The sequence below is a fragment of the Macaca nemestrina genome, chromosome 1, assembly GCF_043159975.1.
Source record: "Macaca nemestrina isolate mMacNem1 chromosome 1, mMacNem.hap1, whole genome shotgun sequence".
In the NCBI taxonomy this organism is placed as follows: Eukaryota; Metazoa; Chordata; class Mammalia; order Primates; family Cercopithecidae; genus Macaca; species Macaca nemestrina.
This window is the reverse complement of record NC_092125.1, coordinates 61273735-61415382: the sequence shown is the minus strand read 5'-3', so window position 1 is coordinate 61415382 and position 141648 is coordinate 61273735. Positions and strand designations below refer to the sequence as shown.

The 141648-nt window shown below is 47.9% G+C and overlaps 4 protein-coding genes across 15 annotated transcripts; 3 read left to right on the top strand and 1 right to left on the bottom strand.

Moving 5' to 3' along the window:
* Positions 1 to 38960: 38960 nt before the first annotated feature.
* LOC105484764 (chitinase 1) lies at positions 38961 to 51979 on the top strand. Of its 2 annotated transcripts, XR_989205.2 has the most exons (12): positions 38961 to 39037; positions 40067 to 40096; positions 42792 to 42993; positions 43569 to 43625; positions 45010 to 45175; positions 45412 to 45536; positions 46349 to 46472; positions 48819 to 49004; positions 49339 to 49452; positions 50785 to 50911; positions 51118 to 51278; positions 51514 to 51601. XR_989205.2 is itself a non-coding variant. In XM_011746701.2 (11 exons), the coding sequence occupies exons 1-11, from the start codon at positions 39013 to 39015 to the stop codon at positions 51756 to 51758; spliced, it is 1401 nt and encodes a 466-aa protein (XP_011745003.2). In that variant the 5' UTR covers positions 38961 to 39012; the 3' UTR covers positions 51759 to 51979. The 2 variants fall into 2 exon arrangements, 1 of the variants encoding a protein (XP_011745003.2); XM_011746701.2 differs by lacking the exon at positions 51118 to 51278 and having other exon boundaries at positions 51514 to 51979.
* Positions 51980 to 81709: 29730 nt separating this feature from the next.
* Positions 81710 to 89561, top strand: LOC105484762 (chitinase 3 like 1). Its single transcript, XM_011746695.2, has 10 exons — positions 81710 to 81885; positions 82162 to 82191; positions 83120 to 83321; positions 83876 to 83932; positions 84719 to 84869; positions 85656 to 85777; positions 87205 to 87328; positions 87840 to 88022; positions 88615 to 88731; positions 88907 to 89561. The coding sequence occupies exons 1-10, from the start codon at positions 81861 to 81863 to the stop codon at positions 89045 to 89047; spliced, it is 1152 nt and encodes a 383-aa protein (XP_011744997.1). The 5' UTR covers positions 81710 to 81860; the 3' UTR covers positions 89048 to 89561.
* Positions 89562 to 89675: 114 nt separating this feature from the next.
* LOC105484763 (myosin binding protein H) lies at positions 89676 to 101000 on the top strand. Of its 7 annotated transcripts, XM_011746697.3 has the most exons (13): positions 89676 to 89817; positions 90120 to 90205; positions 93040 to 93268; positions 93358 to 93492; positions 94223 to 94465; positions 96799 to 96887; positions 97234 to 97429; positions 97612 to 97751; positions 98362 to 98521; positions 99429 to 99565; positions 99726 to 99912; positions 100144 to 100194; positions 100726 to 101000. In XM_011746697.3, the coding sequence occupies exons 1-12, from the start codon at positions 89676 to 89678 to the stop codon at positions 100158 to 100160; spliced, it is 1761 nt and encodes a 586-aa protein (XP_011744999.2). In that variant the 3' UTR covers positions 100161 to 100194; positions 100726 to 101000. The 7 variants fall into 7 exon arrangements, with proteins under 7 accessions (XP_011744999.2, XP_070934450.1, XP_070934457.1 ...); XM_071078349.1 differs by lacking the exons at positions 100144 to 100194; positions 100726 to 101000 and having other exon boundaries at positions 99726 to 100063; XM_071078356.1 differs by lacking the exons at positions 100144 to 100194; positions 100726 to 101000 and having other exon boundaries at positions 94223 to 94390; positions 99726 to 100062.
* Positions 101001 to 101369: 369 nt separating this feature from the next.
* LOC105484761 (adenosine A1 receptor) lies at positions 101370 to 141347 on the bottom strand. 5 transcript variants are annotated; one of them, XM_011746694.2, is made up of 3 exons: positions 141116 to 141347; positions 139834 to 140231; positions 101370 to 103482 (listed from the first exon to the last, which is right to left on the bottom strand). In XM_011746694.2, exons 2-3 carry the CDS (start codon positions 140172 to 140174, stop codon positions 102843 to 102845), a joined length of 981 nt encoding a protein of 326 aa, XP_011744996.1. In that variant the 5' UTR covers positions 140175 to 140231; positions 141116 to 141347; the 3' UTR covers positions 101370 to 102842. The 5 variants fall into 5 exon arrangements, with proteins under 5 accessions (XP_011744996.1, XP_070934495.1, XP_070934481.1 ...); XM_071078394.1 differs by lacking the exon at positions 141116 to 141347 and adding an exon at positions 140619 to 140770 and having other exon boundaries at positions 139834 to 140155; XM_071078380.1 differs by lacking the exon at positions 141116 to 141347 and adding an exon at positions 140619 to 140755.
* Between the last annotated feature and the right edge of the window lie 301 nt (positions 141348 to 141648).

Here is a 141648-nt window from a genome sequence, read left to right as displayed (position 1 = left end):
ATCTTTAAAAAGAAATAAAGGATAAATATATTGGTAAATATAAAGGACTACCTTATCTCTAGCATATCTGTCTATTTATTTATTTTTTTAAAGAAGAGATCTCGCCATGTTGCCCAGGCTGGCATGCAGTGGCTCTTCACAGGCACAATACTAATGCCCTGTGAGCTCAAATACTCCTGGCCTCAAGTGATCTTTCCACCTCAGCCTCCTAAGCAGCTGGGTTTACAGGTACCTGCCACCATCTAAAATATCTCTTTATGAGACAATCAACCATTTAAAGTAAAAATAGTAACACTAGATTTTGTGATTTACATCCAGAAGTAAAATATAAAATATATGACAAGACCATAAAGGGTGGGAGGGGTTGAATGTAAACACAGTGTCACAAGGTTCTTATGCCATTCACAAAGTAGAGGAACATTTTTTGATGATGGACTATTGTAACTTAATATGCATATCATAATCTCTCAAGCAACTACTAAAAGATGAAGAGACACTAAAAAAGTTAATAGATGAGATAAAATGGAATACGAAGAAATAGCCACATCAATCGAAAGTGGAAAGAAGAAAGAACAAAAGAAGAGATGCAACAAATAGAAAACAAACATAGAGGCTGGGTGCAGTGGCTCACACTTGTAATAACAGCACCTGAGGAGGCCGAGGTGTGTGGATCATTTGAGGCCAGGAGTTTGAGAACAGCCTGGCCAACATAGTGAAACCCTGTCCCTGCTAAAAATACAAAAATTAGCCAGGCCATGGTGGTGGGCACCTGCAATTCCAGCTACTCAAGAGACTGAGGTGGGAGAATCGCTTGAACCTGGGAGGTGGAGGTTGCAGTGAGTTGAGATGGTGCCCCTGCACTCCAGCCTGGGTGACAGAGCAAGACTCCATCAAAAAAAAAAAAAAAAAAAAAAAGAAAGAAAAGAAAAGAAAGAAAGAAAGAAAGAAAGAGAGAGAGAGAGAAAGAAAATAAACATAGATATAAACATATCAGTAAATACATTAAATGTAAATGAACTAATGCTCCAAATAAAAAGCAGTGATTGTAAGACTGGATGACAAATCAAGATCTAACTATATGCTGCTGATAGAAACACATTAAGCATAAAGACACAGACAGGTTAAAAGAGTGGAAATAGAAATACCATGCACATCCTAAATGTGTTAAAAGGCAGTGTAGCAACATTAACACCAGATAAAATAGACTTTAAGCCAAAGAGTTTCATCAGAGACAAAGAGGCATATGTCTTAGTGTACTTAGGCTGTAACAACTAAAATAGCATAGACTGGGTGGCTTAAATAACAATCATTGTCACAGTTTTGAAGGCTGGGAAGTCCAGGATGGTTCAGTGTCTTGTGAGGGCCTGCTTCCTGGCTCATAGACAGCTATCTTCTCCTAGTATCCTCACATGGCAAAAAGGGAGTGGGTGTGTGTTCTGGGGTCTTCTTTATAAGGGCACTAATTCCATTCATGAAGGCTCAACCCTCATGACCTAATTACATCCTGCAGACCCCACCTCCTGATACCATCATAATGGGGGTTAGGGTTTCAATATATGAATTTGGGGTGGACAGATTTAGTCCCTAACAGTATGTTCTGTAATAATAAAAAGGCCAAAGTTTTTGAGAACTTTTAACAATCTTAAATGTTTATACACCTCATAATAAAGCTTCAAAATACCTGAATAAAAAAATAGATAAAGCAAAAAGATATATAGAAACTGCTACAATCATAAGTGGAGAAATTTTCAGGATCTGGCTGTCTGTAGTTAACAAAACAAGTTAACAGAAAATCAGTATGACACAGAAGACTTAAGCAATACTATAAGCCCACTGACCTAGTTTTCATTTATAGAACAATTACAGAATACCATTTTTTCCTCAAGTACACATGGAGCATTAATCAAAATAGACTATGTACTGGTTCATAAAATAAGAATCAATAAGTTTCAAATGACTGAAATCATACAGAGTATGTTCTCATGCAGTGACATAATTAAATAGAAACCAATAGCAATGTAGCTAAAAAATTTCTAGGTATTTGGAAATTAAACAACACAGTACTAAATAAAACACAGGTCCAAAAACCAATGACAGGAGACATTTTAAAATATATCAAACTGAATAATAAAAAGCAAAATAAAATACAAGCATATCTTGAAGATAGTGCAGATTTGGTTCCAGATCACCACAATGTAGCAAATATCACAGTAAAGTAAGACACACAAATTTTCTGGTTTCCCAGTGCATATAAAAGTTGTGTTTACACTATACTGTAGTCTATTGAGTGTACCATAGCAGTATGTCAAAAACATCAATGTATATACCTTAACTTAATTTAAAATACTTTATCGCTAAAAATGCTAATGATTGTCTGAGTCTTCAGCAAGTTGTAATCTTTTTGCTGATGAGTTTTGCACTGATGTTGATGGTTGCTGACTGATCAGGGTGGTGGTTTTAAGTATGTATGGAATGTTATGATAGGATATAGAATAGCATTGGTCAGATATGGAAATGGTGGGGAGACAAAAATATACACGTGAAATAAAACTCAGTATTAAAAAAAAAAAAAAAAAAAACCTGAATGGATGAAGTATCCTTAAAACCAAGCAAAGGGTGGAGTTCCATCTTTAAAAACTGAACAGGCATTTTGGACAACACATTCTTGGCAATGGAATCTGGACAACAGTTATCAAACACAGGAGGGAGTGTTCTCACTTTACATTATAAAAAGGATAGTCAGATATCAACTGTCACAGAAATGAAATAAGGTGAAAATTTTTTAACAAATTGTTTAAACTATTTTCTTAAAGAGACTTCCTCCACTGCCAGAGATCTTAAATAACGTCCTGGTCAGTCATCCAGAAGCAATTCTTCACATAATTGATGAGCTTGGCTTCCACTTTGGGAAGAGAACCACCTTTTTCTATACCTGCTTGCATTTTTGCTTTTTTTTTTTATTATTATACTTTAAGTTCTAAGGTACATGTGCACAATGTGCAGGTTTGTTACATAGGTACACATGTGCCATGTTGGTTTGCTGCACCCATTAACTTGCCATTTACATTAGGTATTTCTCTGAATGCTATCCCTCCCCCAGCCCCCCATCCCACAACAGGCCCCCGTGTGTGATGTTCCCCCACCCTTTGTCCAAGTGTTCTCATTGCTTAATTCCCACCTATGAGTGAGAACATACAGTGTTTGGTTTTCTGTCCTTGTGATTGTTTGCTCAGAATGATGGTTTCCAGCTTCCTCCATGTCCCTGCAAAGGACATGAACTCATCCTTTTTATGGCTGCATAGTATTCCACGGTGTATATGTGCCACATTTTCTTAATCCAGTCTATCATTGATGGACATTTGGTTGGTTCCAAGTCTTTGCTATTGTGAATAGTGCCACAATAAACATACGTGTGCATGTGTCTTTATAATAGCATGATTTCTAATCTTTTGGGTATATACCCAGTAATGGGATCACTGGGTCAAATGGTATTTCTAGTTCTAGATCCTTGAGGAATCACCACACTGTCTCCCACAATGGTTGAACTAGTTTACACTCCCACTAACAGTGTAAAAGTGTTCCTATTTCTCCACAACCTCCCCAGCATCTGTTGTTTCCTGACTTTTTAATGATTACCATTCTAACTGGTGTGAGACGGTATCTCATTGTGGTTTTGATATACATTTCTCTGATGACCAGTGATGATGAGCATTGTTTCATGTGTCTATTGGCTGCATAAATGTCTTCTTTTGAAGAAGGCAGGAATTCAGCAAGCTAGACGAGAGGGTGATTTAGAGGCTTGTCAGTTCCCTGTTAGGGTACACCCCCAAGATCAACGGGGAACTATTAGAGCTACATTTGAGCCTTTTCCTTTTAAATTACTCAAAGAATTTAAACAAGCTATTCATACTAAAAAAGAATGTGGAAAAAATCAGAGAGTCAGGCTGCCAGATAGGGGAGAAAAGAAAACTGCTGAGTCTGAAATATGTCCAATATGTAAAAAAGGAAAACATTGGGCTAACCAGTGTCACTCTAAGTTTGATAAAGAAGGGATCCCAATTTCGGGAAATGCCATGAGGGGCCTGTGTCAGGCCCCATTCCAAACTGGGGCATTTCCGGCTCAGGCGATTCCTTCACCCCTGTACAATATCTGTTGCCCACCACAGCCGGTAGTGCTGCAGTAAATTTATGCTGCACAAAAGCTGTGAGCCTTCTGCCTGGGGAACTCCCGCAAAAGGTCCCAACATGCCGAGTCTAGCTTGGTCAGGGAGACCCTAACCCAGTGGCGCTAGAGGAATTAAAGAGACACACACAGAAATATAGAGGTGTGAAGTGGGAAATCAGGAGTCTCACAGCCTTCAGAGCTGAAAGCCCCAAACAGAGATTTACCCATGTATTTATTAACAGCAAGCCAGTCATTAGCATTGTTTCTCTAGATATTAAATCAACTAGAAGTATCCCTTATAGGAAATGAAGGGATGGGCCAAATTAAAGGAATAGGTTGGGCTAGTTAACTGCAGCAGGAGCATGTCCTTAAGGCACAGATCGCTCATGCTATTGTTTGTGGCTTAAGAATGCCTTTAAGTGGTTTTCCACCCTGGGCGGTGCAGGTGTTCCTTGCCCTCATTCTGGCAAACCCACAACCCTTCAGCGGGCATTACGGCCATCATGAACATGTCACAATGCTGCAGAGATTTTGTTTATGGCCAGTTTTGGGGTCAGTTTATGAGCAGATTTTGGGGGGCCTGTTCCTAACACCAACAGGAATCTGTGGACCCTTGCCAGCAGGGATGATAGTATTACTTCCAGGAAGGTCTAGTTTAAACGTAAAAGGGGTACAGATACATACAGGAGTCATTGATTCAGATTACAGTTGGGAAATTGACATTGTTATGTCTATTTCTGTTCCCTGGAAAGCAGAGCCAGGAAAGCGCACAGCACAACTCCTGATTGTGTCATATGTGGGAAAGGGGAAAAGTGAAATTAAATGAACAGGAAGATTTGGAAGCACAAATAAACAAGGTAAAGCAGCTTATTGGGTGAATCAAATTACTGATAAACATCCTACCTGTGAAATAACTATTCAGGGAAAGAAATTTAAAGGTTTGGTAGATACAGGAGTGGACATTTAAGTCATTTCTCTACTACACTGGCTGTCCACATGGCCAATTCAACCTGCTCAATTTAACATAGTTGGAGTTGGTAAAGCCCCTGAAGTATATCAAAGTAGTTATATTTTGCATTGTGAAGGGCCCGATAGACAACCTGGGACTATTCAACCAATTATAACATCTGTAACTATAAATTTATGGGGGAGAGATTTATTACAACAATGGGGAGCACAAGTTCTAATTCCAGAACAATTATATAGCCCTCAAAGTCAACATATGATGCATGAAATGGGGTATGTCCCTGGTATGGGACTAGGAAAAAATTTGCAAGGTTTAAAGGAACTGCTTCAAGGGGAGAGACAAAGTTCATGCCAAGGTTTAGGATATCATTTTTGATGGTGGCCATTGTTAAGTCTCCAGAATCTATACCTTTAAAATGGTTAACAGATAAGCCAATTTGGATAGAACAATGGCCACTAAGTAAAGAGAAACTGAAGGCTTTAGAGGAATTAGTTACAGAACAATTAGAAAATGGGCATGTAGCTCCAACATTTTCCCCTTGGAATCCTCCAGTTTTCGTAATTAAGAAAAAGTCAGGTAAATGGAGAATGTTAACTGACTTAAGAATCATCAATTCAGTTATACAACCTGTGGGAGCATTACAGCCAGGATTGCCTTCTCCTGCTATAATTCCAAAAAATTGGCCTTTACTAGTCATAGATGTAAAAGACTGTTTCTTTACTATCCCTTTAGCTGATCAAGACTGAGAATGGTTTGCACTTACAATTCCTGCAGTAAACAACCTGCAGCCTGCTAAGCATTTTCATTGTTTCACAGATGGGTCTAGTAATGGTAAAGCTTCTTATTCTGGATCAAAAGATAAAGTTTTCCAGACGCAGATACACAATTGAATCTAGCATTATTAACTTTAAATTTTTCAAGCCTGCCCAAAGGCCAGATGTTATCAGCAGCTGAACAGTATCTACAGAAACCAACTGCAAAGACAGAAGCAGAACAACTGATTTGGTGGAAAGATCCAATGACAAAAAGTTAGGAAATAGGTAAAATAATAACTTGGGGTAGAGGTTATGCTTGTGTTTTTCCAGGACTGAATCAACAGGTGATTTGGATACCATCAAGACACCTGAAACCTTATCATGAGCCAAATGCTGAGGAAGAGATTCCAGGAGGATTCCGAGGACCCCTCAGTTGCAGCCATGTCGAGATTGACCCAACTGTCACAAGCAACACTTGTTGAACACAGCCACCCACCTGGGGACAGATCAAGATGCTGTCACTGATGGCGGAAGAAAACCTAGGGAAAGCAGGACAACCAGTCACAATGAGTAATTTAATGGTAGCTATGATAGCGATGATCACCACTGCAGTGAGTATTCCTTCAACAAGGGCTGACACAGAGAAGAATTATACTTATTGGGCATATTTATCAATCTTGGCTGGCAAAAATCCCAGGCTGTAATCACCCTATGACACAGTTACACATGCTTTCCGATCTCAGTATTTGCCATAATAAATCTGCTTCTATAATTGAGGTATACTGCCCTCAAAAACCTGTTTGTAAACAGGATTGGACCCAGTTAGAAAAAATGAACATACTTCTTTAGGAAGATTGCATTGCAGAACAGGCAGAGGTGCTGCTCAACGATTCCTATGGAATCATTATTGATTGGACCCCTAAGGGATGTTTAGCTTGAATTGCACCTCTTAGTCTGCCTGCCATGGCCACACTAGGTTCAGCTGGTCTGAACAAAATGGTCAGATGGTAGAAATAATAAGTACGGCAAAAGTTCCTATTATCTGGAACCATGGCAGTATAGTGGCACCTCAGCCTCAAATGATATGACCCTTCATAGGAGCTAAACGTAAGGATTTGTGGAAACTGTTAATAACTCTTAGTAAGACCAAATTTGGGAAAGAATAAAAAAGCATCTAGAAGGACACTCTACAAGCTTGTTTTTGGATATTGCAAAATTAAAGAACAAATATTTAAAACATCCCAGGAACACCTGACATTAATGCCAGGAACTGGAGTGCTTGAGGAAGCTGCAGACAGATTAGCAGCTAGTAATCCATTAAAATGGATAAAAACACTTGGAAGCTCTGTGGTTTCAATAATAATTGTGCTTTTAATCTGTGTTGTTTGTCTTTGTATAGTCTGCAGATGCGGATCCTGACTCCTGCAAGAAGTAGCTCACCGTGACAAAGTTGCCTTTTCTTTTATCGCTTTGCAAATCAAAGAAGGGGGACATGTTGGGAACAGACCCCCTCAAAATCTGGCCATAAACTGGCCCCCAAACTGGCCATAAACAAAATCTCTGCAGCTCTCTGACATGTTCATGATGGTTATGACACCCAAGCTGGAAGGTTGTGGGTTTACCAGAATGAGGGCAAGGAACACTTGACCCATCCAGGGCAGAAAATCGCTTAAAGGCATTCTTAAACCACAAACAATAGCATGAGCAATCTGTGCCTTAAGGACATGCTGCTGCTGCAGATAACTAGCCAAACCCATCCCTTTATTTTGGCCTATCCCTTTGTTTCCTGTAAGGAATACTTTTAGTTAATCTATAATCTATACAAACAATGCTTATCATGGGTTTACTGTTAATAAATACATGGGTAAATCTCTGTTCGAGGCTCTCAGCTCTGAAGGCTGTGGGACCCCTGATTCCCCACTCCACACCTCTATATTTCTATGTGTGTGTCTTTAATTCCTCTAGTGCCACTGGGTTAGGGTCTCCCCAGCCTAGCTGGTCTTGGCAGTCTTTAATCAATCTTGAATTAATTTTTGTATAAGGAGCAAGGAAGGGATCCAGTTTCAGCTTTGTACCTATGGCTAGCCAGTTTTCTCAGCACCATTTATTAAATGGGGGAATCCTTTCCCATTGCTTGTTTTTGTCAGGTTTGTCAAAGATGGTTGTAGCTGTGTGGTGTTATTTCTGAGGGCTCCGTTCCGTTCCATTGGTCTATCTCTCTGTTTTGGTACCAATACCATGCTGTTTTTGTTACTGTAGCCTTGTAGCATAGTTTGAAGTCAGGTAGTGTGATGCCTCCAGCTTTGTTCTTTTTGCTTAGAATTGTCTTGGCAATGTGGGTACTTTTTGGTTCCATATGAACTTTAAAGTAGGTTTTTCCAATTCTGTGAAGAAAGTCATTGGTAGCTTGATGGGGATGTCATTGAATCTATAAATTACCTTGGGCAGTATGGCCATTTTCACTATATTGATTCTTCCTATCCATGAGCATGGAATGTTCTTCCATTTGTTTGTGTCCTCTTTTATTTCATTGAGCAGTGGTTTGTGTTTCTCCTTGAAGAGGTCCTTCACATCCCTCGTAAGTTGGATTCCTAGGTATTTTACTCTCTTTGAAGCAATTGTGAATGGGAGTTCACTCATGACTTGGCTTGCTCTCTCTTATTGGTGTATAGGAATGCTTGTGATTTTTGCATATTGATTTTGTATCCTGAGATATTGCTGAAGTTGCTTATCAGCTTAAGGAGATTTTGGGCTGAGATAATGGGGTTTTCTAAATATGCAATCATGTCATCTGCAAACAGGGACAATTTGACTTCCTCTTTTCCTAAATGAATACCCTTTATTTCTTTCTCTTGCCTGATTGCCCTGGCCAGAACGTCCAACACCATCTTGAACAGGAGTGGTGAGAGAGGGCATCCCTGTCTTGTGCCAGTTTTCAAAGGGAGTGCTTCCAGTTTTTGCCCATTCAGTATGATATTGGCTGTGGGTTTGTCATAAATAGCTCTTATTATTTTGAGATATGTTACATCAATACCTAGTTTATTGAGAATTTTTAGCATGAAGAGCTGTTGAATTTTGTCAAAGGCCTTTTCTGCATCTATTGAGATAATCATGTGGTTTTTGTCCTTGGTTCTCTTTATGTGGTGGATTATGTTTACAGATTTGAGTATGTTGAACCAGCCTTGCATCCCAGGGATGAAGCTGACTTGATCATGGTGGATAAGCTTTTTGATGTGCTGCTGGATTCGGTTTGCCAGTGTTTTATTGAGGATTTTTGCACCAATGTTGATCAGGGATATTGGTCTAAAGCTCTCTTTTTTTTGTTGTGTCTCTGCCAGGCTTTGGTATCAGGATGACGCTGGACTCATAAAATGAGTTAGGGAGGATTCCCTCTTTTTCTATTGATTGGAATAGTTTCAGAAGAAATGGTATCAACTCCTCTGGTAGAATTCGGCTGTGAATCCGTCCAGTCCTAGACTTTTTTTGGTTGGTAGGCTATTAATTATTGCCTCAATTTCAGAGCCTGTTATTGGTCTATTCAGAGGTTCAACTTCTTCCTGGTTTAGTCTTGGGAGGGTGTATGTGTCCAGGAATTTATCCACTTCTTCTAGATTTTCCAGTTTATTTGCATAAAGGTGTTTATAGTATTCTCTGATGGTAGTTTGTATTTCTGTGGGATAAGTGGTAGTATCCCCTTTATCATTTTTTATTGTATCTATTTGATTCTTCTCTCTTTTCTTCTTTATTAGTCTTGCTAGCAGTCTATCAATTTTGTTGATCTTTTCAGTAAATCAGCTCCTGGATTCATTGATTTTTTGAAGGATTTTTTGTGTCTCTATCTCCTTCAGTTCTGCTCTGATCTTAGTTATTTCTTGCCTTCTGCTAGCTTTTGAATTTGTTTGCTCTTGTTTCTCTAGTTCTTTTAATTGTGATGTTAGGGTATTGATTTTAGATTTTTCCTGCTTTCTCTTGTTGGCTTTTAGTGCTATAAATTTCCCTCTACACACTGCTTTAAATGTGTCCCAGAGATTATGGTACGTTGTGTCTTTGTTCTCATTGGTTTCAAAGAATATCTTTATTTCTGCCTTCATTTTGTTATTTACCCAGTAATCATTCAGGAGCAGGTTGTTCATTTCCCATTTAGTTGTGCAGTTTTGAGTGAGTTTCTTAATCCTAAGTTCTAATTTGATTGCACTGTGGTTTGAGAGACAGTTTGTTGTGATTTCTATTCTTTTACATTTGCTGAGAAGTGCTTTACTTCCAACTATGTGGTCAATTTTGGAATAAGTGCAATGTGGTGTTGAGAAGAATGTATATTCTCTTGATTTGGGGTGGAGAGTTCTGTAGATGTCTATGAGGTATGCTTGGTACAGAGCTGAGTTCAAGTCCTGCATATCCTTGTTAACCTTCTGTCTCATTGATCTGTCTAATGTTGACAGTGGGGTGTTAAAGTCTCCCATTATTATTGTGTGGGTGTCTAAGTCTCTTTGTAGGTCTCTAAGAACTTGCTTTATGAATCTCTGTGCTCCTGTATTGAGTGCATATGTATTTAGGATAGTTAGCTCTTCTTGTTGAATTGATCCCTTTACCATTACATAACAGCCTTCTTTGTCTCTTTCGACCTTTGTTGGTTTAAAGTCTGTTTTACCAGAGACTAGGATTGCAACCCCTGCTTTTTTTTTTTTTTTGCTTTCCATTTGCTTGGTAGATCTTCCTCCATCCCTTTATTTTGAGCCTATGTGTGTCTCTGCTCATGAGATGGGTCTCCTGAATACTGCACACTAACAGGTCTTGACTCTTTATCCAGTTTGCCAGTCTGTGTCTTTTAATGGGAGCATTTAGCCCATTTACATTTAAGGTTAATACTCTTATGTGTGAATCTGATCCTGTCATTATGACGTTAGCTGGTTATTTTGCCTGTTAGTTGATGCAGTTTCTTGCTAACAAGGATGGTCTTTACAATTTGGCATGTTTTTGCAGCCGCTGGTCCTGGTTGTTCCCTTCTATCTTTAGTGCTTCTTTCAGGAGCTCTTGTAAGGCAGGCCTGGTGGTGACAAAATCTCTCAGCATTTGCTTTTCCGTAAAGGATTTTATTTCTCCTTCATTTATGAAACTTAGTTTGGCTGGATATGAAATTCTGGGTTGAAAATTCTTTTCTTTATCAATGTTGAATATTGGCCCCCACTCTCTTCTGGCTTGTAGAGTTTCTGCCAAGAGATCTACTGTTAGTCTGATGGGCTTCCATTTGTGGGTAACCCAACCTTTCTCTCTGGCTGTGCTTAACACTTTTTCCTTCATTTCAACCTTGGTGAATCTGACAATTTTGTGTCTTGGGGTTGCTCTTCTAGAGGAGTATCTTTGTGGTATTCTTTGTATTTCCTGAATTTGAATGTTGGCTTGCCTTGCTAGGTTGGGGAAGTTCTCCTGGATAATACCCTGAAGAGTGTTTTCCAACTTGGTTCCATTCTCCCCATCACTTTCAGAAACACCGATCAAACATAGATTTGGTCTTTTCACATAGTCCCACGTTTCTTGGAGGCTTTGTTCATTTCTTTTTACTCTTTTTTCTCTAAACTTCTCCTCTCACTTAATTTCATTAATTTGATCTTCAATCACTGATACCCTTTCTTCCACTTGATCAAACCGGCTATTGAAGCTTTTGCATGCATCATGTAGTTCTCGTGCCATGGTTTTCAGCTCCATCAGGTCTTTTAAGGTCTTCTCTACACTGTTTATTCTAGTTAGCCATTTGTCTAATCTTTTTTTCAATGTTTTTAGCTTCCTTCCAATGGCTCTGAATATCCTCCTCTAGCTCAGAGAAGTTTGTTATTGCCGACCTTCTGAAACCTACTTCTGTCAGCTCATCAAAGTCATTCTCCACCCAGCCTTTTTCTGTTGCTGGTGAGGAGCTGTGATCCTTTGGAGAAGAGGTGCTCTGGTTTGTAGAATTTTCAGCTTTTCTGCTCTGGTTTCTCCCCATCTTTGTGGTTTTATCGACCTTTGGTCTTTGATGCTGGTGACCTACAGATGGGGTTTTGATGTGGAAGTCTTTTCTGTTGATGTTGATGCTATTCCTTTCTGTTTGTTAGTTTTCCTTCTAAGAGTCAGGTCCCTCAGCTGCAGGTCTGTTGGAGTTTGCTGGGGGTCCACTCCAGACCCTGAGGCTGTGGAACAGCATATTGCAGAACAGCAATTATTGCTGCCTGATCCTTCCCCTGGAAGCTTCATCCCAGAGGGGCACCCTCCTGTATGAGGTGTCAGTTGGACCCTACAGGGAGGTGTCTCCCAGTTAGGCTACATGGGGGTCAGGGACCCACTTCAGGAGGCAGTCTGTCCATTCTCAGAGCTCAAACACCATGCTGGGAGAACCACTGCTCTCTTCAGAGCTGTCAGATAGGGACATTTAAGTCTGCAGAAGTTTCTGCTGCCTTTTGTTCAGCTATGCCTTGCCCCCAGGGATGGGCTCTACAGAGGCAGCAGGCCTTGCAGAGCTGTGGTGGGCTCTGCCCAGTACCAGCTTCCCTGGCCACTTTGTCTACCTACCCAAGCCTCAGCAATGGTGGATGCCCCTCCCCCTGCCAGGCTGCTGACTCACAGGCCAATTTCAGAATGCTGTGCTAGCAGTGAGCAAGGCTCCATGGGTGTGGGACTCACTGAGCCAGGCATGGGATATAATCTCCTGGTGTGCCATTTGCTAAGACCATTGGAAAAGCACAGTATTTGGGCGGGAGTGTCCCGATTTTCCAGGTACAGTCTGTCACGGCTTCCCTCAGCTAGGAAAGGGAAATCCCCTGACCCCTTGCACTTCCTGAGTGAGGCAATGCCTCGCCCTGCTTTCGTTCACCCTCCGTGGGCTGCACCCACTGTCCAACCAGTCCCAGTGAGATGAACCAGGTACCTCAGTTGAAAACGCAGAAATCACCATCTTCTGCATTGATCCCGCTGGGAGCTGCAGACCGGAGCTGTTCCTATTCAGCCATCTTGGAATGGGGACCCATATTTTTGCTTTAATGTCTTCTACAGAACTAGGCCCTTTTGGTGTTTTAGGAGTTTTTTTTCTGTTTTTTGAAGGATTCTTTTCCTTTTGATCTTGGTGTTGATGATGGTTTTGAGTCCTTTCCATTCTGATTTAACTTCTGTGCATTTTTGGTTGGAGTATCTCATATAGATTTCTTCACTGGCACTTTTTCTTCAGTTTCCTTATCATCAAAATAATCATCATCATCTTCATCATCATCATCATTTGTATCAGCAGCAAGTTTTACTTTTTTCTGTGGAAACTTGCTACCACCTCCAGGGGCAGACTGCTTTCCAGATGTGCTTAAGAGTTTCACATCCTCCTCCTCTTCATCTTCTGACTCCGCATCTTACTCCTAAGTGTTGTCCACTAATATGCACTGGCCCTGAATCACACTTCAGCCATAAGACCACTGTTTGTGTGATTTCAAAGCCCCCAAAGGAAACCATTGGCTGTATAGACATTTTCAAAGTGACAGTGTCACTTTAACTGGACTGCCTTCATAATTCATTGCCTCTGCTTCAAAAATGTGCAATTCATCCTTTGCACCAGCCCCTAAACTGACCTTTATTAAAGATAGCTGGTGCTCATTTTCATCATTATCCACCTTAAAGTGATAATCGTGGTTGACCCTCACTTCACAACCAAAAAGATAGCTCTGGAGCCATAGGGGACTCATGTCCACATTCAGGTTTTAAAATGAGTTTACAGTAGTTCAGTTAGATCTTCAGGATCCCCTTCTAATTCCAGTTATCTTGCTATTTCCACATATGAAGTCACTTCCTCCAATGAAGTCTTAAGTTCCTCACAGTCATTCATGAGGTTGAAAACAACGTTTTCCAAACTCCTGTTAATGTTGATATTCTAAGCTCTCATGAATCACAAATGTTCTTAATGGCATCAAGAATGGTGAATCCTTTCCAGAAGATTTGCATTTACTTTGCCCGGGTTCATCAGAAGAATCATTATCTATGGCAGCTATAGCCTAACAAAATTTATTTCTTAAATAATAAGACTTGAAAATTGAAATTATTTCTTGATCCATGAGCTGCAGAATGGATGTTGTGCTAGTGGGCATGAAAAGAACATTCATCTCCTTGTACATCTCCATCGGAACTCTTGGGTGACCAGGCTTATTGTCAATGAGCAATTATATTTTGAAATGCATCTTTTTTTCTGAGTAGCATGTCTCAAGAGTGGGCTTAAAATATTCAGTAAACTGTGCTGTAAGGAGATGTCCTGTCGTTCAGGCTTTGTTGTTCTATTTATAGAGCACATCTGGAGCAGATTTAGCGTAATTCTTAAAGACTCTAGAATTTCCAAAATGGTAAATGAGCATTGGCTTCAACTTAAAGCCACCAGCTGCATTAGCCCTTAACAAGAGAGTCACCCTGTCTTTTGAAGCTTTGAAGCCAGGCATTGACTTCTCCTCTCTAACTATGAAAGTCCCAGATGGCATCTCCTTTCAATAGAAGCCTGTTTTATCTACATTGAAAAGTTGTTGTTTAGTGTAGCCACCTTCATCAATGATCTTAGCTAGATGTTCTGGATAACTTGCTGCAGCTTCTACATCAACACTTGCTGTTGCACCTTGCACTTTTATGTTATGGAGATGGCTTCTTCCCTTAAACCTCATGAACCAACTTCTGCTAGCTTCAAACTCTTCTTCTGCAGCTTCCTGACCTCTCTTAGCCTTCCTCCATAGTACAGAAGAGAGTTAGCCTTGTTCTGAATTAGGCTTTGGCTTTGGGAATGTCATGGCTGGTTTGAGCATCTGTTCAGACCACTCAAACTTTCTCCATATCAGCAATAAAGTGGTTTTGCTTTCATATTTGTGTGTTCACTGGAGTAGCACTTTTAATTTTCTTCGAGAAATTTTTCTCTGCATTTAAAACTTGACTGTTTGGTGCAAGAGGACCAGCTTTTAGCCCATCTCAGCCTTTGACATGTCTTCCTCACTAAACTTAATCATTTCTAGCATTTTATTTAAAGCAAGAGACATATGACTCTTCCTTTCACTAGAACACTTAGAGGCTACTATTGTAAGATTATCAATTGACCTAATTTCAATGTTTTCATGTCTCAGGGAATAAGGAGGCCCGAGGAAAAGAGAAATGGGGAACAGCCAGTTGGTGGAGGAATTAGAACACACACAAGATGGATCAATTAAGTTTGCTGTCTTTTCATGGCACCCCAAAACAATTACAATAGTAACATCAAAGATCACTGATCACAGATCACAATAACAGATATGCTACTACTAATAATAAAGTTTGAAATGTTTTAAGAATTATCAAGGCCGGGCGCGGTGGCTCAAGCCTGTAATCCCAGCACTTTGGGAGGCCGAGACGGGCGGATCACGAGGTCAGGAGATCGAGACCATCCTGGCTAACACCGTGAAACCCCGTCTCTACTAAAAATACAAAAAACTAGCCGGGCGAGGTAGCAGGCGCCTGTAGTCCCAGCTACTCCGGAGGCTGAGGCAGGAGAATGGCGTAAACCCGGGAGGCAGAGCTTGCAGTGAGCTGAGATCCGGCCACTGCACTCCAGCCCGGGCTACAGAGCAAGACTCCGTCTCAAAAAAAAAAAAAAAAAAAAAAAAAAAAAAAAAAGAATTATCAAAATGTGACGCAGAGACACAAAGTAAGCATGTGCTGTTAGAAAAATGGTGCCAAAAGATTTGCTTGACACAGGGTTGCCACACACCTTCAATTTGTATAAAATGTAACATCTGTGAAGCACAATAAAACAAAGTGCAATAAAATGAGATATGCCTGTGCTGGAAGAAAAAACCTGCCAACCAAGAATGCTAGATCCAACAAAACTGTCCTTCAAAAACAAAGATGAAATTACAACTTTCCCAGATAAATAAAATTTGAGGGAGTCTATCACCACTAGTCCTGACCTACAAGAAATGCTGAAGGGAGTCCTTGACGTTGAGGTAAAGGGATAAAATGCAATTCCAAAAAAAAAAAAAGAAAATATTAAATTCTCTGGTAAATATATAGATAAATATAGAATCTTGTAGTATTGTAATGTGTGTAAATCTCTTCTAAATCTGATATAGAATTCAAAAAACAAAAGCATAGAAAGTAATTATAAGTCTATGGTAATGGATATGCAATATAAAAAAGGTAATTTGAGTCATCAGTAACATAAAGGTGTGGTGGGTTGAGATGTAAAGAACCAGAGTTTTAGATGCAATTGAAGCTAAGTTGTTAAATCAGCTTAAAACAGATTGTTATGATATTACCCATATTTTTCCAGTCTTCTACCTAAAGATCTGAATCTACAATTGTCCCAATGGTACTGAATTACTTATTTGATGATTAAGAATGAAAGAGCAGTTTTGTTTGCAGTCCAAAGGCAAACATCTATGGGGAATTCCAGCTAGGGAACGTGTTATACCCTCTTTTTATTAGTTTCCCCCAGGGAGGAAAGAGTGTGTTTATGGAGAAATCTAATTACAACTTTCTTTGCCCTTTTTGAAATACAAAGGACAGATTTTCTCCTAATTTATCTATGGAGACACACATATATAAGAGAACAGGCAAATAAGTAAGCCAGCAAGCAGGTTTTCTGAATTAAGAGGCTTTAATCAGGAAACCACCACATGGTACTCATTAAAAATACATTGGTAAAATATTAAGAGGTTTTATTTCAAGCAATTGCAATGGTTACCAAAAAGACAATAACTATAGAATGCAAGTGTTATGATTTGAATATAGTTTATCCCCACTGAAACTCGTGTTGAGGCTTGTTCCCCATGTAATGGTGTTGAGAACTGGTGGGTCCTTTAAGAGGCATTTGGGTCATAAGCCATCTGTCCTCATGAAGGGATTAATGCCATTTCACAGGAGTGAATTATTGCTCTTCAGCAACTGGATTAGTTACCACAAGAGTGGGTTGTTACAAAGTGAGGTCACCCCTCATGTTTTCTCTCTTGTGCGTGTACCCACTCAGTGCTCTCACATGCATTACCACCATGGGACTCCATCCTCCACGTTATGGCACAGTATGAGGCCCTCGCCAGATGCAGTTGTTTGATCTTGAACTTCCTGGCATCAAGAACTGTGAGCTAAAGAAACCTCTTTTCTAAAAATAAATTACCTGGTCTCAGGTATTCTGTTATAGCAACAGAAAATGGACAAAGACTGTAAAGAAAAGGAAATGAGAGGGGAATCAAAATCTGTGACCACAAAAAAAATTAATAAAACACAAAAGAAATCATCAAAAGAAAAAAGCGGGGGGACAAAAAAAGCTGCAAGTGAAACAGAGCACAATGAACAAAATGGCAATAGTTAAGTCCTTCACTATCAGCAGTTCCTTAAAATGTAAATGCCATTATTAACAAATGCCAGCAATTCGATTTGGCAATAATTCCTTGGATATGATACCAAAAGCACTGGCAGCAAAATAAAAAATAGACAAATAGTACTACATAAAACTTAAATTTTTTTACACATCAAAGTAACAGTGAACAGAGAGAAAAGGCAACCTATGGAATGGGAGAAAAGAGTTGCAAATCATGTATCTGATAAGGGGTCAATATCCAGAATACATAAGGAACTTGTACAACTGAACAAGAAAAACCCTGAAATAATCCAGTTTAAAAACGGGCAAAGGATTTAGATAAACATTTCTCCAAAGAAGATATACGAATGGTTATTAAGTACATGAAAAGATGCTCAACATCATTAATCACTAGGGAAATGTAAATAAAACTCACAATGAGATATCACCTCACACCCATCAGGATAGCCATTATAAAAATAACAGAAAATAACAAGTGTTGACAAGGATGCAGAGAAGTTGGAGTCCTCGTGCACCAGTGGTGGGAAAGTAAATTATACAGATGTTATGAAAAACAGGATGGAGTTTCTCAAAACATTAAAAATAGAATTATCATATGATCCGGCAATCTCCCTTTTGGGTATATATCCAAAAGGATTCAAAGCAGATCTCAGAGATATTTGCACACCCATGTTCATTGCAGCATTATTCATAACAGCCAACAGGAGGAAACAACAGATAACTGGATAAGGAAAATGTGGTATATGCACATAATGGAATTTTATGTGCCCTTAAAAAAGAAAGAAATCCTGTCACATGTTACAACATGAATGAAGCTTAAGGACATTATGCTAAGAGAAATAAGCCAGTCACAAATGGACAAATACTGAATGATTCGCTCATATAAAGTATCTAAATTAGTCAGAATCCTCGAAACATAAAGTAAAAAGGCAGTCGCCAAGAGCTTGCAGGAGGTAGGATGGGGAATTAATGCTTGGTAGGTATAGAGTTTCAGTGTTGCAAGAAGAAAAAATTCTAGAGACTTGTTGCACCAGTAAATATACTTAACAGTACTGAAATGTACATTTAGAAACATTTAGGATGGTTTAATGTTGTGTGGTTTTTACCACAATACAAAAAAGAGACTCAGCTAAGAAAATGAACAGGCAAAACCAATGGCTGGTAGAAAACATTCACAGTACATATATCTGAATATGGATTTCTACCCAGAATAATAAAGAACTTCTAACGCAATAAAAATGTGGATGACAGACTTGAGCAACATTTTCAGAAGCAAACAAAGACATATGAATGGACAAAGACATATAAAAAAGTGCTCGACATAATTACTCAGCAGGCAAAGACAAATTAAAGCCATAATGAATCACTACATGCCTACTAGAATGTCTAAAATTATAAAGACTGTCAACACCACATGTTGGCAAGTATTTGACATAACAAAAACTCTCACGTTGCTCTTGGATGTGTGAAATGGCACAACTACTTTGAAAAGTTGCTTGCTTGGTAGCTTCTTATAAAATTAAACATAAAGCTAGCTGATGACTCTAATTTTACACCTATGTATTTATTCAAAGTAAATGAAGACATATGTCCACAAAGAGACGTATACATAAATGTTCATAGAAGCTTTGCATTTCTGATAGCCAAAACTGGAAACAACTCAATGTTGATGAACAGATAAACAAACTGGGATATATTCATAAAATACAATACTTCTTGCAATTAAAAGAAACAAACTACTGATAACCACAAAATGGATGAGTCTCAAAAACGTTATGCTGACTGAAACAAGCCAATATTAAAGAGCTCTTTGTGGCCAAAGCTGGAACAATTTGAGCAGCAAAATAAATAATGTATTAATAGTATTTGATTGTAACTCAAAACATAAATAAATATCTATGAGTCCATATGGATATAAATAAATGATATAGTACATAAAAAAGAGAGAAGGGACAAATGTCCCGTACAGAATTATATAATAATAGTATGTAAATGCTTCTTCCCCAAGGAAGTGGAGCTTAACTCCTCACCCCTGGAGTGTGGGCTGCACCTAATGACTCCCTTCCAAAGAGTTGAATATGGAAGTCGGGTGGAGAAGTAGAAACCTGGCAAATAGTATCCTGGCCTGGTGATCAAGGCTAAAAAGATCAGTTATGTGGCGAATACCTACCTTTTAGTTTTAGTTTTAGTTTTTTGAGACAAGGTCTTGCTGTGTGACCAGGCTGGAGTGCAGTGGTGAGATCTCCGTTCACTGCAACCTCTGCCTCCTGGGTTCAAGTGATTCTCCTGCCTCAGCCTCCCGAGTAGCTGCGATTACAGGCATATGCCACCCTGCCTGGCTAATTTTTTTTTTTCTTTTTTTCTTTTTTTTTGAGACAGAGTCTCGCTCTGTCGCCTAGGCTAGAGGGCAGTGGCGCGATCATGGCTCACTGAAACCTCCGCCCCTCCAGGTTTAAGCAATTCTCTGCCTCAGCCTCTGGAGTAGCTGGGATTACAAGCGCGTGCCACCACGCCCGGCCAATTTTTTTGTATCTTTAGTAGAGACGGGGTTTCACCATCTTGGCCAGGCTGGTCTTGAACTCCTGACCTCGTGATCCACCCGCCTCGGCCTCCCAAAGTGCTGGAATCCCAGGCGTGAGCCACTGTGCCCGCTAATTTTTGTATTTTTAGTAGAGACAGGGTTTCACCGTATTGGCCAGGCTGGTCTCCAACTCTTGACCTCAAGCGATCCACCTGCCTTGGCCTCCCAAAGTGCTGGGATTACAGGCATGAGCCACCACACCCAGCCTGGGGTGAGATTTTTATTCTTCTATTCTTTAGAAGAATTTGAGAAAGTTTGGCATTTGGTAGAATTTGCCTATGAATCCACTTGGCCAGGCTGGTCTCGAACTCCTGACCTCAAGTGATCCCCCCAACCTTGGCCTCTTAAAGTACTAGGATTGCAGGTGTGAGTCATTGCGCCCAGCTGATAATACCTACATTTCTGATGAGATGTAAACCTCTGTGGTTTACCTCCCCAAAACATAGAACCCCTGTCTAACCATGGAGAAAACACTAGACAAGCCAAAATTGAAGGACATTCTATAAAATACCTGACTAATACTCATCAAAACTTTCAAAGTATTGGAAAAGGTAAAAAGGAAAGTCTGAGAAACTATCACAGACAAGAGGGGGCTAAAGGAGACACGACAACTAAATGTAATGTGGTATCCTAGATGGGACCCTGAATTTAAAAACATTAGGGAAAAAACAGTGAAATACAAGTAAAGCATGGAGTTTATTTAATTTAAAAAATGAATTGAACTGCAAGGAAATATAGATGCATCTACAATCATAATGGGAGTTTTTTGTTTGTTTTGTTTTGTTTTGCTTTTGGAATGGAGTTTTACTCTTTCGCCCAGGCTGAAGTGAAGTGGGGCAATCTTGGCTCACTGCAACATCCACCCCCTGGGTTTAAGAGATTCTCCTGCCTCAGCCTCCCAAGTAGCTGGGATTATAGGTGTGTGCCACGAGGCCTGGCTAATTTTTATAATTTTACTAGAGAGGAGTTTCACCATGTTGGCCAGGCTAGTCTTGAACTCCTGACCTCAGGTGATCCACCTGCCTTGCCATCCTAAAGTGCTGGGATTGCAGGCATGAGCAGGGCCCATAATGGGAGATTTTAAACACCCTTCTTTCAATAATAAATGATTTAAGCAAGCATAAAAATTAGTAAGGATATAAAATATTAAATACCACTATTAACAAATGACCTAATTGACACATTCTTTCAGACATCCATGAAACACTTACAAAAATTTACTATACATTCATTGAGCCATAAAGCAAGTATGAACATAAAGGGCTGAAATTATGTGGAGAACGTTCTCTGACCACAAGGCAATTAAGCCAGGAATCACAACAGAAAAGATGATTAGAAGATCCTCATATGTTTGGAAATTAAGAAATACACTTCTAAAAAACTTTTAGATCGGAGAACAAATCATAATGGAAATGAGAAAATATTTTGAAGTGAAATATTAGAAAAATGTTGGAAATCAAAACCTGTGGGGTGGAGCTAAACAGGGCTTAGAGAGGTATTGCTAACATATATTAGATAAAAGAAAGATACAAACAATCTAAGTTAGCAATATAAACAGGCACATCATTATAGATCATAAAGTCACCAAAAAGATAACAGAAGGATATTATATAAATTAATTATATACAAATATATTTGTAAATTTAGATGAAATGGACAAATTCCTTAATACAATACAACTTACACAGGAAGAAATAAAAATGATGACTAGTCCTGTAAGTAAAGTTAACTAAAGAATCTGTAATTTCCTCAACAAAAGTCCAAGTGGATTCATTGGCAAATTCTACCAAATGCCAAACTTTCTCAAATTCTTCTAAAGAATAGAAGAATAAAAATCTCACCCCAGGCTGGGTGCGGTGGCTCATGCCTGTAATCCCAGCACTTTGGGAGGCCAAGGCGGGTGGATCACCTGAGGTCAAGAGTTGGAGACCAGCCTGGCTAACATGGTGAAACCTCACCTCTCCTAAAAATACAAAAATTAGCCTGGTGTGGTGGCACGTGCCTGTAATCCCAGCTACTCGGGAGGCTAAGGCACGAGAATCACTTGAACCTGGAAGGCAGAGGTTGCGGTGAGCCAAGATCGCACTGCTGCACTCCAACCTGGGTGACAGAGTGTATTATAAGGAAAGAAATTATAGATTAATCTCACTGAAGAACAGAGAAGCAAATGTCCTAAACAAAATATTAGCAAAAGATCCAACAATGTGTATGCAAAGGACACATCATGACCAAGTTGGTGTATTGCTGTAATATATCCTTGGCTTAACAATAGAAAATCAATCAGTAGAAATCACCATATTAGCAGAGTATAGGATTGGTTGCTTACTTATAATTGGGTAAGGAAAAAAAAAATACACACACACACACAAAGAGTATAGGATAAACAAAACGTATGATAATCTCATTAGATGAGAAAATATATTTGATAAAATTCATTACCTATCATTTGAAAAAAATTTAACAAACTAGGAAAATAAGGCAACATTTTTGATATGAAAGAGTATCCCAGAACACTATTGTCAATGGTAAAAGTTTGAAACTTTTAGGATTGTGAACACAGCAAGGATGTCTTGTATGACTACTTCTGTTCACTACCATAATGGAGGTCCAGAGAAAACTATACAAGTATGAAGATTAGAAAGCAAGATTTAAAACTGTCATTATGGAAGACATAATTCTTTTCAATTAATAGAATTTACTTCTATTCTGTTCTTTTTATTCTTTTCTTTTTGAGACAGAATCGTGCTCTGTCACATAGACTGGAGTGCAGTGGCTTGAGCTCAGCTCACTGCAACCTCTGCCTCCTGGGTTCAAGTGATCCTCCCTCCTCAGCCTCCCTAGTAGCTGGGACTACTGGCAAGCACCACCACACCTGGCTAATTTTTGTAGTTTTAGTAGAGATGGGGTTTCACCATGTTTACCAGGCTGGTCTTGAACTCCTGACATCAGATGATCCACCTGCCTTGGCCTCCCAAGGTGCTGAGATTACAGATGTGAGCCACCGTGCCCGGCTGACTTTACTTTTAGAACAATTTTAGATTTAAAAATCAAGCCAGTAGTCCAAAAGAGTTTCCAAATCCCCTCTCTCCCATGCGAACTCCAGTTTTCTCACATCTCCCATTTGTGTGATACATTTGTTATAATTCACAAACCAATACTGATACATTACTATTAACTAAAATTCATGGTTTATATTAAGGGCTCACTCTGTGATGTACTCTTCCATGGGTTTTGCTTAATGTCATGTACCCTTCTTTAGTTTTTACCCCCTAAAAATCCCCTGTGCTGCTTCACCTATTCATCTCTCCCCACTTCCCCCTGCCAACTGCTGATTTTTATTTATTTATTTATTTATTTTTGACAGAGTCTCACTGTTGCCCAGGCTGGAGTGCAGTGGCACGATCTTGGCTTGCTGCAACCTCCACTTCCTGGGCTCAAGCAATTCTCTAACATCAGCCTCTCAGCTAGCTGGGGCTACAGGCCCAGCTAATTTTTATATTTTTTGTAGATATGGGGTTTTGCCATGTTGCCCAGGCTGGTCTCGAACTCTTCAGTTCAAAGCCATCTGCCGGCCTTGGCCTCCTAAAGTGCTGGAATTACAGGCATGAGGCACTGCACCCAGGCCACTGATCTTTTTACTGTCTCTGCAGTTTTGCCTTTTTCAGATTGTGATAGAGTTGAGTTCATACAGTATTTAGCCTTTTCAAACTGGCTTCTTTCACTTAGGAATATGCACTTAAGCTTCCTTCATGTCTTTTTGTAGCTTGACAGCACGTTTCTTTTTTATTGCTGAATAATGTTCCATTGTATGAATGTACCACAGTTTGTTTATCCATTCACCTATTGGAGACATCTTGATTGCTTCTAGTTTTTGCCAACTGTGAATAAAGCTGTTATAAACATTAGTGTGCAGGTTTCTGTGTATACATGTTTTTAACTCCATTGGGCAAATACCCAGGAGCATGATTACTAGATCATACGTTAACACTAGCTTTGTAAAAAACTGCCCAACTCTCTTCCAAAGTGACTGTACCATTTTACATTTTCACCAGCAATGAATAAGAATTCTTGTTGCTCCACATCCTCGTCAGCATTTGGTATTGTCCAGTTTGCTTGTTTCTTGAGCCATTCTAACAGGTATGCATTATTGTTTTAATCTGTAATTCCTTAATGACATGGCAATGGCCCTGAAAACCCAGAAGTTGCCACATTTTTTCTAGAAATTTCTGCATAACCTCTCCTTAATTTTCATGTAATTAAAAGTGGGTATAAATATGAGTGCAGCCCTGCCTCTGAGCTGCTATTCTGGGCACATTGTCTATGGGATAGCCCCAGTCCACAAGGAGCAGTACCTCTGCTGCTGCTGTATGCTGCTGCTTCAATAAAAGTTGCTGTTTAACACCACCTGCTTGCCCTTAAATTCTTTCCTAGGCAAAGCCAAGAACCCTCCCTAGATAACCCCCAATTTGGGGGCTTGCCTGTGCTGTATCAATAGGATGTTAAATATATTTTCGTATATTTATTTGTCATCCGTATATCTCCCTTGGTGAGGTGTTTGTTTAAATATTTTTCCCATTTTTAATGGGGTTTTTTAATTGTACATTTAAGAGGGTTTTTTTTTATATTTTGAACACAAATCCTTTTTTAGATATGTGTTTTACAAATATTTTCTCCCAATCTGTGGCTTGTCTTTTTATTCTCTTAACAGTGTCTTTCACAAAGCAGAAGTTTTCAATTTTAGTAAATTCCAACGTACCATCTTTTTCTTCCATGTATTGTGCTTTTGATGTTGTATCTAAAAACTCATCTCCAAAGCCAAGGTCACCTAGATTTTCTCCTCTCTTATCTTCTCTAAGTTTTATAGTTTTGTGTTTGACATTTAGACTTATTATTCATATTGAGCTAAATTTTATAAATGTGCTAGGTCTGTGTCTAGATTTTTTTTTTCTTGGCATATAGATGTCTGTGCAGCAAAAGGTTAACTAAGCAGGCTGCACATTGCCAAGAAGACACCAGCTCCTGACCTGCTTCTGACGGTTAACCTCTAAACCATTGGAATATCCTGCCTGTCTTTGCATACCTGAGGCCTTGGGCCATGCCAGATAGCTTATGCTAACAATGTGATTTATGTGAAAGTCTTGTGCAATGCTGTATCAATTTGACCTCTGGAGGGGCTAGAGACTGAGTCCCTAATGTCAGTCACATGGATATTCCGTGTCTATGTGACTGATACCAAGGCTCAGGTGAGCTTCCCTTGTTGACCATACCTCCAACATCTTGTCACATGTTATTACTGGGAGAAAGAAATATTGCCCGACCAACTCCACTGGGAGAGGACCACTGGAAGCGTAATCTTGGTCTCCTCAGGACTCTGACCTGTGTGTTCTTATCCTTTACCCATGTTAATCCGTATCCTTTCTCTGTAATAAATTGGAGTCATGTAATAACCATGACTGTAACACTTTTTCTGAGTGTTTTGAGATCTCCTAGTGAATCACTGAACCTGAGAATAGTTGTGAGGATGCCCAACACAGTGTCCAATTGTTTTGGTCCCATTTTTTTTGGAAAGCCTATCCTTTCTCCCTCAAATTGCCTTTGCTCCTTTGTCAAAGATCAGTTGACTATATTTGCATGGGTTTCTTTCTGGGCTCTCTATTCTGAGACATTAATCTATTCAACTATTCTTTTATTAATACCACCCTGTCTTGATTACTATATCTTCCAAATAAGTGTCATGTATTGTGAGTCTTCTGACTTTCTTCTTCTTCGATACTGGCCTCTTGTCTTTCCCTATAAACTTTGAAATCAGTTTGTCAATATCCATGAGATAACTTTCTGGGATTTTGGTGGGGATTGTGTTGAACTGATAGGTCAAACTGATAGGAATTGGCATCTTAACAATATTGATTATACCTACCCATTAACATGGAATGTCTCTGCGTTTGCTTAAACCTGTTTTGATTTATTTTTATCAGAGTTTTGTAATTTTCCTCATATAGACATAGTATATATTTTAGTATATTTATATTTAAGTATTTCTCTTCCATCCTTCCTCCCCTTCTTCTTCTCCTTCTACCTCTTCTTCTCCCTATCCATTTTCTTTCTTCTTCTTCCTTTCCTTCTTCTTCTTCTTCTCTCTCTCTCTGATATTAATGTAAAATGGTATTGTGTTTTTAATTTCAAATTCCTGTTGTTCATTGCTGGTATACAGAAAAACAATTGAGGTTTGTATATTAATCTTGAATCCTTCAACTTTTCTATAATTGTTTATTAGTTCCAAGAGTTTGTTGTTGTTGTTTTTGATTCTGGGGAATGTTTTCACAGAAAAATCATGTCATCTTTGAACAAAAACAGTTTTAGTTATTTCTCTCCAATCTTTATACTTTTTCTTTTCTTATTGCATTAGCTAGAGCTTCCAGTACAATGCTGAATAGGAATGGTGAGAGAGGACATGCTTGGCTTGTTCCCAATTTGTTCCCCCTTGGTAGGGAGAAAATATCTAGTTTCTCACAATTAAATATGTTAACTGTAGATTTTTTGCATACTTTTAAATGAAATTGAATAAATGCCTCTTCATTTGTGCTTTGCTGATAGTTTTTGTCATGAATGGGTATTAGATTTTGTCAAATGCTTTTTCTGCATCTGTCTATATGATCATATGATTTTTAGTCTTTATTTTACCTATTGATGTGGTGGATTACATTAATTGATTTTCAAATGTTGAGCCAGCCTTGCATACCTAGGATAAATCCCACTTGATTGTGGTTTATAATATTTTATACATTCTTACTAATTTTTTAGGAGATTTTTATGTCTATGTTCATGAGAAATATTGGCCTATAATTTTACTACCTCTAATGACTTTATCTGGTTTTGTTATTAGGGTGATGCAAACCTCATGGAGTAAGTTAGGAAGTGTTTACCCTGTTTCTATTTTCTGGAAGAGATTTTAGAGAATTAGCATAATTTCATCTTTAAACATTTGTTAGAATTTACCAGTGAACCCATCCAGCCCCAGAGCTTTCTTTTTTGGATGTTATTATTAATAATTACTGATTCGATTACTTTAATACACATAGGCCTATTTAGATTATCTATTTTTCTTTGTGTGAGTTTTAGTTTGTATCATTCAAGGAATTGACTCAATCTAAATTATCAAATGTATGGGCATAGAGTTGTTCATAATATTCCTTCATCATTCTTTTAATGTCCATGGAATCAGTGGTGATTATCTGTTTTTCATTTCTGATATTGGTAATCTAGGTTCTCTTGATTAGCCTGGCTAGAGGTTTATCAATTTTATTGGTCTTTTCTAAGAACTAGCTTGGGATTTCATTGATTTCCTCTTTTCAGTTGCATCGGTTTCTGCCCTAATTTTTATTTATTTTTCTGCTTGCTTTAGGATTATATTGCTCTTCTTTCCCTAGTTTCCTAAGCTGTAAGTGCCAGAGGCTCCTGTTTCCTCCAGTTTTCTGGTTTGGTTAACTGTTTTTATCCTCCCCTGTTATCTTTGATTTTCCCTTTGAATTCCTTCTTAAAATAGGGTTTATGTCTTACTAAAGAGCTTCTGCACAGCAAAAGAAACTATCATCAGAGTGAACAACCTACAGAATGGGAGAAGATTTTTGCATTCTATCTATCTGACAAAAGTCTAATGGCCAGAATCTACAAGGAATTTACACAAATTTACAAGAAAAAAAAACAACCCCATTAAAAAGTGGGCAAAGGACATGAGCAGGCACTTCTCAAAAGAACACATACATGGAGTCAACCAAACATATGAAAAAAAGTTCAACATCACTGATCATTAGAGAAATGCAAATCAGAACCACAATGAGATACTATCTCACACCAGTCAGGATGGTTATTACTAAAAAGTCAAAAAACAGATGGTGACGAGGTTGCAGAGAAAAAGGAGGGCTTTTACACTGTTGGTGGGAGTGTAAATTAGTTCAATCATTCTGGAAGGCAGTGTGGCGATTCCTCAAAGACCTAGAAGCAGAAATATCATTTGACTCAGCAATCTCATTACTGGGTACATACCCAAAAGAATATAAATCATTCTATTATACATGCAGACGTATGTTCATTGCAGCACTATTCACAATAGCAAAGACATGGAATCAACTTAAATGCCTGTCAATTATAGACTGGATAAAGAAAATATGGTACCTATACACTATGGAATACTATGTAACCATTGAAAGGAATAAGATAATGTCCTTTGCAGAGACATGGGTGGAGTTGGAAGCCATTATTCTCAGCAAACTAATACAGGAACAGAAAACCAAACACCACAGGTTCTTACCTATAGGTGGGAGCTGAATTATGAGAACACGTGGACACATGGGGTAGGGGACAACACACACTGGGGTCTGCTGGGGGTGGGGGACTGGGAGAAGGAGGAGCATCAGGAAGAATAACTAATGGATATTGGACTTAATACCTAGGTGATGGGATGATCTGTGCAGCAAACCACCATGGCACACGTTTACAGCATGTAACAAACCTGCACATCCTGCACATGTACCCCTGAGCTTAAAATAAAAGTTGAAGAAAAAAAAAGAGACTCTAAAAAGAAAAGCAGCCTAAAGTGATACCTGAGGAGAAACAGCCAGGGTGAGAATATGAAGTCATGAAAGACAAGGGAAGACCTTCTGCTGAGACAAGAGTGGCTAATAGTGCAGATGATACAGGGAGGTAAAGGAAGATAAGGCTGAGAAGCGACACTTCCAGCTTAATTTTCTGTAAACTGGTTCTACGTTGTTTAGTATTTCTTTAAAAAATAAAGTCAATGTCTTGCAACTTTCTGAATTTTTATCTGGCTATTATGCTGGAGCCTTGTTGATGTAGTGATAAGTTGTTGGAGAGGGCAAGAGTTCTATAAATTTTTTTTTTTTTTGAGACAGAGTCTCGCTCTGTTGCCCAGTCTGGAGAGCAATAGCACGATCTTGGCTCACTGCAACCTCTGCCTCCCAGATTCAAGTGATTCTCCTGCCTCAGCCCCCTGAGTAGTTGGGATTACAGGTGTGCACCACCATGCCTGGCTAATTTTGTGTTTTTAGTAGAGAGAGGGTTTCACCATGTTGGACAGGCTGGTCTTGAACTCCTCACCGCATGATCCACCTGCCTCAGCCTCCCAAAGTGCTGGGATTACAGGCGTGAGCCACCGCGCCCGGTCGAGAGTTCCATGATCTTATGACTAAATCTCAGTATTTTACTGGACCCGAGTTCCTGGGCCATGACTTTCAAAATAATTTCTTAGCCTGTGTATTTTCTATCCTTACATGATACAGGATGGCTACAGAGGGCTAGTGGATTTTTCCCCAGGTAAGATAAGGCTCTGGTAAAGTAATTTTAATTTCCCTTGGAGGGCAAGCCTTTGTTATACAAAATGCTCTAGGAATATTTTAAAATATTACTTTCCCCCTCCCCCTTGCAGGTAACATGAGGATATTTTTTTCCAGTCTTCAACATGAGAACCTGGTGGACTTCTAGAGGTAAAATCCACAAAACTGTGTCTCTCTCTTTTAGACTGGGCACCCAGGAGTTTCAACTCTCAAGCTAGTCCACCCTCAGCCTCCAGCAATTCATCACTATCACCATTTAAGTATTTCTGCCAGTTTATTAAAAGTTATAGAATCAGTTAGTAAATATATGATCTTTTTTCTTTAAAAGATGAATGAAACAGACAAAGCTTTGACAATGCTAATTTTTAAAAGGGGAACCCTCAAATACCTAGCTATTAGAGAGAGAACTATAAACAAGTACACAAGGACACAATGTGTAGTGTGTCCTGCCAGGACCAGCCCAGCCCAGCCCTGGTCAGACCTTGTGATAACACATCCCATGATGATCTTGGGGAACCCATGGGAGAGGAAACAGATTACTTAGAGTCACTCAGTCAGCAGGCAGGGAGTGGGTGGAAGCCCAGAAATAGAACCCTGGGCACAGTCCCTGAGTGGGAGTTGAGAAAACCTAGGGCCAAGATGCCCCTACAAGGGTCTTTTCTTAGACCAGCCTTCCCTGCCTGGGTCCCCAGAGGCCAGGTAGAACCCACCTCTCAGGGACCAGCAGACCCTGGCCCAAGGCCCCAAGCTAAAGCCCCTTACCTTAGCATGTTTAAAACCTTGAGTGATGGGGAGTCTCAACTTCAAAAAGTTTGGGGGAAGATAAGCAAAACTGCAGGGCCCATGGTGGAGACCAAAAATTCTTCCTCCCAGTGAAAAGAAGCTGAGGTGTGAGTGTCTCAGGGGGTTACACCGCTCAGGGCATTTGCTTTTGAGCAATCACTCCAGCCAAAAGCAATGCTTAACCCTGCAGGCTGTAAACTCCACCGGGACAGGGACTGTGAATTCATCTCAGGGTCCCCAGTGCCTGGCAAGCACCTGTTACCTAGAAAGTGTGCAATGAATAGGCACATTAAAATTTTTTATTTACTTGTGGTAAACACTTAACACGAGATCTACCCTGTTAAATTTTGAAGTATACAATGCAATACAGCTGACTGTAGGGACAGTGTGGTCCAGCAGATCTCTAGAGCTTATTCGTCTTGCTTGACTGAAACTTTATGCCCATTGATTAGCATAAAGTAATTTTTAAGAATAAAAGTAATGCATTGTTAATGAGCAGAATACAGTCGTTTGAGGTTAGAAAGTCAGAATCCCTGGCAGCTGCCTACTCTGATTTCTCTGAGTTCCTTCTTTGTTTATTTTGGTCTTTCATGTGGGGACTCTTTCCTTGAATGTCTGGTGACCAGGCTTTTTCTTCCATATGAGTCAATAAAAGCCCACTGGAAGGCCGGGCGCGGTGGCTCAATCCTGTAATCCCAGCACTTTGGGAGGCAGAGACGGGCGGATCACAAGGTCAGGAGATCGAGACCATCCTAACTAACCAGGTGAAACCCCGTCTCTACTAAAACAGACAAAAAACTAGCCGGGCGAGATGGCGGGCACCTGTAGTCCCAGCTACTCAGGAGACTGAGGCAGGAGAATGGCGTAAACCCGGGAGGCGGAGCTTGCAGTGAGCTGAGATCCGGCCACTGCACTCCAGCCTGGGCGACAGAGCGAGACTCCGTCTCAAAAAAAAATAAAAAATAAAAGCCCACTGGAAGCTCTAGAGGCTTGGTGGGCTTCTTATCCAAGGGCCCCACCTTGAGGTGATGGAGAAGAACCCAGCTGTTGTGCTGGGGGCCCTCAAATGTCATTTGAATTTGGTAGTCTGAGCTTTGGTAACTTTTCTCTTAGGCTGGCCAGCTTTCCTTGAGAGGAATTTTTCAGTCCTCTGCCTGGGACTCTGGGAGCCTAGTGGGGGGAAAGGCTGGAAGTTCTGAGCATCCTATGTGCAGACTTTCATTTAATTCCTCAGTCATTTCTCTCAGTCTTCAGTCTAGCACCCTCCCTACCCACCACAGCCCCCACACCATCCTCTGCTGATCCAGGTATTACTGAGTCTTCAGTCCCTCTGGACCATCCCCGTATTTAATTGGGATAAAGAAGATCCAGGGGTCCAACAGGTCGCCGTCACTTACTCTTGTCAGCTTTAGCCCACTTGTCAGCTTTCTGCTGACTCCTGCACCTTTTCAGGGTCCTTTGGCCTGAGTTCTCTTTTTTCCTGTGGGCTTCCCCACCTGCATGCAGCCTGATCACCAGACATTTGAGGAAAGAGGCCACACACGAAAGACCAAGGTTTCAGCTTTTTCAGGTCTGTGAAGCCAGTTTCACCTGTTCATTCTGTTTTCACCTTCCAAACGTTTGCTGGCATCTCTTACTAATTTTAGTTTCCTCTTCTATTTGCTTTGTCCTAGTGGATTTACACCACTTTATTCCTTTAACTGCGATTTCAAGGGATTTCAGGAGAGAGCGGAGTTAAATACCTGTGGTCAATCTACCACATGAAATGGGCACATCTTGCTTTTTTCCTTTAACAATATATTGAGGACATTTTTGTTTCATTTCAATGAAGTATGGAATTTCAGGCTCCAGTTGGTAATACTTAAGACAGTTTTAGGTTTATGCTATTTTAAGAAATGCTGCAATGGGACATTATTATTGTACAACAGTGATTATGTGTAGAAATAAAGAAAGGAGAAAAAAAGAGAGGGACAGAAAGGAAGGGCGTGAGAAAGAGAGAAGGAGGGGAGGAGGAGGGAAGGAGTTCATGCAGAATGTCAGGTATCTGAAGACAGCAGGTCAGGAAGTGATGTGGGGGTCTGAATGGGTTGTACTTCCAGTCCTGGCCCACGTTCACCACCTAGGCCTGACCCTTCCCTTCTAGTTCTACTGCCTATTACATGCCAACTGCTTCAGGCTCAAACCTGTTAATAGTGAAAGAAACAGCTACCACTGGGATATGGTTCACTGGAAACAGGCTGACATTTAGACACGCAAGGCCAGAACCCACATGGCCAGAGAGGATTCAAGGTGCTCTCTGTCCCCAGAGAGTACCCTGACTCCAGGATATGAGTTTCAGCATGACTGAAGCCCACACCAGCCAGCAGCCACTAGCTCCACCTCTGCCTGGGAGCCAGGCCTGTCCCAAGATAACCAAATGGAAAGGGAAGAACCTGAAAGCCTCCACTTTAGCTCTAGAAGGTTTGCAAATTCTCTGGCTTCTCTTTCTTCCATTGCAATGTGGGGAGCATAGCTTCTGCTAGTACATTAAGAGGTCTTAAGGGGTGGTTTGCACTTCTCACATCAACCAGCTTCTTACTAAGCACTTGACATTGAGTTACAAGGGATGTTGAAGAAATAGTATTCAATAATCAACTCATTCAACAGATGTCTATTGAGGTCAGTTCTTTATACAGGCAACTGATTGTTGATGCACAGCAGTGGACAAAGAGACACAGTCCCTGCTCTTGGGGCTTCCAGTCTAGAGAGAGTTACAGACATTAAATACGTAAGCTCGCAAAATAATTATATAATTGCAAATTAGGATAAGGTCTGGGGCGGAAAAAGAAACACCTTTTCAGGAGGGAGTAGCAGGACTGCCCTGCCATGGAGAAATATGCAGACATAGGGAAGCCTCTTGAGGAGGCGACAGCAGAGACAAGCCCCAGAAGATGAGAAGGAGAAAGAGAACACATCCTAGGCAAAGGGTGCTGTGCCAAGACCCTGAGATTGGAAAGGGCTTGACACATTCATGTTCATGAAACAGAACCAGGGTGCTCAGGGTGGAGTGACCAGCACAAGGCTGAGAGGTAGGCGGGTGGCCTAATGGAAAAACACACAAACTGACTATATTCTCCTACTATTCTCACACTCACTCCCCCTACTTCATTTCTGAGACCAGAGGTGTGGGGATTTCTCTCCACACCCAAACAACTCTCCAGCAGACACCAACAGGGTATCCTATAATTTAATTCCATTCTGACACTATCCATCTGGAGTTAGAGTCAGATCTACAGGCTGAGGGTTCAGTCCCACAAGGTTGCCCCCACTTCAGATGCCAATCACAAGTCCTGGGTGGTGACCTGCACTTCGATCAAGCAGCTTAAAACGGGTTCCCATGACACTCTTCCTCTGCTCTTCCTCTGCTACAGCAGCTCACAGAACTCAGGGAAACACTTACTTACATTGACCCATTGATTTAAAGGATATTACAAAGGATACAAAGGAGCAGCCAGATGGAAGAGATGCATAGTCCAAGGAAGATGGAAAGGGCTTGGAGCTGCTCTGCTCTCTCCATGTGTTCAGTAGCCTGGAAGCTCTTTAAACCCCATAGGTCATGGATTTTGTTTGTTTGTTTGTCTGTAGAAAGGGGGTCTCCCTATGTTGTTCAGGTTGGTCTCAAACTCCTGAGCTCAAGCAATCCTCCTGCCTCGGCATCCCAAAGTGCTGGGATTACAGGCATAAGACACTGCACCCAGCCTAGTTAATGGATCTTTATGCAGGCTTCCCCACATAAGCATGATTAATTATTAACTTGGTCTTCAGCCCCACTCCCCTTCCCAGAGGATGGGGGGTGGAGATGAAGGTTCCAAGTTTCTCATCATGGCTTGGTCTTTCTGGTGACCAACACCCCTCCAGATGCCCACAAAGAGGCACCTCATTGGAACAAAAGATGCTCCTAGTACCCAGGAAGTTCCAAGGGCTTAGGAGTTCTGTGTCAAAACTAGGGTCAAAGGCTAAACATTAGAATAAGAGATGCAGCTAGAACCCCTATTTCTCAAGAAATTTTAAGGGTTTTAGGAGTTCTGTGCCAGAAATTGAGGGCAAAGACCAAATATACATTTCTTATATCACAATATCATAGAGGGCCAGATCATGCAGAGATTAATTAATTAATTAATTCAATAGATATGGATTAAGCACCTACTATGTGTTGGGAAATATTCTGTGTACTAGACAAAGAGGACTAAACAAGAAAAGTCCATCCTCTCATGAAGCTTACATTCTAGTAGTAGGAAACAGACACTACATACAAATGAATAAATGAATGAATGAATTAATTAATTAATTCAGCTCATGAAAGTACTTAGGAAAAAATAAATCATCAGGACAGAACAGAGAGTGACTTGAGGGGAGGGTGCTACTTTCTATGAGTGGTCAGGAAAAGCGTGAATGAGGAGAAGGAGCCAGCCATGTGAAGACCACAGACAGCAACATTGTGGGCAGAGGCAATGGCAGGTGCAAAGGTCCTAATGAAAGAACAGACTTGGAGTGTTCAAGAGATAGAGTTAAGGAGTTACTATTTTATTCTAAGTTGGAGCCATTGCAAGGTCTTAGCAGGAAAGCAACAGGATCTGATTTAAGTTTCTCAAAGTGTACTCTGGCTGCTATGAGGAGAATGGATTGCAGAGGCAAGAGAATTAGGAAGGAAGGCAGGTAGGAGGCTCTTCTGGGGACAAGTGGGAGTTGACGGTGGTTAGGAGGTGAAGGAGATGGAGCAGGAGGCAGGATGTCTAGTAGGTCCTGATCATTGAGGGTGAGGAAAGGGAAGGATCAAGGACACTTCCTAGGTGACTTGGGGACGCAGGTATGTGGTGATGCCTTTTACTGCTAAGGGGAAGAACGGGGTGAGATGTGGGAAGGAGCAGTTAATAAACATTAATTGAAGGCTCCCTGTGTGCTTGGCACTGAGGGACACATAGAGAGGTGTGGGGAGAGGCCCTGCTCTGCCTGGCTGTGGACAGTCCAGCTACAGAGATGAGATGCTCACATGAAGCAAGAGAGAACGGTGTGATACCAACCATCAAGATGCAGTCCCATAAGATCCGGCTGCTGTCCTCCCACCTACAAAGCCCTCTCACACATTATCTATTCGATCCACATCATTACCAAATAAGATAGGTAGTATTATCCCCATTTTACAGATGAGAAAACTGAGGCTTGGAGAAACTGTGACTAGCCCCAGCTCAGCCAGCCAGGTTAGATGCAAATCAGCAGAGGCTTTCGAATTTCTATACAGGCATCTGCTCTGCAGTAGGGTGGGATGGGGACTTGCTTTGAAGCCTCATTTTATATCAAGCACACTGGTTTTACTTGGTTTAGGGTTTGGCAGTGGCTGAGAGAGGGGTGGGAGAAGCCAATGGGGCTGGAAAGGAGGGTATAAAGCTTATGAAAGTAATTTATTGGGGATATCCATTGAGGTACACTCAGTTCTGTCTGTCTCCAAGCCAGGGTTTTCTTATTCTGGATTTAAGGAGTTGTTCGAAGATAGCAGAAGGTAGTATGAACAACACTGACTGGGGAAGAGGCAAGGCTTAACTCAGAGTGATCTCTGTAGGACTTGAGGGCCAGGGAGGGCAGCCCCAGGAGGGACATGATTCAGGAGCAAAGGCATGGTGGGCTGTTAATTGAAGTTTGCTGAAGGCATCAGAGACCTCTCAGTTCTACACATGGGCAATCTGTACTGGTGGCTGGGACCTGCCTACTTAGGTGGGCACTCTGGGTCAGTCACTGGGGACAGCTCCTCCCCAGCTTTGGTGGACATGGGCCTGCCTTCTGCTCCCAGGTCTCAGCCTCCCAGCAGGGACTTATTCCTTGAAATCTTGCAGTTCAGGTCTGGCCATCAGGTGGGCCCAGGATGTGCCCTACCTAGCCTGAGACATACTGTGAAATAAATCCAGGCTGGCAAGGCATTGTACCCCTCGCCTCTCCCTCCAGCCATGTCTAGTGCCCTTTTACCCAGAGCCTCTCAGCAGAGATCACCCCCACCTGCCTACCTCAACCAGTGGCTCTCAACCAACAGGACACAGAGCTTTTAATGATGTCCCACTGTCCCTACATGTATCGTGGGCAGTTTCCTCACTGAGAGGCTCCATCAGTGAGCATCTGGTGTGTTTGTTATAACTTCCTTCCCTTTCTCTCTTTGTCCGGCAACCTGCTTGTTCTCAAAGCTCTGTTCAAGCATCACTCCGCTGCCTTTCCCACCCCGCCCTGGCTGGTGTTTCTCCCTGAGCTCCTCTGCTCCCTGTGCCCTGCTTCATTTACCATGTGTCATTTGTGCTGTATATGGTGTGAGGGACCCAACTTTGATTCTTTCCAGATTGGTAGACAATTAAGTCATTGGCATTTATAAAAAGTCTTTTTCTTATTCATTTGAACTGCTACCTTCATTGCATACGCCCTCTCCATATATGCTCAGACCTACCTCTGTTTGTCAGTCGTGGTGGCAATTCCATGCTATTTTAATCCCAGTGGAATTATAATAAGTTTTGTATAGTGTGTCACCATCATTACTGGTTTTTTATTTTTATTTTTAGTTGATAAAAATTGACATTTGTTATGATATTGTTTTCCCGTGCAAGAACATGTTCAGATCCTATTGCAAATTTATATCCCATGGGTAAAGTTTTACAGATTCTACTATTAAACTTATTATTGTTATTAAATTTATTTATAAATATTTTATAGATTTTGACACTTCTGTGAATCAGACATTTCCTTCACTTCTATTTCTAATTGGTTATTGCTAATATAGAGAAAAGCTATTCATTTTGTATGTTTACCTTAAATCCAGCCATATTACCAAACTCTATTATTATTTTTGATCTGTTTTTCTAGAAAACCTAAAGACGATGGGGAATGGGACAGTGTTTGGAAAAACTCAGAACCTGGGCACTGCAGTGCAGGTCCTCCTGGGGACATGAGGCACAGTGAGAAATGCACCAAGCGGACAGGTCAGTTGTGTATATGGAGGTGGGGGTGAGATAAGGAGGCCCCTAACTCTCCAGAGAGGCCTCTCCTCCCCGAGGCTCAGGGCCTCCCAGTCCTCACTCCTGCATCCCACTCTCACTCCCCCACCACCAAGGAGCTCAGGCAACTCTGCACATTTCAGGTGACCCTGAACAGGCTCCTTTGCAGGATTCCTGAGAGAAAGGGCTGAACACAAAGGAAACAGAAGCCATGACTGCAGCAGGGAAAGGGAGGACTCAGGGCTGGTCTATCTGAGTGCTGAGGTCCAACCCTCTCAGGGGCCTCAGAGAGGTTACTGGAGCCCTCTGACACCCCCAGGCCAGGCAGAACTGGCAGCACTTGGCAGAACTAGGAATAATGGCAGCCACCATGGAGTGCGTTCTCAACAGTCCTCTGAGGATTCCCCTTTACAGATGAAGAAACTGGAGTTCAGGGGAATTAAGGAACTCATTTGAGTTTACACAGATAGTAAATGGCAGAGGTGGAATTCAAACCCAGGAACCTGACTACAGAGCCTGCCACACGCAGTATTCCCACATGGCCATCCAGGCCATTCATGTTAAGCACATGGGCCAAAGACGGGATCCCCTAGAAACTGCAGAGCTTTCTCAGGGACCCTGGAGTTCATGCATGCACCAGACATTGTCTGCAGACATTACAGAAATATGTCCCCACTTGGGTCCTGTAGTGAATTGAATGGTGACCGCCTCCCCGCCCCCCACCACCCAGCTCCGCAAAGGATAACATCACTTGGAATCTCAGAACGTGACTGTGTTTGGAATAGGGATCTTTGCAAATGTAATGAAGGTAAAGATCTCAAGATGAGATCATCTTGGATTAGAATGTCCTTCTGAGAGACAGAAAGGAGGAGACATACAGAGACACAGAGAGGGAGGGCATGTAAAATGGAGGCAGGCAGAGACTGGAGTGATGCCGTTGCACACCCAAGAACACCAGGGGCCATCAGAAGCTGGAAGCTGCCAGAAAGGATTCCCCCTGGAGCCTTTGGAGGAAGTATGGTCCTGCCAGCACCTTGTTTCCAGGCTTCAGGCCTCCAGAACTGTGAGAGAATAAACTTCTGTTGTTTCAAACCACCTGGTTGGTGGCCATTTGTTACAGTAGCTCTGGGAAACCGATACAAATGTCCACCATTCTTTTTTTCTTTCTTTCTTTCTTTGAGACAGAGTTTCACTCTTGTTGCCCAGGCTGGAGTGCAATGGTGCGATCTCAGCTCACTGCAACCTCCGCCTCCGGGGTTCAAGCGATTCTCCTACCTCAGACCTCCCGAGTAGCTGGGATTACAGGTATGTGCCACCTCGCCTGGTTAATTTTATATTTTTAGTAGAGATGGGGTTTCTCCATGTTGGTCAGGCTGGTCTCAAATTCCTGACCTCAGGTGATCCGCCCACCTCAGCCTCCCAAAGTGCTGGGATTACAGGTGTGAGCCACCATGCCTGGCCTGAATGTCCACCGTTATTATTCTTCATAAGAAACGTAGGCATTTCAAGCTATTACCAAACTCATAGCCACTATTTATCATTGTCTATTTTTCTCCATCAATGGATATGAAAATATTACTATCATGAAAAATAAATTATATTTGCAACCCCATTATCTTCCAGATGGAGAAGCAGTTTGAGAGAGGGCAGCGGAGAAGCAAGAGAGCTGGTCTGGAACCCAGCTGCCTGACTCGTGAGTCATTTCTCTTCCTCCAAAGCCCTGTTAAGTCTGGGGCTGCTTATGGTCCTCACCACCTACACAAACAAAGTCAGGGTCATGTTCATCCATCAGGAGGTTCAGGGCCATTTTCCGCTTTCCTCTGTTTGGCAACACTAAGAGCCACCCTCTGATTGTTCCAGAAAAGCAAGAATTGCTAAAGGCCATTGTGTCAAGTTTGCCCAATTCATGCTACTTGACATCTTACCCTGCCCCACCCTGCTCCCACCCCTCCTCCCACTAGTGCCCCTGATTGCAACACTCCTGGCTGGGGTGGGACAGGGTGGCCAGATAAAAGCAAAGCAGGACCTGGAATGCTGGTTTGTATGGGCTGAGCCTGCCGCTGAGCTGCATCATGGTGCGGTCTGTGGTCTGGGCAGGTGAGCTGTCAGGGATAGTGGGCTGGGTCTCGGGAGCTGTGGGGAGGTGGGGATGTGCATGTCCAGGGACCCCTTGCTACCCTTTGCAAGGAAGCAGGGGGACTCAGGAGAACTTCAGAGGGTCATTTTATCCCTCTCCATGCCTCCTGGCTTGCAGCCCCTTAATTACCTTTCCTGTGGGCTCCCCCTTAGGCTCTTTCAACCCAAGAGACTTCGTGTTGCAAGGGAAGGCTTTTCTCAACAGGCTGAAGATGACTTGACTTTCCTCTTTCTGTCCTGAAAGCCCAGAGTCAATGAGGCCCCTGCACTGGGTCTTTGTGTCTTTCCCATGTTCTTACGTCCCTCCTGTTGGCCTTATCCAAGAAGCACCCACTGCGAAGAGCCTCTTCTCTAACCTCATATTGGCTGTCCTGCAAGAAGGCAGCCTGGGGCCAGGACCCTGGGCATCCTTGCAAATTTTCATGCAGGTTCTATTAGGTTGACAGAGAAGTCCAAGGTCACCAGGTGAAAGAGATCTCTTTGAAGGAGTCCTGTCAAGGCCTAGGTCTCCACGGCTGTGGATGCCTGCTACAGCCAGGCGGTGGAAAGGCAGCAGGAAGCATTAACGATGGGAGCAGAGGCACAGGCCCTCCCCAGGAGGTGATCTCTCCCCGTGCAGCCCTTCCAGATTGGTTCTTTCTAGCCCCAGAACAGGTTTTCTTCTTGTTCCGAAAGAGAAGCAGTCTCTCTGAATAACTCACAAGTCAGCGGTTTTTCCACAGGCTTCCTGAATCCACACTGCCCTTTACTGAGACATAGAGAGGGGGCAGCCTCAGCCCAGGGAGCCATCCCAGGCCAGAAAGGGACCCCCATGGTCTGGCCTGCATGAAGGGATGGGCACAGTGCCCTCCTGGGTCCCTTCTGGAAGGAGAAAGCTTGATTCGTAGGAAATCAGCCCTCCCTGACCACCTCCTGTGCTTCCGTAGCTGTGGGGCCTGGGAAGGTGAGAATGGCGGCGTAACCCTGGCCTTCTCTCTTGTGTTGCTCCAGGTTTCATGGTCCTGCTGATGATCCCATGGGGTAAGTGGCCTCTTTCTTGGAGCTAGCTCTTGAATCCCTTAGCCCCTTCCCTGGGCTTTGCTTCATGTCCCAACACACTTTCCCTGCCACACCTCCCCAAGAGCTCCAGATTTCAGTAGTGACTCTCTTCCAAAGCTCAGACCCTGCAAATGTCCCCATCCCCTAGCAGCCCTCCCAGGAAGGCCCTTGCCTCCTTATCCACTAGCTGAGCTCCTGCACATGTGTGGGGCCAGCTTGCACATCAGCTCTCTCAGGGCTTTCCTTTCCTGGGGTCGCTGGCTCCCTCCTCTGCACTCTGTGCTCTTGCAGCACCTGTGTGTTTTACAGCGCATTTTGCACTGCCTCTCATTATTGGCTCAGATGTGTCTCTGCACCAGACTCCAAGTTGCTGGGGATAAGGAACCTTAGTCTCATCTGGCTCAGCATCCCCAGCCCCTTAGCTCCGCGAGGATAACACACTGCTTCCGATCTGTTGAACCGATCAGATGTAGAGCTTGAGAGAGGCAGGAGGGAGCTCCTTGTTGTGTCAAATGGAAAAGAGACCTTGGGGCACCTTCAGCAACTCAGACTCCTGGTCCCCCTCTTGCCCCACCTCATTCCCTGGGCATCAGTGGCCTGGGAATGCTGGCCTCTCAGACCTTGTCCTGTGACTGTGCCTCTCACATTTGGCTGTGGCGTTGGATGTACATTTCCCTCTCAGCCTCATAGGAGGGAACAGCCGCGGATACAGGTACAGCAAACATGGGGAAGATGAGAGGTGGGAGATTTCTCAAAAAGCTTTAGTCCAGGCTACTTCTGGGCTTTCTGCAGTATAGTAATAATAGTAGGACTTTGTGTGAACTAAGGGTTAATACACACAAAACACCTAGAACAGAACTTCTTCCATGCAGTGTTCCTCCGAGTGTTTTACATGTATTAACTTTAGCCCACACGGGGGTCGTGTGACACACATTATGGGAGGTCCAATGGCCTCCCTGTTTCACACAGCAGGAAGCTGAGTCACACAGTGAGTAAGTTGCAAAGTTGGGATTTCAACCCAGACACTGACATGCCAGAGTCCCTGCTGTTAACCACTGCACTTTATTTTCTCCATAGTACAGAAATTCATAACAATATTTGATATGCGACAGCATGACATGACAGAAAAAGAGCTTCCTGGCTCCTTCCTACGTGGCCTGGAGGATGAGTTCTCTGGGTTCATCCCCTCCTTCCTCTCTTTTGCTTTGGGCAGTTCAGCAATTCTCCTGTATCACTGCAGGCTACACCCCAGCCCCACCAGCACGCTGCACTCCGGGGTGCCCCCTGGTTAGAAACAGTGACAACTCCAGAGCCACGTGTATGCCCAGGGTCAGCCCTCTATGCTCTTGGGTTCTAGTTGAGGCCTGTCTGAGCGCTCTCTTCCCGAAACTCTCCTATAGACACTTTGCACCCTTCCTCTTCCTCGCCCCCTCCCTGTCCATGTGGGCATTGGAGGGGGTACAGAGAGACCCTGCTGGGGCAAAGGGAAGTCCCAGGTTCTAGACACCAGCCACAGACACGATCCAGTCCAAACTCACCGCTCCATCAAGATCTTGGCATAAAATGTTGGCTCACACGAACCACACCATCATAGATTGAGAGAATAGAAGAGACCCCAGAGACCACACAGTCATTATCAGATGGGGCCAGGATTGAAAAAGAGTTGGACCCAAAGTCTATTTTTGGCAGATGCTGGAATGAAGACTAGCATTCTTGCTTCCTGATGTCCTGGTCAACCCTGCACAGGGCTGACCTCAGTGGGGGTCATCACCACCAGGCCCTCACTGGGAACAGACCATCCTACCCCCTGCAAAGTCTTTTCACACACTGTAGGGTACTCTAGAGGCAAGTACCCTATAGTGTGTGGGGTACTTAGAGACAAGATGCCTTCTCCTAGATAAAATTAGCTCTTTATTAGAATCTCAGCAGTGATATTGATAAACATAGATTATCTACAAGGGATAACAGGCAAATGCAAATGGCTTTAATGCAAGACTAAAGAAACATAAACCCAGGCCTGTGACCCGGGTCTCCTCTCTGCTACTTATCGGTTTGCATTTTAATGAAGTATTCTGAGGTATTCCAAACCGTTTTGGAAAGTTCTGCCTGCCTTCCTTCTGCAGATGAGCATGCCATGTCTAATTCCCTCTGGGCCTCATGCTGGGGCTACCTGGGGCTACCTTCTTTCAGGTTTCGGGGCCTGGAGGGGAGACCCTAACTGGGGGTAGGGAGACCCTAACTGGGGGTAGGGAGACCTGCCTGCCAGACCCTAGTCCTGGGAGCTCAGACTCTGAGACTAGCAACTTTTAAGGATGTCAAGGAGTCAAGAGGCTTGGGTCGCAGCACGGCTGCTCTGCCCTCTTAGCAGCTGTGCTGATGAGGATGGGCCCCAAGCTCGTGAACCTCAACTTGCTTCCCGGGAAAACAAGTCTTGGAAGATGATGGCCCTACCCACTCAGTGTTCTGAGGATCCCATGTCTGGCCTCTGAAAATGCTTTCCCACCTGCAAGGCTCCACCCACACAAAAGCAAATGCCATTTCTGCCTGTCGCGTCCCTCCACTGACTCCAGGTGTAGAAGAGGGAGGTCCAAGGACATTGCCTGCCCCAGACGGAGGGTCACAAGTCCCCAGAAGGCCCTGCTGACAGCTATCTCTTTTCTTTACTCCAACGGGCCAGGTTCTGCTGCAAAACTGGTCTGCTACTTCACCAACTGGGCCCAGTACAGACAGGGGGAGGCTCGCTTCCTGCCCAAGGACGTGGACCCCAGCCTTTGCACCCACCTCATCTACGCCTTCGCTGGCATGACCAACCACCAGCTGAGCACCATTGAGTGGAATGACGAGACTCTCTACCAGGAGTTCAATGGCCGGAAGAAGATGTGAGCCAAAGCAGAGGAGCAGGGTGGGTGGGGTGTGGTGGGGGGACAGACAACCTCCTCCCAGAGCCAGGCACCTCCCCAGAACCAAGGACCTGCCACAGACCCACTGTGTGGCTTTGGGCAAGTTGTATCACCTCTCTGGGCTCTCCTGTGCTTAATGAAAGAGGTAGGGGTTGCTTAGGGGATCCCAAAGGACCCTTCCAGTTTAGGTCTAAGTGGGATCGGGATTGTGAGACTTTCTGTCTCCCGTGAAGGCCCTTCCTCATTGTGAAATTGATCCACCCTTCAGCCCCAGTGTTCTGGGTGCCTTCACAAAGCCTCTTGAGAATCTGCCCCAATCCTTGCTTCCTGAGCCCATGCAGCGGTGTCTCCCCGGTTGGACAGGTGGTTCTGGGAGTCAGGAACGTGACTTCCCTTTCCCAATCTACAGCTGTCCCCGGAATGCTAGTACAGGCTCTGTGCATAGACACTTTGACACGTCCCCACCCTTGTTGCTCCTCCCCATGGTAACATCCCTGCCAGGGAACCCTGAGAGCTGGCAGAGTAAATCCTGCCGTGTCTCCTGTCTTTCCCAGGAATCCCAAGCTGAAGACCCTGTTAGCCATCGGAGGCTGGAATTTCGGCACTCAGAGGTTAGTTGACTGTGGTCACCTGTGTGGTAAAGTTCCTGGATGAGAACCTGGTGCACTGGCCAGAGGGAGCCCTGGTCAGAGGGAGCACTGGTCAGGGAATCGGGCCAGGCTGAGGTGTGGTCAGGGGAAAGGAGAGGGGAGCTGAACTCTGGGGGCTGCATTTCTTTCTGGGTTCTTGGCACCCCAGCAGGAGGGCAGCACAGTGAGCTTCGTTCCAGGCTGTTTCAGATCCAGTCTTGGCAGAAGCACAGGTCTAAACACAGCAGAGGGCTCAGACCTCTCCAGGCATCAGTCTCTTCTTCCATGAAATGAGAAGAGGGAGGGTCCCAACTAATCCTGACAACATGCAGTGTCTATGTTTTCTGAGCTCAGAAATGGGTTATCTTGTCCCAGAGAGAATGTTTATTCCACTTCTGAGTATAAAAGGTAATCTGTGAGATTGAGCCTGGGTGCCAAAGTATTGGCATTTGGGGGACATTTTTTAATGATTTATGGAGATAATGGAATGGAGTATTTGAAACTTGGTGTTTTCTAGAAAATCCAGAATATATGGCTCCCAAAGCTCTAAACAGTCTTTCTAAAACTTTTTTGGATCATGAACCCTTTTGGGAATCTGATGAAAGTTATGACTCATCTTCCAAAATAATGCTTATATACAGATTGCTTATTGAAATACAGGAATTTTTAGCCTGGTGTCCCCAGACTAAATTAATAAAAATAAAATAGGATCAATCTGTAAAGGACTTGAGACCCCCCAAGAAGTTCAGGGACTTCCCACTAAGGAAGGCAGATGTGGAGAGGTGGTTCTTGAGGCAGCATGGGGATTTTGACGAGCTCCAGACTAGTAATAGTAATAAAAACACAAAGCACTCTACAGGTGTGAGCTAGAGGAAAGATGACCAGGTTAACCTGCCAGGAAACTAAAACAGTGGGCTCTCCGGGTCTTTACTAACCTTAGTAAAGGAATTAGAGAAATTCTCATTAGAGAAAAATCCTAATTAGAGAAAAATTAGTTTCTCTAATTCCTCTTCTTTTTAAACCTTCATTCCGAGGGTGTCAACTAGCTCTGATTCGAGGTGGGACAATTCAGGGGCTTGGAGGGAGCCTCTGGAGGGAATTTTGGGAAAGGCTTCTAGGGCATCCATGAGCCCCTGGTGGTGTTGATGTTCGGGGGTAGAAAGCGCTCTGGATGGTCCCCTTTCCTCAACCCAGACCATAACTCACCAGCAAATATCCCTGCAGCCTCTGAAGAAGCCCTCCCAGCGCCCCTCCCGGCCCAGACACAGAGACGCACTGTCCTGAGTGTTTTCTCGCCTGTCTCTGAGTGAGAGCGGCCTCCTGTTTGGTCCAAGGCAGGCCCTTACTCCCCTTCATCACCTCACAGGTTCACAGATATGGTAGCCACGGCCAACAACCGTCAGACCTTCGTCAACTCAGCCATCAGATTTCTGCGCAAATACGGCTTTGATGGCCTTGACCTTGACTGGGAGTACCCAGGAAGCCGGGGGAGCCCTGCCATAGACAAGGAACGCTTCACAGCCCTGGTGCAGGTACCGCTGGGTGGGGCGGGGATCACCCTGTCTGCGCAGAGACCCAGAGCTGGAGCCCCCACGGCACATATGAGGGCTGCTCTGCCCCCAGAGCCAGCTGCTTCACGTATCTGCGTGGCATAGATCAGCCCTGTGGTCAGCTCTCAGACTTCTACCAGTGAACATCTACCTGGGGCTCACAGGGGCTGCCTGCCTGGTACGTGCCCCTGTGTTGACTCTGAGCTCCACTCCCACAGGACTTGGCCAACGCCTTCCAGCAGGAAGCCCAGACCTCAGGGAAGGAACGCCTCCTTCTGAGTGCAGCGGTTCCAGCTGGGCGGACCTATGTGGATGCTGGATATGAGGTGGACAAAATCGCCAGGTGAGTCTCAGGCAGATGGCTTGGAACTGTGCTCTCAGAAGGAGGAGAGGCCAAGGGTGGACTGAGCTTTCCCGGGGGTAGAGCGGGTATTCACCTACAAGGCATTTGGAAAGTCCCATCCTTACACCAAAACAAAAGCAGACAATTCCCTGATTTTGTACTCAGGGTAAAACTAAGACACATCCAGAAAGGCTTTTCTCGGTGTCTGCTGCTGCCCTGTTCCAGATCCTTCATTTTGGATCTCTGCCCTCTTCCTTGGGAACTCATTCTTAAGGTGAAAATGCCCCTGAGCCGGTAGTGAAGCCATTGTCTTCCAGAAAATGTGTTTTCTGGATCCTTGCTCCTCAAAGTACAGCATGTGGACTCACAGCCCCCACAACAACCAGGTGCTCGTTAGAATTATGGACTGTCAGGCCCCACCTCAGGCCTTCTGAAGAAGAACCTTCATTTTAATGAGATTCCTGGGCGATCTGTGTGCACACTGAAGTGGGAGAAACCCTGAGCTAGAGTTTCCTCCAAAATAGCAATGTAGCAGGAGGCTTCTTGAGTGGAATAGGGAGGGCCTGGGGGTGCTGAGGGGACAGTGGGGTGAGGATGACAAGTTTGAATGAGAATGAGAATGGCCTCCATAAGGGGGCTGGCTGGGACTGCTGTCTGGGTCATCTTCTGCAGAGCCAGGTGAGCCTGCCACCTTTGCCTCTGACCCCAGTGGTTCCTCCCTAGGCCATGCACTGAGGGAGTAGGAGTAAGAAAGAAGGGCTCCCCTCACCCCCAATCCCTGTTCCTCACCTCCTCTTCCATGCCTCCTGCAGGAACCTGGATTTTGTCAACCTTATGGCCTACGACTTCCATGGCTCTTGGGAGAAGGTCACGGGACATAATAGTCCCCTCTACAAGAGGCAAGAGGAGAGTGGTGCAGCGGCCAGCCTCAACGTGGTACGTGTGGCCAGAGGGCTGAGGCAGGACTCCCCTGTCCAGCAGGCCCTGTCTGGTGGCTTCTTTTGAGCCCCAAGGCCCCCATAGGAAAAAAGACACAGGGCGCTGAGAAACCAGAAGCTTTTTCATTTCTTTGCTTGCTTGTTTTCTTCTATTTTCCTGGTCCCTACCCCTACTGAAGGGAAACCTCACTTCTGTGGAGCATCTTGGCTGATGGTAGACACAGCAAACCAATTTGATGACAAACAAGTGACCAATGGGGAAGCCCACTTTGAGCTTGAGTCTCCAGCCAGCAGGCCTGCTGCTTCCCTCACACACCTCCACCCCATTTCCTTCAAGACAGTGGGCAGACTTGTGCTCCATGGTCACACTGGTTGACCTTCTGGAAGGCGCTTTCAGGGGTAGGAGCTTTCCCAAGTTGATAACATCTCCACGGACGTCACTAAGGATGGAAGCACCCCCAGCACCTGCAAAGGGCAGCCTTCATTTTTAGACTAGGGTAGGTTGGGGTCTCCTAACTTTTCCTCATTGAGCAACCAAGACACTTTTAATTTTTAAAATTTTATTTATTCTTAAGAGATAGAGTCTTGCTCTCTCACCAAGATGGGCACGCAGTGGCATGATCATAGCTCACTGCAGCTTCATCCTCCCAGGCTTAAGCTATTCTCCTGCCCCAGCCTTCTGAGTAACTGGAATCACTATGACCAGCTAATTTTTTTTTTAATTTGTAGAGATGGAGTCTTGCTATATGCCCAGGATGGTCTCAAACTCCTGCCCTCAAGCAATCCTCCTGCCTCAGCCTCCCAAAGTGTTGGAATTATAGGCATGAGCCAACATGCTCAGCCTAGATCCTCTTTATAAGCCCTCTCTATATCTTAAAATATAGAGAGGGTTTATAAAACCCTACAGAGAGGGCTTATAATAACTATATTGTTTTTCTTTCTTAAAACAAGCAAAACCAAACAACAAAGAGAAAGCCCTAAATTAAAATGCTTTTTACTTTTGGAGAGCCCACATCTCTGTATATCAGCTGGAGTGGGACATCTTTGACTTTCTGGCTCTTTCATGAATAAAGAGCACCTCTTTTAGCTAGTGAGCCAGGCACCCACATTTCACACTGAGTCTGGCCTCTCCATCCCCGTCTGGAAGACTGTGTGAGTTTTGGAGGAAACTGTATCCCTGTGCCGGTGGGGAGACACAGAAAGAAAGACATTCAGCTGAGAGGTGAGTGGGGTTGGAGTCCCTCCAGCACCCTGCTCTCCACACTGTGTACCTTGAATCCACTGAGGAATGGAGGTTATCTTATTTCTACAAAGAGGCCTTCTACTCACCACACGATGTGCCCGGGGATTGCTTCTAGCCAGAGGGGTGACTTTTCCCAACTTGCACAAAAGTGCTATAACAGATCAGGAGAAGCCCCGACTTCTGCCTTCAGAAAGCACCAGTCTGATCAAAGATAAGTCGTATAGATGGACAAAAAGAAATATATTTAAATAAATGTAGTGAAAGCTGTTCTTTACCTAAGTGCTAAGTGGGCTCAGAGTAACTAGACCTTACAAAACTAGGGCAACTTCTGGGGGAAAGTGAACCATACTCTTGGCTTAAGGAATGAGGCTTCATTATTCATTAATTTATCACACTCATATCGGGTACCTTCTCCCGTCACAGGCCTGGGGGTGTCACATCAAGTAATACATAACCGGGGGAAGGCCTTATTCAGAGGTGGGTAAGGAAGCCTTTGTTCTATCTGAGCATCAGGTGTCATTCTAGGTACTGGGGATACAGAGATAAATAAAGCAGACTCGATTCCCTGCTTTTGTACTCAGGGTAAAACTAAGACAACAATCATGATAACAATGATGACTATAGTGACCCTTTATTGCGTTGTGCTGACCTTTTGCATGCATTATAACCTTTAATTCTCACAATGCCCTAAGAGATGGATATTTTCCCTATTCCCATGTTACAGACAAAACACCAAGGCTCAGTGAGGTTAAATAAGCTGCTGGGAAAGGCAGGGATCTGTGTCTGCCTTGTTCACTGGTGTGTCTGAAGCACCATGGACAGCGCCTGGCACACAGTGGGCCATCAGTACACAATGATTCAGTGAATGGTTGTCTGCATCTGAAGCCCATGCTCTCTGATTATCATGCCATGCAGCTTCTTCATTGGGGTCACGGGTTTAAGGCAGGCTCTACAGAAGGTGGGGTAGGGCTGGAATACTAACGAAGGCCCTTGGGGCTCCAGTTGAGGAGCCCCTGCCCTCCTAGTTCTGTCTCTGGATCCCCCAGACTTAGAACCAGGCCAAGGGCTGAGAAAATTAACCCTGCCCTCTTCCGCCACCAGGATGCTGCTGTGCAAATGTGGCTGCAGAAGGGGACCCCTGCCAGCAAGCTGATCCTTGGCATGCCTACCTACGGACGCTCCTTCACCCTGGCCTCCCCCTCAGACACCAGAGTGGGGGCCCCAGCCACAGGGTCTGGCACTCCTGGCCCCTTCACCAAGGAAGGAGGGATGTTGGCCTACTATGAGGTAGGAAAACCCATAACCACCCTGGGTACTGTGGGGGTCAGGGGGTGCCTGAGAGAGCAGAGGGTTCCTTCTCCCACCGTTTCTGAGTAAGGAAGCCAGGTGCAGAGAATTCTGGCCAGGTAAATTCCATACCATCCATACTGTCTTGAATTTATCCTTAAGCCCAGGTGCCTCAAGCTGAATTCAGCGTTCTAGGTCACTGCAAAGCACATCCTGATTCTCCAGGCTTCCTCAGACAGGAATTTTCCAATCTCTAGTCTCCTCCTGGTGAGGAAGGGAAGGTGCCTGCAAGAGCCTCCCTCCTCCTCCCCAGTGCTGCCTTCTGCTCCCACAGGTCTGCTCCTGGAAGGGGGCCACCAAACAGAGAATCCAGGACCAGGAGGTGCCCTACATCTTCCGGGACAACCAGTGGGTGGGCTTTGATGATGTGGAGAGCTTCAAAACCAAGGTGAGGCCCAGCTCTGCTGGCAGGGGGGTGGTCCTGAGTGAACAAGGCCTGTCAATGACATGGAATGAGGGCAGTTCAGGACCTCAAGGGTGAGTCTCCTTTAAATGTCCCAACATTTCATAAATCTCCATGTGATCGTATTTTGTACCTTTACTACCTATTGACTCAGAAAAGACAAAATGACAAAAAATTACTCTACATTTAGTAGCACCCTGGAAAGGATTTCTAAATACTATACAAATTCTACAGACATATGAAGAGGAGAAATACACATGGTGAGGCATATAGCTTTATTCAGCCCATTGGCAATAGCTGGTGCATGTTCAAATTACAGATCTTTTGCTTTACTTATAGGACCCCCTTCTCCTGCCCAATATTGGTGGCCTGAAGAGTTAGTGCATTTACCTGGTTTCATGCCACTCTCCCCTGTGAAACTGTTAGCTCCTGAAGATGGATGCTTCACTAGTTTATCTGTACATCCCACATCAATTATCTTGTGTGGTTGACAGTGGCAGCTTCTAGAGGTGGAGAATTGCAGGCGGCCACGATCCTGGCTGGGGAGATGGGAGAAGGGGTCAGGGTGGAAGGGTGTTTCAGATAAGTCCTAAAGCATAGAAGGTGGCCATTCTTAGGGGTGAGGGAGCAGGCCACTGCACAAGCAAAGACGTGGGTGTGAAGCAAGTAGAGGCTGGACTCTGAGAACAAAGTGTAGGCCCACATAGCTGGACCCCCAAGCAGGGCAGGTAGAGGAAGGGAGCTAGCTGAAAGGGAGGCTGGGGCCAGCAAGGGATCAAGCACCGTGGCCCCCTGGCAGGGTTAGAGGACAGAGAATCCCACTCTGAGGAAACACAGTCATACCCTCAGGAAGCCTCAGGAATCTGGTGGAGGGAAGATGGCTCTCAGGGAAGACAAAGACATGAAGACAGAAGCAAGCCTTGATTGAGATCTTTTGGAACTCTGAGTTGTTCCCTATGGTAACTGAACTTACCTTGACCAGCATACAGTACCCTTAAATAAAGCAGCTCAGCCCACACATGACCAAGCTGTGAAGGGTTCCCACTTAGGGAGGTGCACACATCTTCCCGGCATACCCGCCCCACCCCAGGTCATGCTTATGTTAAGACAAGGAGACTGCAAAATGACTGATGTCCAAGCAGCATGAGGACTCAGCACCCAAGCTCCCAGCCCAGTGCTGTCTCCAGAACCTGCAGCCACTCACAGGCCTGAGGCTGCTGGAGAAAAAAGGGCCCTGTCCAGATGAGGTAGCCAGGCTCTGCAGCTGGCCGGGCTAGGCTTCCCCGGGCTCCTCCACTGCATCCCCTCCCTGCACAGGTCAGCTATCTGAAGCAGAAGAGACTGGGCGGGGCGATGGTCTGGGCACTGGATTTAGATGACTTTGCCGGCTTCTCCTGCGACCAGGGCCGATACCCTCTCATCCAGACGTTGCGGCGGGAACTGAGTAAGTAAGGTGCCCCGGGCCAGTGGCGGAATTTGGAGGTGGGGTATGAACACAGATCCATGCATCCAATGAACTGTAGGTCCTGGGTCCTTCTGAGGAAATGACTTTGCCCCAATACTGTAATTTCCCAAGCTTCATGCACCCCTAGGAGCTAAGGAAACTGTCAAAACAATTTTCCTTTTTGCGCTTTCTCTTCCTGGTTGTAGCAATGCCTGCCCAGGGTGTTGTAACCGTGGCTTCCCTCCAGAGGGCCCCCAGCCTGGGAGCAGCAGCTTGTTCCTCTCTTATCTGGGAGAAAGCCTCCCCTTAGCCTGCAGCGTGTCACCCCCACCTGCCCTCAGCAGTATCTGGTTGTGCTTGCAGATGGGTAAAGACTTAACTGCCTGTCACATGTGTAGCCAGGTGTTGTCTGTGGCACTGTGCTTCAGCTGTAGGTATGGCTGTTGTCTGGCTGTTCTCTGCCTGGGGTACCTGGCTGTACTCAGCCTGTAGGGCATATGGTGCTGCGCTGCTGCCTGCCAATGGTTGCTGCCTGTGTGCTCTGCCTGTGGGTTTGGGATCTCTTAGGGGGAGCCTTGGTTGAATCTTCACTGTCTTCCCAGGTCTTCCATACGTGCCTTCAGGCACGCCAGAGCTTGAAGTTCCAACACGAGGTCAGCCCTCTGAACCTGAGCATGGCCCCAGCCCCGGACAAGACACGTTCTGCCAGGGCAAAGCTGATGGGCTCTATCCCAACCCTCGGGAACGGTCCAGCTTCTACAGCTGTGCAGGGGGGCGGCTGTTCCAGCAGAGCTGCCCGGCAGGCCTGGTGTTCAGCTCCTCCTGCAAATGCTGCACCTGGAATTGAGTCCCTAAGGCCCCTCCAGTCCCAGCTTCGAGGCTGGGCCCAGGATCACTCTACAGCCTGCCTCCTGCGGTTTCCCTGTGGGCTGCGATCTGGCTCCTGCAGGCCTCTCTGTGGTCTTCCTTTACCCAGGCTTTCTGCTCTCAGCCCTGCCTCCCTTTTTTCTGGGTCTCCTGGGCTGCCCCTTTCACTTGCAAAATAAATCTTTGGTTTGTGCCCCTCTCCCCAAAGATGTGGTGACTTAAGAGGCTCTCTAAGCACACTGTTGACTCCAAAAACATCCGCAGGTCAGAGCCAGGTGGGAAGGTGGTCGGTGCAGGATGTGCCAGGCCCTGTGGCAGGTCTTGCCTCATGAGTCCATATGCCAGTGGGTGGTTTCCAGTACACAGGTGATGGCAGCCAGAGCACGGCCCCAAGTGCAACACGTTCTTTGGTTATTGGCTCAGAAGCCTGGAAACAGGAGCTTCTGCAGACCTTCACGCAGGTGTTATTCCCAAAATACCACTAGATGGCAGCAGAGAAGAACTTTTCCCTGATTTAAGTGCTCTGCGAGCAGCCACACATTACAGTAAGAATTTGGACCCCTGGTACTCAGCGGCCTTCGAGATAAATCCTGTTTGGGCCCTTTGCAGGCCCTATCTCACCTACTGCCCCCGTTCACCAGATGAAGAAGGAACAATGATTATTCTCACTTTACAGGCATTTAAACTGAAGACTGATTCTAACCAATTCTGAGTCCAGAACCAAGGCCTGAAACGGGCCAGAGAGCATGCATACGGCGTCCTGGTTAGATAAAGTCATCCCAACATTCCTGGCTGCTTTGGGCTGCACCTTGATCATTCTGTTTGAAGAAAATCTGCACAAAGCCTAATGACCCAGCCTGTTATTCACTCCAAATTGGTTTCTGGGTGGGACTTGGGAAGGCAGCTGAGGATTGGGACAGGTGAGATGAGGGGGAGGCGGTTTGGCCCCCCACGTGAGTACACCCAGCACCAGAGCACCAGTGCCCTCATCACTCCGGCAGCCTGCCTGTCCACGGGCATTCTGAAACCTGCTCTCCTCAGTCCAGAGCACAAGCTGCTGGAGCATGTGCTCTGCCCCCTGAGATCTCAAATGAGGGATACGCCAACCACATCCCAATGAGCTGTTCAGAGTGGAGTCCAGGTGCAGGGGTGACTTCCGGCTTGCTGCACTCCAGCTGTGTGACTTCAGGCAAAGAAGCGGAGCCTCAGTCCTCTGCTGTAGGATGGGAGAACTGTGAGGAGTCAGTGAAGTCCTGCACACCTACCCTATGATCAGTGCTCATTCTCTCCCTCCCTCTTCCCTTCTCAGCCCTTCTTCATCTTCTGTGAGCTGGATATGTCAAGAATTTAGCAAATACTGTAGTCTCCTTTTAGCAGAATGCGCCCTCCTACAAGCATCCAAATAACCAAAGTCCTCCCTGAGTACACAGTCTTACACCTGCACTAGTCTTACCCTCAGGAAAGCATTAGCCACAGCCTCTCTCTGGTCTTCACATCCACCCTGCTCCTCTGCAAACTCACGGCCACTCCCTCAGCTAGAACCAGCATCACCTCATACCTGGACCCACCTTCCACCTGGCCTCCCTGCTTCCTGCCCACCCCCTCTTCCGGTCAGTCACCACACCACAGTTTGATCTTTCTAAAATAGAGAGCTAAGCCTGTCACTTCCCTTGCTGAAAAACTATCAACAGCTTCCCCTGCCCAAAGGAGAAAGTCCCCACCCATCAGCACAGTGTTGAGACCCTTTCTCAGGCCTTCGTGTCTTCTCCGGTCACATCTCCTGATATCCCCACCCCAGTTAAGTTGCTGGGTACCCCTGATGTCAGCATTAACCTCAACCATCAATGTCAGCTCCTCATGTGGGACCCCCACAGCCCTCTGTCACCCGGCTAGCTCAGGCGCACGCCATTTTCTGAATGAATCCTGCCCAGAACAAGAACAATGAGAGCTCCCTAAAAGCCATTAGTGTTCAGATTGTCTCTTTTTGTTTGTTTTTGTTTTGTTTTGTTTTGTTTTTGTTTGTTGGGTTTTCTTTGTTGTTGTTGTTTGTTTTTAAGACAGAGTCTCACTCTGTTGCCCAGATTGGAGTGCAGTGGTGCGATCTCGGCTTACTGCAACCTCTGCCTCCCAGGTTCAAGCAATTCTCCCACTTCAGCCTCCCGAGTAGCTGGGACTACAGGCATATGCCACCACACCAGGCTAATTTTTTTATTTTTAGTAGAGATGGGGTTGTTGTTGTTTGTTTGCTTGAGACAAGGTCTCTCTCTGTCACTCAGGCTGGAGTGCAGAGGCACAATCACAGCTCACTGTAGCCTTGACCTCCTGGGCTCAGGTGATCCTCCCACCTCCCAGGTAGCTGGGACTACAGGCACGCACCACTGTGCCCTGCTAAATTTTGTATTTTGTGTAGAGACAGGGTTTTGTCATGTTACCCAAGCTGGTCTCCAACTCCTGGGCTCAAGTGATCCTCCTGCCTTGGCCTCCCAAAGTGCTGGGATTACAGGTGTAAGCCACAGTGCCCAGCCAGATTGTCTCTTTTGACTCCACCTTGGCCTTGAAGCCCCATGTGGCTGGAGTCTTCCTGCTGCTGCTGAGTTTCTCAGCATACCGCGTGTCTACGCCAGGCCTAGTGTCCAGCTGGACACAGCAGGGACAAGAGCCGGGGCTTTACTTTCCTGAGGCTAACATTCTCTTGGGGGAGGCAGACAATGAACAAACATGAACATAGGACCATTTCAGGCAATAATGAGTGCTGAAAAGGAAACAAGATATGGCTAGAGAGTGAAGGATGGGGGTGAGGGGACTGCTGTGCACAGTGTGGTCAGAGAAGGCTCAGTGGAGGCCACATTTGAGATGAGATCCCAAGTCTAAGGAAGATTTGCCCATATACTTTTGAGATCCACAGTCCTCAGGGGTAAACCTGGGTGCAATTCTTCCCTGGCTGCCTTTGTTAACCCAGCTTATAGCGCAGAGTCCTGCCTTGGTCCCCTCTTCTAAATGTCCCCAAGAGGCCCTGCCTTGGCCCCATTTCTCCCCTGGCACAGGTGCCTTGTGTAGGCCCTTAGTCTGGTGGCGGTGATCACGGCACCATGGACAGGTCCTCCAGAGCAATGACTGCTCCCCTATCCCTTATGTCAACTGTCACCTCAATCCCACCTGCCTGGTGCCCTTTTATGTAGCACCGATTGAGGTCAGGGCTCCCGGCTACTGCCCCAACCTGTGGACTGTACCTTCAGAGTCAACCTTTGGTGACTGCCCCAGCCTCTGTCATGCCCTTATGCCCAGGGCATGGTCTGTCTGCGTGGTCTGGTACAACACCCTCCCTCTTCTCTGCTCTAGGTTGCTGGCAGGAAACCACCCTTGGTGTCCCATATCCAATGTGGTGACCTATATCCCAGGAGACCATCAGGAGTCTCCAAACAGGCCATGCCTTCCTCGAGCATGTCTCTACCTGTGCTTCACATCTGCCTGTGCCATCCTTCCTTTCCCCCCAGGCCACTGCCAGTCACCCTAAGATAGTCAGCTCCTGAGTTACTCCTGCAGGAAACATCCTCGGGTGCCCTGGACATCAGTGACTGCCTCCTTGCCACCCTAGATCATTGGGCCACACTGACATATGCTGCCGCCGTGATCTGTGTAGATGTTAGACTCCTCCCCTAGGTTCCGAGCTCCTAAGGTCAAGCACAATGTCTTAAGTGGTCCTTTCCAACCATGACACATGTTTGAGGCTCAGTAAATGTTGGACCATATAATTTCTGACTTTTTTTCTTCTTTCATCCTCGGGCGTAGAAATCACTTAGAGGATTTCCAGACTGAAGTGCTATTTCATGACAAGAGCACTACTCTTCCAAACCCTTCTATTGAATACCACTGACTCTTTTAATATTAGTGTCCAGCCATTAGTCCTGTCCTTCAAAGGGACAGGGGAATTAACATTTGTTGCATGACCAGAGAGCATACTAAACATGTATTAGACATCCAATAAATAGTTACTGAATGAATAGTAAGTGAATTAACCTGTGTCATTTAATCCTCACTGTACCCCTGCAAAGGACGCATCATTTTCTGTTTCCCTTGGATTATACTAGCAGTATGTGGCAAAGCTGCAATTAATTAATTAATTAATTAGTTATTGAGACAGTCTCACTCTGTCGCCCAGGCTGGAGTGCAGTGGTGCGATCTCAGCTCACTGCAGCCTCCGTCTCCTGGGTTCAAGTGATTCTTGTCCCTCAGTCTCCCAGGTAGGTGGGATTACAGGCACATGTCTCCACACCCAGCTAAAGTTTTTGATATTTTTAGTAGAGAATGGGGTTTCACTATGTTGGCCAGGCTGGTCTTGAACTCCTGACCTCAAGTGATCTGCCCACCTCAGCCTCCCAAAGTGCTAGGATTACAGGCATGAGCCACCACGCCTGGCCTAAAACTGCAATTTAGATGCCAGTCTAGATGAGACCCAGAGCCCAAGTTTGCTTTCTAGAAGACTGCTGGCTTTTCCTCCCCCAAGTTAAAATCATATGCATTTCTTTTATCTCCTCACCCTGCTATTGGTGTCTAGACCTCAGAGGTCATGAGTGTTGGACACTTCCTCTGTCTCCAGCCATACGCTAATGTTCAGGTCCATTTATCTCTGCTGTCAATCTCGTGGGATCACAGGTGCAGAAACCATGGTGTCCAAGTCAAGCCAGCAGTGGAGTCAGGGCCTGACCCAGGCCCACCCATGTCTTTGGTTGCTCTCCCTGGTGCACCCTCCTTCATGCCTCAGCTCTTGTCCTCTATAATATCTGATTTTATGGTTTACCTAAGTATCTTAATAATGATAAGATATTAAGTAATCTTAATAATGCTTAAAACAATAAGCATTGCCTGAGCATTTGCCATGTGGCTGGAGTTGTGCTAGGGTCTAAGGGAAATGCAGAAATAAACCCTGACCTCATGGTGTTTCCATTTGGTGGGACTGTTGGTGCGGGTCTCCAGGATCAGCTTATCACCAAGGGTCAAAAGATCAACCCGGCTGGTGCAGTGGCTCATGCCTGTAATCCCAGCACTTTGGGAGGCTGGGGCAGGCAGATCATGAGGTCAGGAGTTCAAGATCAGCCTTACCAACATGGTGAAACCCCGTCTCCACTAAAAATACAAAAATTAGCTGGGCATGGTGGCATGTACCTGTAATCCCAGCTACTCAGGAGGCTGAGGCAGGAGAATCACTTGAATCTGGGAGGCGGAGGTTGCAGTGAGCTGAGATCGCACCACTGCACTCCAGCCTGGGTGACAGAGCGAGACTCCATCTCAAAAAAAAAAAAAAAAAAATCAACCCCGGGAGAAAGTACAGGTACTTCATTACTGATGCCGTTTGGAGCTGCAGGCTCATGGGGATAATAAAAAACAGGCCAAACCTGTCTTTATTCTTGTTTTTTAAAAATTCTCTGTATACAAACCATTCTTATTGCCTCTACCTAGGGTGAACTTCTTGCTCTCATTGCCCAAGACAATCTGACATATGAAGTTTGAGCACCTATACCGCAAAGTAAATACCACTTTTTATAACAAGACTTTCTCTCTGTGCCCACCAGACTGCCCTGTCAGCCCCACACACTTTAATTATAAACTAGGTCATGCAAGCTTGCATGGCCTTTGGACAGGCACAAATGCTGCTTGAACTGTTAGTGTGTTTGACATTGAGCAATACAGTTTGAAAGGAATTTGGGGCTATTTACTTTTTGGTGGCTTAACCCACTAACGTCTGGGCACCCTCCTTAACAGGGATGACCACTCTTAGCCCGTAAAGAAGAGGCCCCTGTATTCTCCTCTCCCATAACATTCATTGTTACATCTGATACACCTGCTGGAACCCCAGGCAAATTTGACTCCCCCTTTGGCTGGTCAGATCAGGGACCAAACTCTCCATCACACCTTACCTGCAGCAGTGAGAGCTGACACTGTTTATCATTTTAATTTTGTCTCCATTGTAAAATATATCACATTATACCAAAGAGTGTTCAAAACATATATGTTCAGGAACTCTTATGAGTCTGTCACTCAGATAAGGAAACAACATTATCAGCACCTGATGAACAGTGACTGATGTGCTCCTCCCTAATCCCATAGCCCTCTAACTAGATTTTGGTTATTCCTTTTCTTGGTTTTTCCTATAGTTTTACCAGCTAGATGTGCATTTTTTTAAAAAAATTGTTTAGTTTGCCCTGGTTTTGAAACTTACATAAATGGAATCATATTATATGGTATCTTCTGTGGCCCAATGCTTCACATGGCCATAACTCATTTTCACTACTGTATAGTATTCCATCATATGAGTATGCCACAACTTATATATTTCACTGTCAACAGGCATTTGGGTTGTTTCTAGATTGTGGCTAATGTGGACAATATTACTATAAACACTCTTGAGCATGTCTCCTAGTGCATATGTGTAGAATTTGCCTGGGAGTAGAATGAATGGGATGTGAATTATGTGCTTGTTCAATTTTAGCAGGTGCAGGCAACGTGTTTTCCCAAAGTGGTTGTGTAACTTTTCCCTCCCATCAGCAGGATTTTCTTGTATCCCATCCTCACCATTATCATATCATACTTTATACCAACTTGAGAGGTGTAAAATGGTATCCTGTTAGAGTTTAAACTTGCATTTTCCTAATTACTCATTAGTTTCAGCATCTTTTCCTATACCTATAAGCAATATGTGTTTGTCTTTTTGTGAATAGTCCAATGTATCTCTTGTCATTTTTCTCTTGGGTTGTTTATATCTTTCTTATTGAAATGTAGGTGTTCTTTCCATGCTCCGAACACAAATCCACTCATGGTTGCAGGTTTGGCTAAATCTTCTGGGCTGAGGCTTAGCTTTTCATTCTCCTTAGGTGCCTTTTAAAGTAGTCAGATTTACCAATCTTATTCTTTACGGTTTTTACTTTCTGCATCTTGAGAAATTTTTCTCTAGTCTGAAGTCAAGAGCTGTTTTCCTATATTATCTTCTAAAAGTTTTGTAACTTTTTTCCCACTTAAGCCTTTAGTCTTACTGAAATTGCCGTTTAAATATGCTGTAAGGTTGTATCTAATTTTATTTTTTCTATATGGATAACCAGTTATTCCAGCACTATTTATTGAATAATCTATCCCTTTCATACTAACCTACAATACCATCCCTGAAACAAATTATGTTTCTGTACACACATGGAAATCTTTCTGTTCCATTGGTGTATTTTTCTTTTGCTGCCCTAATAACTCACTATCTTAATTACTAAAGTCTTATAATAAATCCTGATATTTATTACAGCAAATCTTTATACTGTGTTCTTTGTTTCAGAAATGTCTTGGATGTTCTTAACGCTTACTTTTCCATGTACATGTTAGAATTATATTGCCAAATTCCATTAAAAATTCTGTCCAAGTTTTGATTGTAATTGCATTGAATCTATAGATTGAGAAGAATTGGCAACTGCATGACATTAAGTCTCCTTATCTAAAAACATGGTATATCTATTTAGTTGTCTTCTACTTCTTTTTTTAATCTTTTCTATTTATAATAGAGACAGGGTCTCCCTATGTTGCCCAGGTTGGTCTCAAACTCCTGGCCTCAGGCATTCCTCCCACCTCAGCTTTCCAAAGTGCTGGGATTACAAGTGTGAGCCACTGTACCTCGCCCTAGTTGTCTTCTTAAATATATTTTAATAAAATTTTATAAATTTTTTCCTAAAGGTCTCATACATCTTTTATTAGATTTATTCCTAGGTATTTTAAATTTTTTATTACTGTTATAAATTTTATCCATGGTAAAAATTAAATTTTCTAACTAACTGTTGTTGGTGTATGGTAATACCACTTTTGTATGTTGATGTTGTATCCAGCAACTTTTCCAACTCTCTGATTAAGTTTGATGATTATTCTGCAAATTCTGCACAGCATTCTATGTAGATAGTGATGTCATATCATCTGCAGAAATAAGTTTTGTTTCTTCCATTCTAAACCATATACCTTTTGTTCATTTGTCTTGCAAACTGCTCTAAGACATCCAGTACAGTGGTGAGTGTAAGCAGTGATAATGGACATTTTTGTCTTGTTCTTGGCCTGAAAGAGGATGCTTTCAATATTTCAATGTTAAATACGCCATTTATTGTAGGTTTTGCATAGATGCCTTTAATAAGACTAAAGAAGTGCTTCTACTCTTAATTTGCCAAGAGTTTTTATAAGAATGGATATGAATTTTGTCATATGGTTTTCCATTTATAAATTTTTGCTTTTATTCTGTTACTAAAATAAATCATATTCATTTTCCCCTGTTAAATTCATCTTACACTCCTAGGATTAAGCCAGCTTGGTCATGCTATATTAATTTTTTTTTGGACTTTGCTGGATTGGTTTATTTTTTTCACATTTTCACACATATATTAGTAAGATGGACCTGCATATTTTCTTTCTTACACTCTAGGAAGTCCTCGGCACCCCCAGCTGTTGTCCAGGCCAATAATAAACTGACCTGAAGTATCAAGGTTCTGGGATATCAAGCTGGGAAGGTCCCCTCATTCTATTTTTTGATGGATGTGTTGAAAGGACTTATCTGCTCCTTGAACATTTGGTAGCAGCCACCAGTAAAGCCATCAGCTCAATGCTTTTTTTTTAAGGATAATTTTTAACTGACACCAATTTAGTGTCTTTGGTGGCTACAGGACTATTGCGTTTTCTATTTTCCCTCTAGTAGGTAGAAAGCTGAAACTCTCTGTCCCTTCTTAGGCCAAGATCCTCCTCTTTCTCCCCAAATGATACTGAGGGTGGTAGGAAGTGGCATTAGAACTTGCTTTTGTCTTACTCAGAACTCAGCATCTCTGTTTCCTGTGCAAGAGCCCTTATTTGGCGTAAAATCGAGGTAGTTGCTAGTGATCTCTCCCTCCCATCTGTCCCTCTTAAGTGTCCCTGGAGAGGGATAGAGCAGATGCCATAAACCTGTGATTCTCCCAGAAGTCAAGGAGTGAGACCAGATTGTTGAAAGTGCCATGAATAATTAAGAACCTTCTGGGGAAGTTGTTCATCTTGAGGCACTGCCCTCACTTCTCTCACTGAAGGAATCCACAGATTCCCCCAGGGATCTCCAGAGGATCCAGGCTCAATAAACCTGCTTCCTGCATTCTTCCCTCCCTTCTTCTCCCCTGGCTCCATGTCCACCCCCACAGGTATAGCCTTTCCCTACATTGTGTTAAAGCAAACTAACTATGGCCTGAGAAGGACTCCATACTTCCAATATTTGGGTCCTTGTAGATGAACTGTAACCTAGCTTAATAGACAAAATTGAAAACCTAACTTAGTAGTGTGTACCTGTAACAATAGCTGAGTGTTGGCCAATCCCAGCGGCCATACTTCAATTACTCGTATGCTGCTGAATGTTCAAACTGCGTTCAAATAAGGCAAACGCCAAGTTGTAACCAATCTCACTGTTTCTGTGCTTCACTTCCAATTCCTCTACTTCACTTTACCTTTTTTGTGTATAAATTTGTTCTGTCCACGAGGCACCCCTGGAGACTCTGAATCTGCTGTGATTCTAGGGGCTGCCCAATTTGTGATTTGTTCATTGCTCAATTAAACTCCTTAAACTCCTTCGGCTGTAGTTTGTTTTTTGTTTTGTTTTGTTTGAGACAAGTCTCACTCTGTCGCCCAGGCCAGAGTGCAGTGGCGTGATCTCGGCTCACTGCAACCTCTGCCTCCCAAGTTCAAGTGATTCTCCTGCCTCTGCCTCCTGGGTAGCTGGGATTACAGGCACATGCCACCACAGCTGGCTAATTTTTGTATTTTTAGTGGAGATGGGGTTTCACCATGTTAGCCAGGCCTGTCTTGAACTCCTGACCTCAGGTGATCTGCCCTCCTTGGCCTCTCAAAGTATTGGGATTACAGGAGTGAGCCACCACGCCCAGTTGAAGTTTTTCTTTTATCACTTGTAAATGCCATTGAAGATGCCAGTTTTCCTACAGTATAAGGCTCTCACATGGGAAATGCATGTCCCTTGACTCTAGGGCCTGCTGTCGCTGAGTTTGGGGGGAACTGAAGGGGACCCTGGCTAAGACAGCAACTCCATCAGAGATGCAGAATGGAAAAGGTGGCAAAGCAGTAGACAGAGGTGCGTCTGAAAGGTTGGTGGAGCTAGGTGCAGCTGCAGGGTCTCCCGGCAACCCCCTCCTCCACACTGTGTTTTTTCTAGGCCTCCTCCCCAGATGCCACCACCTGGTCTAGGCTAGATTAACTACTAACAAGCGCTCTTTATGCTCATTCAACCTTTTCCTGTTCGTAAAGCCCATTTCCCCTTGTTCAGAGCTTGGTGCCAAGAGAAAGTAGCCAGATCCCTCTTAATTAATTCAGGCATTAGGGCAACAAATGTGTTTCAAATATATCTCAAGGAAAGAAACAACCCTTCCAAAGGTCTACACCGACATTTGTCTTGGGCCTCGCCTCATTTCGCTCAGGGTGGGAGTGAGGAAGGGAGAGCATGCAGACATTCCCGTCATTCCTTGGCACCCCCTCCACAGGCATGTGGGATCTTGGGGGCTTAGGATGGCCCCAGCCCCACCCACTCCCTCCTCCAGGGTGTCCTTGCCATTCCCAGCTGTCACCCGGGCCAATAATAAACTGATGAGGCCAGGCAAGCAGAAGCCCAGGCTTAGGTGAGGACACCTCCCAGTCCCCCATCCACGCAGCCGCTCCACCCTTGGAGATCACACTCCAAGGGGGGACAGTAAAGGGGTCACCTGAGAAGGGGGGCATCTAGAGGAAAGGGACAAGGGCCCAGTGTCCACAACTACTGCCATTACCACCGCTTGTCCTTCGCCTTTGTCCGAAGCAGAGCAGCAGGGACACGGGGGAGCCAGGCCACCCAAACCAGCCCAGACCCACCCACTGGTGCCCTTGTTTCCCTAAGTTCCTTCTTGGCATCTAGGGTAAGATAGTCAAGCTGTAGCTTTAGTTCATATGACCTTACTTGGGCCTCCTTAGAGGTGGAAATCTCCACCCTCTCCATGTTTAAAGTTAACTCTCTGTGTGCACATATAGCTTATCTGTGCCCACGATTAAGTCCTGGGCTGCCTTCTGCTGCACAACCCAGCGCTACGTCACTCAACCCTGGAGTATGAGGGTACTTGGCTCCGTAACACAAGCCAGGGCAGGGCTTCATGCTCGACATCTGGGATCCCTAAAGTCAGAGTACAGAAGGAATGTCCCCCCACCATCTTCCTACTGCCATCACCTGGACGCAAAGGTGACTCGGTATGGAGGGAAGATCACGAGGTCTTTACCCCTTGGGCAAGTCACTTCTCATCCCAAGTCCTCTGTGTCCCATTGTACAGTGGTCAGGTTGGACTAGATGACCTACTGGCCACAGCTAGCCACGACCAGCCACTGCGTACCTCTTCTCAGAAAATAAGGAAAGCAAGGGAGGGCCAGAGTCTCCACTTGGCATCAAGCATCACCTCTTCACCCTGATCCCCCAACCAGAAGGCTCCTTGCAATATCATCCTGAGCTAAATGTGGGAGACTTGCTCTATGGCTTCCTCCTCCTGACACATGTGTATGCATGTGCGCAAGCACACACACACACCACACCCTTGTGCAACACGCGTGCTTGCAGAGGAAACTTGTCCTTTCTTGGCCAAGCACAAGGGCCTGCAACAATGGGAGGGTGTCTTACATTGCACTTCACACCAGAGCCTATCCTTAGAGATTCCTCAGGGTCTCAGTCTGCACTAGCTGACCCCACAGGCCTTCCTTGGCCTTCCACCTGTCAGGTTCCACATCTGCATCAGCCACTGAGCTGCAGCCAGCCAGCGGTGGAGCCGCATGCCCAGGCTGAGCTCCAGAGCATCCCTACAGTGACTCAGGCCACTGACCTTTGAACACATCCAGACCTCCCCTCTGCCAGCAGAGAGATCTCCCGACACACCAGACCCCAAATGCCTTGAGACAATCTCTTTCTAATCCCTTAATCCAGTGGTGGGAGCCATTTTCTATTAAGGAACAGTGACCTCAGTGGAAAATCATACTCATACGAGGGCCACATCACTGTATAAAATTACTGAAGTTCGGCGTGGCTGCTACTGTTTCTTTTTAATTAAGAAAGATGTAGAAAACATTAAGAACACCTGATTTTTAAAGGAAGACAAAATCATGCAAAATAAACATGACCAATATGTTAAAATATGTTTTCCAAATTTGAGGCAGTTGAGATGATGTGACTTAAAAGAATGTAAAGGAAAGAAAGAGTGAGAAATTGTGGTAGGAAAAGGAGAAAGACAAAAAAAAGATAAGGAAAACATGAAAAGCTGAGAAAGGGCAGACCAGTGGAAAGGAGAGGGAAAGAGGGCGATGAGGTGAGGAGCAGCAAGGAGGGCTTGTTAAGCCCAGTTGCTGGATCGTTGCTTTCTGCTCCATGCTTCTTGTCAACGCTAATCTTGTAAGGCTGGTTTTCAGATTATTACCTGGATTGTAGGCTACCACTTACACAAATTCACTTGGTAGATGCTCATTTCTATTATACCATTTCATCTTTGCAAGAACTCTAAAAATTAGGCTTGAGAAAAGCAAGACCTAGAAAAGTTGTCCAAGCTCACACACCGTAACAATTGGTCAGGACTCCAATTCATCTGCAGATCAAAGCTTCTGCTGCTGACACTATACCATTTCTATTTTCTGCCTTGCCATTATCTTCCTGTTGAACTGTTGATGATCTTTGTTCATTGCCCCCTTGATCACCCTGAGGCAATGAACAAATGATCCAGCTACTCTTTCCTTTCTTCTGTTCTCTGAACCCATTAAACTCGTCCCATCTCTATTCCCCACCTGCCCTGACCTCAAAGCTTGGTCTGATCTATTCTCTCTTCCTGGACTTCCATGCCCAGATCTTCCCATGGCAACCCAGCTTACCCTTCAGGTCTCCCCTAAAGCATCATTCTTTCAGAGAGTCCTTTCAACCACCTCCCTGTCACTCTCTCACATCACTCCAAATTGTTTTTTATCATGGCACTGCTGCGCGATGTTTTTTTGTTTGTTTGTTTTTGCTGTTGACTATCCATCTTTCTGGGCTAAAAGAGAAACTCCATGTGAGCTGAACTTCATCAGCCTTGTTTCTTACTGTATCTCCAGAATCTAATGTTATTTCTGGCAAACAGTAGATGCTTAATATGTATTTGTTGAATGAATGAGTGAATAAATGAACTGCTCTCTATCCCTTTATAGACTCTGCTCTTAGCTGTTAGTGGTGCATTTTTGTACAGAACCAATAAATCAATCCCTAGGTTGCATTTCCCATATCAATCAGCTCAAGTTCTCCTCTACAACTCTAATCAAAACTCATTCATTCCACAAGCATGTCCAAACTCTTGGCTGAGATTGTGGATGAAAATAAACGAGATTTGACTCTAGATTCAAGGCCTGAGCTTCTGGAGTTGATAGAGTTTAGAAGGGAGGGGATAAAGCATGCCCACAAATATTATAATTCGAGATTAAATGAATCATAAACAATTAAAAAAGAACAAATTAAATATGTTCAGAGGAAATTTCCTCTGGTTGGATGATCCATGGGGATGCTAACGTAAATAAACAGCAGAGCCGAGATCAAGCTTTGAATGAGGGTTCAGACCTCATTGCAGTCTCAGGCAGTCAGCCATGAGACTTAGAGCCATGACCTCAGATTGAAGGCCAGAGTGTGTCCAGACTGGACCAGGCACGCGAAAAGGCAGCAGGGGATAAGGATGGAGAGAGAGGCTGAGGCCAAACTGTCCAGGTTTGTGGACTTCACATAGCCATGGGAAAGAGTGAACTGCATGGGCATCGTGACCCAGGCAGCAAAGTAAACCAGCAACCCAGCCGCTGCACTTGCAGCTGACAGGAGAGAAGGGGGTTGGTGCAGGACCCTCACCCGCAGACCCAGGGGTTAACCAAGTTTCTGTCTGAGAAGCTCAGCGGGGCAGATTTCTCTCCTTTCTTAGTAATGTGAAATGTAAGCTGGTCAACAAGCATGATTTCTCAACAGCAGGAAATGAGGCAACTGTTTTTGAGACAGCATCCCACCCTGATGGAGGGCAAGGCTTCAGGCTGTGGTCATTTTCATGGCAAGTTAATCCTGGTTATAGAAAACACTTCTCCTGAGGAGGCTGGCCTGTCAGGGAAGGGGTGGAGACCGGGGGGCCTGGGGTAGGAATGGGAATGAGGAAGGAGCAGGCTCCATGTTGTTACTCATGAGCGGTGGGGGCTTTGCTGGAAGAAGATCGGGGAGTGTGGAGAAACTGGAGGCCCACTAGGAGGTGGGGTGGGAGGCTGGCGGTGAGCAGAAGGGAAGGAGGTACAACGAGCTTCAAGGGGACTTGGAGGTCTCAGGGAAGGATGCCAGACCTGGAATAGTTCCAGGTCTCTGCCTTTTTTCTTTTCCATTTTTCGACAGAGTCTCGCTCTGTCTCCCAGGCTGGAGTACAGTGGCGCAATCTCGGCTCACTGCAACCTCTGCCTCCCGGGTTCAAGCGATTCTGCCTCAGCCTCCTGAGTAGCTGGGATTACAGGTGCCCACCACCACACTAGGCTAATTTTTGTATTTTTAATAGATACAGGGTTTCACCATGCTGGCCAGGATGGTCTTGATCTCTTGACCTCGTGATCTGCCTGCCTTGGCCTCCCAAAGTGCCAGGATTACAGGCGTGAGCCACCGCGCCCGGCCCTCTGCATCTTTTCTCTCCACCTCTCTGAGGCCCATGGCCCCTCCCAGACTCAGTCATAGCCCTAGCTTCTGAGACCTGGGACCACAGACATTTCTTCTAGTTCCTTCTCCTGGGCCCATCTCTATAAATACTTTACCATATTGCATTGTAAGTATTGGCTCAAACAACTGCCTCCTATATAGACCCTGGGCCCCTTGAGGGCAAAGGCCCCATCCCCCTCCTCTGCTGGCCCTAGCACCTGGAACAGCGGGGCTGAACCTGCAGGTCCTGTGGATGTCGGGCTGAATGATGTAGTTGCTGTGGTACCTTCTGGGTCTCTTCCACCTCCACCTGATGTCTAAATGTCAGGATGCCTCAGGGCCTGGGCATGGGCTTCTGCCCTTCTTGCTCTACGTGAACTCATCCGTTCCCGTGGCTTTAAATAGCATCTTGATGCCAATGACTCCCACATTTATGTATCTCCAGCCTAGACCTCTCCTCCGAGTTCCAGATGCATGTATCCACCAGCCCGCTTGCTCTCTCTATCCAGATAAAACATAAACAGCTCTTTAATATGGCTGAGACAGACCCCCTACCCTAAAACTTATCCCCACCCCTCAAATTCCTCACACTAAACAATTAGCACAACCTTGTCCACCTTGCTAAAGGTAGGACTCACCGGGTGGTTCCCGGTCCTTCTATTCCCTCATCCTTTTACATCCAACTCATCAGTAGGTATGCGGATGTTGCCTCCACAGAAAGTCCATAGTCCACCCTTCTTCCCACCTCCATGCCCCCAGCCCAGGGCAGGCCACTGTATCTCTTGCCTGGACCTTGTTAATAGCTGCTTATGCTCATGCCTCTTCCACTCTTGCCACACCCCAAATCTATTCTCTACAGAGACACCAGAGTGACTTTCCGAAACACAAACTTTATCCTGGACTGCCTGTTTAAATGCACAGAGGACAAAACCCCTCTGTGGTTTCCACAGGCTTCAGGACCCAGACCTGCCTCTCTCCTCTGGGCCTCTTGCCTCTCTCCACCTCCCCAATCTACTCTAGCCAGCTGGTCAGCTCGCTTGTGCTTTACTCTTTTTGTTTTCAACAAGCTAAGCTCTTTCTCACCTCTGGGACTTTGCATATGGCGTTCTCTGCCTGGATCATTTTCTCTCTTCTTAAGGTAGCTGACTCCCTCTCATCCCTCAGATTTCTGCTCAAGATCACCTCCTCAGAGAGGCCTCCCTGACTGTTCTAACTAGAGCAGGTTCCACTCCTCACTCTCCCGAGCTTAGCCCAGGTCTTGGAACCTAATAGGGGCTCAGTAACTCTTTCCTGAAAGAATGAGCAGATGCTGCCCTTAGTCCCAAGCAGACTCCTGTGAGCTCTTTAGTTTCTCCTTCTAAGCCACCAAGGATTCACTCTCCTTTCCCCTTATTTTTAAGTTTTCTCAAAACTTCCCTCATAAACACCATATTGTCGAGTTTCTTTCTCCCCCTAAAATAGCTGCAGAACTGGACAAAGACTGGCTATTCGCTTCCTAGCTGTCCCTTTCGGTTTCAGGGTTTAAATGCTAGTCATTGCAGGGGAACAGTGGGGAGAATGGAAAATTACCATCAGGGAGAAGTGGCAGAATCCAGGGACTGACCGTGTTCTTACACCCGTGGTCCTCAGTCTATAGTTAGCTTCTGACTTCCTTTCTTGGCAAGATCTATACCAGCTATCTAGGACAGTCCTGATTTCTACTGTTCTGTCCTAATGTCCCACTGTGTATCATGAATTTTCTTACAATATGGGCTTCGTCTCTTTTTCCTCCCACTCTCCTTTTATCCCACGAGAGCAGCCTTAAACAGCCCCCGCACTCAATGTTGAAAGAGCTGAATTCGGTTCAAATCTTGCTCAACCACATAAAATCTGCACGACTTTGGGCAAAGCACTGATCCTCTCTCAGCTTCCGTTTGCTCACCTACTGAGAGGGATAAGGCCAACAGCTCCATTCCAGGATCTGGCGGGGGGCGGCGGCGGGGGGGCGGCGGTGACTGGAATAGCATGTGTTGAGCACTTGGCACCCAAAGCAAGTCTCCCTTGCCCCTCAGGATAAATAATGGAGTGAATTAGTGTTTCAGCCAAAGGACTCTGGGCTCCAGTGAGTAATGTAATGCTTTACCCAAACAGTGGGAGTGTAGAAGTGATTTGGATGTTAGGGGACTGTTATATTTTCTCAGTTCAGTTGTGGCTTGAGTGATGAGTCAGGTCATGTCTGCAGACAGAGAGCTCTGTCTCCTTAAAGAGGAGGTGCCCAGCTCCAATCCCTGGGGAAAGGTTGTATCTTTATTGGAAACCAGAGCTCAGAAGACTAGCCTTAGGGAGATGGAAGAGGGCCCCGACTTGGAAGTAGGGATGCATCCTTCAACAGGGGTCCCTGAACAGATGGCGCCCTCCGTGTGGAATCAGGAGTCAAGCATAGCTTGAAGGTCTGACAGTCCGGGACCCACCTCGAAGCGTGCACTTCCCCTGCCTCACCCTCAAGCCTCCCCTGAGTCTTATCTGAATGCCTTGGCTCAGGCTCCGCTTTTCAGGGGGAGGACTGTGCCACCTCCTGGGCCAGAGTGTTAAGGGGTGACCAGTGCCCCTGAGACCACCTTGGCTACAACCTCTTAAGGGAAAGGTGCCTCTTAGTGAATCTGAGTGACAGCACAGGGATCTTGCAGTCCAGCTGCTTCTTCCTCCCCACCAGGGAGGTCTTCACCCAGTGCCAACCTGGGTAGGCCTGCCTCGAGCTTATTTTTATTGAGGGAGCTGGCACTTTCTTTCAAATATCAGGGGCATTGCAGACCACGCAGGTTTCATCTCCTCTAGGCCCTTACCTAGCAGGAGAAAGGTCACTTTCAGGCGTGTCCTCATACTCCCTGCACTCAGGTCGGCTTTGGGCCATGCCTGGTCAAAGGAAGCCTGGAGACTGGGCTCCAGGACAGGCTCTGTCTTTAGCAGCCAAGTGGCTTGGAAAGGTCACCTGCTCTCTGCTTCCTCATTGTCAATGGAGAAAACAATCTCTGTATTTGTTTTCTGTGGCCGCTGTAACTAATCACCACAAATTATAATGACTTAAAACAGCACATATTTAATATCTTACAGTTTTTTGATGTTATAAGCCTAAAATAAGTTTGATGAGGCTAAAATCAAGATGTCCACAGGGCTGTGTTCCTTCTGGAGTCTCCAGAGCAGAATCCATTTCCCTGCCTTTCTAACCTTCTAGAAGCTGCCCGCATCCCTTGGCTTGTGGCTCCTTCTTCCATCTTCAAAGCACATCACTCCTACCTCTGCTGCCCTTGTCACATTCCCTTTTCTGTGCCTGACTCTCCATCGTCCACTCATAAGGACCTTTGTGATTACATTGGGCCCACCCAGATAATCCAAAATAACCTCCCCAACTAAGACTCTTAACTTAGACACATCTTCAAAGTCTCTTTTGCCATGTGCGGTTACATGTTCTTAGGTTCTGGGGTCTAAGACACAGACATCTTTGGGGAGCCATTATTCTCTCTACCACAACCTCCTTACTACATAAGCTGTTCTCAAATCGCATCCGTCTCCCAGGCTTCAGGAAGGACCTTCTCATCTCATCACAGGCCAAAGGGCCTGGTCCCCTAAGGGTGAGGCCCAGTCCCCTAAGTACTCCTAAGGATGGAGAGTCTGTAGATACCTTTATTTGCCTGTTTTCTTTGTTTGGCTGGTTTTGCTTTTATTTTTATTTATTTTTATTTTTTATTTTTGGAGATAGGGTCTTGCTCTCACCCAGCCTGGAGTGCAATGGCAAGATCTCAGCTCACTGCAACCTCTGCCTCCTGGGTTCAAGCGATTCCCCTGCCTCAGCCTCCCAGATAGCTGGGATTACAGGTGCGTGCCACCATACCTGAGCCATTTTAGTAGAGTCAGGGTTTTACCATGTTGGCTAGGTTGGTCTCAAACTCCTGACCTCAGGTGATCCACCTGCCTTGGTCTCCCAAAGTACTGGGATTACAGCCATGAGCCACTGCACCCAGGCTAGTTGCCTGTTTTAATGCTGAAGGCTCTTAAAGGGAGTTATAACTGCTACCTGACCCATCTCCGTTACGGCAAAAGGGATCCAAGTAGCTCTGCTGTATGCATTTTCCAAATTCAGTGTTTAGTGGGGGAGCCACAGAATCATCTCAACTGCAGAAGGTGGAAATCTCACGGGAGAGCCAGAAATGAAGCTGGGGTTGGAGAAGGGCAACCGGCCTCCTCAGAACACCTGCTCCATGCCAGACCCTCACCTGCATACCTCAATGGATTCTTACCACAATCCTGTGAAGAGCTGAGGCTCAAGGGTGCTGAGTCATGCTAACAAGGTCAGCAAGTGGCAGAGCCGAATGGGGGTTGGGGACTTTTTCTGATTCTACCACAGGACCGTGTGGGGTTGGGGTCACCTAGGCTCTGGCTTTGTACATTGCCAGTGCTCCTCTTATCCTGGCATCAAAAACAATTCCAAGGAGAGGACGGTTGTTTATGGTGAACAGGGCTATTTAGACAGGTTAGAGCTGTAAATTTGTAGATGGGATTTAGAATGTATGGAGAAGGAGTGTTTGTGGGGTGTGTGTGTGTGTGTGTGTGTGTGTGTGTGTGTGTGTATTTCATTAACCTCCACTTACTTCTGCATACCGAATGGAGAGGAGAAGGAGGATCATCCAGTGGATTGGAGTTTAAGATAGTCAACAAGACATCACTAAGAACACCTTTTGCATGCCCTATAGATAAGTGCAAAGCATCCCTCAGAACAGTGGTTCGAAATCACAATCACCATCCAGAGAGATGTGTTAGAGACATGGGTCCTTGGGTGAAAGAAATCTGTTGAGAGAGTCAGGCCCTCACCCAAACATGGCTATGGGAAGTTCAGCAGACAGAGACACAACCCCTGCCCTCAGGAGGCACCAGATCTGAAAAGAAAAGGAGGCGAGAGTCCCTACCTTCAGGGAGATCCTAAAGTGTGTGGCAGATGGAAGAGACAGCCCTGCCTTCAGGGAGCCTCTAGTCTGAGAGGTAAGATGAGACACATGGGCACTAAAACACCACCATAGACACAGGTGTTCCCAAAACTCACAGGCCCAATTGTTGTAAGAACACAGTCAGAGGATAGAGCAATTAGATGTGAGCCTGTGAAAGAGGGAAGGTTCCAGAAGAAGATGAGTCTGGAACAGAGAGAGGAATCACTGAAGTGAGGAGTGGGCACCAGAATAGGGGTTACTCTGTGAAGGCGGGAGCAAGTCAGTCGATCCCTGGGATGGGGGACACCCAGATCAGCTTGAGTGGCCATCACTTCTTTAACAAGATGGGCCAAAACCAGGGTCCGGAAAATACATACACACATGGCTGCTCCAGGGGCCTTCAGAGGGGTGAAGACCGCCGGCCTCGACTTCTAGATTGGTTCCTTACCCCGCTTTCACTCCCAGTCCCCTGCCCATGGCTGCTGTGTGCCAGAAAGCACAGGCCCTGGGAGTCACTGCTCCCTTACAGCAGAGGCCGCCTGAACACAGTTGCCCCACATCCAGGCAGAAATGGGGCGCAGGGCCACGTTTCACCCTGTCTGCTAACCAGGAAACTGATTTCAGGCTGGCTAAGGGGACCCTTGTACAATCACTTGTCTATTATCTTCATGTGGCTCCTCCAGAGAGACCAGGTTTTCATGGCCCTATGAAGGACGGTCAACTTCAGTTCAGTTTAGTTTAACAAATGTGTGCTAAGCATTGCTGACACTTTGCCCTGTTTCCAACATGACTCAGCACTTCACATACCATGGTAGGAAAAAAAAAACCAACAGGGTCGCCCTGACTGGTTCTGGTCCCCAAAATTAGCCTTGACTATTTCCCAGAAACTTGGCCTCTCTAACAAAAACCATTTGATCCCTGAGTTTTGCTCTGCTGAAGTCTGAGGATACGTTGTGACTCTGATTACCATGTGAGGAAGTTGCTGTTTTCCACTGTGAAGAAATGGTACCAAAGTGAACACGGTCATCTAGGCCATTTGGGACTTTTTCCTTGAAACATTTGTGCTTTGTATTTGGTGAGCCAGTTTTGTTTGAAAGCTGACTCCCTTCCACTCTTTGCAAGTGAAAGTTTGTTTTCTTCTCTTTTTTTTTATAGCTAACAATAATTTATTGTATATTTCAAAATAGCTAGAAGAGTTGATTTGAAGTGTTCATTGTTTTCTTTTCTTTTCCAAATGTATTAGTCTCTGGTCCTCCTTTGACAACTTATTCCTGTAGGTTCTACAAAGCTATTGGCCGCCTGGCTCCAAGCAAGGGAGCCAGCAAACAGGTGGAACTGACAGTGCACATTACCCCTTGGATCTGATCTGCAGCCCACCTCCTCTGGCTCCTCTGAAATGTCTCCTGTGCAACGATAGAGCTAAACCAATTCTTGCCAAGTCTGTTTCTGGTTCTGGTTCTGATGGTGCGTAGCCAATTGTGCCCACATTGGTAGCAGCAGGAGTGGAATCTGGGTTTGATGCTATGGCCTGACCATGACATGATTTCTGTCAGGATCAGCAGACGAGGTTTCTGGAATCTGACTCCCCTGGTAGTATTTTCAGGGTGAATATGTTTGTCCAAGGATTCCGAGACTTCTTGGAGTTTGAGAATACAGGGTTGAAGAAATTGTTTGACGTCTCTATGACTGTTGGAATTATCTGTGGTATGTGTTTCATGTTGGCGTCAGTAGGTTCTTTTCATTCCACGCTCAGTCCTCATCCTTAAGTTGTGACTTTTAAAGTTATTATGGTCCAAATAGCTATTGATAGCTACAAAGGTAAAATTCCTATAGCTAAGATAAAAGGAAAATCAGCTTTCATTAATTTCTCTAAATAATTAAATGATGCTGGGTGCTGTGGCTCACGCCTGTAATCCCAGCACTTTGCGAAGCTGAGGCAGGAGGATTGCTTGAGCTCAGGAGTTCAAGACTAGCCTGGGTAACACAGTGAGATCCCATCTCTACAAAAAAATGTTTTAAAAATTATCCAGGCAGGGGGGTGTGCATCTGTAATCCCAGCCTGTCAGGAGGCTGAGTTGGGAGGATCACTTGAGCCTGGGAGGTTGACGATGCTGTGAACGGTGATCATGCTACTACACTCTGGCCAGGCATCAGAATGAGACCCTGTCTCAAAAATGAATTAGGCCAGGCACGGTGGCTCACTCCTGTAAGCCCAGAACTTTGGGAGGCTGAGGTGGGTTGAGCACTTGAGACCAGGACAAGGGCTTCCCTCTATAAGCTGGCTTTGGACCTGTTAGACTGAACCAAGGGACTAACTCAGATTCTCTAGAGTTGTTTTGGTCTAGATTCTAGAATAGGGGTCAGAAAACTGGCTGTCAGGTTTTTTTTTTTAATAAAGTTTTATTGGAACACAGTCATGCTCCTTGGGTCAGTATTCTCATGGCTGCTTTCTTGCTACAAGTTTGAGACTAGCCTGGCTGGCATGGCAAAACACTGTCTCTACTAAAAATACAAAAAGAAAAGAAAAATTAGCCAGGTGTGGTGGTGCACACCTATAATCCTGGCTATTCAAAACGCTGAGGCACAAGAATTGCTCGAGCCTGGGAGGTGGAGGCTGCAGTGAGGTGAGATCACACCACTGAATTCCAGACCGGGTGACAGAGCAAGACTCTGTCTCAAAATAATAATAATAATAATAATAATTAATCAAACGATTTAAAAATAATGTCTCTTCAGAAATGTGTATATGAGGTTAAAAAGGGAGGATTATTGCAAGGATACGTACATAAAAAGAGAGAGATTGCGCTGCTAAATTCAGAAGGAGATCTCCAAATTACTCAGATTTTCGACAGTGATGCTTCTTCTTAAAAGGCCTAATGGGACTTAATTATATGTCTTATCATATGTCATTTATTTCAAATGTTGTCTCTAGGTTTAAATATCCTTGTCAATTGGTGACATTCTTACCCATAAAGATAAAATTAAGGCCCTGGAGATTTGTTAATGTCCCACTCTCTCATACAAATTGATTGCACATTATACCTTAATGAAAGACTCCATTCTCCTCCATTCTAGCTGATTAACCAGAACCATTTAATTTTATTATAAATGGATGGTATTTCCATTTTCCTTCCATATACTAAAGGTTCCTGCTACAAGCTAAAGAACAGGACTATTGATATCACAGGACATAAATACCCATGGACAAGGGCTTCCCTCTATAAGCTGGCTTTGGACCTGTTAGACTGAACCAAGGGACTGACTCAGATTCTCTAGAGTGGTTTTGGTCTAGATTCTAGAATAGGGGTCAGAAAACTGGCTGTCAGGTTTTTTTTTTTAATAAAGTTTTATTGGAACACAGTCATGCTCCTTGGGTCAGTATTCTCATGGCTGCTTTCCTGCTACAAGGGCCATGTTGAGTAGTTGCATACAGAGTGAGAGCAACTGATCAGAAAGTACACAATTTTATAGAAGAAAGTTTGGTCTACCTAATGCAAGACCAACAAAACAAAAATGAATTACCTAGGACTAAGTGGATTAAGAATTGGTTTCATTATGATTGATATTTTATTTTAATTAATATCAGAAAAAAAAATCTGCTTACCCTATCTCTCATTCTCAATTTAACATATACCTACACAAACTGGAGTAAGGCACTCTTTTTAAAAAGATTTTAATAATATATTTTATTTGACTCAATATATCCACAATATTAACATTTCAACATGTGGTCAATCTAAAAATTATTAATGAGAGAGCTAACCTTATTTTTTCAACCCATGTCTTCAAATCCAGTGTTGGTTTTTATACTTACAGCACATGGAAGCACTCTTTAAATGTTACTTCGTCCCAATTGAACTTTCAAATTTCAAAAGAAAAAACAATCCCATGGGAAATCTTAAAATAGATTATAAACTAGTATATCATCAGGACAATTTTGAAAGAAGAAAAAAAAACCCTGCATTTCCTGGCAGGCTAGCAATATTAACAAATATGGCAATCTTAAAGAAAATAGCACGGATATAATACTTCACACATAAAAGCAATTTCTTCCCAGCTCTAGGGGCTTTACAAAGCCTCTGGTCAGAAGTTCACTGTGCAGCCTGATCAGATTATAATGACCTGTGTCAACTGGACTTGTCTACAGAACAGTACTCATAACTCCCGCAGCCTTTGTTACAATCTTGTGTTTACTGTTGGGGTGTCATAGGCCTCAGAAGCATGCCTTAGACAATAAAAATATACTCTAATCTTTCCCCTTCTCTGGTCATAAAGAAATCCCCTGACCTACCTTGTCGGATTGTAGGTCCTAAGACCCCTGTTTCAAAAGAGAGTCTGCCCAGTTCCCTAGAGGAAGGAATGCTGCATAGAGGCCAATAAGAATCTGAACAGACAGGCCTTGCTGGGTTTCCCTATCACCTCTATTAGTATTAGACCACACCCTTCTTGTCCAATCACATTTCTACATGGTTGTCAATCATGACTACCCAGTGAAGTCTCCATAAAGGGCCATGATGACTGGGTACAGAGCACTTCCGAGCCTGTGGAGGTTCCTGGAGAGCAGCACCCCCAGGGAGGGCATGGACGCTCCAAGCCCCTTCCCCATACCTCGCCCTGTGTATCTCAGCATCTGCATACTTTGTAATATCTTTTATAATGCACCGGTAAATGTGTTTCCCTGAGTTCTGTGAACCGCTCTAACAAATTAAACCTAAAGAAGTGAGTGTGGGAACCCCAACTTGAAGCTGGTCGGTCAAAAGTTCCAGAGGCCCAGACTTGTGGTTGATGCCTGAAGGGGCAGCGGTTTTGTAGGACTGAGCCCTCAACCTGTGGGATCTGATGCTCTCTGCAGGCTGAGAGCATCAGAATTGAACTGGAGGACACCCAGCTGGTGTTCACTGCGAGTGCTTGCTTGGTGATGGCGAGAGACCCACACACTTGGTGGCAGAAGTCTCCTGCATTGATGGTTGTCATTGTGTTGAGTGAGAGAACAGAACAAGCACACTTTATGTTTTTTCCTCTTATCAGTGCTTTTACAAGTTCCTTTCCTTTTTATGATCAAATATCCTATGTTATAAATTTGAGGGGGAAAATTGTAACCAAATAAGTTAATATAGCTTATTCACTTCTAGATAGAATGAATGTTTATGGTCATGTAGGTTATTTATGTAGATCCAATGAGAATCTGTCCTTTTTCTTACCAGAAAATAATTGGATATTGACCATGCCAAAATTCCACTTAATTAGGTATGTGTTAAAGAAAAAAAGTATCCAATGCCACTTGTTGAAGTATGTAAGGATATCTTTATTCAAGATCGTCATGATAGGTACAGGAACCAGGGCAATGGGGTCTTGCGGTTGTAGGGAGAGATTGGACTCAACTATGAATACAGCATGGGCAAGTGGAAATCAGTAGCTAAGGACCAGGAGGTCAGTGGATAGAAATTACTAAGAGGAAACAGGAGTAAGGGGGATTCCGGCTAAACAGACCTAACAGGATTCTTGCTGCAGACGGGCCAGGGTGATCAAACATCCCCTGGGGCATGATGAAGGATGAGGAACCTGGTCAGATGTCAAGGGTGATCAGATGTTGAGGGTAGGGGGTTCTTGCTAAATTGACTTAGCAGGGCTCTTTGCTAAAACCAGATTTTACAAGGAAGCGCACAGATGGGCCTAGGAGAAGATTCAGAAGCCCGACTGAAATTTGGCCAAACAAAGAATTTTTGCTATATGATAAGCCACTATTAAGGAATAAAGACTACATTTTACATGTGGAAATGACACCTATGAAGTCCTCTAGAAAACTCTGGCATGGCTTTAGAACTGATGAAATTCCAGCCTTAGAGGTAGTAAAAAAAAAAAAAAAAAAAAAAAAGAATAAATAAAACCTACATTTCCTGGCAGTCTAGGAATATTAACACATATGGGAATCTTAGAGAAAATGGTGCTGATATAATACTTTACACATAAAAGTAATTTCTTCCCAGCCCTAGGGGCTTTACAAAGCCTCCAGACAGAAGCTCACTGTAAAGCATTAATATCATGTGGCTCTGGTTTCACTAGCCATACAAAAAGAAAGTATTTATTTATTCATCAACACCTCCTGTTATGTCAATAGAAATAAATTTTGGTCAAATAAAACAAAATATCAATTTGATGATGCTGCATCAGGAAGTTATTAAGCAACATATACTGTTAAACCCATGCCTCAATGGCAAGGATTTGCCCACAAGGAAAGAAAATCCATAGATGCAAAGCCCAACTCTTCACTCTGCTGGCTTCATTCATGACCAAGTACCACTGCGCGGTGGGGATGGGGATAATTTGCATCTGGAGATAAGCCAAAAATAATATGTTATCCTGACTGGTTTAGGACTCTAAAATAATAAGCCTTGGCTATTTCCCATAAATTTGGATTCCCAGCTGGGTGCGGTGGCACACGCCTATGATCCCAGCACTTTGGAGGGCTGAGGCGGGAGGATGGCTTGAGCCCAGAAGGTTGAGGCTGCAGTGAGCCCAGATTACGCCACTGCACTCCAGCCTGGGTGACAGAGTGAGACCCTGCCTCAAAAAAAAAAAGAGAATTCCCTGACAAAAACAATTTCATCCCTGATTTTTGCTATGCTGTTAAGTGAAGCTGTGTTGTAAAAACGATGCTGATCTCCACCAAACGTGATAACCTTGGGTCATTTTTTTTCCCCTTCAAATACTTGTTGCGTTTCGTGTTTGACGAGCCCATCTTTCTGAAATCTGACTCGCTTCCGCTTTTCACAAGCAACTGTTTTCTTCTCTAAGTGTTTCTGCCTCTGAGTCTTCGACAGCTTCTACTGTGCGCCAGCACCACCGCCGAGCTGAGGATTTGGAGATGATTTGAATTCCTGCCTGGCAGAAGTCCATCCTCTGGAGGAAGAGACTGCTTGAAAAAGAGAGAATTCTCCTCAAGTATTTGGTGGGGCGTCAATACCACCTCTGTTTGCCCTGACACGCCATGCAAAATGAAGGAATCCTCAAAACCACTGTGCCCAAGGAGCCAGCCCAGGCTCCCGGGAACTTGTTTTCTGAATGGTGGTAATGTCCACCCTCTGGCTCCTGATCCAGCCTCATCTTGTGCCTCTCTTGAGCTCCCTCCCCCTAATTCCATGCCTCAACCACTCTTGAATTCTTCTGGTTCCTGGAACATAACAGCCTCTTCCTGCCCCAGGTTTTTGCACAGTTTTTTTCTGTGGGGCTACAGTGGGCAGGGGGCAGGCTAACACCTACCTTTCCTTTGTAATACATTACTTGTTTTTCTTTGTTTAATATCCATCTTCTTGGCCAGACTGTATGCTTCATGAGGACAGGGACTGCCTCTCTGTTCCCATTCACCTTTCTGTCTCTACTGTCTACCTCAGTGCAAGGCAACTAGTCTAGGACACTTGCTTAACAAGCATTGATTGAACACTATCAATGTACTGTGGGGCCTAGAAATGTTTGATTAGGGAAATTAAGTCAGGAAGCTTGTTTTGTGGTTTTACGGCACCTCCTGAGTCAGTTCTTCACAGGGTAACAAAAACTATTGAATGAGATGAAATTTTGAGAACATCAGGGTTTAAACTCAAAATATAAGAGTATGAAGTTATGCACCATTTTGAGATCATGTGTTCATTTACTAATTTATTCAATGAGTACTTTACTGAGCATCTACTATGTCTCAAGCACTGGGGATAGATACAAAGGTGGATAAAATGACCCAGCCCTTGCCTTTACTGAGTGTGTAGTCTAGTGAGGGAGGCAAACAATAAAGCATTCACTCCCACACACAACATATAAAATTATAACTGAGTCACGTATTAAGGAGAGAGGTACAAAGTGCTCTGACAGCCCCATAGCAGGTTTTCTGTCACCTGGAGATTGCCTTTTCTGCAGACAAGGTGCCTGCTGAGCTGCAATCTGAAGGATGAGGAAGAATAAAGCAGCCAAAGAAGAGCAGTGTTAGGCTGCAATTCTCCATGGGTGGCCTGCATTTCCTGCACAGCTTATGGGCAGAGGCACCGGCTTCTTTGTTCTAGGCAATCTTTTTAGTGATGTTTGCACAGCAAACACCCTTGGAAGATAGAAAGAGTGTCCCCCTCCAGACCAAAAGGCAGATTTGTTTACTGTCCGGTAATAAAGATAGTGTCTCCCTTATCTTGGGCTGGCCAAGGTGAGGAAGGCTTACTGCTCAGCATGAAAGATTTGGGTTCCTTAAACTAGTGATTCCTCTGCTGTGATGTAACTCATTGCATTCACAGCATCTACCCGGGCTCCTCCAACACTGCCCTTGTGGGACTTGGGGGCTAAGAGGAACTGACCCAAACATGAAGTTCATGCTGCTTGCTGTGCCATGGATAATAAAGTCCTTTGTCTCTGACCTAAGAGTCTCCTGTCTTCTGCCAACATCCATGAAACTGTAGCTATCTCATTAATTTGCAAGCAGCATAAAATCTCAGATCTTTCATAGTTATTTACAGGCAAGTGGATGTCATATATAAAGGCCCTGTGGTGGGAGTCAGTAGAGCAAATATAAGGATTTTAAAAAAGACATACAAGCATGAGTGGAATATAGGGAGTGTGGGGGTCACGGCCTGAGATAAGGCTGGGAGGTGGTAAGCCTATGGGACGCTTGGCAAATCCTGTCGACACAGGCCCAGGGGGTATCTTGGCCATTCGTTGTGACAAAGCTGCCCTCAGACAGAACATGTGGAATTAATAAACTGAGCTGGAGGGAGCATAGGACAGCAAGGCTTGGGCCAATGTAAGCCTGTGAAATAGTTTTTAACAAAGGAAGATAGTGAAAATAGGAGGTGTTTTCTTAACACCCTGTGCTCTGTGGTGAAAAATTTTGCATTTGCATGCCACTTCATAATATCACTATTAGAAATTAGAAGTCCTCCTCTCAGCGCCCCAAATGAACAAGAAGCAGCTATCATTGACTATCATTGCTGTCAGTCATCTTGGGTACAAAAGGAGGCAGTCATCTTAAAAAGGAAGAGTGATGCCCCTTTCGTATTCACCAAGCGTGATTCTGGACAAGCCGCTTTTTGTCCACCCCTCTCACAGTGAAGGGAAGGGACTGGCTGAGTTTTAAAGGAAGACAAAAGGGAAAGAGGGAGAGAAGAGGGAGAGAGAAGAGAGACCTCACCAAGAGAGAGCTGCAAAACCAGCCTGGACAAAATTCGATTATTACCTAACATTAGTGAAAAATGAACATACTTTCTTGAGAAGCCCTCGGATCCATTCTGGCTCTTGGAGATCTGAACTTTTCACTCACTGCCTATTAAGCCTGCAAAGAATGGAGTTGTCCTGGATATTTGGCCAAAAAAAAAAAAATTATCCACAAACAGGGACATAATCAGGCAGAGAGCCTCGTTAAGAAGTTTTGTTCTTGTCCTAGGAGTGATGAGAGATCACTGAAGGATTTAGAGAAGGGCTGTATCATCAGGCTTGGGTTCCAAAGCCTCACTGAGTGAGCCGGGGAGCTGACTGATCTGAGATGCTCCCTGCAGCTGCCCTGTAGGGCCTGTATTTCCTCCGTAGTGCCTCACTGCAGCACCGAGCTTGCAAAAGATCCTATCTCACTCATCTTTATGGGAATTTCAAAACAGAAACAAAATAGCACCAGGGCTTAAACCATTCTTGGGAATTTCCCCGTCTTTCCCTCTAAATAATCAGCACATAAATTGCAAAAAAAAAAAAAAAAAAAAAAAAAGCAGACATGAGCCCAAAAGGGAGTGCTCAGTTTCAGGCTGTGTGCTTTCCTTCCTCCCAAGGCTCTCTGGCCCTTGCCCAGCCTGAAGACACAGAGAAAGTGTGAGGGGGAGGGTAGGAGGGTAGGTCAGGCAGGGCAATGCTGAGCCTGGGAAGAAAACAACAGCCTTGTTCAGGGCACTGTGGCTTATGTAACTCAATTGTGCCCAGTTTCCACCTGGCCAGGGGCCTGGAGTGAATGCTGAAGATGCAAAGGTAGAGGCTGCCAGAAAAGCCAGGAAATTGCTGGCAAGAGCGCCAGTGGTGGGGTGCAGGAGTGGGAGGAAGGCTGGGAAAAGCGGCTGAGTCACATCTCCGGAAGCCCCCCATCATCACCCTGGTGGCTCCTCTGCTGGCAGGTGCCTCATGAAGACCTGACCCAAAGTTTTCAAAACTCTGTGGTTTCTCAACCCTCCTCTGGTAATCCATAGTACTCCCCCGCCTCCACTTGCCAGCCTCGTGATTCCTTCATTGACACATAGCTCAGTTCCCATAAAAGGGCTGGTTTGCTGAGTCGGGGAGTGGAGTGGGACAGGTATATAAAGGAAGTACAGGGCCTGGGGAAGAGGCCCTGTCTAGGTAGCTGGCACCAGGAGCCGTGGGCAAGGGAAGAGGCTACACCCTGACCTGCTCTGCGGCAGCCAGAATGTGTGTGAAGGCGGCTCAAACAGGTACCGGGGCTAGTCAAGGTCAATCCATCAGAGTCGTGTTTTCAGGCCCAGACAGCCCGCAGAGCCCTCTACCTGCTGGGTAGGGGACTAAGGGAGTGGGGAAAGGGGAAGGGGAAGCAGAGCCAGAGGCCAGGGGAGGGAGTGAGGCTGCAACCAGGAGGCGGGGTGGGGTGGGGGCACAACGGTATGAGGGGGGGTTCTCAGTTGCTTGGGGGAGGGAGCAGGGCGGAAGGGCAGGATGCACTTGCAGGGGTCTGACCCTGGATTTCTCTTCAGGCTTTGTGGTCCTGGTGCTGCTCCAGTGCTGTGAGTAATCCCTCCACCCCTACTTTAAGTCCAGAGGTGTGGTGAGGGCACAGGGCAGGTGTGGAAGAGGTCTTAGATCCAGGGGAACACTTGGCCAGTTTCTTCTGTTCTTTCAATGGCTTGGAAATATTCACATTTGCTAAACCGGAGTGAGGAGTATATGGATGTTTATTTTACTATACTCTTTGGTTATGTGAAAATTCTCAAAATAAGAAACTTTTAAAGGTCCTGGTTCAGTGAAGGCTTTGACTAACAGTCCCTGGGAGCCGCTAGTACAGTTGCCCAATAGCTGCTTGGATGAGTGATGCCCACATTGTTTGCAGCAGGAGAAACGGAATTAGAGGCGAGGAAGGACTTCCTGGTCCATTGTGATATTGTGCCCCAGCTTGGGGGACCTGCTGAGAGAGCACAGGACAGCCATTCTGGGTGGGTTACAAGTTAAAGGCAGTCTCACCAGGAGGCAGAGAAAGGTGGGCCAGAGTCCCTCATGGATGAAGGACCTCACTGCAGGTCACTAAAGGTGCCAGCCTGAAAGCCAGAGCCATCTGTGACACAGGCTGTCTTGGGCCTTCCCCTCCCACAAAGCCACTGCTTCCAAGAAGCCTGTTGTGCTGGCACCAGGTCCCATTTCACCCTTATTCACCAGCTCCTACCCTTCCCCCACACAATGCCTGTAGCGTATTCATCCCCTGCATTTGATCTTTTCTAAGCATTTTCAGAACAGGCCTTATTTTCACCAGTCAGGGAACTCCCCAGAGGCAGGGGGACCTGAACCAGCTCCTTTCATTTAAGAATTATGACTTTGCTCACAATCTGCATCCCACTCCTCCTCACCCACCCCCACACCCCACTGGTGCTCAGCTTTGGGCTCAGCCTGAGGTCTCTTGCCGAATCCTGGCCCGGGCCCCACCCCTGACTTCTCCTTCAGGCTCTGCATACAAACTGGTCTGCTACTACACCAGCTGGTCCCAGTACCGGGAAGGCGATGGGAGCTGCTTCCCAGATGCCATTGACCGCTTCCTCTGTACCCACATCATCTACAGCTTTGCCAATATAAGCAACGATCACATCGACACCTGGGAGTGGAATGATGTGACACTCTACGGCATGCTCAACACACTCAAGAACAGGTTGGGCCAGGGCTGGTCAGGAGAGGAGGGACCAGCTGGGCTGGTCCCAGGACAGGGCAACCCCACCCAGAAGGATGGGCCAGGCCCCACCCTACTCATCTATGACTGGAGAATTAGAGGGGCTTGGCTTAAATGGGCGGAGGGGATGACCGTAGGTGCTGGGCAATATTTGGGGCGATGAGAGAGTGTAGATGGAAGCACAGCTGAGCCTCTGTGGGAAGGGGGAACCCTCTGCCCCCCACCAACGTGCTCTCCAGGGAGCGTGGAAAATGTGCATGACTCTACTTTGCCATACTCTGTCTTCTCCACTGGGGAAAACAAAAATGGGCAGCAGACCTCAGAGTAACTCCCATGAAGCCTGTGACCCCTCAGAGATCCACCACTATGAATCTCTATGGGATTCTCAAGAAGTCCTATGGGAGGACATCAGCAACCTAACCCAGCCTCTCACCCAAAGCAGGAAACCTACTATGGCCTCTCAGACATGGGGCCACACCCAGTGTCATGACAACCACATTCCACCCCTGCCCTCCCCACCTCCCTGTGCCCCACAGGAACCCCAATCTGAAGACGCTCCTGTCTGTCGGAGGATGGAACTTTGGCTCTCAAAGGTAGGAGCCTCTCCTAGGGGCAGGATGGCAGAGGATGATGGCATAGGAGTGAGGAGCTTGGGTCTCCCCCACCCACGGTAGGGATGTTCCAGGGGCTCCAGACTGGTTAGGTACAAGGCCTACCTGGTTGTCAGGGGCCTGCCTGATGTGTGGCAAAGAAAGCAGAGCCCAGAGAGGGAGCAGGATTTGCCAAGAGTCACACAGCAAGTTAACAGTGGATCTCCCAATTCCCTGCCGACGCTCTATTTACTACCTCACAGGCCCGAAAATATGGGACTTCTGGGGCTACTGCCATTAGGGCTGGAAAGAGACAGATGGAAACCAATGGTGAAATTGAGGAGTGGGGAGACCCTGGGAGGAGTCTTTGAATTAGGTGGGGTTGGAGCAGGGCTTGAAATGGGGCTGGGTATGGCCATTGTTGGCACCTATGTGCTGGGTGCTCTCTCTGTGTCTAGCACCCTGTCTCCCCATGATCCCATGTCGTCCTCACAACAGCACGGTGAGCTGTTATAATTGTCCCCATTTTACAGATGATGAAACTGAGACTCAGGTTATAACCTTTCACAGTGGCTGGCTAGTAAGTGATAGAGTAGGACTAGGAAACCTGGAATGCTTGGCTCTAAGGCACATGCATGCCTGGAGGTGACCCCTCTCCCAGTCATGCCCTCCCAGAGCTGTGTGGCCTCAGGCTCCCAGCTCTGCAGGTCCTGGAAACCCCACCAAAGGCCCAAGGCACCTAGCATATCAGTACTGAGCAAGCACACCACGGGGCTGATTTGGTCCTAGATTTTCCAAGATGGCCTCCAACACCCAGAGTCGCCAGACTTTCATCAAGTCAGTACCGCCATTTCTGCGCACCCACGGCTTTGATGGGTTGGACCTTGCCTGGCTCTACCCTGGACGGAGAGACAAGCAGCATTTTACCACCCTAATCAAGGTGCTGGTCAGGTCAGGGACAGGGAGGGAGGTGGGCAGGTAGGAGGCAATGGAGTGGGCTAGAAGCTGGCTTCAGCTGCTGTCCTCCTGAGCACAGGTAAAGAGAGACTTAAGCCTCACTGCAGTGTCCTGGGACCCCGTGCCCTGAAGACCTCACACAGCAAGGAAGGCTTCTTGTGACCATGGTGGGAGGTGGGAGTGGGGTTCTAAGAGGTGGAAGGTTGTGACTGAGCGGAGCACCCACTCGTCACTACCCACTTAGTGCAATGCCCACTGTCCACCCTGCGATCCCATCCTGATGCCACCCATACCCAGCATGCACTGCGTCCAGCGGCTCTCAGCTCTGTCTGGGGCAGCCCAAGCATCTCCAGTTACCAGGGGCAGAAGGAAGTCTAAACAAATTGTTCACAATACCAATAAAAATCACTTTAACTTTGGGATTTCACGTACCAGCTAGAACAAAGCACAGACCGAAAGGCAAATGTCCCCCAAAGTCATCTGTGGGCCAATAGGGGTCACCCACTGTTCCGATGCTCCCTCCAGGACAGGGAGTAATTGAGTGCTGATGGGTGTGCATGGGTCCGGTGACAAGAGTAGTCAGTTTTTTAGGAAAAGGATGGGTGACCTGAGGATGGGACCACTGATGAGCCACTTTATCACTTCCACCAGGCCCCAGGCAGGTTGGAGATCATAGCAAATGGGATGCACAGAGACCTAGACCCCCTCGACAAGTCTACCTCTCGTGCCCTCTGGGACCCTCTCTCTCACCTGCCTGTCTCCCATCTAGGAAATGAAGGCCGAATTTGCAAAGGAAGCCCAGCCAGGGAAAAAGCAGCTCCTGCTCAGTGCAGCAGTGTCTGCGGGGAAGGTCACCATTGACAGCAGCTATGACATTGCCCAGATATCCGAGTGAGTCTCCTGCCCCAGGCAGCTTCCCCAGAACCTCTGTCAACACTCCTGTTTCCCCGCCACCCCCAGCCCTAGCACTGCATGTAGACTGAGGACACTGGGCTTCCAGTCCCAGTTCTTCCAAAGCCTTGATGTGTGACCTTGAGCAAGTCGCTTACCTGCCCTGTGCCTCAGTTGCCCCATCTGTCAAATGGTGCATAACAATCCTTGCCTTTCCTTTTTCACTTGGGCTGTTGTTGAGCAGTTGAGAGAGTTGCTATGAAAGTATTTTGGAAAGGGAAATGGAAAAAGCTATTCAAACCCTCTGGCCATTGCAGAGTATTTTCTCCATGCCAGGCTGAGCAGAGTGCTGGGCCCTGGAAAGGCCAACAGCAGCCTCTTTCTAGAGTGCTGGGGAGTCCTCAAGGCTCTCTCACACACACAGGCCTCCCCCTTTCCTGTTGGCCCCATGCCTCATCCTCACCCCGCCCCTCATGCCTGTGAGGAACAAGGAGCAGCCAAGCAGCCTCATCTCTCCAGAGAGCAGAGCCATGGGTCTCGGGAAACCCAGGAGTAAGGAACAAAGACTCTCCAAAATGACTTCAGAGCTTCCTTTAGGATCCCAGGGAGGTGTGAACTCAGTGCTTAATTAAACGGATTCTTTAGAGGGTGGGAAACAGGTGGCTCTCAAACATTTGCCCCACATATCCGAAGAAGCTCGTATTCATGCAATCCGCCCCCAGTGGGCTCACCGGGTTTTGCGGGTGTGCAAAACCTCCTCCCACCCAGTGCCTCTTGGGTTCAGGTCATCCTTTGGCCTTGCTCTTTCCCCGCCAGGCTGTCTGTTGATGCTACTTTGAATCTGCTTTCACTGAGATAAGCATGGCAGGAGTGGTGGGGGTAAGGTGGGATAGAAGCCAGCTCCCAAACGTGTGCTGGGCATAACAGAGGACCCATTCTTGACTGAAGTGCCCTTGTGGGACCCTGAGCCCATGCCCTGGAGTGGCACAGGGTGGTGTGCCAGCAATGGGGTTCAGGCTAGCAGCCTGTCCGGCTGCTGTCTGCTTCCCTTGTTCACATCCTGCTGGAGCCTTAAATGGGAGCCCAAAAGCTTTCCTCTTTTTTTGTTTGTTTTTTTGAGATGAAATCTCACTGTGTTGCCCAGGCTGGAGTGCAGTGGTGCAACCTCTGCGGCCCAGGTTCAAGCAATTCTCCTGCCTCAGCCTCCCGAGTAGCTGGGATTACAGGCACCTGCCACCGCATCTGGCTTATTTAGTAGAGACGGGGGTTTCACCATCTTGGCCAGGCTGGTCTTGAACTCCTGGCCTCATGATCCATCCTCCCCAGCCTCCCAAAGTGCTGGGATTCCAGGTGTGAGCCACCGCACCTGGCCTAAATCTTTTCGATTAATAATTTCCTGCCTCACCCTCCATCTCCTTCCTCCTCAGACACCTGGATTTCATTAGCATCATGACATACGATTTTCATGGAGCCTGGCGTGGGACCACAGGCCATCATAGTCCCCTGTTCCGAGGCCAGGAGGATGCGAGTCCTGACAGATTCAGCAACACTGTGAGTTCTCAGAAGGAGGGAGGGCCAGGAAGGGGCCCAAGACCTGCCATCTGCCAGTGCTCACACACCAACCCCTCTAGTCCTCAGTACAGTCCTGCAAGACAGGGGTTATGAGGCCCATTCCACAGATTAGGAAACTGAGGCCCAAAGTCTGGGTATGCTCCATGGCTCTGGGAAGGTAGTCTGCAGGGTAAATGGAGTGTAGGCAGGGGGCAGAATGGGGAGAAGCTGGGAACTGAGGAGGTGGGAGCCATTGTGCCCCCAGAGCCAATCACCTGATTTCTGCATCTGTCAAATAGTAATAGTCCCTTCCTATGCCTCAAAGGATTTTTTTCAAGAATGCAACCGTAAAATTCACTTTAAAGTGACATGATCAGTTCCCGGAGGGACAGGGGAATCCCCAGTGCACCATATACCTATAATCGCTGTCAAGACAGCAGCAGTATTAATTGTTCAATCTTCCGCACCTGCGCACTAACTGCTCATGTTGTTCCCACCCTACCCCACCCAGGACTATGCTGTGGGGTACATGTTGAGGTTGGGGGCTCCTGCCAGCAAGCTGGTGATGGGCATCCCCACCTTCGGGAAAAGCTTCACTCTGGCCTCTTCTGAGACTGGTGTTGGAGCCCCAATCTCGGGACCAGGAATTCCAGGCCGGTTCACCAAGGAGGCAGGGACCCTTGCCTACTATGAGGTAAAGGAGTTAGGGGAGAAGGTAGGATTCCCCCCACACCACCAGCAGCCCTGGGGAAGGTGATTCCCCACCACGTTCTTGCTTTTTCTCCTTTGGGAATAAAGAAAATGTCCGGTTGCCCCCGCATGCCTGAGGAAGTGGAAGGGAAAGGTTAGGACATTTGTTGCTGAAAGTCTCCAGCAGGTACAGGCACATGGGCCTGCAGCACTAGGCCCCTGGGATATCCCTCTGGCTATGGGGCTGAGGTCTTCCTTCCAGCCCAGGAAAGAGCAGAGGTCAAGAGGCAGGGTTTTGTTTCATCTAGCCTCCGCTGCTCTGTGTGTCCTTGGGCCTGTCCTCAGTGTCAACCAGCAGGCCTCGCATCTCTGTTTAAATGGAAGAAGCTAAGCAGGGCCAAGGCAGCCACCATCTCTGGGACATTTGCATCTGTTTTATATAAACTTGTGTGACGCATGCAGCCTGCAGACCCTGGAGAGAGTGAGGCCGTAGGAGGCAGCAGGAGCTAAAAGAGATTTGGAGAGTGGCGTCTCCTGGTGACCTGCAAGGTCTCAGAACGACTCCCCACACGACCTCTCCCCTGTTATCTGCTCAGATCTGTGACTTCCTCCGCGGAGCCACAGTCCATAGAATCCTCGGCCAGCAGGTCCCCTATGCCACCAAAGGCAACCAGTGGGTAGGATACGACGACCAGGAAAGCGTCAAAAGCAAGGTAGGCTTCCCCAAGGCCACGCCTCAGGACAAAGAGAAAGAAGGAGGCCCTGCTCCCAGCAGCCAGATTCCTGTCCCTTGCACTGAGGGCTGGGCTGGGCTCACAGAGCACATGTGCCCTGTACACACTCTGTACCAGGGAACCCAGCCCTGCTCCTCTGGGCCTCCCCTGCCAGGTGCAGTACCTGAAGGACAGGCAGCTGGCAGGCGCCATGGTATGGGCCCTGGACCTGGATGACTTCCAGGGCTCCTTCTGTGGCCAGGATCTGCGCTTCCCTCTTACCAATGCCATCAAGGATGCCCTCGCCGCAACTTAGCCCTCTGTTCTTCTGCACACAGCATGGGGGCCAAGGATGCCCCATCCCCCTCTGGCTCCAGCTGGCCAGGAGCCTGATCACCTGCCCTGCTGAGTCCCAGGTTGAGCCTCAGTCTCCCTCCCTTGGAGCCTATGCAGAGGGCCACAACACACAGATTTGAGCTCAGCCCTGGTGGGCAGGGAGGTAGGGATGGGGCTGCGGGGATAGTGAGGCATCACAATGTAAGACTCAGGATTAGTACACACTTGTTGATTAATGGAAATATTTACAGATCCCCAAGCCTGGCAAGGGAATTTCTTAAACTCCCTGCCCCCCAGTTCTTATCAAAGGACACCATTTTGGCAAGCTCTATCACCAAGTAGCCAAACATCCTACAAGACACAGTGACCATACTAATTATACCCTCTGCAAAGCCCAGTTTGAAATCTTCACTTAGGAATGTAATCGTGTCCCCTATCCTACTTCCCCTTCCTAATTCCACAGCTGCTCAATAAAGTACAAGAGCTTAACAGTGTGTTGGCGCTTTGCTTTGGTCTATCTTTGAGTGCCCACTAGACCCATTGGACTCCCCTCCCCCATCTCTTCTGGATTCCTTCCTCTGAGGCTTGGGACCCCTGAGCTTGCAGAGATGAGGCCACCATGTCCTCTGCCTAGCCGCAGAGAGCCCCAGTGGGAGGCCAGCATCCTCATATTCACCTGCCTTGGACTTAACCCAAGCATGGCTGATGACCTTCCAAATATTAAGAGGCCGAGTCAGGGTGGATCACAAGGTCAGTAGATCAAGACCATCCTGGCTAGCATGGTGAAACCCTGTCTCTACTAAAAATATTTAAAAATTAGCTGGGCGTGGTGGTGGGTGCCTGTAGTCCCAGCTACTCGGGAGGCTGAAGCGGGAGAATGGCTTGAACCCGGGAGGTGGAGCTTGCAGTGAGCCAAGATCACACCACTGCACTCCAGCCTGGGCGACAGAGGGAGACTCTGTCTCAAAAAAAAAAAAAAAAAGTCATTGCCATCCAGATTTCTAAATTAAATTCCCTATTGAAAGAAACTTTTTATGTTTCCTGAAGGTTAGCAGGCCCTGGGAAAGAAGTCTTTTCATCCCAACACTCCATCTCTTCTGACCCACGGGAAGGTGGTGGGAGCTCATCACAGGACCAGGTTAGAAAGCCCTGAACCCTGGACCCTCAGGGCCAGCAGGAAATGCAGATGTCATCTCATGCACCCTTCCTGCCTATTGGGACTGGAGTCCCTTCAAAGTGGTTAAGAGATGGCCCTCCAGCCTCCCAGTGAGGGGCAGCTCATCACCTTGGAAGCAGCCCATTCTGTTGCTGGACTGAAATCTGTCAGCAGTCCTAGGGCTGGGCTTAGCCCTTTGTTCTGCTCATCCCTCCCCTAACACTCATCCCTCCACCCATCCAGAGATCAAAGTACCTCTGCTCAAGCTGGACTGAGATAGGAGGTCGGGAGGATGTGATGGGGTGGTTCAGAAGAATAGACAGATTTCCAGCCTTTATGAGATGGAGATGCTCTCATCAGGCTTCTGTTGAATTCCCAGAGCCCCAGGAATGCCTTTATCCAAAGAGACTCCAGATATACACTCCAAAACTAAAGAGAATTGATTTGTGGATTCTCTGATGTTTGGATTATCTGTGACTTGGGATAATCACAAGTTGGCCTGATGGTTTGTGACTCTGGTTTGAAGTGGAGGGAAGGAGGAAATATCTGAAATCTGAACCAGCTGGAGCTGGGCAGATGCTACTGATCCCAAGGTCATAGCCCTGCTGAAGGCGAAGAAAGCAAGGACTCGGCAAGGCGTGGGGTGGGGTGTGGGGAGGGGGTACCTGGCATTTCCCCTTTGGCTGGTGGGGCCAAGCATTCCCTAATCCCTGCCACTGCCCACCCCACCACACAGGGATCTTTGAAACCCCAGGGCTGCAAGCCCTCATGAGCAGCCAACCGCCCTCCCCTGGGGCCACCCTTCCCCCCGCCTGGGACAGGCTCTCCAGGGCTGACTCAGGGTCCTGTGGGGTTAGTCACATTCGCTTATAGCTGCAGAGTCAGAGGCCAAGGATGGAGATCGGACCAGCTGGGCACCAGCACCCTGGCTGTTGAAGGCCAGTCGGGGTGATGGATGAGGGAGTGACTCCTCAAGGGGCCCTTGTGGTTCCAGGACCCGCTGTCTGCCTGGCAAGACATGGAGTCATCTAGCAGAAGGCAAGGCCATCCAGGGAGGGCCAGATCCAGAGGCTCCCAGGCCCTGCACTGCCACTCCCCAGCCGAGACAGCAGGGTTGAGAGGCAGCCACACCCTGGTGTCCCCAGTCCCCAGGAAAGGGAAGAGCATGCATGCTGCTGAGGCCCCTGAATAAATCACATTTACTTATTTTTACATTGTGAGCACGTCTTACATGCTAAAGAGTGCATAGATGTATTTGTTTGATTTGAGGAATGACTATGTAGTGAGAACCTGTGTAACCACCACCCAGGTCAGGAAAGGAAACCTCATTAGCACCCCTGCAGCCACCATGATCACATACACCCTGTTCCTCCGCCTAGAGGCCATCGCCATCCTAACTTTTGTACTGGCCTCATCTTCCTTTCTGGCCTTACCACCCACGGATGCACCTTGAAGAAGAGAGCCCGGTGTTGACTGCATTTGGCTTTAATGTAGATGACACAGATGAGACGCACCATTTCTGTGTGCCTTGCTCTTCTGCTCTCACTGGGTCTGTGAGTAGCTGAAGTTGCTCATTTGACCCCATGCTTTGCTTTATATTTGCATAAACACTCCACAGTTATTTATCCATCACATTGTTGAGGGACAGCTGTTTCCCCCCACATTTTACAAGTACAAATAACATTACCATGAACCTTCTTCTTCATGGCTCCTGGGGCATGTGTGGGTGTTACATGAGTGGCACGGCTGGGTCACGGAGTAGGCACCTCATCCATTTTACTAGGCACTAGTAAAACTCTCACATTTTCCAGAGTGACTGCTCCAACACCAGCAATAAAAGTTCTTAATGCTCTCCCTCCTTCCTGACACATGGTATTTTCTGGCTTTCCAATGATTCCCAGTCTTAACATTTTATTGAATAAATGAATCAACAACTAGAAATCTGGCCATATCTGCCTCCTTTGGCACACTGAGAAAGTCCATGCCCACAGCCTGCTTGGAAGAGTCTAGAAGCTTCAGAGTGCTCTCCTCCACTGGGGCGTCTTCAAGATCTGCCTACGACTGCACCCCACCCCGAAGGGCAAGGGGTTCTCTGTAATAGGTGGAAAACTGAGGCCCACGGCAGGCATCAGGGGAGACAAGCTCCTTACCAGCCGCCCAATAGAGACAGGAGCCAGGGGACTTAGTCCCCCTTTCTTAGTTCCAATGCTGGAGGACCATCCTCTGAGCAGCTCCACCCTCAGCATCTCAATTCCCTCCCTCTCTAGGGCCCTCAGCCTCATACAGCACAGGCAAGAGTCCCTGGGAACTGTGGGAGCCCGGGGAATGTGGGCCCCAGAGGCAAAGCTGGTAGTGCTCACAAGGAAGACTGTTCCAAACTCTCAGGGCCCCAGCACCCAGTCTGAGAAGCTCTGGGCACAAGTGGCTCCATAGAGGCCAGACACACAGAGCCTGAGCTGGGCTCATTCTCCAGATAGAAGTTCTTCCTCCCATTGCCCTGACACCTGGCCTGCTTGATGTCCCATCTCACCCATCTGCACCCTCCCCCAGCTGGGCACCAGCACCCTGGCTGCTGAAGGCCAGTCGGGGTGATGGATGACGGAGTGACTCCTCAAGGGGCCCTTGTGGTTCCTCCCCCAGAGCTATTCCTGGCCTGGGCTCCTCTCCACCCTCCAGTCCTTCTGCTTGACCTGACCCCACAGCTGGGAATCGTTTGCTGGGGGTGGGGCAGCCCCTGACTATATAAGCCTGGACCTAGGTGTCCTGGGCACCCTAGAGGCCCAGGCCCCCCAACGGCTGACCCCTGCACACTCCAGCCTGGCCCCCCAGCCAGTCCAGCAATGATGGAAAAAACCACCTCCGAGGACCCTGCCTGCAGTCCAGAGGAGACCGCATCTGAATCTGCCAAGGTGCCCACCGCAGAGCCTCCCGGAGAAGTGGCAGTATCAGAGTCCACCGGGGAAGAGCAGGTGCCCAAGCCGCAGGCCCCTGCCCCTCAGGCCCCTGCAGCCCCCGTAACCACTAAGCCTGCACCCCCAAGTGAAGGTGACTGAAGGTGGGGCAGGGGAAGGAGGGAGGCAGGCATGTCAGGGGTGGAGGGGAGCTCTTGGCCATGAACCTCTTCATCTCCCCAGATGTCCCCAGTGCCCCACTGCTGCTGACTTTGGAGGATGTGAGCAACAGCTCTGTGACTGTGAGCTGGGAGCCCCCAGAGAGGCTGGGGAGGCTGGGCCTCCAGGGCTATGTGCTGGAGCTCTGCAGAGAGGGAGGTGAGTTCTGGGCTAAGTCTTGCATACACCCAGGGGAGGTTGTCATGGAGAGTTGCAGGGACAAGTGCGTAGGCCATGTTGTTGGTCAGTCTGGGAGAGACACAGAAGGGGGTGATGCAAGCGGTGGGCTCCTCAACCCACCTATCCTTTCTTGCTCCACCAGCAGGAGAGTAAGAAAGGGTAGGTGGGTGGGTTGAGGGGCTCCCTTGTCCTCAGTTCCAAGGAGTCTCTGAGTAAGAGAAGGGTAAGGGGACTCTGGGTTCTCCTTTGGCGAGAAGGGAAGGAAGTGCTAAGTCTCAGAGGACCCTGAAGTGTAGGAAGTGGAGAGGGAGGAGCAGGAGAGAGGAATGTTAGCATAAGAGACAGTGAGGAGAAAGTAGGAATGGGGTGGGAGTATGGGGGCTACATCCCTGATGCCACTGTCCCCTCCATGGCCCAAGTCCAGCCTGGCCTCTGCCTCTGCCTCTGCCCCTACCTTGCTGTGTGACTTTGCAATTGTGTCCAACCCTCTCTGGGCTTCAACAACCTCATCTCTGGCCATGATTTCAGGGCTCTAACATCAGGTGTCTTTTATGCCATTTGACAAGAAGTCAGGGAAGGTAGAGAAGGGAAAAATGAGGCCCAGAGAGGGAGGCCGATTTCCCCAGATCACCAGCAGGCAAAGAAGCCCCATGGAGAGGGGCGCCTGTGGCCACACTGCCAAGACCTCACACTCTCTCCATCCCCTCAGCCTCGGAGTGGGTGCCTGTCAGTGCCCGGCCCATGATGGTGACCCAGCAGACCGTGCGGAACCTGGCTCTGGGAGACAAGCTCCTCCTGCGGGTGTCTGCAGTGAGTTCCGCAGGGGCTGGCCCGCCGGCCATGCTGGACCAGCCCGTCCACATCCGAGAGAATATCGGTAAAGCCCATCCTGGACTTCAGCTCCCCAGCCCTTCCCAAACACCTCATCTAATGGAGAAACTGAGGCCAGCAGGTAGAGGGAGCCAGGCAGTCATTTCCCCCGTCCCACACTCACATGCACAAGCCACACACTATCACATCTTGCCTGAAGAAAGTTCCAGGTTCCTCAGCAGCAAGGGGCCTCTGGAGGTCTAAGAAGCCATTTCCCTGAGTGGTCCAGCCCCCACGCCTTGAGGAAGGGGCTTCCTGATGCTCAGAAACAAAAGGTCAAGTTCCCTGGGTCTCCTGCTCAATGCTAAGGGTCCATGTGTTCTTTCTCCCATCTAATCTCAATTCCTCCAGTGGCCATAAACACTCATTTTCTGCCCATTTCCTGTGTCCTGGGTTCCAGATTCTCTCAAAGGTCTTGAAACAGAGAGAAGGCCCTACTTGCCCCTCGTTCCACCACGGTCCTAGTGGAAAGAAAAAGAGGGTCTGCGAAAGGTCCATGAGGACTTCTCCATCGCAGAGGGCGTACCTCACTGGGGCCCCGCAGGCCAGCTGCCATCCCCATTGCTAATATTTCTATTTGCAAGGTGCATTAGCCTCAATCCTCCCCTTGCTCCCCTCCCAGAGCTGATCAGGTTTCAGTCTGTTAATGACAGTGAGTCATTTGGTGTGATCTGAGGTCTCTGGGGACAGCACAGTCCCCCAGGGTGAGGAGAGACACAGGCAGGCAGGTGGCCTGAGGCCTTCTCCACCTTCCTTCTTGTTCCTCCACAAGGGGATGGATGGTTCCTGGAAGAGGCTAAACAGAACTCTGTAGCTCTAGACAAGGCCTCCAGAAGGAGAGGGGATCCATAGGAGGGGTGAAGTCTGAATTCAAAAGGAAATGTTCAGCTCTGAGGCCTGAGAGACATGGGAACCGTGGGGTTAGGGAGCTTAGATTCACAGACTATCGAGGCCAAGCAGATCCCAAGGAGCCCAGAGCATCCCTTGAGGCCACCCAGCCTTTTATTGGCAGTCCCAGAGTCTGATGCCTACACAGGACCACTCATGCCCCACTGCACTTCAGGGCCTCTTCTCCGGTGGCACCCAAAACCCAAGGACATTCCCAGCCTTTGGCTCTGAGTGAGATGTGGCCCCACCTGGCAGCTGCAGTATGGCTGTGTCCACTCTAGTCTTGGAGGTGCCAGGAAGGCCTCTTGGTTGGGAGGGTGCTGGGCTTCCCCAGGGAACCAGGGAGCTCAGACTCTGAGAGGCCCCTCAGGCCCAGCATTGATGGACCCAGCCAGACTCAGCACCCACTTCTCCATTCAAATTCCTCTGGCAGGAGAGAAGGGGATTTCCTGGAGAGAAGAGGGAGAGGAGGCTGTGAATAAGTGGGGAACAGCCAGGCTTGTCATGGGCAGGGCAGAGTGGGGGCCCTGTCCAGGATCCTTGACTGCTCAGCTGTCCCTCCTCAGCCACCTGGAGCTGCCAAACATTCTTGACCCCCTGCAGCTGTCCCTAGAGCATTCCATGCCTGAGCTCGCAGAGCCAAGTGCCCACTCAGCTAATCCTCAGAGACACCGTGTTCCTTCTCACTGTCTCATCCTCCTCCGCCCTGCGTGCCACCAACCAACTGCTGCCACCTGTTTGCTGCAAAGGAACCTCAGTCATGGGCCCAGCACCCACAGGGGACAGGGGTGGTGGCCACTGCAGCTTCCTTTAGAATGCCCAGGGGCTTCAGTGGTTGCCCCTGACCAGGTGAGGGTCAGAAGGTCATTCCTTAGCATAACATGTGGCTGAAATAGGACTTCAGGAAGGACTTCCCAGCTCTGAGACTAACAGATTATGGGAGGGTGACAGAGGAAGAAGGGGGGATACCTGCCCTGGCTTCACTTAGGAAGGGAAAGATCCTAATCCTCTCAATAAGGCCTGGAGACAGAGGAATGGACAAACAGGGTTTCATAAGGACTTCTCTGAAAGTCCTGGGCTTGTGGAGGGTGGGGGGTATTAGAGCAGGAAGACGGCAGTGGCCTCCCCTTCTTAGAAGTGCAGCCGGACAGGTGCAGCACCTGCTCCCCAGCAGGGGGAGACAGAGAGTCAGCTAGGGCCCATCTGGTGCTTGGGAATGCCTGGGCTGCAAGGCAAATCCCATCCTGGCAGAGTCGAGGCGCCAAGGGAGTGCCCAGGATGCTTACCAGTTCACACCGTGGAGGCGCTGACCTCCTGAAACCTCCTGCTCCCTTAAGGGACGTGGGCCCCTAGACCTCAGGAGTGAAAGTTTCACCCTTCCTGCAAGGAGGGACCCCACGGCAGCCAGGCACACGCAGGACCCTCCTCCCAGCCAGCATCCCTCACCAGCTATCCCCTGCCCCACCTCAGAAACCCCAATCAGCCACCCCACTGCACTGCTAAGCCCAGACTCTTGCTTTGATCCAGAGGCCCCCAAGATCCGTGTCCCCCGCCACCTCCGTCAGACCTACATCCGCCAGGTAGGAGAGACGGTCAACCTGCAAATCCCCTTCCAGGTGGGTATTTCCCCCACCAAGGGTAAGAGGCTGGGTGGGAACCAGGGCCCCCATTTAAGGGGAGCCTGGGAAATGGCAGGATCTCCAAGGGTTGGGCTGAGACCCAGTGAGACGGCCTCATCCTCCCACAATCATGTACATGACTCATTGGTGATTCTCAGCCTGGGGATGGGCAGGTGGGCCCCAGAGCGGGCTGGACACCTGGAAGATGTGGCTCAGGGCTGCCCCTCCTGAGAAGGGCCAAAGGGACAGGCTTCCCCGAGAATAGCTCGAGACTCCTAGAGTTAAGGGGGTGTGGGGACGCTGGCACCTCCCTACACTCACCCTGGGGCCTCCTCCCTGCCAGGGGAAGCCTAAGCCTCAGGCCACATGGACCCACAACGGCCATGCCCTGGACAGCCAGCGGGTGAGCGTGCGCACCGGGGACCAGGACTCCATCCTCTTCATTCGCTCGGCCCAGCGCTCCGACTCGGGCCGCTACGAGCTCACCGTGCACGTGGAAGACCTGGAGGCCAAGGCAGCCATTGACATCCTGGTGATTGGTATGGAGCCAGGGGAACAGTGCTGCCTCAAGGGGGACCTGGAGCCCCCGACCTCCTATCCCAGAGCTGACGGCTGATGGGAGCAGGCCAAGGGAGTGTGGCAGGAGCCAAATCTTGGATGTAGGGGCTCTGTGGCCAGCCTGGCCCTCACGCTCACTTCCCCTCGCACTCTGGGCCTACAGAGAAACCTGGACCTCCCAGCAGCATCCGGCTCCTGGACGTCTGGGGCTGCAACGCTGCTCTTCAGTGGACGCCACCCCAGGACACAGGCAACACAGAGCTCCTGGGCTACACGGTGCAGAAGGCAGACAAAAAGACAGGGGTGAGGCTGGCTGAGGCAGAGTGGGGTCAGGGTACGAAGTGGTCAAGGTGGTGGAGAAGGCCCATCCTACTGAGTCTAGGGACCGAGTCTAGGGATCCAGTTCTGGTCTGCCCACTGCTAACCTGACTCCCTAGGAGGCCCTTAACAAGACTTTTCCTCTCTGGACCTCAGATGCCTCCTGAAGACTGTGAGGAGGGCTGGCCCGGGCTGTCTGAAGCCTTTCAAGCTCCGGAGCCACACTTCTCAAATCTTAATGTCCACATGAGTCACCTGGGGAGCTTGCTAAGAGGCAGAGTGTGACTCAGTAGGTCCAGGGTGGGGGCTGAGGGCCTGCATTTCTAAGAAATTTCCAGGTGATGCTGAAGTTGCACATCTGTGGGCCACACTTTGCACGCGAAGGCTCTAGGATTCTCTGAGGACCCTTCAGAGGTCACCTGAGTGACCCAGGGGGCCCTTCTTCCAATTCAATGTCCCTGAGGTCCAAAGCTGGATGGTTCAGCATCCCAGGGTTGGGGGCATGGAATGAGTTCCTGTGAGGAGAGGGCTCCAGGGTAAGCAGGGAGGGCGAGGACAGGGGTGAGAAATGAGGGTGACGCCCAGGGCCCTGCAGCAATGGTTCACAGTGCTGGAGCGCTACCACCCAACCACCTGCACCATCTCTGACCTCATCATCGGCAACTCGTACTCCTTCCGGGTCTTCTCAGAAAACCTGTGTGGACTCAGCGCCTCAGCCACCATCACCAAGGAGCTCGCCCACATCCAGAAGGCAGGTGGGTTTGGGCCCAGAGCTGGCTGTGCTAACTCTCTCTGTGTCCCTGCCTCTTCCTCGGCATCTCTGCACCCCTCTCTCTGGGCTTCTCCTGGGCGTCTGCCCCTGGAACACGGGCTGTCCCCTCACTCCACAGCTATGCATACACACGCACAGAATGGCTGTAAAGTAGTGGATGTGGCTGGTTGATTTTAACAAACACATCAGAGCAAATCCACACAAATGAAAGATGCCCCTTTGGAGGCTGTGTACTTATTCCAGAGATGTGTGTGCATCCGCCAAGTTTCAGGCAGAAAGTGTCCGAAGGGAATCTAAAGGGTGACCCACAGGTCATGGATAGGTAGTGTGCTAAAAAGGGTGAGTTTGCTAAAAGCAAGCCTCCCAACCCTAATACACACCACATAGATGGACAAGAGAGATAGGAGTATTTACTGTCTCCACACAGGCACCTGACCCTCTTGTGTCAAATGTTAAACCCTGGGCCCTTTTCCCTGTCCCTTGTGTGCCCCGAGGCCCTCTCCGACCCACAGCCTGTGCGGGTTCCAGAAGGCAAACTTTTTTTAACACTAGCCTGAACTGCACAGAATTAGGAAGAAATTTTTGTTTAGAAAAGGAAAGCCAGTCAAGTCTCCAATGACAAACACAAAGGAAATATGGCATCTCTGAGTTACTAGCCTCCACCTTCTGCCAAGATGCTCTCATCTCTGGTTTTTCTACCTTCTCTTCTCTGCTCACCACCCTGACCCACCCAGCTACAGTCTTAGCTCTCTCTGCCTCTTTGAGATTGTCCAAGTTCCCGCAAATAAGCCATGACTTGCTATCCATAGATCGTGGATCACAGTCAGTCCTAACAGGTCTCCTTCACTCCTGTAAGCTCAGATTCACCCGACTTTCTCCCTTGAACCCAGATATTGCTGCCAAACCTAAAGGGTTTATTGAGCGAGACTTCTCAGAAGCCCCTTCATTCACCCAGCCCCTGGCTGACCACACCTCCACCCCTGGCTACAGCACCCAGCTGTTCTGCAGTGTCCGAGCTTCACCCAAGGTGAGGGTCCAGGCCCTGCTGTGCCCTGGGCTGGTGGGGGCAGATGGGGACAGCAGGGCTGAGGAATCCTCCAGGCATCCACACCTAAGCCTGGGGATAGCCTTTGAGTGCCCCGCTCCAGTCCACACCTCCCCAGCTCTCTTCTGACCATGCCTCCCAGCCCAAGATCATCTGGATGAAAAACAAGATGGAGATCCAGGGCAACCCCAAATACCGTGCTCTCTCTGAGCAAGGCGTCTGCACCCTAGAGATCCGGAAACCCAGCCCCTTTGATTCTGGGGTCTACACCTGCAAGGCCATCAACGTGCTGGGGGAGGCATCTGTGGACTGCCGGCTGGAGGTCAAAGGTGAGAGTTTGAGGATGGGAGAACAGGAGTAAGCACCTCTCTGGAGCTGAATTAGAGGCAGCAGAGAGCTTAAAATCAAGGCAGAAGAGAAGGGGTAGTAAGATTGGGGTCAGGCTGTGCTGATTACTTTCCAAGTGGGAGGGTGGACAGGTGTAGAAGAGGGTGTATAACCGTGAACCTTGTCAGTTCCCCGCCACTTCCCCCAAACTCTAACTGCAGCCTCTCTTCCAGCCTCAGCCACGCACTGAAGAGCCACAGGAGGAGGCTGTGATGAGGAGCCAGGTAAATGGCCTGACTCACCCACTCTGTCACCTCTGCGGGTGGCACGGAAGCAGAGAGGAGGCCGGGAGCAGGGGGTGGGAGTGAAAAGGGAAGGTGGTGGTCAGCTCTGGGTACAAACTTGAGGACACAGGCAACTAGCACGCATGTCCAGAGACTTGCAGTGACGTTGCAGGGCCAGGCAATGCCGGTGTGGTCCAGAAGGGGGTTGATTCCGTGGACCGCCACATGACCAGAGTCTGCTCCCAGCTCTGAGTGACCTTCAGCAAAGGTGTTCTCTCTGGACACATTTCCTCATCCGAAGACTGGGGATAACAACCTTTCCCTGCCTTCCCTCCCCTGGTGGTTCTGCGGCTCTCCATAAGTACAGAAGTATCTAGAACTGCAGTGGGCAGAGTTCAGACCTGGGCTTGGTCCTGAGGGAGGGAGGCCTGGTGAGAAAGAGGGTGCTGCTCCCCCTCCCCTCTCTGCACCTCTCTGGCCTGCAGCCGAGCTCTGCTCACACCAGGGCTCAGGAAGCATGTCCTCCTCCAGGTGCTGCAGGCTTGAAGGGTCAGGTCCGCCAGGCCCACAGTCAAACTCCAGAGATGTCCAAGACCCCCACTTCCATAGCGACGGCTGATGGAACTGCCCCTGGTACCTGCTGGCCTCCCTCCCACAGAGGCCGTTGTCCAGAACTCAGGACTGGGCCTGGTAGGCCCCAGGCCATGCTATCTGGGCTCAAGGGGTGCTGGAAGGCACAGAGACTGGAGTGCCCTGCGGAGTTGCGCACTGGGTGGGAAGCACTCCAATAAAGATGCGTGGTGTTACAGCGCGGGGCCTCTGTGCCACTGAGCGTCATCATCTAGGGGGAGGTGCTGTGTCACCAGGAGGCGGGGGTGTCTGAATGTTTCACCATGAGGGGTTCTCCAGATATGTCACCATGAGGAAGATGCCAGTTGGAGAGGTCTCAGGATGTCATGGCTGGGGCGGGGGGTGGGGGTTCTGGACATGTGAGTTTTCAGGATCTCACTTCCTGATCAGGGTTTGCTACCCCAAGTGTGTAACTATGGAAACAGACACACCCTCTCTGGAACCTTCCTTCCTTGAACGCCTCCACAGGCCCACTCTTGCAGCTCCTCCCGGCCCCCGCCATTGCTTCCTCTCTGCTAAAGCTGCGCCCAGCAATGTGCTCTCCACAGGGTTCACAGTTTTTTATTAGTCACTTGGGCCTCCCTTGGGGGCCAGGGCACACCCCCTTTCCAACAGAGGGAAGGGCCTGGAAGCAAGGCCTGGAGTTGACACTCATGTTCAGAAGGTCAACTCAGTGACCACCTCCCCTCCCCCGCCTCGCCCCCCCCACACAGGGGCTCCAGGCTCCCCCGCCTTACCTCCCCTCCACCGGGGCTCCAGGCTCCCTGCCTCACCCCCCCAACACAGGGGCTCCAGGCTTGGCAGGGCATGGGTTGGTCCTTCCCCAGATCCGTAAAGTCCTAGACCCCCAGACACCTGCAATAGAGCTTCCAAAGTCCCTGAACACCCAGCCAAATACTAGGGGTATTGAGGGATTCACATGACAGCAAGGCCTTCTCCCACACACTCTCAGGGGGTGCTCTCCTCTGCCTGCTGCAGCCTGCTAAACCCACCCCAGGGGGACCCACAGTCAACACTGAGTCCTTACAGACCCTTTCCTTCGTCCACCCCGTCCCCAGGCAGGCAGAATGTCTAGGGTTCTCCTCTCCATTAGGCCCAGAAGCAGCAGAGATGGGGTCACCTAGGACAGTTCAGGCCCAGCATCGGGCGGGCCAGTGGAGCTGGTGGCCCAGATGACAGGTAATTACACTCCAGGCTCCTCCCTGGAAAACTCAGGGCAAGAAGGAGGGCTCAGAGCTGCCACCTCATGGCTGTTTGAAGCCAGCACCCACCGCACCAAGCTCACTCCCCAGGGCATGGAGCCAGCACTCCAGCAAATATCAGAAATGATTTCTGAACCTACCCTTTCTGCCTCTCCCACGTACAATCCTGGGCTGACCCAGGGCAAGGAGAGCAGGCACCCTAGCACCTGGTATGGCCTGGGGCCCAGAGTCCTCAGAGTTGGGAATGGAGGCTCCTTGATTCCTGCCCCTTAGCTGCCTCTGGCCACCCTCTCCTACAGAACAGGAGAGACAGCCAGGCCAGTGCGTCCTCGACCTCTCTCCTTCCATCCGTCTCAGAGGGGATGCTCTCCTCTCCTTAAGCTTGGTCCTGGGGCTGCACCACCAACATCTAAGACAAGCAGACTCCCCTGCCTCACTGCAGAAGCCCAAGCACCTTCTCCCAGCCCAGGTGGCTCCTCTGCAGTCTTGGCCTCCCCAGGACCTGCCCAGCCCTGAAGCGCTGGACTGCTCATGGGATGGTCAGGCAGGTGGAGGCTCAGGACACTCTTGCCTCTGGACACCCGGTCCCTCTGTAGGATCCTTGCCCTCCCAAGCCTCCTGCAGGGCCCCGAAGTATAGGGTAGTTAACTCCTAGTGGAGGGACCACACCCTGCGGTTATCTCTTCAGAGCCTCCCCCGTGCCCCTGGCCCACAGCCCAGCTGGGGCAGGCTCAGGGAGACCCCCGGGACAGTGAGCAAGTGAGGACTGGACTGAGACCCCACTGGATGTGGGCTGGTGGGAGCAGAAGGCGGGGTCTAGTCATCAGGCCTCTCTTCTGGGAGATCCTCGTCAATGGGGGGTGCAGGCTGGCAGCGGAAATGGTCATTCCAAATCTTAAGGAAGGTGACGCGGAACTTCTGGATGCGGAAGGCGTAGACGATAGGGTTCATGGCTGAGTTGCCGTGCGTGAGGAAGATGGCAATGTAGGTGAGGATGCTGGGCTTGTGGCAGGACGGGCAGAAGAGGGTGATGCAGTTGAGGATGTGCAAAGGCAGCCAGCTGAGAGCAAAGAGGAAGAGGATGAGGGCCAGCGACTTGGCGATCTTCAGCTCCTTCCCATAGTACTTCTGCGGGTCGCCAGAAGAGGCCGATACCTTCTTGTTGAGCTGCTTGCGGATTAGGTAGAAGACCTCCAGGTAGATGAGGACCATGAGGAGAAGCGGGGGCAGCACCCACACAAAGAAGTTGAAGTAGACCATGTACTCCATGCTGATGACTTTCTCGAACTCGCACTTGATCACGGGCTCCCCCATGCTGCCGTTGGCTGCCCAGGCCCGCTCCACAGCGCTCAGATTGTTCCAGCCAAACATAGGGGTCAGCCCCACCACCAAGGAGAGGATCCAGCAGCCGGCGATGGCCACCGCCGCCCTCCGGGGGGTCACCACCATCTTGTATCTGGGGGAGAAGAGGGCAGAGTGTCAGGATCTGCCTCCCAGCTGCCTCGAAAGGCCCCTCCGAGGCACACCTGGCCTCCAGGGGCCTCTAAGAGGAGCACCCTCCCCATCCAGGGCCCAGTGAGTGGGGAGGTGCATGTCTTTTGCTTGAGGGCCGAGTCTTCAGGATCTAAGATTTAGTGCTTGCCATGCATTGGCTCACTCTCCTGCAGAGAAAGGAAATCCTGATTAATAACAAAAATAATAATAGAAAATCACGGAGGAGCTCCTTTAGGAATTTCAAGGAAAAGTAAAAATTCCTCCCATGCGCTCAGCACGCCCCCACTGGTTATCTCACCCTTGCTTCATGACAGCCTTCATCGCGTAGGAAGTCACCGGCAGAATGAGGGCTACCCAATCGAAAGATGAGGAAACTGAGGTTCAAAGTAGTCACAGGATCTGCCCAAGGCCACATGGAAGGTGGCAGCGCCATTCCATGCTTCCTAAAACATGTCTACACTGACCGAAACACCCAGGTGATTAACCAACCATCCCTTCTCTTAGGCCAGCAGACACAACTGTCATTTCAAAAAATCTTTCACACAACCCCCCTTCTCTTGGCCTTGTCCCATACTCCCCTGCCATACCCTGTCTCCCACCTCTACATTAACCTCCTGTTTCCCCTTCCAATCACTGTGCAGCACTTAACTCCTAACGGCTTGATCTCAAGAACCAGCCCTGCACTCCCAAGCTAACTGGAAATGATGCTCAGGAAAGAAAACTGATATTCACTGAGCATCTACTACATGCTGGATACTTTCACTCATTCATTCATGCATTTACGCGCGCATACATGGATGCATTCATTCAGCAAGCATTTGTCAAGTGCTTTCTGTGCTAGGCATTGCTCTCTGTGCTGAGAATAAGATAAAAGATCCCTGCTTCTACACATCTCACATTTTGGGTGAAGAGACAGATAACACCAAAGCAAGAAAATAAACAAGACAACTATAGATCATGATACGTCCTTTAAAGGAAATAGGTTGAGTCAAGGGCCTAACTTTTTTCATGTCATGACCCACAAAGAAGATGGAAACATCTGGATGACGAGGCTGCTCATGAGCCACAAGGGTTGGGCGTTTTCACATCTCAGGGGTTCCTGCTTCCCTTTAAACCAATCTAGCCAGCAGCCATCATGGCTTCTGTCTATACACTGGCCTTGGAGACAGTGCCAAGGGCTGGGTCTCGCCAGCTCTGTGCTGAGGAGCCGGCTGAGCAGCAGCAGCTTGCCCAGTTGTTATTTTCCAAAGCAGCTTCTGAAATGGATGGAGTGCCCTCCTGAGCATGTAAACAGCTTCTGAGACCCAGGAGTGTGAAGGGAGAGGCTGCCGACCGTTTCCTTCTGCCCCAGGGATGCAGAATCTGCGGCTTTCTTCTGCATGGTGATGATGCTTAAAGTCTGTCTCACCCCAGACAACGCTTCTCCTAGATCCTTTACCATCCATCAAAGCCCACCTGCTCTGTGAAGGCTATAGAAGTAGGAAGGGAGACAATTTGCAGAGTGGGAGGAACCAGATGCCCCCTCTCCACCCCATCTAGAAGATAAGGACTAGAAGAGACCTTTGGAATCTCATTTTCTATCCCTTCATTGTCCCAGTGAAGAAATTGAGGACTAGATGACTCCAACACCTTCGGAGCAGTTCCCCTCTCCTACTCTGTGATCATAGGATTCTTGTGCCCCAAACCGCCACCAAGGGGCCTTGAGAGGTGACTGGTTCACTTGTGACTCTGAAGTTTCCTTAGATCCAATCCTCACTCTCTTGCTGTAATTGAAGCCCTTTCCCTCCTCTGTATCCTCAAGCATAATGGCCAGGCCTGGTGCAGACACTGTGAGTCAGAAGACCCAAACTTGGGCCGCCAGTCTGCAACTTGCTAGATCAATGCCTCCTCTGTAAAAGAGACCTACTTCAGAGGGGGAGGATCAAATGAGATACTGCGTGTGCAAGTACTCTGTAAACACGCAACCAGTATTCCTTTGCCTGAGCTCTTCTTACCCCTCCAAGCTCCTAGACAAATGGCCACCTGGAAAACTCCAGTATCTCTGGATGCTTAGCAAACACAGCCTAAGGGCTATTTAAACATCTTCCTCACATCTTGTTCCTGACCATCTCAAAGTGTTCCCCACGTGTCCTCTCAGATATGGTGGAAAAAGTTCCGGGAGTGAGTCTACAGGAAAAGACCAAAGGAACGTTGGTCATTCTGAAGGCCGAGAGATGCTATCTCAGCAGCCACACAGCGGAGAGCAGGGCCAGATCCCCAGGTGAACCTCAGCAGGGAAAGACAGCTGCTGCTGCAGAGAGGACAGGGCCAGGTGTCCTGCCTACCCCTACCACCCATCACATCTGCTATTTATACCACATTTATCATGTACAAATCCCTTTCTCAGTCCTATCTCGGGTAATCCCCATAACCGCCGCTGTGGTGAGCACAGCAGACAAGGGAATGCCCATTTCACAGATTAGAAGCTCCACTGGCCTGGGTCTCCTGACTCCAAGCCCAGCTCACCTTCAGGGTGCCAGGCTGACTGTGGGTTGCTGAGATGCAGATGATTGGCAGGTTGAAAATATCCCTTGCCTATTAGATTTAAAAGGGGAACTTCTAGACCTTGCCCAAGGAAGGCACCACCCAGAGTCAGTGGGGTGGGCCAGGTGACCTCTGGTGCTGCCGTCCAGCCTATGGATTGAGGGATCTAGCCTGGGACTGACATCAGGGCAGTGATGACCTATGGAGAGAGGAGAGGTAGACAGTGACAGTCTAGACACTGACAGGAGAGAGGGAAGAGACAACTTCTAGCTACAGAGGTGGCTCCCTCCCCTCTTCTCTCCTCACCCCTCACCCTTCTGACCGCCTGGAGCCCCCGGGGTTAAAGCTTTCCTGGGGCTCCTCCAGTACCCAGTCCCAGCAGACCCTGCAGCTTAGGGTATCAGCTCTCATCTGTTTTTCTTGCTATTTTCTCCCTTGTGGGAAAGGGCTGGACCCAAGACCTTGGCTGAGGTGGGGCAGGCTCTCACAGGAAGGGCTGCCTCCCAGGGCCAGGGGAGAAGCTCACCTCTCCTTACACGTGGGAAAGGAAGCAGAGGCTGCAAGTCCTGGGGCATGCATGGGGTCGGAGTGTATGGAAGGTGCCTCTGACTTGTGAATGCCCCTCCCAAGTCCACAGCATCCCCGAGGGCTGTGCTGGGAGCTAAGCAGGGAGATGCTGCTCTCAGGAGTGTGCAACTCAGGCGTGCACGAACGGGAGAGCAACGGAACAGAGACAGGAAAACACCAAGTGGGGCCCCATCCACAGGCCAGCAGGGCAGACAGTGCCTTAACGATAGCCCTGAGGGAACCGGGTGCAGTGGCTCATGCCTGTAATCCCAGCACTTTGGGAGCCCGAGGCAGGATCACGTGAGGTCAGGAGTTCAAGACCAGCCTGGGCAACATGGTGAAACCCTGTCTCTACTAAAAAAAAAAAAAAAAAAATTAGCCAGGCATGGTGGCGCATGCTTGTAATCCCAGCTACTCGGGAGGCCGAGGTAGGAGAATTGCTTAAACCCAGGAGGCAGAGGTTGCAGTGAGCCGAGATCGTGAGATTGCGCCATTGCACTCCAGCCTGGGCAACAAGAGCGAAACTCTGTCTCAAAAAAAAAAAAAATAGCCCTGAGGCAACCAGGGAGAGCCCCACCTCAAGAATCTCCTTCAAAGTGCATAAAATCCCACAAGGAATGAGACATTCCTTTGGGTTAAGAGTTGCCTTCTCTGTGTGCTATTTATTTATTTAGTTTATTGAGACGGGGTCTCCCTGTGTTGCCCAGGTTGATCTCGAGCACCTTGTGCTCAAGCAATTCTCCCCCCTCGACCTCCTGAAGTTCTGGAATTACAGGTATGAGCCACCACGCCCACTTGTGTGTTATTTTTAAAAGCTGAAATGATATGAACTCCATAGTATGAATTAGTTTATTAGTCGGAACTTCTTATTGATGATGATAACATGAAAAGACTGAGTCCCCAGAGCAATGGTCTACAGAGACCCTGAGAGGCAAAGGGATCGCTTGAGGAAAGAAATGGAAGGGGGTTCCTGTTGAGCCTCTCAGTGCTGGCAAGAGCTGGTGGCTGAACAGAAAAGGATTTCATATCATAGCTGCTGCAGGAGTGTCAATATGGTTTAGAGGTGGAAATGAGGGAACGAAGTCTTCAAATCCTGTGTCCAAATAGGGCAGGGCAGAGAGAGCCATTGGTTCTTCCCAGGACACCCTGGCAGGGCTGCCATAGGAGGGGTGGGAGATTCTGGAGGCTAAGTGAGGAAGGAGTTCGAAAATAATAGTTATCTGATCAATAATAACAACAATAAAAATGCTGGTAAGCGTTAACATTTATTTCTATGCGCTGGGCACTATTTATTTATTTATTTATTTATTTATTTATTTATTTAAGAGATAGGCTCTCACTCTGTCTCCTAGGCTGGATTGCAGTGGTGCAATCACAGTTGACTGTAACCTCAAACTCCTGGGCTCAAGAGATCCTTCCACCTCAGCCTCCTCAGTAGTGGGGACAAGTGTGGGCCACCATGCCTAGTTATTTTTAAGTGTTTTTGTAGAGATGGGGGTTTCACTATGTTGACCAGGCTGATCTCAAACTCCAGGGCTCAAGTGATCCTCCTGCTCTGGCCTCCCAAAGTGCTGGGATTATAGGCGTGCGCCACTGCGCCCAGCCCTGGGCGCTGACTTTATAGACATGGTTTTATTGATACTTCAGCACAACCCTATCACTTAGATACTACAGGTTGAGCATCCCTAATGTGAAAATCCAAAAGCCCGAATGCTCCAAAATTCAACACTACTTGAATGCCAACAAGACACTCAAAGAAAATGTTCATTTGAGCATTTCAGATTTCCAGATTAGGGATGCTCAACCAGTGAGTATAATGCAAATATTCCAAAATCTGAAAAAAATCCCAAATTGGAAACACTTCTGGTCCCACACATTTTGGATAAGGGATACTCAACCTGTGCCATTATTCTTATTTCTTAATTGCAGTAACTGAGACTTGGAGAGATTAGAAAACATGTCCAAGGCCACTCTGCCAGGAAAAAGCAGGAAAAGAATTTCTAAGACTCCAGTATGTCCAAGTGCAAAGCCCATATTGGACCCAGCTCTGCCACTCTGGGAGACGGAGGACACGTGAGGATTGGAGGGCGGAAGCTTGGAGCAGAAGAAGGGAGCCATGGCTAGGGCCCGGAAGGCAAGCTTCTCCTGCCCCAGGCAAATCTCCCTGGACTAAGCAGTTGTGAGGATGCCATTGTGCCTTGCCTGGGAGCCTCCCTTCTCCCGCAAAGTCTGACCTCTTTCTGAGTCATCAGAATGACCTGTTCACATGCATGTGCTGCCCAGCTATTTAGTTGGTGTCTTGTTCCTTCTGGGGGCAATCAGGTGGTTGAGACTCACCCTTTCATTTATTGAAGGGGTATTCATTGAGCACCTATCAGGTGCCAGGTTCTAGGTGTTAGGGTTCAGGAATATAAAAGAGAACAGACTCATGAAAGTATCATTCTGCAGACAGAGAAACAGGCAATAGATATGCAAACAAATAAACCAGATCATTTTAGAGAGTGAAAAGACCTACCAAGCGAAATAAGCAGGGTCACCCAGGAGTGAGTCAGTGGGCAGGGCACACTGCTGATACGCAGGGCAGCCTCTCTGAGGATGAGACAATGAGCCGAGAGCCAAAGGACCACCACCGAGTCAGCCAGGGAAAGATCTGGGACAGAGCCTTCTAGGCAGAAGGCACCATCTGGGAGAGGTGCTGAGGCCAGAGTGGCAAGAGAGGGCCAGTGTGAAGGAACCACAGGGGTGAAGGCCAGAGAGGCCGGCTCAGTCAGAGAAGAGGCCTAGGGCGGAGAGGGCTGCAGTAAGTGTTCTGGGGTTTATTCTAAGTACAAGGGAAAGTCATTTTAAGCAAAGGAATAATATAATTGAATTTCTGTTTTTAAAAAACAACTCAGGCTGCTGTGTGGAGAATGCGTTGCAGCAGGGAATGAGGGAAGGCAAGAAAACCAGCAGGAGGCTATTTTAGCCATCCAGGCAGATGAGGGTGGGATGCTGTAGCAGGCAGCATGGGAATTGAGAAGAAGCATATGGCTTTGAGATGTATTTAGGAACAGGGCCAACAGGACCTGCTGCTGAGTTTGGATGTTGCTATGGTTTGAACGTGTCCCCCAAAGCTCATGTGTTGGAAACTTAATCCCGAATGCAATGATGATGAAAGGTGGGACCTTTGAGAGGTCATTAGATCCTGGGAGCTCCGCCCTCTTGAATGGATTAATGCCATTATTGCAGAAGTGGGTTCATTATCACAGGAGTGGAGTCTTTATAAAAGATGAGTTTGGCCACCTTCTTTTCTGTCTTGAGAGTGTGCTCTTTTGTCCTTCCACCCTTGAGCCATAGGATGAGCCAGAAAAAAAGGCCCTTGTCAGATTCAGACCCTCGATCTTGGACTTCTCAGCTTCCAGAAATGTGAACTGAGTAAACTTCTTTTCTTTATAAATTATCCAGTTTCAGGTATTCTGTTATAGTAGCACAAAATGGACTAAGACAGAAAATTGGTACCAGAAGTGGGGTTGTTGCTATAACAAATACCTGAAAATGTGGAAGCAGCTTTAGAACTGGGTAACAGGTATAGGCTGGAAGAGTTTGGAGGAGTAGGCAAAAAAGAAAATGCCTAGACTGCCATAAATGGAGCATTAAGGGTAATTCTGGTGAAAGCTCAGAAGACAAGAGCTGTAGGGAGCAACTGAATCTTTTAAGGGATGATTTGAATGGTCGTGATTAGAATGCTAGCAGAAAATCTGGACACTAAAGAAATTTGGATGAGGTCTCAGATGGAAACAAGAAACAAGATACTGAAAACTGGAGTAAAGGTCATCTTTGTTATGTAGTTGTAAAGAACTTGGTGAAATTGTGTCTTGTGGAAGGCAGAACTTTAGAGCAACTAACTGGGATACCTAGCAGAAGAAATATCCAAGCAACAAAACATTCAAGGTGCTACATGGTTTCTTTTTGCCATTTATAGCAAAATGAAGGAATATAGAGATGATTTAAAGATGAAAGTTATCATTAAAAGGGAAGCAGAATGGAAAGATTTGGAAAACTCTCAACCTGGCCATGTAAAGAATTAAAAAGTGTGTTCAGGAGAGAATAGTAAGGATGTGGCCAAAACACCATTTGCTAAAGAGAATAACATGGATAGAAAGAAGCCAGGTTCTATTCATCAAGATGATGGGCGAATGACCACACAGGCATTTCAGAGATTTTCAAGGCAGGTGAGGACCTTTAGAGCAAGGTTTCCAGAGACACCAAGCGGGACCTCGGCGTTTGCTGCCCAGGGCCACCTCAGGACTCTGCTCCACCACAGTGCTCCTTGGCAGCCCCAGTCATGGCTCAAGCAGGCCCAGATGTAGCTTGTGCTGCTGTTCCAGAGAACACAAGTGGTAGGTAGGTCTTGGCAGTGTCAGCATGGTGTGGATTCTGCAGGTGCACAGAGTGTGGGAGCTGTGGGGTCACGCCAGCCTCCAATTAGATTTCAAAGGATATCATGGACAGCCTGGAGGCCCAGGCAGAAACTTGTCACAGGGACAGAGCCACCACAGAGATCCCTCACCAGGGCAATGCCTCCTGGAGTCATGGGAGTGAGGCCACTGCACAGACCCCAGCACTGTAGGACCACCAGCATGCAACTCCAGTATGGGAGAGCTGCAGGCATGAGACTCCAGTTCATGAGAGTTGCTTCATGGGCTGAGCCCAGTAGAGCCAATATGTCCAGAAGGTGGTACATGGAGTAAAAGGCTATTCTAGACTCTTTTGGGGTGTGTGTGTGTGTGTGTGTGTGTGTAATTATTATTTTTAATGTCCAGAATGTGTAATACAAGGGCCAGAGCTTCCTCCCAGACTCAATTTTATAAATTCTCGATTGGTTGGTGAGGCCAATAGGGATACTTTTCTTGTCTAATTTGGTTTCTGGGAAAGCTTCGTTCAAGTCCTCAGTGGTCATCTGATCAAATGGAATTAAGTTCTTTATCTTCTCCATCTGTTTCTCATATTCTACAATCCTGGCCTTTGAGAGAGACACCCACTCAGCACAAGATTTCACATCTTCTTTTTCTTTGGCATCCACCTGGGCAGTATATTTATCCTCCGGCACAGGAATCTTCAGGGCATTAATAACTTCAGGGCATTAGACTCTTAAGATTTAATGTTGTCTGGCTTGTTGGGGTTTGGACTTACTTGGGTCCTGTTACTGCTTTCTTCTTGCCCATTTCTCCCCTTTGGAATGGGGATACCTATCCTATTCCTGTCCCACCATTGCATTTTGGAAGCACGTAATTTGTTTTGATTTCATAGGCTCACAACTAGAAGGAAATTTGTCTTAGGATGAATCCTGTCTTGAGCCTCACCCATATCTGATTTAGATAAGACTCCGGACTTTGGACTTTTGAGTAGATGCTGGATCTAGTTAAGACTTTGGGGGCTACTGGGATGGAATAAATGTATTTTGCATGCAAGAAGGACATGAATTTTGAAGGCCAGGGCAGAATGCCATGGTTTGAATGCGTCCCTCAAAGCTCATATATTGGAAACCATCCCCATTGCAACAGTGCAGAGAAGTAGGCCCTTTAAGAGGTAATTAGGTCATGAGGCTCCACCCATATGAATGGATTAATGCCAATACTGCAGGAACAGGTTCATTATCACAGAAGTGGGGTCCTTCTGACGGATGAGTTCAGCTCCTGCCTGTGTGATGCCTTCAGCATGTTATGAGGCAGCAAGAAGGTCCTTATCAGACATGGTCCCCTAATCTTGGACTTCCCAGCCTCTAGAACTGGGAGCCAAATAAATTTCTGTTCATTATGAATTACCTAGACTGTGCTATTCCATTATAGCAGCAGAAAATGAAATAAGACAGATGTCCAGCTGAGAGAAAGAATCAACAAGATGACTCTGATTTTGATCCTGACCTCTGAGCAGAGGGTGCCCTGTCATTCCCCCAGTCTCCCTGACCTTCTCTCCCCGAAGGGCCCATCCCCTTACCTTGAACTCCACTTCACTCTCCCTGAACTCCACTTTACTCTCACCATGCTAGTAGACACTCTTTTGTTTACATACCTGGGGCACTCTCCCACCTCAGGGCCTTTGCACTTCCTGTTCATCTCCTGAAATGTCTGGGAAGGCGCATTCTCCATTCACTCAGGTCTCCACTCAGATGGCAGGTCCTAAGGGAAGATCCCTGACTCTCCTGAAAAATAGTCTCTATCACTGTATCCTCTTGCCAGATTTAATTTTCCTGATAGAGCTTATCACTTCCTGACCCTCTCCCTCCTCTGTCTCTCTCACACCCTCTCTTCCCCCCCCCATCTATCTATCTATCTATGCATTTATTATCAGTTTCTCTCCAGTACTCCAGTAGAATATGAGCCCCATTAGGACAGAACCTTTATTTGGCATGTTTACCACTGCATCCTCAGTACCTGTATCAGTGCTCAATAACTATTTGTTGAATGAATGAATAAATACATGTAAAAATGCATTAATGAAACCATACATCCACTTATTCAGAAATGATTGCTTGAGGACCTGCTATGTGAGTACATCTCAGGGAACAAGAGATAAGGATTAAATGATAGGTGCTCAATTAGAGACAGTCAGATTAGAAAGGCATGACCCTAGCCCTGAAGGCAATTAGGATGCCCTGGATGAGGAAAATCATTCTCTGGTTCATTCCCTGCTGTGCTGGGAGCTGTAGGGAATCCACTGCTGAATCAGACAACTTCTGGTCCCCTGCCTAGGTCCTGCAACATAAGGCTGCTATGACAAGGGCCTCTTATGAAATGTATGAGAAACTGCCACCAGGCCACCAGCCAGCCACCAACACGTCCACAGTGGCTTGGAGTCCCAGCATTGCCCTGCACACTGTGAGACCAGCAGAGGCTTCCCAGGCCAGAACTTGCCTCCCCAGAGTCTCTTAGCCTGCATCCCAGAAAAGCAAGTCTTCATCTCATGCTAATTCCCAAAAGACATCATGAGAATGCCCAAGCTCCTCGTTGGTCCTTTGCCTCATGAATCGTCCTTTTCAGGGATGAGATCACTTCTAGTTGGAGGCCCAGTGGCACACAGAGGGGTGGCCTCTCCTTGTCTACACCCTCAGAGGGCACTCCTGGATGCCACTGGGGACTGATTGTTAGGCTGACTCAGAGAACATAAACGATAAGCCACTTTAGAATAGGAAGAGCTCAGTCTGGGAGCAGTGGCTCATGCCTGTAATCCCAGCACTTTAGGAGGCCAAGGCGGGCGGTCACTTGAGGTCAGAAGTTCGAGACCACTCTGGCCAACATGGTGAAACCCCATTTCTACTAAAAATACAAAAACTGGCTGGGCATGATGGCAGGTACCTATAGTCCCAGCCACTTAGGAGGCTGAGGCAGGAGAATCGCTTGAGCCTGGGAGGCAGAGGTTGCAGTGAGCCATGCCACTGCACTCCAGCCTGGGTGACAGAGCGAGACTCCATCTCAAAAAAATAATGGAAAAAAAAAAAAAAAAGTAGGAAGACGCCATCAGATGGTGAACACACCATGGGACCAATCAGCAAAGATACATCTGACAGAGAAAAAAGAAGGAAGAGGGAGTGGGCATAGAGGCCCTACAGAATTCTCTTAGGTGAATGCAGAACAGCCAAAGCGAGAAAGGTGTAAAGAAGCCAGCCACCACTGCAGGGATGAGACTGGAGTGCGCCGGTTCTGAAGCTGTCTGTCCTTGGCTTTCTCTCCTGACCCTGCCCTGCTTTGTATCACCATGGGGCTGACCCTGGCAGGCTGCATTTCCCGAGCCCTGGGGCTATCCAGGTCCACAGGAAATACTGCAGTGCTGGAGCAATGGGGATGGGTCGGGGCGGGGGGGGGCGGGGGAGCTGTCCACCTCCCTGACCCAGCCGTGCACTAGGCAGTGGTTATGACTCCTCCATGGCTCCACTACACACCAGACAAACCCACCATGGGTGCAGCTTCCACCAGCCAACTGCAGCCCCTGGGCTCCGGGATCACCACCTCCTCACTTTGTCCTTCTGCCTCGGGGTAGCTTCCTGTTGTTACTCATCTCTGGGTTACTTCACTCTCCCTGTTTGTGTCTCGGCTGCTTCATCACCAATTCCTGGTATAAGACCCTCAGCTGTAAACACCTAAAATGATTTCTGTGTTCCTGGTTAGACTCAGATGGTTCAAGAGTAAAGCTGCATCAGGAAGAACTGAGCACAGTCATCTCTAAGAACCCCCTGCCAGAGGTATAGGTATGAGTGAGCCACCCAACTCTTACAAACGCCTTCACTCAGAGGCGAAAGAACCCACACGTGGGCTTGGAAAATGCTAACAGGATGACACAGTGTCCTGTCAACTGCTGAGACCGGAGCAGTGTCCTCAGGCCTGGCCATCCCTGTTTCTCATCACGTGTTCCTCACGGAAGGACATGGGTGCAGGGAGGTGGAGGGCCGGGGGATGCCAGAGGTCCACGTCTTTCTGCGGTCCTGCGGTTTGGATAGTTAGGGACTGAATCCTCCCTCTTCCCTTCCCTCGCCCTTGGCTGGGAGGGAGTGACAGTTCATAGCTCTGGTCCCCTCCTTCCCGCCTCCTCTCTTATCAAGGATCTCAGCCACTTGTAACTGGAAACTTGGATCTCAAGAGCAGGAAAATAAGGCTTTCAGACTATTAAACTACTTCCTGCAGAGAAATTCTTCCTCCCCAAGGAGAACAGGAAACCAGATACAATCAAAAGTGCTGGGCACACTCCAGGGGCCAAATATTTAACAGTAACATTGCCCAGGGGAGTCTGCTTCAGGGGCCCTGGGGAGGGGGCAGGATATCGGGCCTAAGAATCCTGCCTTGAATCCCACTGTGAGGGGCTCTGTGGCGTCATTCACCATCTAGAACATCAGTGCCCATCAATCCCCAAAAGGAGACCCGGGCTGACACCCCAGGCCAGCCTGCAGGGCTACAGGGAGTGGGGAAGACACTCTGTGTCTTGAAAGAAAACAGCAGGATAAATTGACTAGGTCATTAGTGTAATGGGCCTTGGAAATCACTCCTGGTCACTTGCTGAGGACAAATAACTCCTCAGCCTGGTGGGAAAAATAACGAGGTTCCTGTGTGTGACTCAGTAACACCCTCTATTCTGAGCAACCTCCCCCACCATCTGTCCTTCGGATTCAGGGCCCCTTTCTGAGCGCTGGACATGAGCAGAATAAACATAGCTCCCACCATGAAGGAACTCTCAGTCCACAGGAGAGGCCCAGCACCTGAGCAAAGGGATCCCCAGTCTGATGAGAGCGGTGTGTGCTGCAACGCACAGGGCCGAGATCGCCACCAGCACCCCCACTCAAAGGTTTCATGGATGACTGACAGCACAAGCTCCCCGGACACCTGTGTGCCTGCAGAGAGCTCTTCTCTCTCTCTCTCTAGGTGGGCGTTCTCATCCCAACAAACAGAAGTTTGGATTTGCTCTGTGGTTCTGATCCAGAGGGGGCTTCAGAGGGTGGGATGCAAAGTGGGAGGCTTTCAGATTTGGAGGAGGCATGTTTTCAAAGTATATTTGCCTCTGATCTTCATCCCTTTCTCCCAGTCCAGGGCATATCCTATGGAATGTTTTTCCACAGCCAGGAGGCCAAGGTATCGCACTTTGAGACAATGCCCTGGGCGATTTCACAATGCAGCCACCTCCTCACCTCCCAAATTCAGGTATAGCCCCCACATCCCCGTAAGGGGTTGGTCCTCGAGGAGGAGGGTGTCTCACCTGGACAGTACACGCAGGAAAACTGGACCCAGACCTCGGCATTCTCAGCTCTTTCTGCACTGAGATTTGATTCTCTCCACCTCTCCAAGGAAGACCGGGATGGCAAAAGGACTAAGGCCAACTGGCCCCACCTGCTATGGGTGACTGTTTCTGACTCATCCCATGGGACAGGAAAAAACCATCCCATCTGCATTCAGACTCAATGACCTGTGAGTAGCCGCTGCAGGGAGACCTCACTGGGATGGCCAGGGTGCTAACAGGGGCAAAATTCCTTTTCCAGCGAAGTGGAAAGGCCTGCCGTGGTGGGAAGGGAGCTGATGGCTTTATGCGGCTTCCCATAGGCCTCTCTGGTCTTTGCAGACTGTGGCCACTTAGGAGAGCAGCAGAGAATTCTCCAGCCCAGCTGGCACATGGGGAGAGCCCAGGCAGGAGGGAGCCAGGAAGCAACAGAATTCTGCAGGCTCAGGAGAGCAGAGGGGGCCCATGCTGGACCCTCAAAGGAGGGCAGTCCTCCCTTGGAATACCTCACTGTGGTGGGAATTGGGAGACCCTTGTTCTGGTCCAGGCTGTGCCAGAGGTGAGCTGGCCTTGGGGGAGACCCTTTCCCTTTTGGGGCCTCTGTGTCCGTGTCGGGATGATGAGGGATTGAATGAGATCTTTTCTGGGCTCTAGCAGGTCACGGTTCCCTTCTTCTGGAATGCGTCAAATCATCTTCCATGGAGAGCTGAGTTCAGCACTAGCAAAGGGAGGGAGGGGCACTGAGCACCCAACTCCTCATGGGGAAGAGGAGACCAGGGGCAGTGGTGAGGGGCACCCACACCTCCCCGGAAGGGAGCCCCTCCTGAAAGGATTGCATGCTCTAGCTCTGTGCCCCATGGAGAGGAAGATGGGGGGCAAGATGGAATGTAAAGAGAAATAAATATGTATTGAGTGGAATGAATGAATGAATGAATGAATGAATGAATGAATGAAGCGTACTGTGGGGTAAGATCCGAGTTCAAACTGTGACTCCACCGTTAACAGCTTGTGGCCTTGAGCAAGTAACAATTCTTTGAGCCTTTGTTTTGTCTGGTCACGATGGGAGGAGAAGGCTGGCTTGGCAGGCCCCCTGTGAGGATGAGGCTGGCGCAGTAACTTATCTGGGCACTCAATGAACAGTAGCACCAGGTGACCATTGCTATCTCCAACAGGAGCACACCCCTGATTCTACGGGAATACACAATCGGCCCTTGAAGAGATACAAAACAGGTTGCAAGGACATAGATAAACAAAAAATTACTTCTGTTTCACTTTGGAAGGCAAGTCACATAGTTTCCATATCTATTTCACAGCCAGCTCTCCTACTTAACTCAACCTCGTACAGAACAGGTTAGATCCCTGATCTAACTGACGAAAGTGTCTGAGTCTGGGGTGGGGGTTTGGGAACCTGCTCAGCCCAGCACTAAACCCTACACAAGATCCTGGAGAAGCCACACTCCCTGGAGAACCCCAGTAAAGCTCCACTGGGGAAGTGGCCAGGGAGGAATACTGGAGATAAGGGAGGTGGAATCAGGGGGAACCCATGCCCTTCCTCCCACCTCCCTTCAGAGCATCTCTTGGCCTGCCTAGAACCACGGGGTACAGGGCATCTGCCTGAAGGCCTATTTCCACCAAGGGACTATAAATCCGACCCCCACTGGAGAGATCCCGTGCAGACTCGAGATCAGCCCAAAGGCACCAGCTGGGGTTGGGACCTAGAAAACAGGTTGGATGCTTGCTGACAGCCTGGAGTGACAAGAGGAGGTGCCTCTTGAGCTGGAGAGATTGGGATGCTGTGCTCTGAGGAGGCGGCTGTTCTCACTGAGCTTGGGTTGTCAGGGCCCCCTAAAGATCACAGCACCTAGTCCCCCACTCTGGAAAAGATTTGACAGACAGCAGGTAGAGGAGAACAGAGAGGACAGGAAGAGCTCACCACCTTGGAAATCTTTCCAAAGAAAGAGTCTACCCCCACACTCAGCTCCGCATTCCATAGCTTGTGCTTCCACATTAGAAAGTCCTTCCCAGAGTCTAACTTCAGTTCTTCCTGCTGCATCAGAACTCAAGGAGACACCACTCTTGGGACCTGGAGGAAGTACAGTCATATTCTCACCGCTCCTGGCCTTTCTCCCCACCTTGCAACCAGGCAAAGGAGTGCAGAGCCCAAATAACAGCAGGAAGGACCCCGGGACCCAGCAGTTTTCCATTGTCCCTCCTTGGTATCTCCTGACGCTCTCTTTGCCCTGTGTCCCTCCACATAAGCACTCACCAAGCCCACAGTGTACAGAGTCCCTGCAGAAGCCACAGGCAAGGCCCAATCCAGGAACCAGTCCTCCCCAGCCAGCAGTCACCCAGGCCAGGGCAGAGCCCAAGACAGAGTTTAGCAGCAGCTACAGCCCTCCCGCCCCACTGCATGTGCTCAGGGTCTGCCCCAGCTCCAGGGATGGCTTTGTGGAGGAGGGGCCCAGACACACAGATGCAGTGGGAGGTGGGGGGCACCCAGGCTCACCCAGTGGGTACAGGTGAGCCAGAGACCCCCCTCCCCAGAATAACACGCAGCAGGAAGTGGGAATGTGAGGTCTCCTAGATCATCTAGGGGCTGGTTCCCTTCTCTTCCCCATGTGAGACAATCAGAAAAATTCTTTTATTTTTCTCCCAGAGCACATAACTGCAAGTACCTGAAGGGCGGAGACCAAATCTGGTTCAAAATCATCTTCCTAGCACCTACCACAGTATCTGGCACACAGTAAGGACTCAATAATATTTGGGGAAGGAAATGCAATCATATAAAATGCTCAATTAAAAGCAGAGAGGCAGAAAAAGAAAAGGAAAAAAGAAAACAAACATAATGACTAGAAAACAGTTACAAACATGGCAGATCATTAAGCCGAGTATTGCAATCGTCACCTTAAACGTTAAGAAAGTAGGAGGAATTGGTAAGAGGAAGCCATCCTGAGTCTTCTTGCTCATCTCAACAACAACAACCCTACTGGCAGGCAGCAGAGCTCCGCTCCCCACGGTCTCAGCTGAGGGGACTCCTACAGAATGCTCAGGGTCTCCACTCGAAGGTCCCGCCTCAACCACCCAGCCCCAATATCTCAAGCCAGTTAATTAGGTGGTCCTCGCAGGCGTCTAGCACACTTCCTCCCACTGCAAAACCAGCCCTTCTCCTCACTTCCCAGCCTGGGTGGAGGTGGGGAACAGCCTGTCCTCCTCCTCCTCTGGGAGCTGGTCTGTGCCCCCGGCATTTGCACGGGTAAAACGGAACAGCATGTTAGCTGCTGGCAATGTCCCAGGCCAGGAGCCTGCCAGGCAGCTTCTCTGAGGGTTGATCAATAAACTCAATTTCCGTCATTTCTTCCACTTCTGCGAAGTCCTATAAATCACTCCGATCTGCCACGACCCTGGAAGGGGGAAACGCATGGTGTGTGTGGAGGAGGAGGAAGCTTATTAAATCAAATCCTTTTGTTTCCATCCACCATTCATAGAAACTTCAAGGTGCTGTGCTCAGAGCTGGAAAAAGAAAATGCAGGCCGGGCGCCGCGGCTCATGCCTGTAATCCCAGCACTTTGGGAGGCCGAGGAGGGTGGATCACCTGAGGTCAAGAGTTCACAACCAGCCTGGGCAACATGGTGAAACCTGTCTCTACTAAAAATACAAATATTAGCCAGGCTTGGTGGTATACACCTGTAGTCCCAGCTACTCAGGAGGCTGAGGCAGGAGAATCGCTTGAACCCGTGCGGCGGAGGTTACAGTGAGCCAAAATCGTGCCGTTGCACTCCAGACGGGGCAACGGAGCAAAAACTCCATCTAAAAAAAAAAAAAATGCAGAGAGCCAGTAGTAATGGGCCTTGGGGAACTCCACTAGGCAAGAATCGGGCAGGACATGCACTGCGACCAGGGGAGGGGTGGACATGAGCAGTGGCACAGAGGGGACGTCGGGGAACAGGCATAGAGTGGCTTCCCTCACCCAGTTGATAGAAACACTGACAGTCTGGGACATTTGGAAGGTTCAACCCCAGGGCCTCCAACTTCCAATTCCACAAAGGCCTGACCCCTACACTGCTCTCTCTCCTCCCAACCTCCTCAGCTGGTGCCCACCGTCTCCCACAGAGCACACTGGCTGGCTAGGGGGGCCAAGGCTCAGGGTGACAAAACACTGTGACAGACTCTTGACAGCGTTAGAGGACCTGGATTGGAATCAGACTCAGACCTGCTGTTAGCAAATCACGTCACCTCTCAGAAACTTAGGCTCCTCATCTGTAAGATGGAGTCTTTGTCTGCTGCATCGGTGATGTCAGAGCTACCATTTAGCATTGAGCTTTCGCATACAGCCCTCCTCTACTCTTCATCCTAGGAGGAAGGGACCCATCTCCACAGGTGGAGACTGGGCAACTTGCCCAAGGTCATACAGCTACTGCCAGAATCGTCATTGCAACCTAGGCCAGCTGCCTCTAAAGCATGTATTTTTGTTGTTTGTTTTTTGCGACAAGGTCTCATTGTCACCCAGGCTCGAGTGCAGTGGTGCGGGATCTCGGCTCACTGCAACCTCTGCCACTCCAGTTCAAGTGATTCTCCTGCCTTAGCCTCCCGAGTAGCTGGAACTACAGGCGTGCACCACCACGCCTAGCTAATTTTCGTATTTTTAGTAGAGATGGGGTTTCACCATGTTGGCCAGGCTGGTCTCAGACTCCTGACCTCAAATGATCCACCTCCCTTGGCCTCCCAAAGTGCTGGGATTATAGGCATGAGCTACCAAGTCCTTTGTTTGCTTATTTCATGGAATTTTATTTCTTTTTACTGAAAAATACTAATTGTATATATTTATGGGGTACAACATAATACTTCAAAACATACGTTGTGGAGTGAGCAAATCCAGCTTTCAAAATTACTATAAGAGTAGATTTTAAAATCAGTGTTTTGTATTTCATGCACTGCCATTCCCGTGAGGCTGTGAAGAAATTGAGGACAGGGACTGCGGTTTTATATTCCGCAGTATCCTTCATTGTCTGAGCTTCTCAAACTGTAATGTGCATGTGAATCGCCTGGGGTCCTTTAAAAATGCAGATGATGAGTCAGACAATCTGGGCTGGGGACTGAGACTCTGCATTTCTCACAAGCTCCCAGGAGATGCCAAGGCTGCTGGTCCCTGACCATGCTTTGAGTAGCAAGGCCCAGTGGCACTCAGCCCAATATCGGGCACAAAAGGAGCTCTCTCCACCCTTGTTTGGGGAAGAGGGTGATTGAGGAAGCCCAGAAAAAGAAAGGCATTGTTTTGGATCATGAAGGAAATAGGAACACAAATCCCTGCAGGATCCATCACAGATTCACCAGTGAGACCAGTTTCTCTTAATGGATAGCCACCTCCCCCGATATGAGGAAAGGAAAGGCCAGGAACCAGGATGGGAGAAGAGAGGGGAAAGAGGCTCCTTGCCTCAGCAAAATGATAGCAGTCCATCACAACACCCCTGGCAAAGCACTTCCAAACCAACGATCCTATCCAATGCACACTCCCGCTTATGAGCTAAGAAGAACAGGTTCTGCGGTTGCCACTTTACAGGTTGGAAATTTGAGGCCCAGAAAGGTTCAGTGCATGCCTACAGCTACAACTTGGATGGTTAGTGTTTAAGCTGAGACTGAACCCAGTCTCCTCTGCCTCTGAGCCCAGTGCTCTTTGTGTGAAGCACTCTACCTATGGAATGGTGGCAGAGAGGGTCTCCCTGGGCCCTTCATCGTGCCTCACTCCCAGGGCCTACTGGGCTGCTTCTCCAGCCCATCTCCAACGTGCTCACTTCTGTGGACCACATGAGATTACTTCTGCTGCCATGATGCTAGCAACACCTCCTGAGGTAGCTCCCCTGCACCTGTGATTGAGGCAGCAGACTCAGGCTGAGAGAAAGCCAGCAGGACCAACAGAAACCCAGGCAGCAGGCCAGACAGGGCCTGGCTCGTGCCTATAGCACTTTCCATCTCAGAAATCTCAGCCCTCTTAGCTTGGCCAGTGCTGATTTCTCTGTTATCTGCAAGATCTTGTATTCTCTCTCTCTCTCTCTCTCTCTCTCTCTCTCTCTCTCTCTCTCTTTCAGACAGGATCTCGCTCTGTCAACCAGCCTGGAGTGCAGGGGTGCTCATGGCTCACTGTAGCCTCAACCTCCCAGACTCAGGCGATCCTCCTGCCTCACTCTCCCAAGTAGCTGGGACCACAGGATCACGCCACCACACCTGCCTAATTTTTTAAATTATTTTTAGAGACAGGGACTCCCTATGTTGCCTAGGTGGTCTCAAACTCCTGGGCTCAAGCGATCCTCCCACCTTGGCCTCCCAAAGTATTGGGATTACAGGCATGAGCCACCATGCCTGGCCAAGATCTTATATTCTGTCTTGTCCTCAGCCTAGAAACTCCCTTGAAGACACTGGCGAAGGGAAGTGATGTTGATACCAGCCTTGCAAGACTAAATAAAATTAAATCTGCTACCAAAGAAGTTAGCCGGTGCCACCCCTGACACTGAGGAGATGCCCAACATGTAGGCACCCCTCCCCCACCAGGCTGCAAGTCTTCCTTCCTTGGGAACTTCTAGTGCCAGGCAGCCCCTTGGGCTCCCAGAGGAACTGGAAGGAGGAAGGGAGGTGCCCATCTGACATTTCAGAGGCAGGTGCCCCAGGCACCATACCCAGAGCAGTGAGCAGTGGCGGAGCACACTCTGACCTGAGTGCAGGGCTTTAGACGCCTCCCAGCCCTGCCACAATCACTTCCCCAAGGCCGGGCCTGCCAACTTCAGGCCTTGGCAGGCTTGTACAGGAACTCCTCAAGCCACACTGTCTACCCCAACCACAACAGAGACAGACAGACACATCCGCCACTATCCATCCATCCTCCTCCCTCCCACCAAACAGCAGGAAAAGAAGAATGAGCCTCTGAAACTGGAGAGAGATGGTGGTTACATACTGGTTCCCTCCACAGTCCTGTGAGGCACATAATATTAGTTCCACTTCACAGACGTAGAAGCCGAGGCTCAGAGAGGACAGCCACGGGCAAACAGCAAGCAGGTGGCAGAGCTGGGACTGGGAGACTGGTTCGGCCAGCCAGACTCCAAAGCCCAAGCTGTGTTGTGTCCCTCCAGGCTGCACTCAGCATTCTGTGACTCTCAGCGCCCCTTCCCTTCTGTCAGCCCCTGCACACACCCACCACTCACCGGATCCTTACAGGCGGCCAGACCTGCCTCAGCAACCCTGAGAAGTCAGGCTGGGTTGCTATTCCCATTTACTAATGAGGGTGCAGGTCAGAGGGGAAGGTGGCCTCCAAGTGGGCACCATGGCGCCCAGGCCCAGAGTTCAGGCATCCTGTTTTCCCAGCCCCAAGTCTCCCCTGTGCTGGGCAGATTGCGGGATCACTTCACTCTACCTGGACTCAACACACTTTCCTCGTCTCCCGGTCAGTGTCTTCTTAACCTGTCTAGGCCTTGGTGTTGTGGAGAATGACAAAAGAAAGGGATTTGACATCAAGGCCACCTCTTATACACATTGGTTTATAAGTCTGGTGGGCGGTGGGGGCCTCCCCTGTCCTTGGTTCTCCTCCTTTGAACATTTTTTCTTCAAGTCTTGACTGTGGACTGAATTCAAACTCCCAGGCACATGAGGTAGGGAGCCATGCCTTGGGGATGGCGGGGAGGGAGCCCACAGTGGTTGAATTGTACGCTGGCACTGGGCTTGAATCCCTTGAGGATGAGGTGGCTCTGGGGCCTCTGCACAGGAGGTGGGTGTGAGTCGGTGTCTCTCCCACAGCTGAAGTCTGCATAGACAGGGAGGGGACATTCTCTAGGCCCTACTCTTCCTGTCAGGGCAACCCCTCCACAGGCACACTCAGAGCCAACTCACCCCTGAACAATGAAGCCATTCTCCCTCCCGTTCCAAGAGCACTGCCTCACAGACAGCTCCGCAGTGGGGATTGGAATGGTGCCCATCCTATAAACTGAGACCCACAGAGGTAAGTGATTTGCTCAAGGTCACCCAGCAGCAAGCACTGGAGTCAAGGCTCAAGTACAGATCTTTTCATTCATGCATTCAATTATTCATTCAACAACTCTGGTTTTACTTAGCTGTGTGGCTGTTACCTGGTAGTTTAATTTCTCTGAGTCTCGGCTCTCTCATGTGGAAAATGGGGATATATTATTTAATTTATTAGTATAAAATACTATTAGGGACTCTTCATAAAATTGTGCAAGGATTTCAGCAAGATAATCTATATAAAGTATTTAGCACAGGGCCTAGCAATCCTAGGCACACAAGCGTCACTACTATTACCATTCATTCAGTGATTCATTAATACTGAAACAGCAGAAACCATCCACCACTGCGGGTAGAGAGATGAAGAGGCCTGGACCCCACCTTCAAATCGCTCACAGGCCAGTGCAACTTGATAAGGGTTATGTTAAAGGGGAACACAGGGAGCCGTGGGAACATGCAGGCCAAAACAAGGAAGGCTTCCTGGGGGAGGTGTCATCTGAGCTGAGTGTTAAAGACTAAGTAGAAACTAGACAAGAGAAGGGAACAGCTGTGTGTGTGTGTGTAAGAGGTGGTCTTGATGTCAAATCCCTTTCTTTTATCATTCTCCATAACTCTTAAACAGGTTAAGAAGAGACTGACTGGGAGACAAGGAAAGTGAGTGTTGAGTACAGGTGGAAGGAGGTGTGGGGCTGCGCCTCCAGGCCGGGGAGGTGGCCTTGCACTGTGTGCCTGGACGTGGGCCAGGCCTGCTCAGGCCTCCTGCCACCGCGGCAGTTGGAAACGTGCCTGTCTCCGCACTGACTGTGGTCTACGTCCTTGAGAACAGACTTATGCCGTCAGAAGACACTTGTTGTCTTGAACATGTAAACTACATCAAGAAGGATTAATGGGTGGGGCACAAACAGGAAACCATTAGACTCTTGTCTGGCCCGTGGAGAATGAGGGACTAGGGGCAGGGGCTGCATGGAAGTGAGCAAGCAGAATTGAATGAAAGGTCTGGAAGCCAAGAATATCATTTTTTGACTTATAAATAAAGATTAAAAAGCTATAACCCCCTACACACACACACACACACACAGACACACAGGTGTACATATGTGAATACACACCCCACTAAGAACCTGAAGCCACTGTGGCCTCCTGTCATGATTAAAGGTGGTGGTGGAGGGGGGCTTCATGCCTTCACACCTGACTGTGTCACCCAAATTTCATGTGTTGAAAACTTAAATCCCTAAATTCTTATGCTGATGGCATTTGGAGGTGGGGTCTTTGGGAGGTAATTAGGATTAGATAAGGTCATCAAGGTGGGGGTCCCCCCAATGGAACTGGTGGCTTTATAAGAAGAGGACAAGAGGACTGAGCTGACACACTCTTGCCCTCTCACCATGTGATGCCCTCCACTGTGACACAGCAAGGAGGCCCTCGCCAGATCCCAGCACCATGCTCTTGGACTTCCCAGCCCCCAGAACCATGAGCCAAATAAATTTATTTCTTTGTAAATCACTCCGTCTGCAGTATTCTGTTACAGCAACAGAAAACGGACTGAGACAACACCCCTTATTCTAAGCTGTTATTAGCCCCTGGGACCTGACACAGCCACTCTGAATGTTGTTTGCATCACTGTTATCAAGGCCACTCTATCAGCTCTCCCATTTATGGCCCCAGGAGACCATAATGGTGGGTTGGGGGGTTGTTTTTACAGAGAACAGGGCATTGTGGCAGGTGTGTGTGCTGGGCACAGCCTGCTGAGTCCCCAAACACACTGAACGGTTTCCTCCCTAGAGTCAATTTACAGAGCTGCCAGGCCCCAGGGGAGCCCTCACTTCAGCTCCCTCAGAGCCAGCTCCCCACCAGGAGCTGCACAGGACAAGGCCTCCAAGAGAAGGGGGGATCAGGAGGAACTACTCACACCCTGGAAGCAGTCATGTCAACACTCTTCCCCGCATACAAACAGGCAGCATCGGGACAGCAGGGAGCCAAGGTGAGAGTCAGGAGACCAGGATACTCACACCCTAACTTGCTGTACAAGCTCCGGTGACCCCATTCACCCCTCTGTGCACCCCACCCTCTGAACTCTTAGGGATGTTTTAATTAAATAACCTTTCCTTCTCCATTACCTACCTTTGTCTTCTGTAGGTGAATATAAAATATCCAAATGACTTCTTCCCAACCTGGCTACTCAGTCTTCCCCACTAAGGTGTCCTTCCTCTATTGGAGCATTCCCTCATTTCTTCACTCCACAGACATTGATTAAGCCACCTACTAAGTGCCAGTCAGACACACGTTAGGTGCTGGTTACGATGGACAGGAGAATTGGATGGTACCATGCCCTGCCCTCATAGTGCATGCAAATCATTTTGACACTGACCTGAACCCACAGGGATCATAGTGGTCACATAACATCAAGTGGTAAATAAAAAACAAACTTTGGATTATTTAACAACAGTAACAGCCCCACTTATGGAGTGCCTACTATGTGCCAGCCCTTGAATGTACACTATCTCCTAGCCTCACAGCAACCCTAGGAAGGAGGCATTATGAATCCTGCTTTACAGAAGAGGAAATGGAAGCAGCTCAGAAAGGTTAAGCAACTTATCCAAGACAACACAGCTCTAAGCACCTGAACTATGATTTTTACTCCAGTCTGACTGCTTGGGGAGACTGCTCTTACCCTTCAGTTCACTAGAGTGACTCTGTAAAGCAGCAGGAGGAAGACGCCTCTTGGAAAGGGGGGTCATTAAAAACATCCAGGTTAGGCTGGGCGTGGTGGCTCATGCCTGTAATCCTAGCACATTGGGAGACCGAGGCAGACAGATCGCTTGAGGCCAGGAGTTTGAGACCAGTCTGGACAACATGGTGAAACCCCGTCTCTAACAAAAATAGAAAAGAATTAGCTGGGCGTGCTGGCATCAGCCTATAGTCCCAGCTACTCAAGAGGCTGAGGCAGAAGAATCGCTTGAACCCAGGAGGCAGAGGTTGCAGTGAGTTGAGATCGTGCGACTGCACTCCAGCCTGGGCAACAAAGCAAGACTCTATCTCCAAAAAAAAAAAAAAATCCAGGTTAGAGGAGCTTTTTCCAAACAGACCATACCATCTCCTGCCCCTAGAGAATCACTGGTGCGTTACCATTCCAGCAGGGTGGGTATGCATCAGAGCCCTCAGTTCTGTTGGCATAGAGAAAAGGAGCTGAGAACTGGCTCTTGCCATGCTGGAGTCTCAGCCCCTGCTCTCCCAGTGGTGGGGAAGTGAGAATTGGAAACTGGTAGCCTCTGAGAGCAGGGTGCATGGTGAGAGTTGGGAGGTCTGGCTCTCACCGCCCACACCAACCCTGCCAACTGCAGTGCAAAGTGTTCTCTGCTACATGAGGCAAAAGGAGATGATTTCTGCATGCAGGAGCTGACGGGGCTGCCACGAGCAGGCCAGGATGACTGGGACACAGCGTGCCCCCATGCCAACCCTGGGGCTCCCCATCCCTCCTGCTCTGCTATCAGGGCCAGGCTAGAGCTGGCACTTGTCAATGCCTGCTTATTGATTGACCAGGTTCTCTGCTGCATTAGCTGAAATGGGGCCACTCAGTGCTCTACAGCAGCTATGAGAGGACCCTGATTGTTGTGAGTCAGAGTAGGAACCACTGTGCAGGAGTTAACACAATCCACAATGCAGACCACTGGCTGGGTTCCAGCAATGATGAGAAACGAGACCCTGGAGGCACGCAGAGGCCAGGATTCTCCTAAGCATTACTGGGGAGGGGCAGAGGCCTGGGGTAGGGATAGGAGGCCTTAATGTCCCAGAAGCCACTGTGCCACATTCTAAAGGAGCCTAGCCAGAGGGCCCCCCAACTCTGCTGTCTCCTTCTGGAAGCTTCAGGGAGCCTGAAGCCTCATGTTCCTACTGCTGTGGTCCCAGTCTGAGAAAGCAATGGCTTCCTGAGAAGTAAGGTGGGAAGAGAGCAGCTGGAGTGGCTGAAGGCATCTGGGAATGTCTGGATTGGTGGGTGTTTAAGAGACCCTTCCATGAGGCTGTGTGAGGCAAGAGAGAGCCCCTCCGCCTGACCACATCAGGAGAGGAGAGCTGGAGAGTGGTGAGAGAGAAGACACCAGCGGCCCTGCCATCACAGTGCTTCCATTCGGATACCTAATAGGATCTGAATCATCCTCCAATTTCTTCTTCCTCCCCACCCTTCCCTATCCCCAGAAACAGCACCACCATCCACCAGTGCCTTAAGCCATAAGCGTGCATCGTCACATTGGATTCCTTCCCCCACATCGCACCTCAACCCATTTCCAGTTGGTTCCAACTCTAACATGCCTGAAATGTTTCCAGTTCTGTGCATCTCCACGGCCTCCTCCACTCCCTGCCTGCCTCAAGCCCCACCTGCTGCCCCCCAGTCCTAACTGGGCTCCCTACATCCTCTCTAACCCCACTCCAACCCATCCTCCACAGAGCAGGCAGAGTGACTCTCTTGTGTTAGTGTGATGAATTACACTGATTGATTTTTTTTCAGATGTTAAACCACCCTTGCCTAGATGGAATAAACCTTTTCAGGTGGTGATATATTATCCTTTTTATATCACCGGATTTGATTTGCTAATATTTTCTCAAGGACTTTTGACCTTTTTAAAATGTAATTTGAATTATGTCATTCCCTGCTTAAACCACTCAGAAGCTTCATAGCGCACTTAGAAAAAAATCCAAACTCTTGAGCAGGAACCACAAGGCCTCCAAGGCCTTACTGAAGCCCTTGTGGGTCTCTCTGGACATCGATGTGGGGTTTTGGAGAAACCAACAAGGGCCTGCCCCAGAGAACACCAGCACGGCTCCCTCTAAGTTCACAAATGGCAGTCGAAGCCACCTGCTTGCTGGTGTGTCCCTGGGCTCTCGCTCCCTGCTAGTCTCTAAGTGCCATGAGGGCAGAGACCCGGGTCCCCTTCTTGCCCATGGTAAGGTCCTTAATGTCGTCATGAATCTGGCATTCTGAGTTAATGAAGGAATGAACTCTCTGCCTCCTCCACGCCTGGGCCCACGCAGCCGAACGTGGCTGGTGAGAAACACACAACCACGCAGCTGAGTTGCACTTCAAATTCATCATTGTGAACTTAAGGGGGGCCCTTCATGCTGCCCTCAATTATACTAGACTTCCTGAGCCTAGTCACTCTCCCACTTCTTAGAGAATTATTTCACACTTGCTGCTCTCTCCAACACCTCCTACTGCATCCTCACTCTTAGCTGGTGACCTTGCTTCCCAATTCACTACGAAAATGGAAAGAATCGGGAGAGAGCTTCACCTACCAGCATCTGCACCCACGGATGCCGCATGTTGCCACAGAAGAGCCTCCAGGATCCCGTCTAAAGCCAGTCTCTCCATGTATGCCCCACTAGCCTAAACCAGGATATCACTTTAGAAATTCTCTCCTTTGTTTCATCACTAATGTTTTACCCTCTGCTGGATCATTTCTGTCAGCACACAAACTCACTAGCCTCCCTTTTATCTTAAAAAACAACACAGGGGGCCAGGCACAGTGGCTCACGCCTGTAATCCCAGTTGTTTGGGAGGCCAAGGCGGGTGGATCACTTGAGGTCAGGAGTTTGAGACGAGCCTGGCCAACTTGGTGAAACCCTGTCTTTACTAAAAATATAAATATTAGCCAGGCGTGGCGGCATGCACCTATGATCCCAGCTACTTGGGAGGCTGAGGCAGGAGACTCACTTGAACCCGGGAGGCGGAGGCCGCAGTGAGCTGAGATCATGCCACTATAGTCCAGCCTGGGTAACAGAGTGACACTCTGTCTCAATAAATAAATAAATAAATAAATAAATAAAATCCCAGCATAAGATAGCTCGCTTCTACTTCCCCTGACAGCTACTGCCCCATTCCTTTGCTCTCTTTGCAACAAAATTCCTCAAGAGTACTCGATACCAGTCCTCTTTTCTCTTGAGCCTTCTCCACTCAGGCTTTGCCCCCATCATTCCTTTGACATTGCCCTTGTCAAGGTCACCAATGGCCTTGCAAAATCCAGTGGTAATTCTCAGTCCTTATCTCACTTCACCCATTCGTCAACCCTCCTTGGTGGAATGTCTACACTGGGCTTCCAGAGTACCACACTGGCTCTGAGTTTTCTTCCTGTGTCTGGAGTTCTCCTTCAGTCTCCTTTGCTGGTGCCTCCTCTTTTCCCACCTTCTCAATGCTTGGTTATTGGTCTTCCTCTCTTCTGTATCTGCACTGTCTCTCTTGGGGATCTCATCCAGCCTCATGGATTTAAACCCATCTACATACCGTGGCTCTCACACTTACAACCACCTGCCCAGGCCTCTCATTCTTGTATATCCAACCACCTGCTCAACATTCCACTCAGATATCTGTTAGACACGCCAAAGTCAGCATGTCTAAATCTGAACTCATTTTCTTACTTCCACCACCTGCAGCCTTTCCCACCTTAGATGATGCCAACTCCATCCTCCCAGTTGCTTAGAAGTAGAAGTCTGGTCATATTGACTCTTCTTTCTCACATCCAATCTATAGGAAAATTCTCACATCCAAGTCATAAGCAAATTCTTTGGCTCTTTTTTCCAAAATACATCATGAATTTAAACAAATCATGGTACATTCATACAATGTATGAATTCTAACAGCAATGAGGGGGAAAATCCTACTCAGTAACAGGGATGAATCTTGGCAAGAATTTTGAGCTTCAGAAGCCAGACATAAAAGGGTATAAACTGCTTGACTCCACTTATAAAAGCTCAAGAACAACCAAAATCAATCTATAAGAATAAAGGTCAAAATAGAGGTTGCCTTTTGGAGGGTAGTGACTGGGAGGGAGCCTTGTACAATGCTGGAAGTGTCCTAAATATTGATCGGGGTAGTGGTATATAGGTATATACATATGCAAAATTTTATAGAGCTGAACACTTGAGATTTATCCACTTTACTGGATAAAATTTTTACTTCGATACAAAGTGGATTAAATGTTAAAATTTTTAAATGCACATCCAGAATTAACCACTTCTCACCACCTCCTCTGCTATCGTTCAGCTTCGAGCCACCTCCGTCTTCCCTCACCTGAATCACTGCAATAGCGCCTAACTACTCCTCTGTTTGCACCCTTGTCCCTAAAGCACATTCTCAACATGGCAACAAGAGTGATCCTTTAAAGCTTAAGTCAGATCATGTCACATCTCTGCTCTCAATCCTGCAATGGCTCCCCATTCCCCTCAGAGTAAAAGCCATTGTCCTTCCAGTGGCCTCCGTGCTGTACCTGGGCCAGTGGCCCATAATCTCTGACCACTCTCCCCCTTTATCTCTCCATCTCAGCCCCACAGGCCCCTTTGCTAGTCCCTAAACCCTCCAGGTACATTCCTGTGCTAGGGCCTCTGTTCTAGTTCTTTCCCCTGCATGGCACGCCCTCCCTACACATGCATGGCATGTTCCCTCGCCTCCAGGCTTTTGGTCAAATGATCCTTTTCAGTGAAGCCTCTTGGACCACCCTATTTAAAGTTGCAACCCTTTCTCCCAGCCCCATTTTGGGCTGGGGATTTCCAATCCCATTTACCCTGCCCCCTTTTTCTTTTTTCAATAGCACATTCTACCTTCTAACACTCTACATGATTTAGGTATTGCCTTTATTATTTAGCATCTGATTTCCAATTCATTAGCATTCATTCTCCATGAGGATCTCTGTTTTATTGATGAAAGTATCTCAACAGACCCTGGCTCATATGAGGCACTCAATAAGTATTTGTTGAATACATGAACAAATGAATGAGTTAATGAATGAGTAGGTCTATCTGTACCAGGGCCCTGTGTAGGGACAAGTCAGCTGCCCTCCTCTCTCAAAGGGGAAGCAAGAGGCAAGAAGGTAATTTCAAAGAGCCTTTCCTACACAACCCGGGCTGCATGGAGTGAGTGTGGAGTGGGATCCAGCTGCCCAGCCCAGCTCTGCAAGGCATCAGTGGCCAGTCTCCTGCCATCCCCACTCCCACCACAGGTTGGGTGAGAGCTTCTCCTTGGCCACCTTGTTCCATGGGAATCCATCATCTCAGCAGAGACTCTGAGCTGTCAGACAGAGGTAGAGACCAGATCAGCCTGCCCATCTTTGTATCCCTAGGCCTGGCAAAGTGCCTGACATATAGCAGGTACTCATAGCACACTTATAAAATAGATAAATGGATGTTGCCAGCCCCTCAGCCCCACACCTCTCTGCAGTTCTGCTGGGGAATAAACTTCCAGGATAAGGAGCAAGGCAGGAGAAGGTACCCCCATGTCCTCTCCCTTGGGGTCAGGGAAGCCCCTTGCCAGCTGCCCCCATCTCCCTGCCCACCTTCAAGCCAGTATTTCTAAGAGGATGTGTATGCCAAGACCCACCCACCTGCCTCTCCTTCTTCTCCTTATCCCCACGGCCACCTGCCAGGCTTTTCTTTGGACGGTAGCAGGTGATAGTTCCCTCTGGGCTTGAATTAAGAAGGCTGAAGTTAAAGGAGTGATTCACGCCGCCCAAGGAGCCGCGTCTCTCCACTTCCTTCCTCTCTGCTCCATATGTCTGTCCCCACTTGCCGAATGAGGCCAACCAAGATGTGCCTCACCCCAAGTCCTCTCCCAGGGACACTGATTCCTTACCACCAGGATGCCGAGGATTTCAGGAAAGAGACCAGGCGATAAGGACTAGACTTGGGACCCACACAGTCCTGCCCAACCCAGCCCAGAAGGGGAAGTGGGCTAAAGAATGCCAAATGCCCCCTGGAGATTTGCAGTGTGGGTGAAATTGGTGAGGGAGAAAGGAGAGTTGGAGTAAAGGGAGTTGGGAAATATTTAACCTCACAAGGCATTCCTTCCAGATAGCACCTATGCTATTTACTGGGTGACACAGCCCAGGTTCTGACTTGGCTCTGACCCTATGAACAATGTGAATCATTAAAGTGTTTTTTTGTTTGATTTTATAATTTCAATTTTTTTTTTTTTTTTTTTTTTTTTTTTTTTTTTGAGCAGAGCCTTGCTCTGTTGCCCAGGATGGAGTGCAGTGACATAATCTCAGGTCACTGCAACCTCTGCCTCTTGGATTCAAGCATTTCTCCTGCCTCAGCCTCTCAAGTAGCTGGGATTACAGGCGTGCACCACCACGAAAATACAAAATAATTTTTGTATTTTCAGTCAAGACAGGTTTCACCATGTTGGCCAAGATGGTCTTGAAATCCTGACCTCAAATGATCTGCCTGCCTCAGATTCCCAAAGTGCTGGGATTACAGGCATGAGCCACCACACCCAGCCTCAACTTGTATTTTAATAGATTAAGGGGTACATGTTCAGGTTTATTACACAGTAAAGCATTTTTCATAACAATAAATAATCAGAAACAATTGAATTAGCCAGTGATATAAGAATGCATAAATAAAATATGATATTCAAATATTCATTTATTCAAAAAAGGTTTCCGGCATGCCTGCTCTGTGCCAGGCATGGGGAAATGGGGGTATGTAAGCAGATGTCGTCCTGGCCTTTGGGAACTTACCAAGCCCAGAAAGAGTGACATTAAATAGAAAGCAACCCAGGTGATGAGTGGTGGACTTGGAAGGAGAAGGAGATTCAACCCAAGTGCCTAACAGAGGAAACTAACCTGGTCCAGGTGGGGTGGGGCTCAGGGAAGGCCCCCCTAAGGAGAACCCATTTTAGCTGAGACCCAAAGGATGAGTAATAATACAATCCAATATTATACCGCCATAAAAATCCTTACAAAATCATTTTAGTTGACACAGGGAAATGCTTGTAATGTTAAGTGAATAAAATAGGATATAAAACTATGTATATATAGATGTTCTCAATATGTAAAAATAATATATCTATATATACGTGTGTGTGGAAAAATTTTCGGGAACACCAAAATGTTAAGGTAGTTCTCTGTAGGTGGTAGAATTACTGGTGATTTTACCGTCTTTATTCTTTCTTTCATTTTTCACAATCAACATGGATTACTTTCATGCTCAGAAATAAACAGCAAACGTCAGGGTGCGGTCCCTATGGCTCCGCCTCTGGGTAAAAGGCATCCTGGCCATTCTCTGGCTTCCACGCAGGGCTGACACCTCGGCAGGTTGCTCCTCAAGCACTCAGAAACTTCCGGGAAGCCACGCGACGCCAGCTGGGGGAAGCTTTCACACTTGAAAGGAGTCCAGATGCCTCTTCAATTAAAGGCCATGTTCTCCCTTGGCCCAGCAAGCTGCTTGGCCTAACCCACCTGAAGGCTATCCCTAATTCAGAGAAATTATTTTTCAATCACAAAGCAACTTCTCTCCGTCTCATTCCCCTCTAAGCCTGCCACTGATCTGCCGACTTCACCCACTGAGGCTGCATATTTTCCTTTTCTGTTCCTTGAGGGGCGGGTGACTGCAAAGCGCTCTTCTGCTCAAGCTTTTTACATCAGAGGCGGGGGAGCAAGTATTCAGATGAGAGGAGGAAAGAACTCCCAGCCAAGTAATCTTGCGTAAGCTCCTCCTCTCTCCAACCTCGGTTTCCTCCTCAGTCCACAAGTGTGAGAGTTTGGGCTTCAGGGCTTCCTCCAACTCCTCTTCCCTCTCAGACACTTCAGGCCTATGACTAATCCATCCTCAGACACAGGATCTGAAGACAGCCTACCTCTCTGAAAGCGGATGGCAAGACCTGAGAACAAGTGTTCTGGGACCCACAAGCCACAGACAGTCACCTGCGGGGGCATGACGGCACACAAGGCATTTCAGGGTTGTCAAGAAAAGCCCAGGCTAGCCAGGGTGGGGAGGGCTAAATTGATGCCTAAAAGTGAACATGCCCTAATTTACCAGATTTCTTTCCCCGCTCCGGCTCAGCACGCCGGGCTCCTCCACCACTCCTTGCTGTGCTTCCCTGGGTCAGCAGCCCAGTGGGGCAGGCTTCCAGCTGTGGACAGAGGCAGGACTGCCAAGGGTTCAACTGCCCACTGGAGTGAAGGTGGAGGGAGGGGAAGATGCTGGGTGGGGGCTGAGCAGAGTGTAGAGGTCATTGGCAAAGATCAGACGAGAAAAATCACCCTACTGACAGCTTCCTAGAAACTCCTCCAAAAATCCTACAGCTTATTGGGCTGACACAAGATACACATGGGCTTACTGGTTGAAGGCATCTGTTAGGCCTAGAGTCAAATCCTGCTTCTGCCCCTGACAAGCTGTTTGGCAAATTACTGAAACTCCCTAAGCCTCAGCCCTCAATTTAGCTAAAGAATTGTCTATAGAGAGGCCAGGTGTGGTGGCTCATGCCTGTAATCCCAGCACTTTGGGAGGCCAAGGCGAGTGGGTCACCTGAGGTCAAAAATTTGAGACCAGCCTGGCCAACATGGTGAAACCCCATCTCTACTAAAAATACAAAAAATGACCTGGGCGTGGTGGCAAGCACCTGTAATTCTAGCTACTCAGGAGGCTGAGGCAGGAGAATCACTTGAACCTCGGAGGTGGAGGTTGCAGTGAGCTGAGATCGTGCCACTGCACTCCAGCCTGGGTGACAGCGAGACTGTCTTAAAAAAAAAAAAAAAAAAAAAAAGAATTGTCTATAGAATGAGGGTAACAATAAGCTCTACTAGTGAGACTATGAACATTGAATGAGATGAAGTATATTAAAAACATAGCATCGTTCCTAGCATACACTCCCTAGGAGCTAAAACACACAACACAACAAAACCCTCCCAGGATCCCAACACAGCACTGGCAGGAGTCAGGATAAGGAAGAACCACAGAATTAGAGCTGAAAGGAACTTCAGAGACCTAAAATCCAACCCCTTCATTTATTTCTGTTTATTTATTTATTTATTTATTTCTATTGAGATAGAGTCTTCCTCTGTTGTCCAGGCTGGAGCATAGTGGCGTGATCTCAGCTCACTGCAATATACACCTCCCAAGTCCAACCGACTCTCCTGCCTCAGCCTCCCAAGTAGCTGGGATTACAGGCATGTGCCACCATGCCCAGCTATTTGGTTTTGGTATTTTTTAGTAGTGATGGAGTTTTACCATGTTGTCCAGGCTGATCTCGAACTCCTGGTCTCAAGGGATCCACCCAGCTCAGCCTCCCAAAGTGCTGGGATTACAAGCATGAGCCACCATGCCCCGCCTCCAACCCCTTCATTTAACAGATGGTGAAGGGGAAAGGCTCAGAGAGGCTGAATAACTTATCAAAGGTTGCATAGCTAATTAGTAACAGAGCAAGGTTCAAACTCACGTCTGCCTGACTCGCAAAAACCCACCACCCCTCACTCCACTCCAACCCAGCTGGCCATGGACAGCCCCCTTGCTGGGGTCTCCTTCCCACAGAGAGGTTTGGTCAGGGAGCTCCCCGTTAGCACCCTTCCCTATAACTAGCCCCCGGGAGTAGGCACCACATTGCCAGAGTGCCACCAAGAAAACTCTGGGTGAGGAGGTAGGGGACAAATGATAGAGATTCCCTAGAACTAGGAGCTGAGGGGAATAGGGTTTCAATTACCAAGCATGTGGAGGTGCTATGCAAATTGCATGCAAACCATATGCAAATGACCACAGGTTACTGATGAATCAACAATTTGAGCTTTAAAAAAAAAAAAGTTTGTAACTGGATCATATTATATGGTGTGAATCTCTTTTCTCTCTTGGTTTTCTGCCAAGTAGAAAGAAAAAATTCGTGGTTCACTGACCAAACCATGCCCCACTTGGTGAGAGCCAGTGGACACCTGCATCTGGGTGCCCCAGACACACCTCGCCAATGCTCAGTCAGTATGACTCTCTGTGCCCAGGGCCACATCTACCTTTGACTGGCATGGCAGGCCAGCAAGCCTGGTGCCCAGGGACCTCTGGCCAAGGGGGGTTTCAAAGACCCAGCAGCCTGCTGACTCCAGCCACGTAGAGAGGAACAGAGCATGTTGTTCCTCCTGAAGGGGACCTGGGCAGTGGCACGCAGGAGCCCAGAATGGCCCAAAACCTCAGCCAGGATCCCTGCTTGAGAAGCGAGGCCCCAGCAGCCTTTCCCTAACTCAGGAGAAAGGCTCCTCTCCAGTGTGCCAGGACACTCCTGGGCATTGCTGCTGTGTGGCTGTCAAGGAGCCACGCTGAGCTGGTGGGGGCATCTGTGATCATGGCCCTGAATCAGAAGTGGAGACAGGTCTAGCCCACAGCAAGAAAGTGAGAGGTTAGCCTTCTGGAAGATCTGCTTGAGGCTCAACTGTGTGTGCTCCGGAAACCTGGCCAATTCAATCAATGTTTATGGAGGGTCTGTGATGTGCCAGACACTGAGCTGGGCATTCTGAAGAATTTGCAGAAACAAATAAGATGTGGTTGCTGCCCTGAGGCACCAACACTCCACCAGAGGAGTAGAAACATGTATAGATATAACTTAACAGTACTTAGACACCTCCTTGGAGATGTGTTGTGTATGTGTTTGTGTGTGTGTTTCTTCGTGTACATGTGTTGACACCGAATGACACCTAAGAGCGTGAGTGGCGGGAGTAGGGCTTGCCTCTCCAGCCACACTTGAGCCGTATGTTAATAGTGACAATAAAACTACAAATAAGACCTCCCTATGGCTTGCATATATTAGGCATAATATTAATACAAGTGCTTTGCATATATGAGTTCATTAAATTATTCCAATAACCCTAGGGAGTAGGCACTATTATTAATGTTCCCTTTTATACATAAGGACATTAAAGCTTAAAGCGGTTAAATAAGCGACTTTTGCACAGCTAGAAATTCCCAGCAAGGATTTGAACTCAGGCCCACGGCAGCCTCTGTGTAGGCCCCTGCCTCCACCCTCAGAAGACAGCTCCCCAGGACGCCAGCCCCAAAGCCACAGCAGCTGCCTCCTGAAGCCTGCTGTCCCCACCAGCACAGCCATCCCCGCCCCACGGGGCAAGTAGGGCACATTCTGTCACTGCAAGACAGGACCTTTGGCACACCTCAGCACTCAGCAGACAGAATTTCTCCAGCAGCCTTCCTACAGCTGAACATCTGCATGAGTTTCCAAATGTGGCAACACTTTGTTAAAATGGCCAGGCTCAGAGGCCCTGCTCTTCTAATGCACTGAGACCAGCTTTCTATGTGCAGCCCAGCAGCAACCTGTGACTAATGGCAGCATGTGGGCCCCTCAGTGGATGAGCCTATGGGGCTTCTGGCTGCGTTCCCTTCTTCACCCCACCTTCCCTGGAAAACCTGGAGGGTGGAGGGAGGTAGACAGGGCAGAGAGACTGGCATCAAGCTGCTGGGCATGGGGGAATCAGGAAGGAAGGCAGATAATTAGATCACACTTCTCTCCGAGTGAGCTTCAAGGAGACCCTCTGAGTCTTAGTTTCCCCTTTAAAAGCTCCTGTTCCACCTCCCTTACAGCAGCATGATGATAACAGGAAAAAATAATGCATGTAAGAAAGGCTTTGAAAAATTACATGTGCACAAATGTAACACAAAGGGAGAAACATGGGTCCCTAGGCCTACCCGGGCAAGGGGCCAAGTGAGGTCAGAGGCCCTACATCCCAGAGAAGTTATGCCGGGGGTGGCAGGTGCTGGAGATGGTCAGAGCTCCCTAGGAGAAAAGGAATCTATTGGGGGCAAGAATTCAAAGAAGGGGCAAGCACGCCTCACAAGACCGTCCCAGCAGGGCCAGTCCCTGGCAGTATGCCCAGGGACTCGCTGGCACTTGGTGGCCCAAGGCACTGCCTGGTGATGAGATTGTGGCCTGGCAGCTCCAGGCAGGGAGCCCCAACATGGACTGGACACTCACACTGAGGACAGCACCATCAGGCCACCCATCCCAGTGCTGCCTGGAAGCAGCACAAGCCCTTCTACTGTGACCAGCAAAGACATGGTTTTGCAACACAACAGCAATAAGAAGAGTAGGCACCAGCATTTTTCCTTCCTCCTGTCTATAACAGAGATCCCATAAGTGGGAGTGAGGCAAAGGTAATCAGACCATTGGGTTCAGCTGGAAAGCCCTGGAAGGAACAGCTGGCTAGCACAGAGATACCTGGTGAACAAGAGAGCCAAAGCGTGCCTTCAGGAAGCCTGCTGGGGTCTGGCTGGAGAAGCAGCGCTCCTGCCCCTGTTGTGCCACCCTCATTATGTTGCCACCGCACCCTAAATCTCTTCTCTGCCTCTTTCTCTTCCTCTTCCCGGGACTGGCAGAGCTCAGCTCATTCCTACCCAGCACTCACTGTGACCCCACCTTAGTGGCTCCTCCAAATCTTTCACCTCCACCCCAGGCCTGACAGGCAGCCTCAGGTTCCCTGGCTGCAAGAGCTTCAGCTCTGAGGTCATGGGCACTGGTAAGTTCACAGTCCAGTCCTCCAGCCACCCATCCCCCTCCTGCTTCTCTGGCACTGCAGAGCGGAGCACAGGAAGGCAGAGTGAGGACTGGAGCACAATGGCCCAAAGAACATCTGGCTTACTTGGGGTCTTATGCTCTACCTTTTATCCTTTCTAGATAGCCCTCCAGCCAGCCATCATGCGGTGCTGTGAGTACCTTCAGCGACTGTGGACTCACCGGAGAGGGATCTTGACCCGGAGGTAGCGGTCTACGGCAATTGCCAGCAGGGCTAGGATGGAGCTCTGGGTGAGGATGAGGACCGGACAGGCAACCATGAGGCAGGTGTGGAAGTAGGTCTGTGGCCCAATGTTGATGAGGATGGCGAGGGGGATGACCAGGGCACCCACGGCCACATCAGCCACTGCCAGCGACACGATGAAGCAGAAGGTGGCATCCCGCAGCGCCTGGTTCACCTTCACCGCCCAGATCACCAGCACGTTCCCAGGCACAGAGACCAGGGCGATGAGCACCTCGATGCCGATGTAGGCGGCCTGGAAGGCTGAGATGGAGGGCGGCATGGCGGGCACAGGCTGGGCACATCAGCAGACGGGCACCAAGGGGCACGAGGCAAGCACCTGTGTGGTCAGGGAAGCCTGGGATGGGGAAGCCTGTCTGGGAGGGGCAGGGAGCTCAGGCTGCCCTGGAACTCCAGGTACCCCATGGAAATATGTCCCACTTGGCACATGCAGCTCCTACCCAGGCTGGAGGGGCACCTGGCTCCTTCACTGCCTAATTTTTGTCCCTTCCCTTTATCATTCCCAGAAGTTCCATTCAGCAACTTAAAATAGCAGCGCTCACTCCTCCACTGGCTTTTTTATCAGGTGTGAGGCAGCTCCCAGCTCGCGAGCGCGCGCACGCGCGCGCAAACACACACACACACACACACATACACACACACAGAGGGGTCTCCTACGACTGGCTCTGCCCACCCTCGTGCACAGAACAGGATACAGGGAGCTCACCATCCTGCCTGCTGGCCGGCAGGGGTCCCAGAGGCAGTGCCCAAAGTTCCAGGCAACAGAGCTCCGGGCCGCGCGCGGTAGGGCTGGGCTGGGCTGTGGACACCGCGCGGCAGCTCATAGTCCTCCGGCTCCCGCCGCAGAGCTCCCAGCCCGGCCTTTCAAGCAATCACATGGTGCGGCAGAGACTCAGCCCCGGACACTTTTAAAGAGGTAGCGCCCCTGTTTCGCACCTGGGACTGGGGTGGCAGACGTGGGTCTGGGGACGGAGCCCAGGACAAGGCTGGGGCGTTTCTCCCTATACCCCAGCGTTCCCGCACCTGCCCTGCGCCACCCACTTGAGACCCGTCTGGTGCCTGGATCTTAGCAGTCCCCGGGTCCCGCTCTGTCGGGGACCCTTGCCCATGGCCTGCCCCAAGGGGGCATTCCGGTCTCTTCTTTCAACCCTCTCCTGCACCCCCATTGGGGAGCCCCAGGGGCTAAACGAGACTCAGACTTACCCAAGGTCACCAAAGCTGGCAGAGTTCCCGGCTACCTGAGCTGTTCTGTTCAAGTGCCCCCACACCTTGACGCCTTCAGCAGCCGCTCGCTCCAGGGATTCCTGGGGAAGCCAAGGCCGGCCTGTAAAGTCCAGAGGGATGGTAGCTGGCTGGGACTCGACTCGGGCACCGGCGGCTCTGTCGCCCCCGGCGCGGGAGCTGAGTGACAATCGGGCTCCGCACACCGGGAGGGGGCGGGGGCGGCGGCGGCACCCGCGGGCCCCTCCCTCCTCATCCTCCGTCTCCTCCCCCACCCCCTCCTCTTAACAAAGGAAGTGATACTGGGTGAGAAAAGCTGGAAAAAATGTGAGCTTTTCGAAGGGCCTGGTGTGCGCGCCCAGCCTCAGGACTGGACAGAGGCGCAGCCTTCCTGTGTCCACTCTCTCCCTTCTCAATGCAGGACTCCTGGGAGCCCTGGTCTGGCCTCCAGCGACCCCTCACCCCTCACGGCACAGAATCCCTTCGGCAGGACTTCAGAATGCCCCCTCTGGGAT

Excerpts from the sequence above, each read along its gene's own strand:
- LOC105484764 (XM_011746701.2), top strand. The coding sequence starts at position 39,013 with ATGGTGCGGTCTGTGGTCTGGGCAG. Across the intron at positions 42,994-43,568 it reads TTCAATGGCCGGAAGAAGAT|GAATCCCAAGCTGAAGACCC; the intron begins GTGAGCCAAAGC and ends TGTCTTTCCCAG. Across the intron at positions 43,626-45,009 it reads TGGAATTTCGGCACTCAGAG|GTTCACAGATATGGTAGCCA; the intron begins GTTAGTTGACTG and ends ATCACCTCACAG.
- LOC105484762 (XM_011746695.2), top strand. The coding sequence starts at position 81,861 with ATGTGTGTGAAGGCGGCTCAAACAG. Across the intron at positions 84,870-85,655 it reads ATTTTACCACCCTAATCAAG|GAAATGAAGGCCGAATTTGC; the intron begins GTGCTGGTCAGG and ends TCTCCCATCTAG. Across the intron at positions 87,329-87,839 it reads CTGACAGATTCAGCAACACT|GACTATGCTGTGGGGTACAT; the intron begins GTGAGTTCTCAG and ends TACCCCACCCAG.
- LOC105484763 (XM_071078349.1), top strand. The coding sequence starts at position 89,676 with ATGAGGCCACCATGTCCTCTGCCTAGCCGCAGAGAGCCCCAGTGGGAG. Across the intron at positions 89,818-90,119 it reads GAGTCAGGGTGGATCACAAG|CAGGCCCTGGGAAAGAAGTC; the intron begins GTCAGTAGATCA and ends CCTGAAGGTTAG. Across the intron at positions 93,269-93,357 it reads GCCTGCACCCCCAAGTGAAG|ATGTCCCCAGTGCCCCACTG; the intron begins GTGACTGAAGGT and ends TCATCTCCCCAG.
- LOC105484761 (XM_071078394.1), bottom strand. The coding sequence starts at position 140,736 with ATGAGCTGCCGCGCGGTGTCCACAGCCCAGCCCAGCCCTACCGCGCGC. Across the intron at positions 140,156-140,618 it reads GCCGGCCAGCAGGCAGGATG|CCTTCCAGGCCGCCTACATC; the intron begins GTGAGCTCCCTG and ends CCTCCATCTCAG. Across the intron at positions 103,483-139,833 it reads CGGGTCAAGATCCCTCTCCG|ATACAAGATGGTGGTGACCC; the intron begins GTGAGTCCACAG and ends CTTCTCCCCCAG.